At 41.1% G+C, this 130,178-nt stretch overlaps 3 protein-coding genes across 5 annotated transcripts; all 3 read left to right on the forward strand.

Annotated features, from left to right (window-relative positions):
* The first annotated feature begins 41,243 nt into the window (after positions 1-41,243).
* On the forward strand, positions 41,244-85,382 carry ERCC6 (ERCC excision repair 6, chromatin remodeling factor). Of its 3 annotated transcripts, none has more exons than XM_053949131.1 (21): positions 41,244-41,342; positions 42,115-42,548; positions 44,974-45,094; positions 47,051-47,159; positions 48,817-49,543; positions 56,531-56,656; positions 60,357-60,515; positions 64,537-64,672; positions 70,916-71,011; positions 71,456-71,632; positions 72,936-73,052; positions 74,457-74,552; positions 76,334-76,552; positions 77,227-77,337; positions 77,776-77,895; positions 78,898-78,992; positions 80,531-80,676; positions 80,766-81,464; positions 82,060-82,261; positions 82,583-82,661; positions 83,096-85,382. In XM_053949131.1, the coding sequence occupies exons 2-21, from the start codon at positions 42,118-42,120 to the stop codon at positions 83,522-83,524; spliced, it is 4,395 nt and encodes a 1,464-aa protein (XP_053805106.1). In that variant the 5' UTR covers positions 41,244-41,342; positions 42,115-42,117; the 3' UTR covers positions 83,525-85,382. The 3 variants fall into 3 exon arrangements, with proteins under 3 accessions (XP_053805106.1, XP_053805105.1, XP_053805104.1); XM_053949130.1 differs by having other exon boundaries at positions 41,251-41,342; positions 70,841-71,011; XM_053949129.1 differs by lacking the exon at positions 41,244-41,342 and having other exon boundaries at positions 42,082-42,548; positions 70,841-71,011.
* A 5,676-nt stretch (positions 85,383-91,058) lies between these two features.
* On the forward strand, positions 91,059-97,000 carry LOC128791565 (bone morphogenetic protein 7-like). The gene is made up of 5 exons (XM_053949309.1): positions 91,059-91,347; positions 91,460-91,599; positions 92,328-92,444; positions 93,556-93,757; positions 95,380-97,000. Exons 1-5 carry the CDS (start codon positions 91,059-91,061, stop codon positions 95,826-95,828), a joined length of 1,197 nt encoding a protein of 398 aa, XP_053805284.1. The 3' UTR covers positions 95,829-97,000.
* Positions 97,001-105,294: 8,294 nt separating this feature from the next.
* On the forward strand, positions 105,295-121,661 carry DRGX (dorsal root ganglia homeobox). Its single transcript, XM_053949271.1, has 6 exons — positions 105,295-105,328; positions 107,920-108,017; positions 108,285-108,386; positions 110,873-111,045; positions 111,356-111,468; positions 121,326-121,661. The coding sequence occupies exons 1-6, from the start codon at positions 105,295-105,297 to the stop codon at positions 121,589-121,591; spliced, it is 786 nt and encodes a 261-aa protein (XP_053805246.1). The 3' UTR covers positions 121,592-121,661.
* The last annotated feature ends 8,517 nt before the right edge of the window (positions 121,662-130,178 follow it).

Consider the following 130,178-nt stretch of genomic DNA (forward strand, 5'->3'; position numbering starts at 1 on the left):
CATTTTGTCCTGGCCAGCTGAGCAGCAACATTCTGCTCCAGGTCAGTTCAGTGCTCCTTTGCCCGTGGCCCTGGTGCCTCCCAGCCACTGCAGAAAGTGGGGTGCAGCACACCGAAATGCTTTGCAGACTGCACCCCTCATCTGCTTTGAGATTTTTCATTCCACATTTTTCCTAACATTCTATGGAAAACAAATGAGTTATCTGGTCTCTTTCTCCCAACTTGGAATGAAAACTAATAGTGATATATTCAGATTTCCCTTGAGAAAAAACATCCCATTTTTACACAGTGTCTATCCAAGATGTTGAACTTGGATAGAGGAAAGTTTTGGTGAAAGCAGAGAGGAGGTTTTTAGCCCGGGAGAAATTATATAATATTTAATCCTGAACAGTTCCCCAATCCACTCCTCCATGGGGAGATCCAAAGGGCTGTGTTGGTACAGGAAAGGGAGAAGGAAGAAATGTTTGGGACAGAAAACAGTGGCATGCAGCCAGAGCAACTTAATCCAGCTCTCAGGAAACTACAGCCTCAGAAAGGAAAGGTCAAAATGGGGTTTACAGCAGAAATGCAGACACAATATGATGATGGGGAGACAATCTGCTCTCCATAATATTCCTGTTATCCTAAGCAAACAGTAGAGGAGAATGAAAAGTACCACGGGGCTGTTCTGTTGTGTTTGTGTAAGAATGCCATTTAAATTCATTTTCACCAGTGCCTCTATGTCAATACTTCTTTAGAGCTACATTCTCACGTGAAATCTATATCCCAGCAGTTGGAATCAAGATTGCCCCAGGTCAGACACCTGTAAAGCTGAACTGCAACAGGAAAAAGTGGCACTTTGTTTTAATAGGCAAGAGACAATTCAGAGTCATAGTTTTCCTATTGGACCTTTAGAAGGCAGAAAGACTCATCACATGACTACAAATGCCCTCATTATTATACAGTTTCTCTTGAACCTTCCCCCTCCACTTATCTTCATACCCACTTGTAGAGAGGCAACTCAAGGAGACAGATTCCAGGGAAAATGGGTATACAACAGATCCATGCCAAATCTGTCTGCAAACAAACACTTCTGTAGATTTAGTTAGTTTTTAAAGACTTACACCTCAGATTCTTTGCCTCTCCCAGACTTTGGTCTCCCGAATTTGTTGAGTGAGATTCCTTTGACTTAGTCACTGAACTCTACACTCAGACAGGGGATTGGGAGAAAGAGAAAGCCTGGTCATTGCAGTTTATGCTAATATAGAACCTGTAGATGTCCTCAACTACAAGTAAAGACTTGCTTTTTCTCCAAAAATACACAGCTGGTGCTTTTTGAAATGCAAATTATGCTATGAGTACCTAACCCCCTTCATCCCAGCCCAGCAACAAACCCTTAGAGGATGCTTTTCTATGTACCCACAATCACTGCATGCTTTGCCAGCTGAAGATATAAATGCAGATAATAATCTTAGGGAGGTGTCTGTAAATCATCCACCACCCTGAAGCCTGTGGTGAGAGCTGGAAGACTCAGAAGCAGCCACGCATGGGTTGGGGTGACTTATTTTGTCCTCGCCTCTCTCTTCACTGTTCTGTCAGAGGCTGCTGCCACTGCAGCCTTGGTGGCTTAACCCCTTGTAAAACTGTGCCTGCCTGGTGTCTTAAAGGCTTCACCAGATGTGCTGGAAACAGCCTCCAAGAGAGAGATGACACAGACAGCTGAGGATAGCAATGTCCATTCCAGCTGCAGCCATGGGTGCCTGTGACTCAACGCCCTCAAGCTCTTCAGCTTGGCTCAGAAGCCACAGTGTCCCAGCAGACAGCTCACCAGTGCGTGACTTGGAAGAGAATTGAGCACTGGCAGACCAGGCCTTGAGAATGCCTTCAGGAAGGGCAGCCCAGGGACATGCCAGGGACACCCTCCTTGTCCTGTAGGTTCCAGCAAACAGCTAATTCTGTGCAGGAGGCAGCTGCAGGGGAGAGAGATATTGAGGCTCTGTATGTCTCTGGTGCTGCTGCAGCCTTGAGGGTGTCTTCTCCTGCAGCCAACCGCTAGGAATTTTCCAGCAATTCTGCTATGATTTTCAAGAGACCTACTACTTGCCTGGAAATGCTAAAGAATTATAGATTCTGAAGCGTAAAATATCTACCAACCTTAACTCAAACAAAATTGCTGTATATTAAATAAATTGAAGACCTATTATTTTCCCCATTCTAAGTGCCTCCTAATTTAAAACCCTGATTGTTTTTTCCAGGCCCTTCTCCAGCCCACGACCCAAAGATTAGTGATGCATGTAGGAAAGTGTTGTTAACATGCAACGATGTGTGGTAGGGAATGCCCATGATTATTTCACCAATTACCTCTGTGGTCTGGTCTTTTTATTGAAGCAAAAGGTTCTTGCCAGACTTAATTGAAGTTAAATAAGATGAAATTTTTCCAGGGGCCTCTCTCCACAAATTACAAATCATATATATGACACTCAATTTTGCAGCCCATAATCACATTAGCAATGCCACTGAAGTGAACAGAGCTCCTTGGGTGAGTAAGAGTTACTTGCACAAAAACTTATTTCAGATTTGGTTACAGCCTAAATTGGATTCACTCCAAACTGGAAGTTTCATATGCCCTAGTCTTGTTCATGATTTTGGGGCAAAGTTCATCCTTTTAAGAAATTATGCCAACTGCACATCAGATGAGTATGGGATTTTCTATTTAAGGAGTGGAGTGTTTCTAACAATTTAATTCCACTGATGCTTTATGACTATAATCCCAGATACTGTTTTTGCAGCTGGCTACTTAGAAGTGAAATAAACCCAAAGCACTTCTGTAAAAGCGAGCATTTTAAGATGCAGGAGGGCACACCTCTGTGAGACAGTCTAGGAGACATATATGCTGAAGAGGACAGGACAGAGCCAGTCTGGCATCAGATACTATTTAAAGTAGTTCAAATCCATAGAAATGACTGTAATGGGATGTTCAAGGGGAGCAGAAAGTTGAGTACCTTGTTTCCAATGTAACTTTCAGAGAGCAGAGTGTCTTAGGACCACAGGTGAAAAGCTTCAAATGAAAGCTGTACCTTCAGTAGGCAGGACAGAGCCTGTGGCACACTTTGGGCTGAGACAGAGAGGCCACTCACACCGCCAGGAGACAAGCACAGCATTTCAGTTGCTAATGGATGCACTCATCTGGGGTCTGCTGATCCACTGAGCTCCTCTCGGGCTCTGGCAGGCTGCCCAGCAGCCCCAGCAGCCCTCCCATCCACACCACTGCACAGTCACACAAGCAGGGGGTCCATTGGGAGCCATCATCCAGTTTCCTTGGGGTCCTTTTGTTCCCAGACAATGCTGAAATCACTTCAGCCTTTGTGGCCAATACCAGTGACTGCATAGCTCTCCAGAAACAAACCCACAAGGTTTCAGACTGACTTGAGCCACAGAGCTGGTCTGCACAATGAATGTCTGCATCACACATATCCACAACACATCAGAACTAAAGGGTTCCTGGAGACACATAAAACTGTCCCTTCCTCACACAGACATTTGACTTTTGATCTTAATTCACATTCTCCTGGGATGGAGCTGATTGCTCTCTGAGGGAGAACCCCAGCAACAGCACCAGCACTCTGAACCAGGCCCCCATATCATGGTCTCTTTCAGCATGAATTATAAATTATGCTACAATTTTGACATTCCCTGTTGCTTTGGCATGACATTTTATCTGAGGTGCCCTGGCCTTCAAAAGGAAAGGGCTTTCTCCACCACAGAGATGTCCAGAACGGTTAGGTGGAGCTTCCAGAAAATGTACTACCAGCAATGTCCTTCCCGCACCCCAAACACCCTCCATAATACTGCAGGCAATAAGTAAAAGTTTGCTTCCTATGAAAGATCTTTGAAAGTCCTCTGGGACTACAGTACAGATCAGGACAATATAAGTCTTTGGGATCACAAGGGCAGGAAACAATGAAACAATGTTACATTTTTTATTATTTTTAATAAAATGTATTCCATATTGTATTTCAATACTTCTATGAGACTTCTCTTCAGTCACTCATGGCCCTTAGAACACCCTCTTCACCTTCCCTAGGGCCACCTGACATTTTTAACATCAGCACATTTGAATGTGATTTATACAGCTTCTTAAATATAGCCCTTCCCTAGTTATAAAATGGTGCCACAATTCTTTTATATACAATAACCATTGTGCTTATGATGACTTAAGCCATGTGTATTATTTTTTAAAAGAATTATATTTACATGGAATGTTTAAGAAAAGAATTTTCCAGATTCCGGAAGTAGAAACTCCTTCAGAACAGGAAGGAAATTATTAATTTTTACCTTAAAACCCAACCAGTGTAATTGTTTGTTATCCAGCGGGAAAAGTGTGAGAGAGTTTCTTCTCAGCCTAATTAGGTGGATGTTTATATTAAGAGATTGTTCTGAAACTCTGGTGCCACCAGCAAGTGAATAACAATACTCAGATCATACTTCAATCTCAAAACATTTTAGAGATGAAGTCATTAACGGTTTGGGACAGGGGGGACACATGAGGCACAATGCAAGACAGGTGACTTGCTCAAAGCCACCTCAGAGGTCCATAGCAAAGCTGACCTCTTTGAGCACTGAACTCTCAGTCCCCCTCTTCAGCTGGTCTCCATGACTCCTTCCTTACTTCTAAAGCATCAGTCTCAAAGTCTTTTTCTCTAGTGCTTAGTTCCTCCTCAGCAGGCAGGACCTTAGGGAGGCACTATGTCATACTGTCAAGTTCTAGAATGCCCTGTCTTGGATTTTGAGCTCAATACAAGGAGATCTGAGAATTGACAGTAACCCAGAACTTTACAGTATTTGGGAAGTCCTATTTAGAAATTAAGAGAAGACAATTTAAAAGAATCTGCAGCCTTGCTGGATCAGGGCACTGCATATTCAAATCTATTCATGCCTTCCACATGACCCCATTTCTGGAAATGTCCAACATGGATGTGCAGGGATTTGAGGAGATCTGAGCAGCAAGTGTGTTTTCTCAAATAATTTCTGAATAACTCTCCTTGCAAAGCTAAAGTGCCCCAACTGTATCACAAACCAAGAGCAAAACCCCATTCCTCTTCAAGCCTACAGGGTCCTGCTTAACATCTGAGGATTTGTACCGCCTCAAGCATCTTCTTTTGGACAATAAAGTCTCAAGCACTTATTTTGACATGTGTGAGTAGCATGACACCAACACTGATATCCTGGTCATGTAATGATTAGGGAAGTGCTGTCTAGTCCATTCCACATTCCTGCTGGTGATTCAGTTCCCTTTGTACCCTGCTTTGCTGCACAACCTTAACAATAAATAGGCTGCCCTGCTGTGTCCCAGTGGTGGGGCTGCCTTTCAACAGTAAAAGTAATGTAAAAGTAATTCCTGAACATAATAGTTTTCTGTTATTTTCAGGCTTCAAAGCACTTTGAGATCCCTCAGAAGCTGGTGAGATATTACTACTTCTATAGAATATTACTCCTCCTACAGACATGCCTGTACCCCTAGGACCCAAAGACAAACACGGGGGAACTTATGTCCTAGAGCTAAACTCCAGCTGCATTCATCACCTCATCTGTTATTTGATGGACTTTTGCCAGTGGGCATTGTCAACAGGAAAAGAAAATACAGGACAACTTTCCACCTAGTATTTTAAGGCTGTGAGTAACACACCATTTCCAAGAAAGGAGAAATATAGATATTTTGAGCATGTGTCCTGTCTTTAGTTGGCTGTGGGGAAAGTATGCTACTGTATGACTGGTCTTCCAGGATGAGCATTGCATTAATAAATCAGGAGAGCTGGGGGAGGGGAGAGCTGCAGCCACTTGAGCCACCTCTTCTCCTTTGACAAATCCACCCTTCAAGAGAATACAGAAAAAAGATAACTAGTAGGAGAGAAGGTTTGATATTGGGGTCTCCATCACATCCACCTGTCAATGACTTCAGAGGATCTCCTGATAACATGTGAGTGAAAGCAAGCTCCATGCTGGCAGTGACCCAGCCCTGTGGGACATTGTGTGTGCCTCCACTAACCCCCATTCACCTTGCAGAAATGGTCTGCACAGCCCTGATCCCTAATTTCAACTCTCAGACATCACTTTTAGAGAAGTCTCTCCTTGTCTTAAGAGCAAAACTACCACTAAAACCCAAACACATTCCTGAATGCTTGTATTCCCTAAAACAGCACCTTCTCAACCTTTTCTATCCCTCACTTGCTTTATTTACTCACACTTTGTCCCTTCATGACAGGGAAGAGTCTATGTTGAATCTGGTGGTTGGCAATGTGTGTATGCAGTGAGGCACAGTCAGGTGCCTATAACGTGATCTGCAAGAGATCAGGACAGCAAAACTGTGTGTCCGGGACCTTCTGTACTTCAAAGGATGTATGAGGCCTTGGGATTTGTACTTCTGGAGGAAATATATTTATTTTTCTGGTTTCTGTAAAATAAGATGTTAGTACTGGGTGTGTAGCCAAATCAGGTATTGGAAGCCCATACCCTCGTTACAATTCCTCTGTGGGATAACAGTACTCAGACCTGGACCCCAGCATGCCACAGGCCAGCAGCTGTGGAGGTTAGCTAATCTGTATCCTGCATGCTTCTAACATCTGTCATTCAGTGCCCAAAAGATCCACTTTCCATAGGAACAGATAGAATTTGCACATTTACCAATGCTTACTGTTGGGCTTCAAGAGGCAAAGCACCTCCAGCATTTGCTCCTCAAAGAATCAGAGCTGCAGATCCTCTTGCAGTGATTCAGAGCAACTTCAACCATCTCAGCTTGAAGCTCTGCAAAACATTAGCACAAGACATACCACTGTATGACTGGACACTGATTCAGAGTTTTTGTTTGACCTCATTGTCAGTTCTTAGGAAAAAGGAGGAAAGGGGGAAGGGAGAGCTGGATTCAAGTCAAAGTCATTAATATCCTTCTACTTGAAGAATGAGCCCAGGGAGAAGAAGCAAGGTCAAACGTACATTGAAGTAGTGAGATACAATAGCCACCACGAACAGCTGAAGTCACAAAGCAATACTTTTGCCTTCTTTTTCCCCCCTCTGAACTCAAAAATTCTTACCTAATCAAAATTAAGTATCAGTGCGGAGACAAATCCATATTTATGATCCTTGATTCTGAGGCAGAGTGAAGCAAACTGCAGGGTGGAGCTGGCTGAAAAAGAGCTGTTTTGGGCCTCAGAGATGTCATCAATCCTGTGCCACAGAGTGTGCATTCTGTTAGAGCTCCATGGGTGCTGTTGCAAATGTGGTCACCTATGGGCAACTTGTGAGCTGCAGAGCATCCTTAATCAGTAGAAAGTGAGATGTTCAGGATCTCTGAACCAAGCAGTAGCTTGTGGTACTTGTACCACACTTGGGAGAAAGGGTGCTTCATAAATGGAAAGAGTTCAAGACGAGGAATTCTCCTAAAAGCTGCTCCTTATAACCTGTTACTAAATCAAGAACCCATTTCCCATACCACTGTCTAGATCTGACTTGTTGTGAAACCACTGGGAAGAATGCCTGCACTTCCAGTGACAGGTCCTTGAGAAACCAGTGTGCAATGTATTTTCACGAATACCTGCATTTTTCACAGCTCTGGGAGGGACGTCTCCATCTGGTGGTCAGGCCAGGGAAGAGACCATGCCCCAGCTTGTCCAGTTGTGAGCATGCCTGCTCTGCTTCAGGGGCTTTGGCTTCTCCAGCTGTGCATTGATACAGCAACATTTCCCAAACTTCCAGGGGGTCCTGTTATGTCAGAGAAAGGCCTGGAGATTCTTGGCTGGACACTCTGCTGTGAGCTACAGCCCAGATTCCACCCACTCAGCTCAGCCAGAGCAGGAGGGGATCAAATTGTCATCTCAACATCTGGTTTGAATCCAGCAAGAGAGATGCTGTGGTGTCACACACACGCACACACATACACACACACTCAAGGGCTTACAAGTATCAGGTTGTGGTGACATCCCAGTGGTTTCAGAAGGTGGAGGTGTGAGTGAAGAGAAAATCTGGCTGTCCATCAACTCCCAACTACTATTTACTTGGCTTTCTTTAATAGTAATATAGAAAGTAATAGCAAGCAATGTCAGCATTAATGCCTTTATCAACTCAACATCCCTAAGAGGTAGGGTAGTGTTGTCATCTCACTCTACAGCTGGAGAACCAAAGGCCAAGGGTAGCCAAAACGAGTCAACCCAAATCCTGGGCAGGCCAGAGGCAGAGTGAGGAGGCAAATTTAGGTCCTCCACCATTCAGCACAGCCCTCCTGCTTGCTGACTCCACACTTACTGACTCTGGAGCCTGGCAGTGTTCAGAGCAAAGCTATAGCCCAGTATAAATACTGTAACACAGCTTAATTCCCCAGGCTTTGTGTAAAGAGGTGTCTCAGCCAGGGGACACACTCAGATGCCTCAACAGGAGAGCTTTGTGTTGTCACCAAGTACAATGATGAATTACCTGCTAGAAGGCAGATTTCATCCTGCACGGCAGATGGAGAGCAAGCCATAAAGATAGCTCACAGGAGTATGGAGCAGAGCAGGGCTGGGTCCTCCTGCTGAGCAGGCACATTGCATCACCTGCCACAAGGTCCTGGCCCCAAACCGAGCATTTTGAGGGGAAGCCAAAAGAGGAGAGTGGAAGTGGATGGAAAGGTACAGAAAATGGCAGGACTTCATGCAATATAAGCAAACACATTTGGAATGAAAAAAGCAGCTCTAATCAAATGGAACTCTGAATTTCCCTCCAGACATAGGGTATTAAAAATAATCCCAGCTGAATTTTAGCCACCTCTCTCACAGCATCTCCCAGCTGCTTCAAAAATAAACAGCTCTGTCTGGGTGGAACTGCAGCCATGCATGATTTTGGGTTCCTAACCTGAGTGCAGGAGTGGTGAATAGAGTTTCCCATGTCTATCTGTCCAGGAGAGTCTGCCACATACAGTTTGTGACTGCAATGCCAACTGCCAGGTGGATAAGACACAGTGAAAGGAAGCACAAGGAGAAGGGCTCTCCCACATTTTAAGATGATTTAGCATAAGCTGTGTGCATTTCAGTGCCTATGGGACTCATTTTACCCTCAAGCTCTCCAAACCTGGGACAAAAGTTTAACAGGAGTGCATGGTTTTCTCATGGAGCCAGAGACAGCACAGGCTGCAGGCTCACTGGAGGACCCAGAACATCTCAATGATCATGTTTAACTACAAACAGTTGTCACAGAATTTTCACCCCTCCTCTGGTGGAGGAGAGCCACAAGTCTGGAAGCATGGGAGTTAGGGAACACAAAACCGAGGCTTTATGGCTGCCAGGGAATAGGACACAGCTCTGGGTGCGAAACAGTTCCTGACTGGCTCTTGGGTTTTAAGTGATTTATGTTGCAACTTCCACATTTTTAAGTTATCTGAAGTTGGTCAGGCAAAATCTCCTGCACCAGGCTCCACTGATCTTCAGACACCAGAAAGCTTTTCATTTTTTAACAAATTTTCTCCCGGGAACTGCAAGATCTAATAGGAACCTGGCAGATGACAAATGAGCCCATCCCTGGCTGGAATGCTGCTCTTTGTCAGTTGTCTTTGTCCCCCCTCTCAGTCTAAAGCCAGGATCCCTTCCAACTTTGAACCCTGCCAACTCCTAACACTGTGCAGAAATCCCCAGGAGAGGCGGAAACCACTCTCTCCAGCAGACTCCAAGTCTCTAGCAAGTTCCGAATTTCTGAAGGTGTTAACCTTATTTGAAAGGGGAAGCAAGTAACAGGGCTAGTCCATGGCAAAAATAAGCAGGCTGGGTGGGAATTGCAGCTCCTTTTGACGGGGCCACACAATCCGCTCAGCAACAAACCCTTTGTTAATCTCCCACCTATTTCCTGCTGCAGAATTAATTGTCGGGTGCTACTTGAGGGAGGCAGCGGTCAGAGGCAGGCTTTCCCTTCCAACCCAGCAAGAGCCACAGCACATCATGCTGCTCTGGAAAGCTCCTTTCTGAGGGACTTGGCCAAAGGACAGTTTCCAATTCTGCTTGCTCTATTTCAGGCAGAGCACGTACACCCACCCCGGGCTCACTGCCTCACTGCAGGCTTGCCTTTTTACTTTCCTCAGATTCTGTTGAGGCAAATTCTCATTGACCTCCATCTTCTGGTACGTCATCCTTGGAGAGCAACTGATGTGCTGAGCTGTGATGACACAGCACAGCCTGTGCCCTGCTCAGAGCCTGACAGTGTCCAAGGGAGCCTCTGCCAGAGATGCAGCCCCATGCCCCCACCAACCCCACCTGCCGTGGGCTCAGGGGGAGCTCTCAGCAGGGGAACCCCCCAGAAGAAGTTGTTCTTCCCAAGCTGCCAGTGTGCTGGGGGGAATAGGAGCATGGCTGGGCACCTTCCTGCTCCCCGGAGAGGTTTCCCAGCATGGACATGGTGAGAGCTCATCTGGGGTAGTAAGACTCGGCTCACCCAGCAAGGCTCTCATGTGTGCATAGAAATACCCGCCTGGCACAATTCCTCCTTGGTAATTTTAGAAATGTCTTTCTGGCATGAGGGAGAAGCTTTTCACAGAGGACACACAGGGCATGGGAACAAAGAAGGCATGCACAAGAGAGAGCCTCAGGCAGTGCTAGACAAGGGGTTCAGAGAATGTGACAGAAATTCAAAATCTCACACTGGAGACGTCGCAAAGCAGCAGCAAACCATCACTAACAATCAGGTCCTTCCAGTCCAAGGCCTCACACATGCTCCTGAGCCTGTCACTTCTGCCAGCTGTATTCTGCTGTGACAAATCCAAATTTTTAACATACCAGCGTGCTTTCCCCACCTTTCCTATACGGATTGCTCATTGTTCTCTCACTCCTCACAGCTGGCAATTGCTTCTTGCAATGTAGATGTTAAAGAGTCACAGGTTTCCTGAAAACTGTAGCACAGGCTGTGAAACTAAACAACACGTGCTGTACAATAAGTCATAAAGCATGTGTGAAAAATAGTTGACACAGAATCTGTCATGGAAACCAGTGCTACTAGAGCGCACACAGCCACAGGGCTCCCATTAAAGGCTGCAAAGTGGAACACAAATGCTAATCACTAAGGCAGAATATATTAAATTTACAATCATGCCTGATTCAGTCTTTACAGAAAGCCAGTTGAAAACTACAACCATTTCCGCTGGCAGTGCTGGATGGTGTTAGTAGTAATTAAATTACCAGAAATCTTCTCACAGAGAAATTCTTTTCATCTTGTGTACCCTAGAAACTGTTTTTACTGACTAGGGACTGATTTTCTCCTGGGGAGTACGTCTATTTAAAATAGACTATACACATTTCTCCAGCTTGGTTTTTATTCTCCTACCAGCCCCCCTGAGCAACAATACCCTGCAAGCAAGAAAAAGCTCAGGCTGGAAAAAGAAACGTGGTGAAACCAGATTAAGCTGTTCAAGCAAGATAAAGAGAGACAGACTGAAAACTACACAATACCTACAGGCATATCCCACACCATGATCAAACCTGTGGTTCTTAGATACCAGCTAGAAGGAAGCTACTGACCTAAAAATATTCACATATATAGGTACCTTTTGACTGCTCACAGGTAGGGAAGGAGTGGAGGAACCTTGCCCTCTGTTGTGGAGAAAGGGCTGTACAGCCTTTCCTCATTCTGGCCCACTTCTCAGGTGGCCGTGCTGGCTGGGCTTCAGATGAGGATGTTGCATGTTCTGCTGTGATGGGGACACACATCCCTGGCAGCAGCATTTCCAGCCAAGAGCAATGCTGAGCTGCCTGGTATGGTCTGGATGGAGGTGAAGGATTCTATTCTTTTTCCCTCTACCACTTGGTTAAAAATATTTTGATGTATCCAAGGGCCAGAGCTATGCATAGAAGTGTATTTTTCGTGCTCTCTCTCAGGGCCTGGTCTTTATCTCAGTGACTTCAGAAAGCTTCACGATTGCACTGGTTCAGGCTATGAGGAAAGCCAGCTTTTTCTGCTGACTCTACAAACACATAACAAGGCTTTTACTGACCTATAAAGGAAGCGTCTAGGCCAGAGTTGTCAAAAATAGGGCACCAGCAAACTTATTTCACCTTATTTTTAATCCACTCAAATACCATAGGTTGGAAAGTTCATCTAGTGCTCAAATGTTTATAGGGATTTTATTTTGCTCAAGAGGCTGTAGAAAGAAAAATGGTGAAGGAGAAAATAAAATCCTTATGAAGAAAAATAAGGACTGGTTGAAAATTCCTAATGAAGAAAAATTAGCGATGGTTGAAAAAATTATCAGAATTCTTTTTCTGGACAGAAGTCAGGTCCTTGAGTAAGTGAAGTTTTTAGAGCATATGAAAAATGTGTACTTTCTGTAGAAAATAGAGAGTTTGTCATAACATTTTAACTGAAAAGTATGTGATTCTTCCAGATGCTCCTGGTTAACTCTTCTTGGTTTATAGGTGAAAAGTTGCCTTGTTTCACAGGGAGATGCAAGAGGAAGAGGTAAGGTCAGGTAGGAAGTGTCCAGTTACACTTCTACAAAAAGAGATTTTAAAATAAACTAGAGAATGACTACTAAATGAGAAAGAAAAAAAAATCTTGAAAAGCAGATGAGACAAGAAAGGGTAAAATAAAAGCATAGATTCAGATTTAATAATGTACATAAGAAGGACAAAGTCAGTGCTCTTCTAATGTAGGAGTCAGAATGAGGTCATTGGCCAAGACTGGGGCCTTTTCCACTGCCTTCTTTACTGACAAGATCACAACCCATTTTTCCTATGGTTTTGTTCACTGCACATACCTTTTTATTATGCTCCAGCATATCAAACTACAATATGCACGTTTTTTATGACACATAAAAGGTGCAAGCCTAGCTAACACAGATGGCTACATGACAGTCATGATGGGAACAGAACAATATTTGCCATTAAACAAAGAGCCTTCAGTACATAAATATTGAAGTGTGACACAGATCAAGCTGTAGCTCATCAGACTGAGTGTAGTTTTCCCTCAGACTCACTGAAATCCAAAGTTCTGCTGCTGACCCTATGTCAACCTAGGCTTGTTTCTTCAAATGAAGGATGTCAATGCTCAGGCTCCAAAGAAGGCATTATCTCCTCACTTGCTCCTTCCTCACATGGCAAGATGGGGAGGTGACTGTATGTCTTACATCTCCCATTTAAAGTTAAAATTCTTCTACTGATGCTGCCAGGAGTATACAGAGGAAATCACACTAGCTCTACTATATTAATACAATGGGACAAATTTACACCAATGGAACTTGTGACCCAAACTGACACACACCTTAGCAGTTTTTTCTATGAGACAGACCCCAGAAATGCCAGTTTTATCTCCCAAGCTTGACAAAAGCAGCTTAAAGGCTTTCCCATCACACTCAAAGTGAGAGCTGATAAGGCTGAAAATCCAGAAATTGCTTACTTTACAACCCTGAGTCCCTTTCAAGCTGACCTTCTGCCCTGAAAGCCTAAAACTCCTCACCAACAGCTATATTTAGGCAACTAAAGGGCTGGAACATCTGGGAATAATAACAGCAGTCACACTTGGAAATGGCATTTATATACCAGTGTCTAGAAAACACCACTGTGCTGCAAAAGCTTTCCAAAGTCCACTTAGTAGATTTCAGATTTTTTTTTTCAGGAAAATTACCTGCTAGACAATCTGTGCATCACCAGATGTGATGAGTGATAATCACATGTAGGAATAGCCTAGGTTTTTTTTTTTTTTTTAATTTTAAAACAAAGCTCAGCAGTGTGACCTGGAAAATTCTTTTAAAAACATAATAAAAAAAAACCTGTAAAAAGTGTCCCAAACTTTCTTCAACCAGAATGTTTTTCATGACCTCTTAGAGGTGTATTTCAACATTGCTTTTCCAGCACTGAAAATGCAAAGCCATCAAGAATCAAGACATCTCTGACCAATGTCTGAGAAAGAGGAAATCAAACTGATGGGTATTTTCACCTCCCAAGCTGAGCAGCATGTGAAAAAACAAACAAGCAGCCTTCAGGATCTCACAGTGATTTCTTTTGATTGCTTCCTTTTAAAGGGGGTTGCAAAGCTAAATGGAGCTCTGGGTCAATATTAGCAGCATTAGTTGTTTTTCCAGCCTGCCCTTCATCACAGCTTGCCTAGGGCTATTCATGTTCAACACATAAGTAAGGAAAATAACTAATCTCAGGTAAAAGTTCTTTGCAGATATCCAGTATTCTGTTGGTTAACTCTCAGAGTCCTTGAGAATCCCTAAATGCTTTGGTAGTGTAGAAAAATAACGAACAAGCCTACTTCATACAGCCACTAGAGCAGGAGTAAATGTGGGATCTTGCTTGTCCTGACACAGGACTGTGAGTAGGATGCAGATGTTAGCTGCTGTAAGATCCTCTTTGCTAAACTGTCCTGTACCAGGAATGGGTGACAGCTTGTTGGAGCCAGTGGTTATGCTTGCAGTGAAGTGCAAAAATGGCAGGCTGCAGTTACTCACATGGGGGTGAACAGCTGTACCTGGAGACACAGCCAGGACGCAGGAGCCAGGACCCAGGCAATTTTAGTATGATGGACTGAGCCTAGCAAATATCTTCATGCTGTGGCCAAGAAGTGAAGTACAGACAGGCAAGAACTCATTTGTATCCAGACACATCAAGACATTGAGAATTTAAAAGCATTTGATGTGTCACAGATACATGAGGCAAATAACTGCCCGTGGATGAGATACTCATTCAGATTTACATCTCGGCCTCTGCCTGCTTACAAGTCATAGCAGTTCCATGTGATAATAAAGTGCCTGTCACACCAGTACTAATTCCTGGAGTAGTAGGAGCATCCTAAGTCTGGCAGCACACCATTAGCACAGGCAGCACACTGTAAGACTATGGGATTTGTTAGCATTTGCAAAAGTCAACATGCAGGCATGTACCAACCTCTACCACAGCTGAGAGCACAGGCTGGGCTCCTAAGTCAACAGCATGATCCCCACATTGAGTGCTGGGATCAATGTCAAGGGCACTGTGAAGCTGTGATCCAGTGATCCTCTGAGTTGCAAACCCCCTTATCCTTTGTTACCATCATCCAATGCAGTTTTGCTGAACCCTCGCACATGATGTCAACACCATCCTGTCTTCATCCTCTCTACTGGGTATTTGGTCAGCAATAAAGGCTGTCATCCCAAGAAGATGCCATGTAATTCCCACTCTCCTTGCACCATACTTAGTCTTCAACCTCCTCTTGCAAGTCTGCAAGGAAATGTAAGAGACTGTTTTAGGTAAGATTGTTTCTCTGAAGGGAACTCTGAAAGGAGTCTGAAATATTTTTATTTACATGGAGCTTAAAAAACTACCAGAAAAATGGCACCCTCGGGGCACTCTTGGTGTGCACTGCAGAGGAAGGGCACATCACATATTACTGAGCTGGTAGATCCAGGTCCACCCAGCAACCTTTGGCCATCTGCAATGTCACTCTCCCTCTTCAGCTCACCTGGGTGACTGCACAGTGTGTGTGTGCTTCCTCCATGCTTTACAAGTGCTGAGGTCAAACTGAATTCCCACTGCCTCTCTAATTTCTGCTCTAGGCTCACTTAAAAACCCAAAGTTGTATCATGTAGCATGCATTCTTTAATTTTAAAATTAACTTCTGAGGGGACAAAAGGTGAAATAAAGTAGGGAAGTAGGACAGGGAAAGGCAAAGGAAATTGCTTTACAGAAACACATTTTATTAATTTTGGTACTGTCTCCTTTTCAGCTGGCCAAATAATTGTTAAGGCTGTTTCAATTCCTGCAGAGGAGTTTGTGGAGACTGGAGTGATATGCACTTGTCACGACTCAGTCAGTCAATTTAAGGTTCCCATGCATCAGCCTCAGAGCCAGCAGGACACTTCATGACTCCACTAACAAAACCAATAATTAGAATTACAGAGAGTGACAGCTATGGAAAATAAACAGCAACACAGATTAAAGACTCCAAAGCTGTCCAACCAATGAGAGCTAAAGTTTATGTATTCGGTTTAAGAAAGACCTTGTAGAGCTCCCCTGTGGTCTTTTGGCAATTTGATTTAATTTAGTCTGTTCCTCCAACAAATAATTTTTAAATTAAAAGAGAGGGAGAAAAAAAAAAAAACAACCCAAACACTGCAGTGCATTTGTCCAGTGCTCAGACTTGGTTGATTACACTCTCTAGCTTCCAGGAAATCTTGGAAAGCTTTAAAGGCCAGATAACTGTTACTGGATCCACAAAATCTTTTTTGTTATGTTTCTCCCTTTACTTGACCCCAGTAGGGCTCAGCACATCAGACAGGGATGCAGGAGTCCCCTGTCTCTGTAGAAAGTGACCATACACAGCCAAGGTGTGGTACACAGGGCTCCATACAGGTAGGGCAGCAGGAGCTCCTCCTGGTAAAGCCCCTGCACCACTAAAGAAGTAGGAGAAGGATTTAAACAGACACTTTCAACCCAAACAGTAGAGCCATTATTAGTTAGCATCTGTAACACACAGAGGTTTTTAGGTCAACTAATAACACTGTTTTCTTCTGGACCCCTTCTTTGGGCACTTGGGCTTGCCTTCCTCTGGTCTACACAGCCTCTAATCAGGCAAGTCATCAGACACTTCCAAGGACACACCTCTTCCTTTTCTTGCCTGACTTTCATAGCCTGAAACCTTCATCTTCTCTGCAGAGGCGTGTGTGTGTGTCATTGCTCCATCCTCTGACATCTCTCCCCAGTTCTGGTCATGCTAAGGACAATCTGCAAAGCCAGTCATGCAAACATCAGCTTTCCTCTGCTGCCCCTGAGGGTACAGCCCTAACTCACCTTTTTCCAGACTGAGACTGCAGCAATTTTAACACAGAGATATGCACTGCAATGTGCCAAAAGGGAATGAAAGTCAAAGAAGTAGAAGGAGCCAGAAAAGCAGATCTTATTCTGACACACGTACAAATCTCTGCAGCTAAACATCACACATTGCAGTAAGAAATGACATGTCTCCAGACACCTCCTCAGCCTGGAGGGTTACACTGCCAGAGTGCTGTTTCTTTTCTGAATCACAGAGCATTGTCATAGCTACAGTGTGCCAAAATCAAGAAGAAAACACATAAGAAAAGTTACCAAAGCTTATTTGGCAAGAATGTACAAACAAACAATGCTATGCTTAAAAAAAAAAATTGTTTCCTTTTACCAGAAAAACAAGACATTGGTGTTTAAACCATCACCAAACAACTTCAGTAGCACAGTGACTGTAGAACTTTGCGACGTTGGTTTAATGAATAAAATATCACAATAAACCAACACCATTTCAAAAAACACCTGTTCTCATCTGCTTCCTATACAAGTTTTGGCATGATTGACTCTTGCTTAGCATGGAAATCAGATGAAATCATAGCCCAAAGCATTACACTGAGAATTAAAGGGATGAGTTAACCAACACCATCAGAAGCCCTAAATTCTCATTCAAGTCAACTCTGGTGGGCTACATGTCCTTTGGAAGAAATTACTGTGTATTTGTTGCAAAGCACTTAAGAAATCACTTTTTGTCCTTCAATTCATTTTTATCAGGAAAATAACTAGACAATGAATGAGTTTCAGGTTTCAGTTGTTCCAAGTCACTTATCTTTTCCTATATTAAAATGGAATAAAAAGAGAAGCAGTCATTTTTGCAGAATTTCAAAGGCTGCTTCATGCAGAAAAACCAATGCCAACATTTTGAGTCAATATTACAGCAATCAAGTCTCTCACTATACTAATGATCTGCAAGCAAGTATCACTTTACATCCTCCTTCATATGTTATCTCCCTTACACCTAATCAATCCCATTGTGATCTCAATGTGATTTGTAGAATCCCTTGTTATTTGTCAGTGGGAGGGAAGGGCCAGAGTCTTCGGGGACTCCTCCATAAGCCAAAAGAATACACATCAATTGGTACATTTAGAGCCTCTTGCAATCACTCTTTACAAATTCCACTCTAATTGCCAGGCTGCCATGGACCACGCTGCGTGCCAGCAGTTTCCAGTAATAGGCTTCTTCACATGAGGAGAGAAAGAGATCTGGCAGTAAGTGGTAGGTAGTGTCAGTGGCTTTCCTGAGTAATTTCCTGAGTTCCTACAGAAAATGAACCTGTAAGACAGCTGACTTAGAGTTCAAGAGGCATAATCAGACACAGATGTGAAACAAGGGCAGCTCTTTGAGCTCAGTGAGAGGAATACATAATTTTGAACACACTGCTGCACTGGTGCCTAATTAGTTCCAATAAAATTGGGTGTGTGCTGTTTGTCAGGGCTCTGAAGTCATTAACTCCATTAACTCCCAGAACAGAGATAACAAAACACTCTGCCTGACCCACCTGTGCTGTCATCAGGACAAAACTGCTCATGTTGAGATTATTTTTTTAAAGGTGTCTTATCAAAACAATTGTTTCATATACTCACTAGAAGTACTTCCACCACCCTTCCTAACTACAAGTCCCTCTCTGACCCCTAGGTACAGCCCTGTCCTGCTCCTGAGATCTGTCTGGAGGTGCAAAGGAGAGTCAAAGCTGAAATATGCAAGCCTAAGTCCAGGTTTTCTGAAAAGTCAACTCCCTCCTCTTCCAGTGATGGAACTCTGGAGAGACAACTCCAAAAGCCCTGGAAGATGGAGCACAACTGAAGGCCAAGGAGTATTAAGTTTTGTGGAAGTTGGATGTTCTCCAGTGAAGGCCATCCTTCAGAAGAGCAGCAGAGGAATGGCTCAGACAGACAGGAACATGCACCTGGAATACTGCTGCTTCAGAAAGAACACTGTTTATGACTTCAGATGGAGTCTCTTCAAGCAATTCAAGGGGCTGAGATGTGCTATTACAGCGTTATAGTTTTCCACCAAGTTAATTGCTTCCAATGAGGTGTTGTTTATCTTATTTTCCCCTCCACTCTTAATTAAAAGAGCTAAGATATTTTTTAAGCCGTGTTCAATCACGAGGGAGAAGCTCCTTGATCCTTGACCACAAAGAATGGTGTATCAGTCTGTTTACAAGGACACATCATTGCTCTCACTCCAGCAGCATGAGCAGATTGCAGTTGCTTACATAATATTTACAGACTGGTTTACTCCTAGGAAAAAATCCTGAATGAATCCCATAACACCTCCCCTTTTCTGTGAATCTTAAAGATAACTTCTTAGAAGTAATTTAATAAAAATGGCTCTTTCTTACTAAAATAAGCATATCTTTGAATGAGTACCATGAATTTGTATTTGGAGAAGTGACAAATTTTACATATTTTGCTCTTGTTCAGTAAGTACATTTTTCTACAGCATTCCTTCTCCCTCCCTAGAAGAAGAAGCTTGTAAGTGCAGGGTGGGATTTTTTTTTGCCAAGCTTTTTATTCACCAAGCCAAGATACTGCTCAGCCCCAGTATCCTGACCATCTGATCTTCTCACTGTAAGGATAAATAAGAAAAGAATAGGCTAGGCTTCTCTTTAATCAGCATTGCACTCCCTGAGAAGGCCAGAAGGCAGGCAGGATCACAGAGAAGCTGTGGTCATTGCAGGTCATGGCTGCATTTGCTTTCTGGCTTCCTTCCAAAGCAATACCTTCTCTTGGACCAGAGTTTATTTTGCATTCTGAAAATATTCCCAACAACACCGTTTCCTTTTTCAAGTTATTTTTTGCACAGCCCTTTGGGAACCTCTGCTGCATGCTGGCCAGCGTGTGTGCGTGAGCACATGCATGCCTGGCTCCCACAGCACCACCCAGGGCAGCTCAGAGCCTTCCCAACAGCTCCAAGCCTCTACAACCTCTAGCAAGTCTTGAGTGGTTACTCCATGCCAGGCAGCTGCAAACATGTGGCAATAGAAACAACTACTGGTCTCATAAACCTAGGTCTAAAGCTTGTCTAGCTCTCACTCACAACTGTATCTTTTTTTCTGAACATCACATACAGCTCAGCCATGGCAACATCACATTGTGAAGTTAAATCCTGCAGGACACCTCTCCAAGTGGTTGAGACAGAAGCCACCCTACTACCAACACTTGCAACACTTCAGCTGGGCCTGCCTGGCCTTCCTGATACTGTTTTGTATTCACAGACACCTTGTACATATTAGCCAAGGCCTCTCCCAGAGCTCAGACTGCAGATATCATGAAGGCAGCTGCAGAGAAGAGCTACATTCCCATCTGGCATCCTCTGATCTAGGATCTCCAGTTCAGCTGTCCTAATTCTGCTCTTGCTAAAGCCAAAGATCCAGTTTGCATAGTATCCCTTTCACTTCCAGTTCAGACACCAGACTTAGTAAACAGTCTCAAATCTTCCAGATGACAGTAACATTGGGTCACAGCTGACCACTTTTCCATGTAGGAAATGGAAGATTAAACAGCTCTCTGGTTCCCCCAGCAACAAAAACTCGGGGCATTTCCTTCAGCCCCATGCTTTAGTTTCTCAGAGGATGTTTACCCACACGCTGCCAGAGCTAATGATGTACTGCAGGGTTGGAGACTTGTCATGAACCAGCCACAGGAGGAACTGAGGGGCAGATTGCAACCGCATGGTGTTTCTGAAGGTGAAGAATGGCTCAGTGAGTAGGAGCAAAGGACATTGATTAATCTTACTTAAAAATTACACAGCTTACTTGTCCCCACAGAGTATTTCTGTTGCACCAGAAAAACTGCAGCTTGAAACATATGAGACACCACATTCTGTATTTAAAAAAGCCTCTGTATTTTTTCAGCCACCATGGAGCTAAGTCAGGCAATGCTTTCCATGGATGCTGGACTGAATGTAAAAATACAAGGCTGGTGACTTAGTTGCTGCCTCCTGAACAATGACCTGTTCCCCTTTTAGAAAAGAAAGAGAAAAGTTGAGCTTGAGCCAAAAAATTTACAGTGATACAGTGATACTCTGACTCTGGTTTTTGGGTCAAGTTGCAGAGGCAGCTGGGCCACTGTGGCACCTATTCAGTATCCTACTGTTGGAGGGACAGTGAATTCCTTTTGTTTGATACCTATTTCTTGAGCTACCACTTCAAATGCACAGTAGAAAGTGGCCTTACTGTAAAAGTTCTTTTCCCATGGCATTCCTAAAGCTCTTCCACCTAGATTTATGTTCCTCCTGTTAAATAAATACAATAGCCTGTACTGCTAATGGCGAATAAGCCATGGTTGGTTTGTGTTTCAGTAAAAGTTTAGTTCTTGACAAATAGAGATGGTCATATTATTATATATATGATGTGAACTGGAGAGTAATGCAATGCTAAATGGTTTAATGAGCTGGAAGAAATAAATTGTTTTTGCAGATCTACTAATATCTATAATTCATCCAAATAATTGGCAAATGGAAGATCCATAGCAGCCAAGTAATCCTGGCCATTCCCACCTGTCAAGCAAAAAAAAAAAAAAAGAAAGACGATTAAACAAAATGTCTGAATCTGCTGATAGCAATAAAACCTTGTGAGTTAAGATGGGATCTGAGCTAGCAGAATCCATGGAGACCAGGAATGCTCTATGCTGGCTAGATCCCACCAGGACAGATTGTGGCTGGCAAAACAAGCAGCTACATTACCCTCGACGGAGACGCAGTGGCAGAAAATAAAATTGCTGGACTTAAATTATCTGCTGCTATTGCTTATACACAGCTTTCTGGAAGGCAGAGTTCTGTAGCCTTCTTGGCCAGTCTGTGTCAGCCATCATGTGAATTTCTGTCAAGACCGAGGCTCATGAGAAGATGGATGTGCCCCCATGCCTCCCAAACCATATTCCAGCAAGAGGAGCTTTTAGACTGTTGAATTAGACATGAGAAAGAAGTATGTCAGAAAAACATAAAACCACCCTCATTTCAGTGAAGCCTCTTAAGGCTACCACCCACTCAGCTTCACAGAAATAAACATTGCAAAGTGGACACACAGGCTCCAGTACCCAGAAACTGATGGGGTGCTCTGGGATGTATTAAACTTTCTGACACAGAACAGCAGCACCAGTGAACTTGTGAGGTAACAGCAAATATACACAGAGCTAAGCACTGGTCTCATGTGCTGCTAAGACAACCAGAGCTGGGGTTCCCTTTCTGGCACTGACCCAGTACTTTAGAAAAATTCTGCTGTTAAACGCAACCCCAAGTCAGCTGTCAACACCCTCTGGCTTCTGGACCGACACACTGCTGTTAACATCTGCCTCTGAACAGATGATCTGAGCCTCCCCAGATTCTCTTGATTCTAGGTAGTGACCAGCCTCGTGCCTCAGGCCAGCTCACAGCTGCACTTAATGGAAACTCTAATGTGCAACTGCACCAAGAGCAGGCTTTGCCATTAGCAAGGATCTGTGCTTTAGATTCTTCCAGGATATGTTACTGATGTTCCCTAACATGGAAACCATAACACAAGCAAGACTTGACAGTGTAGAAAATTTTCCCTCTTCACCTCAATAAACTCATATTCTTGGTCCTTGAGTCATTCAAATTACTTCTAGGACATCACCAAGTAATCAGGTGGATGCAAACATTCTGGCCATGAAAACAAGGAGACAACATCCTGGAGGAAAAAAAAAAATCAAGAATAACTATTGGACTTCCTATTACTTTAGCAAACATATGGAAACTAAGGTATAAATTTATGTGCTTCACCTGAGTTCATAATTTAACACAGACTACAAGAACCAGAAACAGTCTTGCAAAACCCAAGATTGACTATTCCTTACTGACTATTTCCTTATTGACTCTTGAGTTGGGGAGGGGGGCAGAAAGCAGCAGTGTGTGTTTATCTGGCTTATAACAGCCACTGAAAAGCCCATTCCAGAAATATAATAGTGCAATCCAACTATCTCCATGTGCTCCCACACATGCTGTTCAAAGCAAGGCTTTTCCCTGTTTTCAGCAGTGCATAACTGTGCTTTCATAGTGGAAGAAGAAAGCACCATGGATTTGAAGAGCACTCTCAACATACATTAGTTTTTAAGAAAAATCAGCACAAGAAACCTCAAGTACTTCTTCGATAATTTGCAACTCTGTTCTCTCTGCATCTGGTTTAATCTTGTTTTCATTCCAGCTTATTTCAAGTTAAGCTTCCTGGAACAAATTGCTGTCATGTTCCCTTCAGTTCAGTAATCAGGGGTAGATTTTATATCCATAAAATCGCATTAGATAGTTGTGATAACACTTTTGGGGGAAGGGGAGTTAATATGAAACTCCTGCCAGATTGAACACATTGGATACTTTCTCTTGAGCTACCACAGCAGGATATACTCCACACCTCCAAGAGAGTGACTCAAGTGAGTGCTGTCCACAGAAACGACCAGCAATGTATAAGGAAATGTCCTGTCACATTTCCTAGGTTTGCATTAAACGGGTCCTTCTGACAAGGAAGAGCAAAGGAAGGAAGTTGCAGCTCACATGCCCTTGATTATAAGTAAATCAAGAGATGGCTGGGAAGTTAATCTCAGATTTAGCATTTGCAGAGCATTGTCTTTGAAGCAATGCATCACTCCCTTGTGATATACTGCCCTCCCATAAGCAGCTGTGAGTCCTTTAAAATATTCCTTTCCTAAGGGTGACATACACAAACAACAGTTATCTGTTTGAAGCACATATTGGTATGCTTAACCTCAAGGAGGCACAAAACCTACACCTGGACCATGTCACACAGCCATGTGCAAAACTGGAATCCAGGGACTGCTCCCATGGCCTCCATGTCAGGTGGAATTCTGCTGTCTACTTCAGTGTGAACATCATTCCTGAAGGTTCTGACAACAGTTCCCTCAGCAAACTAAACTGATTCCTGGGCTCATTGTTGCTGAAAGAGTGAAAGGTTCCTGCTGATTCTCCACTGATAATTTTCACCAACATTAGTGAACTGAATCAGGTCATAGATGGACTCAACAAACAGTAGAGTTGGCAGAAGTAAAGAGAGGGGATGACACAACCAGGATCAAGAGCAAGAGACACACAGTTCTTAACAAGAGTGTGTTAAACAAAATACTGTCAAAGAAAACTTTAAAAAATAAGATAAAAGTGAGAAGCAGTTGCATAACAACTGCAAACACCCATTCAGCAGCAGAGGGGTGCACAACAGCACCCTGTTCACCCACAGCACAGCTGCCAGGTAGCTTAAATCAGCTATGAAACTCTGTCTCCAATACAAGGGTCCCAAGTGCCAGGAGGGAGCTATCCTGCTCTGATCTACCCACTACCTGGTTGTATTAGTTTGTCACAATGCGATTGTTCAAAGCTTCAGGGAGTTTAAAAGCATGCTGTGTTCCTAGTTGATAGCATGTTTATGAACATGCTCTGTTCCTATTTGGCACGGGGTCATCACTCTATAATTTAGGAGTCATAAGCTGTCAGGCTGCCAGCAGCACACTGTACATGCAGCACGATGCGTTTTGTTGTTTCACCATTGTTTAAGTTTATATAAAATCTTAATTGCAAATGGAAAAAAATCTGCCTAGTCAATCAGGCCTGTTCTGAAGAGTTTCCAAAAGCCTGCTCTGAGTTTCATAATTGGAAAGTTCAACCCAGCCCAGAAAAGATTTACTGGAGTTAACAATAAGAAAGGACTTGCTTGAAACTGTTGCCAAACTCCAACTCGACAGAAAATCAGCTGGAGAGCACCATCTATTGGCCAGAAGAATGGCTGGATTGCCAACCTTTCGCTTTTTCGAATCAAACCGAAGGCAGGTCCCGGCTCTGCACCGCAGGATGTGCCCGGCACACACAGCCCTGCAGGGAGAGGGACACCCCAACCATCGCACACACAGAGACCCGCCCGGGGACAGCTCTTTCACGTGCCCGACAGAAATTTTTGAACGAATGTGACCCAAGGGCCAACTGTTAAGGGGAGGACAGTACAACAGTCCAGTTCTTTATTTCAATGCCATTTTCCTCCCCACCACCTCTTGGTCTGGTGATTTCACGGCACAACCGAGCTACCAGTGTTTTCTGATTCTCGCTTTAGACAACCATTGACTCTCCACCCAAAGGTCCATCCCACAATAAGCAGCATCCACACTGGTGAAACCAGTGTTCAACTGGCACCTGGTGGTTGTCTGCACATGGCACAGAGTAAATTCACCAGCCCTTCAGCCTCTTTCTCTCCAAGCACACAGCAGCGTTGTCCTGGGTGTCTGCACAGAAGGGACAGGGGAGGGTTAGCTTACATCTGTGCCTTGTTTCTGTGACACTCTGTCAGCAGCCCCATAGATGACTCATTTATCCAGAAAGTATTTTTGACTGCAGAATTATGTTTCTGAAGATTCCTACTTGAAGCTGGTCTTATCTTTAGGCTATCTCTGTTTAGATGCCCAAGTTTAGATTTCAAGGACTGGCCAATGAATCCTACTTTTAACTGCAAAACACATCTCTCTGGGGAACACTTTCAATAGAGCTGGCTAACATTTTTGGCCACACAAACAGGAAAGAAATCTTAAGTACCTTTTCATTACCTTTTGTCTAATTACCAGTTGTGTTTATTAGAAACACCATGAACGCACAGAAATTAAATTAATGCTGTCCTTTTGCCCAGAGAGGCTGACCCAGGCCACCACCAAACTCCGTGGCATTGACACTCTCCTGGAAAAGCTCATTAGCAGTCAAATAGGTTGAAAGGTCTCGCTCAGTGTCCACCTCCAGCAAAGTCAGAGGGACCTGGCTGTGGTACAAACATAAGAGAGACACACAGCCACACAGCAAAGACACTGCTGCAGGTAACCAAGATCAGTTTCCCAGAGCAAAGCCAGTGATTCAGGTCCTGACTGGACATAAGAAAGGCTCTGAACTGCCCGAGCAGTTCCTCCTCTGAGTCACAGTAGAACCACTTCTATCACATGTGGTCTCTGGAGCATTTCCAGCTCCAGTAGTTTTCCAAAGACTTTTTGCAGAAGCTGTACAAAGTTGTAAAAATATTACTTATCAGCCATAATTGTTAATTAACTATCTGTGATATCAAGGAATTAAATAACCAGTACAGACTGTGTTTTGGTTTGAGCTAAAATGGAATTTTCCAGAGAAACAGAAAAGCTGTTTTGGTCAATCATAAATATTCAGTATATATATTTTTTCTAGAAAGAAATCTGTTAATAGTTGTGTTTGGAGTTTTTAATTTTTTTTTTCAGGAGGGGTGCTAATTTTGGAGTGAGTACAAATGTCAAACTTCAGAGCAACCAAAAACCAACCAATCAGAACATCTCAGCTCAAATCAAACACTGGATGAGAAAGTAAATCTGACAGTGGCAACAACTGCAGCCCCAAAGGCCTGCCCACCCTAGCAAAATTCCTAATTTAAAAGCACAGGAAACAATACAAAACTAGATTTCATAGGAGAGAGAGGTCCTCTTTTGTCAGGGCTCTTCCTATGATCCCCATTCAAACTGGCACAGAACACAGTAGGGGATGTAGCAGGGCAGGAATGGAAAGGCAAGCCATAGTAAATTGCAACAAGCCAAAATAAATCAGCACAAATAAAGCAAACTCTATGGCAAATTTCTGCTATAGGGTAGAGAGAAGCAAAAGTTACAGCTGCAAATAACTTGACACAATTAGGACAAAAATAAATCATACTGCAAGTTACTCCAAAAGAGGCAGGCAAGGGAAAGTCCAGCAAAAAGCACCCTGTCTGAGCTGCCTAAGTGGAATTCCAGTGGGAGAAGGCCAGCAGGTCTGAGGTCTCAGAGCCCAGAGCACAAATTGGAAAATAATGAAGCTGGTCCACTGCAATTGCTAGAGAGGTGACAGAGCTGCAAAACAAAGGGATTCTGGAGTTAGGGCAGTGGGAGAGATCAGCTTGCACACACGGCAAGGGGTTGGGTTACATGTAATTGCTCCTGTGAAGAGTGGGTGGCTTGCAAGTGTTATGACAGCTACAGAGCAGAGGATGTCTCTGCTATGAGACAAAAAAAAGCTAGACCAGAAAACAGGGAGGCAAAAGTCACCGAACTTTCTAACCCAGGGCAAGTACTCCGTCCCAAGGCACTTGCACTATGCAGGGACTCGAGGAGCAGGAAAGTTTATCAGCACTCACACTCATCCATTTGTTCCCTCCATGCAGCACAGAGTGGCTCTACAAAGACCAAGAAATTAACATCAGGGTATCTAACAGGTCCCTTCACTGCACAAATCCATGTGTGAACCATATGAGTGGGACTTTCTTCTCACAACTTGGCAGGGCAGGCCTGGGCAATGGTGATTTTTCAATCCAGACCTACTATATTTATTATGTTTTCATCCTCATTACTAGAAGACAAAAAAGCTTTAACGGCAGGTTCTTAACATGGCAGGTTGTATTGCCAATATAATGTGTATTTTGAAGTTCCTGGAACTGCATAGCCAACAACAGCGAGATTTTAACCTTTAAATGACTGATGCACAACCTCACCTTTAACTCCATCTTTACATCATTTATCTAGCAATGCATTTGGCAGCCAGTCCCTCTTGTCTGCATTTTCTATTTAAAATACTTAATATGAATGAGTGAGCAGCAGACAGCTAGCACATTCCTACACCAATGGCTCACACACACACAAGAGCTTGCCTTAAGGCTTGCTGCTTTTATAAAGCTCTCTATCTGCATGCCAGTTTGGGTGCAGTACTCACAAAGCATCCCCTTGTACCCAAATAAACTGGGCACTGGTGCCTTGTAAATGCACATGCAAGGAGCAAGCCTGGCACTCTGCCACAGTCAAAACATGAGCAGGCCCCCAGGCTCAGGCCAGCCAGCTGGCTGGGGCTGCTCATCCTCATGGCACTACCACTGGCTCATCTGCCAGCCCTGCTGCACCTTCCAGCTCTTCCCCATCTTGTAGGACCATGTGGGTGATGCTTTCTTTCTTACTGGAATCAGAATCCAAAACCATTTTGAAATGCTTCACACGATGAGTTTGTGGTGCAAGCAGGGTATGCTTTCCCCTTCTGATTTTGTTCCACTGAATCCTATTTTGCCTGTGCAGTCGTTGATCTCTAAACTGTATTAGGGTACCACTTTGCTTTCCTGTTCTGGGGAAACTGGCAAGTGAAAAATGTATTTGAACAAAAAGGGAAAATGTACTGAAATGTTGGACTCCCCTCTGCCAGAGAGGAACAGATCAGCATTATAATCACAGAGAGCAAGACAAAAGTCCATCTTAACAGCTTGTTTTTGATACTGCAGCAAAAAATGTTCTTCCACAGTGCTTTATGTATCATATAAATGAAATGGGGACCCCTATCCACCCACCCTGCTGCTCTGCTGCCCAGCACTCTCAACACTTAATGCCCGTGTGGCCACTTCAACTGCTTGGCCAGCCTTTGTTCATCCATGTCCTGAACCCTGTGATCTTTTCCCCAGGGAGATAAGGCATTATAAACCTTAATGGCAGAGCCCACTGTAGCTCAATCTGGACAGACCCAAGTGTTTTCAGCACAGGAGGTCTCTCATTTCAGTCCTGGGGGAATCTGCCTAGACAACCACTGCCACAAAACCAATAGAGCCAGATTGTGTCTTGAAGGCTTGGGCCCATATGGGAGCACCACTGAGCTGCATGATCCGGGCAGAAGCTCAAAATGTGATTCTCCAGGAGGAAGTGCAGTCCTTCCATTGACTGACAGCCATCTCTTCTATGCTGGAAGCATTGCTCCCTTTCTTATTACCAGTGAGGGTGGCTTGTGCCTGACAATTTCCCTAAGCTCTGAAAGTAAGACCCAGTAAACTGAAGGGGAAGGAACCAGTGGGAAAAAAAGCAGTAAACAGATGAAGACCTTGTATCTGTCCCATTCAACATAATCTTTAAAAAAAGCAAGACTAGGCATCTCTGTCTCATGTGCTGAAAGAATGCCTTTTGGTTCTGCTGATGTGCTTTCTTCTGGACCTAGTCGAGAGTTGTCCTTGATGCAGAGCAAAAACATGTCTAGCCCATCACAAAGTTTGATTGTGCCAGGAAATCTAGGAGTGAAACAGAGAACAATGCTTCAGAAGCCCCTTTTCTGTCCTTCACACCTCCCTGTCCTTGCAGAAAGGGCAGATAGCTGGCAGAGTGTTTTGCTGCAAGGGGAGGCAAAGCAGCACCAACTGCTCCCGGTGCCCACAAAAAGAGGTACTTCTGCATCAGGTCACTTCTGCACTTACCAGGGGAAGGGGAGGTGACCTGGGAACCTGCAGCCTGGTGGCCACAACTGCACACTCAGGCACATTCTGCTTCTTTCTCCCCAGCCCCTCATTATTCAGTCACACAATAGTGGCTCACAAAAGCCTATTTGACCTTCACTGAGGAAAAAATCTCTTGCCTCTGATTTAACAAATCTAGCATTTTCAGCAGATAAAGGATCTTTGGCCTGTTGTCATTCCTTTTGAGAGTTTACCTAAGAAAAGGCTGAGGAATTCTGCCCTTCCACTGTAACCCAGTACATACAAAGCATGTGCAGGACCTGACTCTGTAAAAGCCACAGCAGCACTGTCAGTGATTTTACGTGGCCATGATTTCACTCTTAGTTTTCTACTGAAAGAGGAAAGAGAAGCCCCCACTCCTTCCCCTACCCCCATTCTCTCTAGTGCTTCCCAGTTATCCAAATCTACAGCACAATTTGCACAAGAGATTCTTTGTTATTTTCCTTTCCTGTAGTAGCACAAATTTACATGCAACAACCTTGGCCTTTTTGATGTCAGATATGACTCATGAGATAGATGCTGGCTTTACTGATTAATCTTACTTATGCACATCTTATTCCTCCCCTATGACTTGGCAAGAGCATTTATTTCTGCTACACTAGGAACAAAATCTCAGCTATGTCTCTGGAGCATTACATATTGCAGACTCTGCCTCTTTGGTCCCCTGCATTAATTTTCTTCAAATGACACCAAGGGGCCAATATGTTAAGTTTGCACTATTGATCTGACAAAATTTTGGCTTCTATTTATAATCATTTGTATAAAAAGCATCAGTTTGGGTTAGCTTAGGCCTATTGTGGAGGGAATCACTCCAGCACAGATCATTCCAAAAGTGCTTTCACTTTCTGTACTTGCTGAGGTTTGTGTTTTTGAGGCAGTGTAAATTGTATCAGAGATACTGACAACTCTCTGACGTGCAATTGGAGGTGTACACTGGAAGACTCTATTAATCCCAGCTTTGGTCTCCTGACCTTTTTAAGAGGATTTCTTTATAGAATTAGGTATTGATCCTACTCTAGTTATTGGAGTTCATTCACAGCTGCATGACTCCACAGCCTGCTGGCATAAACAGTCTAAAATCAGATTAATGATTATGAGCAGCAACACACAAGGTGCAACAAGGGCAATTCCAATTACATACTAAGGATGGAGATACCTGAACTCCTTTGGACCTCTGCCCCAGTGTTTTACCTTCCTTACTGTTCTTTATCTTTCAGAAACAAGAATCTAAGATTATTCCTCACATGTTATTCTCTCAGGTTTGGGTAATCATGGTTGTATGCAACCCATGCTACAGGCCTTCTGTTGTTTCTTTAAGCTGACTTAACTGTAATAAATTTAGCTGTCATTACGTTCTTTGATATTTAGTCTAAATTTTGGGGTTTGACATTGTCATAATACTTCCAGTTATAAATTAATGTTGTTGTTCCCAGCAACTTTACAGAGAGAAGAAGTGTAAACCAGCACATCTTTAACCAAAATATTCAGAGAACACCAAGGTTTCCCTAACAGTGAAAGGTGGATCCCACACAATCAAACGAATTCTCTCCTGTTCTTTCCATGGTTTGTCACCGTTGAGGCAGGACAGGAATAATGAAGACTCCAAGTCAGAAGGCGAGAAGAGAACTTTGATTTATTTCAAATACATCGCTCATTTTATAGAGCACATTGTGCATACCAATTTCATTGGTCTTAAAGTAAAAACATCTCACACCATTGGTGCACTGTGAATGGCGCATGGTGGCAGAACATATCTATAAACAATGCAAACAACAAGAGAGATAATGAATTATTTACATTCCTTTCGAACTCTTTCCCAGGCACAGCCTGGTAGAAATCTCTCCTTTTCTCTCTGACTGAACTGAGAATATCCATAGCGGTTGTTCATGTATATGTTGAAAAAATTCTTACTTCTGATGCAGGATGCAAGAGCTATGTGTTGCTAGATCTGCTCGCTCAGCCTGCTCATCTGGAAAGCATACTGAACACTGACAAGGTTGTAATGTGTCAGCAGCCTGTCCCCAGGCATCTTTTCTCCAGCCTGATAGTGCACTTCATGGTGCAGCCATCTACCCTCACCCAGCAGGTCTGGGAGGACCATGTTCCCTACACTGACACTGAAACACAGCAAGACAGGCATTTCCAGGAGTATCACACATCCTACCTGACCATGAGGGAAAAGCTGCACCATGCCAACATTCCCATACATGGAAAGAATGAAAAGCTTCCACTAGAAAAAAACGTGGAGTCTGCGAACCAATTCTTGATATACTTTTGTCTTATTCTTGCAGAAAGATATGGGAATGGGGAAGAAGTGTGCCAACATACTGAATAGATTGAGCAAGGACATATTTTAATGCAGGACTTATTGGCTCACAGCTCCTACTGTGTCCTGAAGGAAAGCATAGTAATACCTTTTGTAGATACTTAAACAAATGTATTGCTGCCCAAGCATGTGGAAAAATACAAGCCAGAGGTCCTACATTCTAAAAGCATACACTGTATACCCTACACTGTAGCAAGCATTAAACTCAACAAACCTAAGTTAAAAACAGAGGACTATTCATTGAGGAATCTTGATCTGAAGTTCTGCCTTTTGAGCACTTGAAAACTAACTAAGAAAATAAACCAATAAGGTAACTGATTGATCCATATTTGGGGAAAAAATTGTTTGATATAACCATCAAGAGAATACAGCTAATTAGAACTATCCCTTGCAAAAACAGACCAGTATGGACAGGGACCCAAACAACTTGTGTCTGCCTGTTTCTAGCTACATTCTGATCATATTTGTCAGCCTCTGGAATTTAGGAAATACAAGTTTTTACATGTGTTTTTGTGAAAAGCCCATCTAACATTTGCAACCTTAACTTCATATTGTCATAATGCAAAGCATCTTAGCAGAGGCTCTGTAGAGCCTGGATCTGCTCTAGTGTAGTCTAGGGAAGGTTGCTTATGGATTTCAACCTTTTAGACTCAAATATAAAGAAGTTCATTCACACAAAGCAGCTCAGTGAAGCCAAATAACAAGGCTTAGCCTAGGCTGCCCTGAGATATTTTATTACAGATGAAAACAATTCCCTTTGAAGATAAGGGAATGCTTTAGTTGATGGACTCTATTTTGCTTTTGGCAAGATCTATATAAATCTGGAGTAATGCCATTAACTTTATAATAACCTTACCCCAGATTTACAGTGATGTCACCAGGAGCAGGATCCAAGCCCTGGTTGATTGAAAAAGAGTACCAAACACTTTAATTGAAACTGAATCTTAAAGTAACCAGTGGGAAGATATTTTCTCAATTGCACTTGTGATTATTGTTAATTTGTAGTGAGTTATTAATGTAACCATTAAAGTTGAAGAACTCACATAAATCAGTATAATTTATGAGAGGGATTCAGCATACCTAATTAGCTCAAATTGTTGGTTATTAATTTTTATTTTTTTAAACCAAGTAACCAAGGCACTTAATGCTACAGCCTGAGCCATAAAATAAAATCTAGTCTGTTTTGACAATGTACAGATATTTGGGATTTAGAGCAAAATTGAAAGGCCCACATTTTCTTTAGTGCAATTTCCCTCAACTCGAACACATTTGAAGTGATATGCAGGGAGAATTATGTTCTTTCTTAGTCACTCAATGCTCTGCTTCCAAAACATTTGAACTTTGGACAAAAATAGCCCAAAAACATATATGGGAAAAGAAAACTTTTAAGTAAAAAACCGACCATATTCTTCAAAATCTTTTCTTCTGATTTTTGAGACTCTTTTTTCCATATAACTCTTAATGCATTAAGGCAATGGTGAAAAGGTTAGAGTCATGCCATACTTTTAAATGATATTTCATATAACATTAGGAAATCATTTGAGTTCCTGGCAAAACCTACTTCTTCCTTTAAAAATGTTTAAGGCTCAGGGGGACCATTGTCATAGCCTGGTCTGATCTTCTGCTAAACAGGCAGCCAAGCATTGAGGGGGAATATATTGTGTATATTGTTAGTAGTGAGGCTTTGTATATCCAGTCTGGACATGGAAGACTCCATAGTGCCACTTGGAAGCTTGCACTGTTCTTACCTTGACCTACCAGGCTTAATTGATGGAAATTCTCTATATTTATTCAGCCACCATAAGAAATTTCATGATACAGAGCTAGGATTATACAACAGCATAGATACCTCATGGATGATTTTTATCTTTTCACCCCAGTCTAACTTACATCTAGTACTGCCTACCATTAGATCACAGCCTCTAGAGGCATTTGATGGAGGTATGGTACTTTTCAAACCTCCCAAAAGACACAGTTAAACCCCTACACTGAGTAAGGTCCCTCACTGATGCTCACCTTGGGTCATTCTGACACAGAAGCCAGGCTCTAGGGGCATCACTATTTCATCAGTGATGTCAGCAGCCAGAACATTTATCCAGATCCTATTTCATGTTCCAACAGGCTCCTTGCCTCAGAAGATGTGTCACAGGGTCATCAGAATAGATCTGGGGAAAAGTCCAGAGATGCAAAGAAGAGCACCAACCTCAGAATAAGTCACAGAGGGGTGGTAAAGCACATTGCACCACAGGCAACAGCAAGCCATTGTAAAGCAGAAAGATGAAAGAAGTTTTCATACTATTCTGAGAATTTATACTCAGGGTCTAGTATGTAATCCCAAGCTTTACGACAATCTGATCAGCTTCTTCTGATTAAATATTTCTAATTCTCACCTCATGTGCCCTGGATCTATTTAAAACAGTCCAGTTAAAATTATTTTCTTGGCCTGGTATCTGACCACGTCATGTAAACCAAATCTGAGCCAGAGGCAAATCCAGCTCAGCCTGTGGTTCAGATTTGGGTTTAAATCAAAAGAATGTTTGTGATTTGAGTAGATGGAACATTAACAAGTAACAACAATATAATAGCCTGTAATAATTTTACTTTGCAAGAATAGAGTCATATATGAGTCAAAAGAGGAAACTAATCCCCTGGGCGATATGGTTGTAGGATTAATATGGTATGAACATAGTTAGATCTTCAGAGACATACAAACCTATCCAAAATGCAGTAGGGTTTGTTTGGCACCAAGCTTCCAACTTTGACTCCATCCTAACAAAAAACAGAGTTGTAATCTTTTTATTTTCCCCTAACTTATATAAATGTATTTCAACAATTTAAAGAGCAAAACCTTCCCAAACTACCAAACTACCAAAGTCTGGGGGCCTCTGTTTTTGCAGCTCTAACAATTTTACTACAACATCTCCTACTCTGTGACATTTTAATTATTCACAGCACCAGTGTACTACAAGTGAAACATGCTGTGTATTCTCCATTCACTCATTCATTAGTTTTAATTAAACCCTCTAATTTTATTTATGCTGTCATGGACTGATTAACAATTTGCAGCACAAACCAGGAAGTTTTAAACAGCACCTTGAGAAATCTTCCTTGCTCTAAACAGGGGCCTGCTATAATAACTACAAATCTGCTGGATTATGTTCTGAAAAGCAAAAGGAACTACATCAGCAGCTTCTGCAATGCAATTTTCTTTTAGCTGTATACCAAACCATATTTCAAGGCCTTTGGTGAGAAACACAGATGATGAGCTATCCAAGGGATTCAACAGAATGAAACTGCAGACAGACACAGTGCAAGTTCCTTTATTAGAAGCAGTCTAGGACTGAGATGGAGCAGCATGATGAAATAGGAACAGAGTACCAAGTCCTACTCCAGCAGAGACTCAGGACACTTTAAGTGTTGCCAAAAGGATGAGAAGCACTGCCTGGAACTTCTTAAAAGATAAATTCATGGAACAGCTTAAGCAACTCTAAACAGAGTCTTTACAGGTGTAATTTACACATTTTATTATTCTTTTAAATTCCTGTCATCCATTTGAAGTGTCTGTAACTTGCACCTTCTGCAATAGACCTGTCTCTCAAGACCTCCATCTCAGTGATCTTTGAGCACTTGAACTAATCAGCATGTGTGATACACCTCAAAATGTAAAGATTTAACTTTACTCAAAGCAGCCACACACATATTTCAGTGCAGTGTCCTGCTCAGCAATTAATTCTGGTCCCCAGATTTCATAACAGGCCTTCCCTCACTCTTCACATCTGTTGCTTCCTCTCTGGTCCCCATCTACACATCTCCTTTTCACATTCATTTCTGCCCCCATCCACACATCTCAGCTCTGCCTCTCTTGCTCCTTCAGCAATGTTTCATTTCCTCCAACCTGTTGAAAAAGACTACCTCAGACCACTTTTTCCACCTCTGCCTGTTAGGTGTAGTTGTGCTCACCCACTGAGTCAAGGCAGATAAAATTCTAAGAGAATAAATAAGCATCTCCACTGAGCAGGACTCACTGAAAGATTTGGGGAGGATACACTGAGCTCCTGGGCCATTTCTTTCACCCTACTTTCCTTCTCAGCTCACTGCTCAGTACAATATATGCTTTATACAACTCTGAGTTACTACTCCACAACTGCTGTGGAGCCCACAAATAACTATTCCCATTCTTCTGTGGTCTTTTTGTGCAACTTTAAAAAATGCAGTTTACAGGCATTGAAGTCTATAATGAATCAGGGAGCTGTGCACTACCTCCCATTTTTATGGCACAGTATCCATGCTGCAACAGACAAGCTAACAGAGTAAAGAGGGAGAGGAAAAACCTCTTCAGGGACAGCAACGATTCCTACATAGCCACCACCATTAAGTCAATCCCTATTACTTTGCTTATAGACTTGAAATTAGAGTGAAACAGAGGCTTGAAACAGAGTGCAGAACCAACATTTCATCTTCCTGATCTCTGCCCTGAGTACAAACTGAGGCCAGACAGCAAAATCGGTTTGAGTGTGTCAGTCTGAACTAAAACAACACAATCCTTTGGCGCACCCTCCAAAATCTGGTCACACAACAGTTCAGCAATGGGCTGTTTATGGAGGCTGCACTACCTCCAGGCCTGGAGCAAAGTGCTGTCCCAGGAGACCCCAGCTAAGACCAAGCACAGCAGCGCAGGCTGAATCTGCCTGCCTCATCAGGAGGGTTGGATTTCACTCTGGCCAAGAGCGTTCTCAGCAACAAATGAGGCCTCCCATAATGTAGTCCAATAAAAACAGAGGCTTTAAAAAGAAATTAGTGTTTTGTTCCCTTCCAAGACATATAAATTATTTAAAATTGTGCTATTTTGGAAGCATTTGTGATTTCTTTTAGGCGATGCCTCCCTCTAGTGTTAAAGCCAGCAGGTGCCACCACCGGGTCTCTGACAGCCCAGTTTTTGAGAAGGTGAAAGATTTTCAAGTACTCAAATATTTACTATGCTTCTCTTCCTGGCAACACTGACAGTTCAAACACGTGCTGAGCAGGACTCTGCCAGAGAGCTTTGGGGAGCATCACAGGTGCTAGTAGACATTGCATGGAGACCTACAGCAGTGGACAGCAGGTGAAAAGCAGCAGCCTTTGGCTGCCTGGGTAAGACAGCAGTAGAAGATCCTGGTTCTGTGATGCAAGAGCCAGAGCCTTGTCCTAAGCTTTTCAGTGAACAACTATGAAGTATGCAAAATGTGAAAGGCTGGTTTGGAAAGACAATAAACACCCAGGTTTGTCTTCCCTCTTTGCCTGCAGAAGATTGATGCCAACAGCCTATTACATGCTTACTCAGTTCTTAAAACTTCTATAATTTTTTCCTCCTTTTTATACAGGACCTTAAAAAATGTTGTGCACACGCACCTATGAAAGATATGTAGCAAAGACACACGAGAAGCAATGATCTGGCTGCAAGCTCAGAAAAAGGCCTCTAACAAGCTGCAGCAGATTCACCTAGAAAGTCACTTTTTATTTCCTTTAGAGAAAAACACAGCCCAAATAACCACAATCACAGAGCTTTCCTAGAAGATTGGTATTATCAAGATCTTCCTTATATGTGAGCTGTTGTCTAACAATATTTGTTGGAAATAAAAAAGGTGAGCAATCTAACCAGAGAAAAGCAGTGGAAGAAACCTTCACTTCTGGAATTTGTTCTCATTTGCAGTCAATAGTTTTCCAACCTAGCAGTGCATTAGGAGTAGATTTCTGCATTTAATTTCTTAAATGCAACACAGCAGGGAGAGTGAGGGAAGAAAAAAATAACAATTTTATTTCTCTGCAATATAAAGAGTAGCAGTTATTGCTTGCCAAGTACACAATTATTTTGAAAGAGCTTAGCATCTCTCTTAGGTTGATATATTAGCTTTATTACACTGCCATGGCTCTGAGAGATACTTGCCACTCAACTCGTTGGTACAAAGAGATACAGATGCTTTATTACTGTGGATAGAATTCCCATTTCTGCCAATGCTGCCGGCAATTCTGTGCCCTCCTGAGAAGTAATGCAGCCCTTAAATCATTTATTATCTATTTTCATCACAACTTCACAGTTTTGGCATTTTGTTTTAAAAATATTAGTGATCCTCAGTGTATAGCATTTTCACCACCAGCACAGAAATCTCCTAGGGTGTTGGCTCAGACCCACAGTTGATGCTTCATCAGGAAAGAACTGAAAAATAGAGAAGCTAAACTGAGATGCATTAAAATCTGCTACTGCCATCTCTTTTTCAGCAGAACAGTGCTGCTTGTGGGCACTAGGACACTCCATATCTGACTAACTGACCCCTCCAAAATAGTGTTGGGATTTTCAGCCTCTAAGTTGGCCTCAAGCAGGACAAGTGTAGCCGGCTGATCAGCTCAGCCACAAAAGCAGTATTTCTAGGAACAGCTATAGCACAGGGAAGCACATACTGCTTAGGGAAGTTTTAGCTGAAACCTCTGGTGTCCATGCCATTTCAGAAGTCTAAGCAGGTAAGGGAAAGCTTATTCTTCTGAAATTCAACCTCAAGATTTTACAACATTGTGGCTTATTCTAAAATTACATTAAAGTCTTTCCTTCCTCTGTGTCTAACAGACCAGCCTCTCTTTTAAGCACGACATTTTTTTTTTAAAGCTAGCATATTTCAGGCTTCATGAAAGATAGCTAGAAGGATCAGCCCCTGGAACAATCTACCAAGTAATGTAGTGGATTTTCTACTGTTCAGTGAATTTAAATCAAAATGTGATATCTTGGCAAGCCATCTGTGCCACCTCATCTCCAAGACTCAGGCCTGATATGGAAGTTACTGAGTATTTTTAGTGTCACACAGGAGGTCAGAAAGAATGATCTAATGGTCCTGTCTGGGCTTAAGCTCTATGAATAAATTAAAATCTTAGGCCTAAGCACTTTGGGACAAAGGAACATCTTTAAATATTTAGCAAAGCACTGCATCCACTGGGACTGCTCCACAAAGAAAAGTGGCAGTCATATGCCTGAGGCTCAGCCATCTCAGGTCACCTTAATGCACGTAAACACTGGTGTGATGAGAGCTCAAAGATGCTCAAATCCCACGGTGATTTAACTCTGAAAACGTACTGGTTTGGATTAGCTTTTTCTTAGACAGTCAGTCCAAGCCTTTCTGTGTGCTTGCTCCGTTGTGATCAGTCACAGTCCACATACAGCATTTCCTCAGAACAAAATCCATAAATATATTCTGTCACAAAGACCTTCCTTAGCCTCCAGTTTGGCAAAACACATACAAAAATCTGTGGAGGAAAGGCCTACTTGAAAAGCAAGAATGAATGTTTGGCCAACTGCCAGCAGGTTACACCCTTAGCAGCACAACCAGGCTGTCAAGCACAAAGGGCTTGAGAGGATCATCTGCTAAGAACCAGCACTTAGACACGGTAGGTTGTTACTGGTTATGCTGGCTGCATCCCTCAGATGTGTTTAGCATAGTTATAGGGATAACTTTAGAGCAGGAAACTGAAAAAATTATGGACTAAAAATTAAATCACTGCCCCTTTCCCACTAATCACTGACCATAATTTACAGAACCTATTTTTTCATTACCCAATTCAGTCACAGAAACAAATTGCTTCCTTTCCAAGTTGTTATTCTATTTGAGCTTCCTTGGGGTCTGTTTGAGTTTTTTCACATCTCTCCAGATCCAACAGCTGAGCTCTGAGCTGCTGCTTCACACGGTCTGCCAGGATCCTTCCCAGAAACGCCACAAGGCTGATAGTAAGGGAAGACACAGTTTAACTTCCCAGTCTTGCTAGTTCAAGTAAAAGAGCATAATATCTTCATATCAAAACTTGCCAAAACCAGCTCCAGCAACAGTTGTCATCACTAATGCTTGCATACGAGGGGGTGAAGACTGTGGCTATGTTACAACATGAAGAAAAACCTAATCAAACAAGCAGAACTTGTCCTGCCCATGAAACCACACTGCCAATGGCTTAGCAGACTAGCTGCACGGTGGCAAGCAGTTATCTACATGTAGAAAAATAAAAAAAAGGAGAACAAAATGAACATAAATGCAGTTAAATACTTCAGCAATATATAGACATGCATGCATACATGCGATGCAAAAATATCAGAAGCCATATGTGTATGTAGCCAAAACCAGAACTGAACTTTTGGTTCATTAGAAATTAATTTTCTGTGTGAAAATGACTGCACTGAAAATAAAACTTCAAAGAAATACTGTCTTATAATACAGATTTTGTATTTTCACAGCCTTTACAATAGACTGTTCCAGTCAATAGGTGAGGCTGGAAACAGAGGGAAATGACAGATCTCCCCTGCTGGGGCAAAACTGTGTGTCCAGGTTGAAAAGTTAAAGAAAGACATAGTGTTGCAAATGCACCACGGATGAACCACCACGGAACAAGCTTTAAAGGCCTAAGGCATCTCTCCCTGCTCTGACTTTAATGGAGCCATGTAGATTTTCAGCTGCTGGAGGATCTGGTTCAGCAGACTTCAGTCAAACAGCCTCCTGTGTGTGTCACACACAACCTGTGAGCCTCACCCAGTTTGCCCAGACTTGTTGTACAATTTGCTTTTTACTGGCACATCATTCCCAGAGTGGTGTTTCATGGACAGATGTCATTGATGAGCCACCGAAAGGAACTCCCACATTTCTACATCATGGTTTCAGAACACTCCCAGAAAGACCATTTTCAGTCCCATATATGCCCGTATATACAGAGCACAACAGGGATCTTTATCAGCAAGCTCTGCCTGGGACCCTTGGAGTCACGGTCAGGATACAGCGTAACTGCTTTGATGCAATAATATTTAATGTTGGATTATAGCCCTTCTTCCAATCTTAGTAGTGACCATCTCTGACATTAGTGATCTCTTAACCCATAGAAGTCTGCTAACATGTAGGAAAATCTTCCATTTCCTCCTTTAGGAAAAAAGCAGCCTGTCATTTGAAAACTTCTCTCCTAATAGCTAATAATACAAAGTCCTTTTTTCCGCTTCCAGGACAACTTATCCTTTGACCTTCAGTAATCAGTTTCTGGAAAACTGAGCATACCCCTCCATGCCATAGTTTAGTTTTGACAGCAGCTTGACATTGCTCTGTCCTTAAATGTCCCTGGTTGCTGCCTTGTGCACTTCACATTTTAAATTGTTTCAGCAGTTACAAAACATCATTCCTTCTACTTAGAACATGGCAATGAAGATTTAGAAGTTTCCTCATTGTAGTCACTAAATAATAAAGGATATTTGCAGTAATAGTGTATTTCAGAGCAAAGGAAACAAAGTTTATCAATATAGCATTGCTTTATTTGCATTATGACCTTTCAGGTCCAAGTCTTATAGGTATTAGAAAACCCATTCTGTGTTTTCCCGAGACTCATAGACATTACAAGGCAGTAACAAATTAATGGAAAAGAAGGACTGTCAAGGACCTGAAACTGTTGTTCAGAATAAAGCCGGAAAAAAAGCCATCAACATTTTTGGGAATTATTTATTAATATCTATGTGTCGTGCTATACATTTATCCTCTCACAGTTGGACCAAGGCTGCCAGCAAGTAAACTCAGTTCTGCTGCCCGAAGGAGTGGAAGCCGGAAGCGGGAGTTTCACGATGCTAAATGGGGAGGCAGAAGGCTGGAGGGGTAAATGGGCAGAGGGAGCGGCGGGACCCGCGGGACACGTTTCCTATCTGCTCCCGTCACCAGCGCATCCCCAGGGAGGCCCCGACGGGACCAGGCCCCGCCGGGACGGGGCCGCGCCGCGCAGCCGCCGCGCTGTCCCCGCCGCTGCGGAAGTGACGCGCGGAGCGGCGCGGGCCCGTGCAGGCGCAGAGCCGCGCCGGTGGGAGCAGTGCGGCCCGGCCCGGCCCGGTCCGGCGGTGCCGCTGCCGCTGCGGGGCCGCGGCTCGGGCACGGCCCGACGGGAGCCGGAGCCCCGCGCGTGCCCGTCCCAGCCCGCAGCCCCGTCCCAGCCCAGCGCTCGCTCGCACGCAGAGGTGGGTGAAGCGGCACTTCTGCCCCAGCCCCGCTTGGTGCAGGCGGGGCACAGCGCCCCGGGGTTCCGCGGAGGGGGCGGGCCGGGCGAGGTGTGGTACCTGGTGCCTGAATGCAGGACCAAGCCCTTGCGCGCGTGTTCCGAGCGGGTGGGAGAAAACCGTGAGGTGGGACTGGGATCCGTAGGCTGCCGTGCTAGGAGAGGTTGCTGAACCATACCAGCTCCAGGTTTGCCTTACTATGTCAGTCCTGCATTAATATCCTGAGAAATGAGGTGCTTTATGCTTCAATTCAAAGCTGAATTGTCAAACTAAAGCTTACGGCCTTCTACACTTACAGGTGCTTTCAATGGCAAGTCTTAACCTGTTTCCGAAAGTTGTATTTTCAAGGTTTGGGTATATTAAGTTGCATATGTTTTTGTTATGTCACAGTCTTCTGGAGCATGACCATTTACACACAAGACTGAGTTCACTGTCTGGCAAGGAGAGTATTTTTACACTTTATTTGTGTTTACATATCAGTGTTTTCCAGGAGGGTTAAACATAGCTGTCTCTGAGAGGTTTTGGTCACTCTTTTGATTGTGGAAGTTGATGTGACGATGCCTCTGCAGGGAGGGCTGGATGGAGAAGTAGACTACCAGGTGTTTTGAAACAAGAATTTATTATAAACATGCTTATTGGTTTGCTTGCTTTTTTGGGGGGCACAGTCTCTCTGAGGAGCTTTGTATATGCAGAGGTTTTTATGATAATGTGCTTCTTTGTTGCCTTTGAGCAGAGGATGCCAACACACAAGAGCCACCTGCCAGACAGCATCCAAGAACAAGAGTCTGCCACTGCTTCAAGCAATGGTTGCCTGCATAATGATGAGGACTTGGAAACTGAACAGGAAAATGGCATTTGTGACAATGGTGTGGGTAAGAGTATCCGAGTTCCCAATCCTGAATGCCAGGCTTCCACTTCCATGGCTGTTCCTTTGGAGTTGCCCAGAAGAGGACATCCCCTTTTACAGATCAACAGGCAGCAGATTCAGTCTGTCTCATGTAGTGCACATGCTGCTGAGCTCAAAGATTTAGGAGTTGACGTCTATGACCAGGATGTGTTAGAGCAAGGAGTTCTTCAGCAAGTAGATAATGCAATTAATGAAGCGACTAAAGCAGCAAAAATAGCTAATGCATCAAAAGAGTATGAGTCGGTACTGGAGGATTTAAGGTAAATTTTGTTTTTTCTTACTGTTTTTTTTTCTGCTACTGACAATCTAATCAGACTTGGTGTCTCATGTTTTTAAAATCTTAAAGAGAAAAAGATGTTTTGAAAGTGCGTGATCATGCGTCCTCTTTAGAGTCACCTTTTAAAAATGAAGAAAATATTTTTCACAATAGACAATGCTTCATTGCTCTTATTTGACTAATCTAGTCATGCACCAAGGCAGCAGTGTAGAGTGCACTTCCTTTTTCTGCTTTGTCTCCTACCTCACCAAGATGCATCTGTTTGCTGGGCAGTGGAGAATGGCATTATACTCTGTTATTGAAAGTTACAGTCAGAAGCAGTGTCACTTCCTCAATTCTGTATGTTTTATGGGGTTGTCTGCTTTGAGTTATGTTCCTTCTGTAACTTGGATGACTCCATGTCCTACAACCAAAACAGCCTTATCACAAGTGTTTGTAAGAAGTGCTTAATGATACCTTAAAAGAACCAAATGCTTAAGTAACATTGATACTATTGATAGTAGAAGACTTTGAGGAATAGGAGACAGTAATCTTTCAAATTTTGATCTCCCTTTCTGTTTCCTGTCTCATTGTGGAGTTACTGTGTGATCTATTGCAGGTAAATTATTCTACCTGTGTATGTTTCACTGTATTGCATTAATGGTATTTTTTTAGTGCTCAAGAATGCTGTAGGTCTCAATTATATGTACTTCATTCATTTTCCAGCTTGGGTGTGGAGATGTGAAGTTAAATAAGTTTGCAGCACTGAAATCTAATTTCGAGTGTTGTGGAGCAGAAGAACATAATGAGTAAGGTGTTACTGAGAGAAAGAATGGAGCAGCATAACCATTACAGTTAGAGTATGTGGTTATTGAAAGAGTGATGTGCAGCACTGTTAATTAGTTTATGTTTTCCCATTTTTCTTTCACAAGCATTCTCTGATTTTTCTTATCCCTCTATTTTCACCTTTCACTCCAAGTCGTAAAAATAAGATTTATATGAGGGACTGCAAATGGTTTATGCAGATTTGCAGAATCTTGTCTGCATAAAATGTAATGTGAGAATCTGAAAGTTGATTTTTGAGAAAATTAACATGTGTAGCTGACTTTGAGCAGAGTGACTAACAAAACAGACATGAGTAAAGGATGATCGAATTGCTTAAAATCCTGTAGCACAGTGAATGCATGACTAGAGAAAAAATCAGGCAAGAAGTGGTTTTTAGTTGGCAGAGTTTGTGTTAGAAGCTGCATGATTCTATAATATACACATAAATTTAAGCAGAAAAATGAGAATAAAATTGTTTGAAGTTAAATCCAGTTTAAATTCCAAAGTCCTGTTAATTACAGTTTTGTGGAAGAGAGTGCCAAGGAAGCAAGAGCCAAAATTAGGAGATGTGCAGGAGGATGGTGCAAAGCAGCACAACTGGAGAGTGAGAAAGAAAGGGAATGGTTCAAAAATGTTAAAAGAGAATGGAGAAGTAAGGATGGCAGTGATTGCTGGGGAGCTGGTAGAATATATCTCCTTGGAAGGATAACAGTGGTAGGTCGAATTTAGATTAGAGATGGAAGTAAATGTGGCCCAAAAATTTCCTCCCTGGCAACAGAGGAGACTTCCTTAGTACTTTTCTTTGCATACAGGGGAGGTATAATGGCTGCTTTGCAGGTCTTGTGAACAGTTGTCTTTGACTTTTTTCATAATGCTTTGAGATTCTAATTTGTCTATCCTTATGAAGTATTCTGATATATGAATTAACAAACCTGGGTTTGTTGCTTTTGGTGGGGCACTTCCTTCTTCCTTGCAAAGGAATTCAACAGCAGAAACACATTAGGTTGTAGCATGTAGTTCTACTTGAATTTCATATTTTATATGGAAACATGAAAAATGGTAGTGCATGAGTAGGAGGAGTTTAATATTGATGTGCTCTTAATTCTTTGAACTAGTCTGTCTCGTAAAATTGCATTTTTGTCTTGTAATCTACTTTTTGCATAAAAGGTAAAAAATACATGTCTCCTTATATAATGGAATCAAACCATTAAAATCATTTTAGAAAATTAAAACATGGGGTTTCCCATTTCGATTTTTGGGTTGTTTTGTTTACCTTGAATAATAAAAACAACCACTCATGCTTGTCATCATCAGACTTGTAACTTTGGAGTACTAAATACTACAGTGGTTGTTCAGTTTAAGTACTTCTGGAATTTTACTGTTAGCAAAATTTTGTTTAAAAATATTTTATGATGTACAACTTTTTTAAGTGTTAGTATTTCCAGTGTTGTTTAAATATATTATGCTTATTGAGAACCTTACCTTTAGAGCTTTTTAAGTCTTATGTTAAATCTCCTGGAATTTTTAAATTGTCAGAATTGAGAGAGTGCTGGTTTTTTTTTCCTACAATTTATCAATTCATTGCAATTTTATTATTTTTTCAGATCATGTACAACATCTCTGAGACATATAAATAAAATTATTGAGGAACTTTCACCTCAAGCTGCTGACAACAAAAATATTAACAGAAAACTAGATTCTGTAAAACGGCAAAAATATAACAAGGTAATTAGATTACAGTAATTTCCTCTTAACAGTACTTAGTTTGTACATTGTCTTAAGGTTTGGCTTTTGTTATATAATTCTTAATTATATAGTTCAGAGTCAGTCTTGAATTGCTGTTCCTTTCCTTTAAAATGGTTTCATATAATTTAAAAATTTAAAGTGCTGATTTTTTTTTTTTTTATTCTGAGTTTTGGAACAGGATATAAAGCTGAAGTTCCAATCTTCCAGTTCAGAAGATTGATTTGCATTAATTTAATTAAAACCCTCATAGTAGTATTTGGAGAATTGACCAAGCCTTCTTAGGGCACGATTCAGTAGTTTAACTAAATCTCAGGTCTCGTGGTTATTCCTTCCTTGTGTTCTTTTCTTTCATTACCTGTATCTTGTCAGTACATGTAGTTTCCCTCTGTGAGCCCATTGCTTTGTCAGAAGCTGCTGCAGCTTTTTTCTGCCAGAGCAGAGTTAAGGGAGCTGTAAAGCAATCCAGCTGGCATCAGGGTAATGTAGGCAATAGACCTTTACAGCTGTGAATTAGGAAAGAGATTTGAGAAAAGAGATTTGAGAAAAGAGAAACTTCTACTATTCGGGAATGTAGCACCTTGATCAGCTCATTGTCTGCTGGAAATTCACTCTAATGCTTTCTCGAATGATAAACCTGACTGTGAAACTTACTGTCCTTTGCCCTCAGAAGGTCATTCTTATGTCATTTGCCACTGACTCATTCACTTGTAGTTTTTTAACTTTGATAATTTCAGAAACCCGGATAATACAGTGCTCATAATTTAGCCAATTAAGAAAGTGATGGGACAGTACAGAGCAGTAGCAAAGGGCTAGAAAAAGGTAGCTGGAGGTAGTAGGAAGAAATGCATTAAACCAGACTTACCGTTAAAGAATGATCGCTATTCTGCATGTTTTCATACTGCTTGGAGACATTTGCACACGTGTTAGTTGCAGGGAAAGTTCAGACCTCCTTGCAAGTTGGTTGTTAACCATCTTTGAAGTGAAAAAGAAATGTCATTTTGACAATCATAAGCCATAAAAGTGGTCCTAATAACCTAAATTTTGCAATGGATTTGATTTTTACTGAAGTATGTGCCTTTCTAGGTAAGGAAATACTTCCAAAGCATGGAGTTGCAAATGTGAAGGTTACATTGCCTGTGTCTTTGTTTTACTGGTTGGAATGTTTTGTTTCCTAAAGGAAAGTTAGCAACATCAAGGAATCATGCCATCACAACTAGATACACGCTTGAGGATATTACAATCAGAAAAAAGGTGTAACAGGAGAATTATTAGCTAAGAATGATTTTCATAGCAGTAATAAACTATATTTCTTATATAATCTGTAACATTGGCCTTTTGAAGTAATTTACTTTTTATTTTTTGCTGTTAAATTAACTATGACCACTCCTGAACTAACCATGTACAAACACCTATCAGAATGTTGGACTGATATACAATTTCAGTTCCTTTGTAACAAAACTTTCCAAAATTTCTGGGATGATGAATAAATCTTAGTAAATCTTACAGCTGTTATTTGTGGCTTGGTAGTCATGAACCCAGTCTTGCAGTTATGAACAAATCTCTTGGTATTCTCTGTGCATCTCAGCACTCTGCTTTGATGGACTTCCTTCACTAGAATCAATACATAAAATGGCCTTAAGAAATGTACATAAAAATGCAGTGTGCACATGAATTTTGTGTGTGTAAACAGCTTGATCTTACTATACACAGATGGTAAGATAATCATACACCCAAAACTGTGTCTCCTGTGAGTTGGAGCCCTACAGTATTATGGTGACACTTTTCTTGCACTTTTTTTTCTCAAGTGTGATACTGTAAATATTTGAATATGAGACTGGTTGAAAATACTGCAAATATATTGATTTAAGTGTTGTTTAAAAGGTTAGCAAATTTATAAAGCAGATTAAAAATTAAATTACATAATTCTCATTGAAGGAGCAACAGCTGAAGAAGATAAAAGCAAAACAAAAACGTCTTCAAGGAATACTTGGTTTAACAGACTTTGCTGATGAAGCAAATGAGATTGAATATGAGGAAGGTGAAGGTATGTATAGGAAAAGGCTGAAAGTTCTGTTCTACTTTGATGTAATGCCTTCTTCTTTTTTGTTTGAAGCTATTTTGTAAGACTTTTGCCATTAAGGAAATAAATTTCAGTGGTTGGCTTTCAAAGAGAGTTAAGAACACTTACTCTGTACACCTGCAGATTTGCATATCTAGGCATATTCATATGGGAAGTTTTAAAAAATGCTTGTTAATCCATGTTCAGCTGTGTAGGGATGACTGAGGCACATTAGAGTATTGGGCTTAATAAATTGGAAATCCTAACATTTTTTTCACAGCTAATTTGATAAAGATGACTAACATCATGATTGAATTACATTTTATATGCTGGATGCTATCAATCAGCATTAACAAAATTGGTTTTTCTTACTGTTGGGAAGTATCACTGGAAATGGAAGGGGGAAGTGCTGCTTCTTTTAGGCTGCAGTGTGATTTTTAAAATGAAAAGTAAGTTTTCTTCCAGAATATATGTTGCTTCAGTGTTTTACTAGGTGTTCTTTCTCTCTGCTCTCTGCAAACTAAGCTTGGCCACAGTCAATAACCTGCAGTATTCTGCAGGGCAGATTTGGGTCCCATTGATGTCTGTGCATCACCTTTGGGTTATATTGATATTTACAGAGGTGGAAAAACTCCTTGTGCTGTTTGACCCTTGTACATGTTGCTGCAATAGATTCCCATCTTTCACAGCTCATGTTTCTCTCCTGGTTCAACAACACTTAAAGGAGTCAAAGCCACAGTTAACTTTTCTCAGTAGAAAAGCATCTTAAATCCTTTTTTCTTTGTAGGGCTCATGCAGCAAAGCTCAGGCACCCAGTGTTTTGAAATGTAAATAAGAAGTGAGTGGAGCCCAACAGAAGAAATGGAGCAGTTCCAGTAGGAAGGGGTGGAGATGGAGGGGTTTTCATGCCTGGTGCACTGTCGTTACTCATTAAACATATGATAGATACAGTGCTTTAAAATGGGACATTTAAAGCTGTGCTGGCAATCCTCTTAGACTTGCTTTGAAATTCTGGGTTAGATTAGATTTCAGGGTAGAATTCCCCTTCAGTTTCCTGAATTCAAGAGCTTTTCTTTCTCTTTGGTTTCAAACAGCAGTTACAGTTTGTGTATAGTAAGTGCACCTAAAAGTGCTCTTTATAGCAGAGTGCCGTGCAGCCAATCTGACTTTAAAAGCCATCATCTTCATATTAGTATTGTAGGCTAGGAAGACAGGTTTTGGGTTTTTTGCTTCTGTTTCATTTTTTGTTGTTTTTAGTTGGTTTTTTTTTTGAAGCATATGGTAGGACAATCTGTGTTTTGTGGGATTTTTGTCTGTTGTGGTGTGGTAATCAAGATGTCAAATTTCAAGCTTTTGAGTAGGACTGAAAAATCAATAATAAAATTGAAATGGGCAATGTTGCTGCAGATGGGAACACAGTGGTTTCTTTTTCTGAACATGGTGACATGCTGACAATTGACAACATAGGTGGTACATTAGAGTTCATGTATCATTGGGAATTGTAATTTTATGGTAGTTCTTGTTGCTGTGTGTTGTTTCAGAAGTATTTGCGTTTTGATAGTATGTGTAACACCCTTGTTCCTGTGTTTTAGCTACACAGAAGGTGTTAAAGGCATGCTGTGTGTTCTGACTTTTGTTGTAGAACCTGGTCCATCATCCCTTGGCAGTATGCTTATGCCTGCTCAGGAAACAGAGTGGGCAGAGCTCATCCGAACTGGTCAGATGACTCCATTTGGAACTAAAATACCTCAGAAGCCAGAGAGGAAGGCACGACAGTTAAGGCTAAATGAAGCATCTGATTTTGAGAAGTACTTAGCAGACCAGGCTAAATTGTCATCTGAAAGAAAGAAGTTATCCCGTCACAAAGGAGCAAAGAAGAAAGCACAAGCCAAAAATGTTCAGTGTGTGGCTCCTGCAGCTGCCACAAAGGAAAAAAGTGGTAAAGCCCTCTCAAAAACAGATAAGCGTTTAAAAAAACACTTAAGAGAGCTTCAGAAGCATGCCCTTCATATTCATTCAAAGGCCAGGATTCCAAAGGAAGAGAAATATCTTGAGGCCAAAAAATGCAGGCATGAACAAGAGGATGATAGTGGGGAGTCTGAGTATGTACCTGATGAGGAGCTCTTTGATCCAGAAGCAGCAGAAGAGGAAGAAGAACAGACATCTTCTCTTACTGAGAATGATTCTGATTATGAACTTAAGAGTTTATCAAGAAAAAGAAAACATTTGGTGAAGAAGGGTTTTAAAGAAGCTGAAAATGATGCTGACTTTGTTCCAAGCTCTGAGGAAGAAGAGCATACACCAGGGAAGCACAAAGTGAGACGATGGAGAGATGATGGAGATGTGGACTATTATAAACAGAGACTAAGGTTAGTCCTAGACATTTTTATTAATAATAATAATAAATTAGTATGTTGAACATGCAAAGGACAATAGCTCTAATAGACTCCTAGGGAGTGTGTTGAAGTAAAAGAAATGAGGTAGTCAGAAGGATTATAGATAGTCTTCCAGAAGGGTTCAAATGTGGAGCTTAATTATAAGAACTTTGCTGTTGAATTTTTCTTGTTATAGGTCCTTATTTGTGAATGACCTGTGCTAATCTGTGATTTATGAAATTTGTATAACCTATGTGTTGGTGATCACAGGCATATTGTCTCTTTTCTAGTATAAGGGTTGAGCTTCATGTAATAAACTTCAGCTTGTAGATGGCATGTGTACTTTAATTAGGTACCTTCACTGAATATCCTTCAGGTAATTACATAGTCCTCTAGAAAACCATAGAACTTGACAACAGCTTATTTAGAGTGAAAGGAAGAGCGTGTATTAGGACAGTCAGTGAAGGGTGATTGATGCAGTGATAAAGCCTAGCATAGGAACTTGATTAATGCTTGGGAAGCTCAAATTTTACACTTCTGTGGAAATATAAAATCTTATGGATTTAAATGGTGCTGTGTCAGAGAAGGAATCACGAAGTAGAGGTATAAACACCATCTCTCCTGTGGTGAGAGCCTGGGTTGCTATGGAGGAAGTGGTATCTTCTGGTAGCAGAAGTACTCTTAGTTGTAGAAAATCTCAATTAGGAAGAGCCCAACTTCACTTTCACATCCCAGGTTACAAAGGCAGATTAGGAATTGATACAAGGCAATAGGTTTGCAAATCCAGGACATTGCTTTTCAAAAGTAAGGCACAGTTTATTGCTCTTGAATAGAAATTTTGGCAAGAGGCTAATCTGAACAATGTCCAAAGGGTCAAAAAAAATATTTTCTATTGGATGCATTAACAAATCTAATTGTTCTTAATCAGTAAAATATTTACTGGTTTATTGAATAAAACTGAATTCTTCACATTTAAAGTAGACGAATATTAAATCATTTTTAATTCTGTGTTTTCATCAAGAGTAATTTATTTTGATTGAAAGTTTTAATATGACTCACAGTTTAAATTCATTCAAAAACGTTTTTTAATAACATTAAGATTGTGACAATTTATCCTTAGCAAAGTCATATCATAGACTACATTTCTTTTGGTTACTGAAGTTACAATAAAAGCCTAAATGAATTTTAGAAATATCAATAACTGTAATTGCTACCAAAACACTACATCTCTTAAAAATTTCATAGCTACAGTTATTGTGGCTGTTAAGCTGCAGCTGTCCACATTGATGTTTTTATGCTGACACCCCCAGGTAATCTTCATTATGGGAAATGCCATGAGAAAATAAAATGTAGTGAATTAAGAAACATATTAAGAATGCTATAGCAATGCTGTCATTTGCTTACATTTATATCTTGTTTCATGTCAGTTTTACTTTTGAATGCAAACAAATGGTTGAGATTATGGTATATTTTACCCGTGAGAGAGGCAGAGGAAAATCCTTCAGGATTACTTTATCCTTCTGAACATCTAGTCTTGTGCTTGGCAATGAATTCAGTCCTACACTCTTAGAGACTGAAAATGAGTTTCTTTAACATTAAAACTTTTCAGAGATGGGACTTCAAGAGATTGGTCTGTGTCAAGGGGAAACTACATTGATGTTGTTAAAGCAGGATAATTAGCTAACTGCATAACTGCAGAGCATCTCTAGAACAAGAGACTGTTCTTAGAATAGGAGTTGTCTGTAGGAAATGTCAGGCAGGAGAGCAGCCCATCCTTCTAAAGGCAGCTTCCAGAGGTTGGTCTAGTCACTCAAAGCAAGGTGTGAGCAATGGAACATGAAAAAGTAAAATTTAGCTATGCAGAATCAGCTTAGACTATCAGGAATTTCAGGTTTTTTTCCCTTGTGTGGGTCTTGCCTTTCTCTGGTTACTGTTACTGGAGCCATGTTGCTGTGTAGACATGAAGATGAACTAAACCTTCTGTTCTGAAAGGTCAATGCCTAAGGTAAATTCATAGCTTGCTAGAACAGTGAACAGTACCAGGGAACATCAGGGTTATGGAGAGTAAGGTAAATAGGATACTGTCATGCACATATAGGTAATTCAAATATTCACTGAAAATTAGTGTATTGTCATTCCCAGTTATCCATACTGGCTATTACCAGCTGAACCCAGAGGCTTAGGTAGTCAGTCTCTAGGATGGTACTGGAATGTCTCAGAGACTTGATCCCCATCAACAGGTATATTACTAGTGTCTGTGTCATACTCAACAGTGGCCATCTTCATCTAGAATGTTCAAAATTGGAGCTGGTGGGATCAAAACCTGTTCCCTCCTGCCCAGTGGAATGCTCAGATGTCGTGGTTTAACCCCAGCCAGCAGCCAGGCCCCACTCAGCCACTCACTCACTCCCCCACCAGGGGAAAATCAGAAGGGTAAAAGCTGGAAAACTCGTGGGCTGAGATAAAGGCAGCTTAATAGAGAAAGCAAAAGCCCTACACACAGGCAAAGTAGAACAAGGAGTTTTTTCACTGCTTCCCATGGGCAGGCAGGTGTTCAGCCATCCCCAGGAGAGCAGGGCCCCATCTCGGATAACAGTGACTTGGGAAGTCAAACTCCATCACTACAAACGTCCCCCACTTCTCTCCTCCTTGTTCCCCACTTTATGTACTGAGCATGATGCCATCTGGTCTGGAATAGCCCTTTGGTCAGCTGGGGTCACCTGTCCTGGCTTTGGCTCTGTGTGAGCCCTGCTCAACATCTCTATTATCAGCCCTGTGTGCAGCACAAATCCAAAACAGCCCCATAACAGCCATGTGAAGAAAATTAACTTGCTTCATCCAAAACCAGCACATCAGGTCATGGCACAGTCAGTTTATTTGAAGACTATGGAAAGGATGAAAATGAACCTGTTTTTCAACTTCTTTTACCAAGAAGCACAAAACAATAGTAACCTTGAATGCCTATTAAATGTGTAGTAAATAAAACTTTTTTGTTTTTTTTTTCTCAACAAGAAAACGACTACTTTTTATTTGTATTAGTCTCAAACTTTGCAGATATGGAAACCACAAAATATCAAGATTTTGTTTATATTACTTAAAATTTTCCTTTACATATATTAAAATGCCACACACAAGTATAAAGTATTTTTTTCTGCTTAAATGTAGTTAATAATGTTACATTATTGACATCAGGATGGTGTCAGTATAAGGTAATAAACCTTAGCAGTCTTAAGTACATTCTTCCCATACCAGGTGTCAGTATGTATCTGCCTGCTGCTTCAAGGAAGGAATTACAAGTCATATTATGGGAGATCAGTGCTGTATCTATGTTTTCTTGTGTATTCTGTATAGCTTCTTAAGTACAGTTGTTTGACTTCTATTGTTGTCAAGTGCACAGAGGTGAGGCTGAGAAAGCTGCTTCCTTTCTTGTCTCTCAAGTGATATCGAGGCAGTTGAGTAGCAGGAAGTTTTGACTGTCAGTACACAAAGCAGTTGATTCATGAAGAAAAAAAATTGTGTTAAATTAAATTGGTTTTCATGGATCAGTTTTCATGTGCTAGCTTTCTTTGATATATCTGAGTTACTGAATCTCTTTGTGTTTCAAAGTGATAAGTTAAAAAAAGATTAAATACTATCTTTCCCGAAAGATACTTTCTTAAAGCATTCTTACTGCTCTTTAAAGTGACAAAGCCAGGACACAAATGAAGATATATTTTCTCTCACTCACTGAGTACACCTTTCATTCTAAACTCAAGCGTGTAATTGTCTACATCAGTCTTCATTTACATATGGAGGCTTGTGGTACTAACTATATGTATTTCATCTGTTAGGACATACCAATTAAATCCACCCATATAGACCATAAAAAGTTAGATCAAAAAAGCAATATTGAATGCGTCAATTTAGCAAATTAGAATAATCTGTAAGGGATTCTTAGCTGTATAAAATATAAAACATATTGTGCTTCACAAATGCAAAAGTATATTAAATACTCAGCTTGGTTCCTGACTGCATTTTTAAAAAAATAAAAAGTCGAATTTTGCTCATTACTGTTTTGGATGCAGAATTTCTTTCTAGGGTATTGCAATAAGTTTGAAATGGGCTTAGTATCTGAATACATTCTTATATTAAGAAGAAATTTAATTGTATGATATATGGCTTTCATACTTCACTTTCAGGGATAAAATTATATTTATGTCAATGACAATGGACTATATAAGACAGATTTCTCAAAGGTCATGCTTCTGTTTTAAAGAGATTTTGGTAATATAGTAAAATCTTTATTTTCTGATGTTTAGGCATACTAATGATGTTTAACTGATGTGTGTAAGGAATATATTGACCAAATGAGCAGTAAGTTACTGTGTATTTAAGTCAAAGATGATGACCACTATTTCTCCCTCCAAAGTCTGACTTCCAGGGAAAGGTACAAGACCAGAGTAGCCAACAGAATGACCTGGTCTTGGAAATAGTGTTTGTCCTCCTGTGACTTCAGCCATTTGGATATTTACACTTTTCTAAATACAGTAATGACATTTCAGTATAGAATATCTTAATGGTGTGTGTTACATTAAGTTCACAGCCTTTCAGAAACTGAATAGTGTCTTCAAACTTTGGAATTTGTTTGTGATAGCAAGTTGCTACCATTTCTTTAAACTGGTAATTGATGGCTGAAAACCTCTAGACATTTGGAAGATATGTAGTACTTCAGTGAAGTAACAGAGCATGAAAAAAGAAATGTTTTTTAGGAAAATTAAGTACAGGGTTTATTAGTTCAAATTCAAATTCTATATATTTTCCATGTATAATTTTAGGAGAAATCCCAATATCGGTAACACTTCTTGAAGAAAATGTACTAACTATATGGAGGTGAAGTGCCTAAATTCCTGGACAGCTTCGAGTTAACCTTGGAGTTTCCTCTTGGTTGTTGCTGGATCACTTTTCCCAATGCACACTAGAGGGCAATCTGCTCCTTCCCAGGGGAGGCTGCCGCTCCTGTGCTGGCTGGTGGTGATTCGTGTTGGAGTACAAAATTAATAGCAAATTCTTGTACAAATTACTGCCCTGCTTGGGTTTAGTATGGATTGTTTACCTACATGTCTCTTTAGAAGAGACATGTAATCTGTAGTTGTTTGGATTTTAGTGTGGTAACTAGGAGTTTTCTTCCTTATCATAACCCAGTCAGATGCAATAATCAAGTAGTAGCGTGTCTCAGTTCCAGCAGTGATGCAGTCTGAAGCAATGACTATCAGCATTTGTTGATTTGAATTTCTTTTTCTGGAACTCAGAGAAGTAAGACCCTCTGTGCCTGATAGCATAACACTGTAGTACTGGAGAAACGTAAATGCATTCTTATGCTATGACTCTGGAATGTATCATATCTGCCTGCTAGACTGCAGACCATGAGTGTAATTTTGTAATTTAGCAGACTGCTAGTCTAAAACATGGATTTCCATTCCTGTTAGGAAAGGTTTATAAAAGAGGAAAACACTGACACTTCATGTGTTTTTAGGAAGTTATTTTTTACTATTTAGCTGGATTCATGATTTCATGTAATGAAATAAGAAGAATCCTATATAAACATTAGCAAATCATCAGTTTTAAACAGCAAATTGAAGACTGTCTTTGTTCATCTAGTTTTCTCCCTGTATGTGCTCTTTTTACCCTCCATCATTACTTTTGCTTCTGAAGACATCTTGACTTAAGAGATCAAAATATGCTTCAGTGAAACTGGCTCTCTAAACCTGACCAGAACTGTGTTGTCTTAGTTTTCCAGTGCTTTTGTTCTTGGCAGAGATTGTAACTTGTGTGTATTTGGAGATGGTGGTGTTTATTTTGAGTTAATAGAACAATACCAAGTTTGTGACTAGTTCCATAAAGTAAGACTTGAAGTATTTTCTCAAAAGGTACTGCTGAAAAGCCCATCTAGAAACCTCACACAATCAGCTTTCTTTCACGAGAAAGAGTGTATGATTGTATTGCTTGGATGTGAAGTGTTGAACTTCTTCCCTGCTCTCTTGTTCCTAACACAAGTGTTCTTAAACAAATTTGCCAGATATGCAGAGACCATTAAGTGAACATTTGCTTTTGCACTGCATTCAGAACAGTAGCTTATGGATGTTTTTAATCTGTTGCGTGCCTTGCCAGTTTCTGTAGGGATTTTGTCAGTTTATCCACCACATTCAGTGTGCCTGCAGTAAATGGCACTTTAGGAGAGAATTCCAGTAAACGCCAAATTGTCAGTGAAGTGCTGTTGGTTGAGTAGTACATAGCCAGCTAGAGTACACTTTACCATTAGAGACAGATGGGTTTGGGTCACTGAAACCCAAGTTCATCATTTCATGGGAATTTTGAAGATCGTTTGGTACTTTCTCAGCAGTGGGGGGGGACAGGAAGGTAATTCTCTAAGCTGCCTGGAGTCCAAATAAGTTGAGGCTGCAAACCACAAATCACACTGTAATTCCAAAACCTCATAAAACTCATTCTCTTAATAATGACTGCGTTACAGATTTTTCCAACTGAGTCTTCTCTATAAGATTATACACTGCTTCACTTTTCTCTACAGGAAGGAAGTTAAATTTAAGTGTTCGATTAAATTAATAAAATAGCTTTGAAACACCTAAACTTTATCATTTTCTTGGTGGAGGGGGGCTTAAGGGGAGGGAGATTTAGGTGTTTAAAGTTGCCAGGCTTTTTGGTGCTATTAGCTGTTGATTCCCTTATATTAGTATTTTTGTCTATAGAAAATCAGAAAATTGTACGTAGCTGTAAAACATGTACTTTTTATAATATACCTTAATATATCAGACATTTCAAGCATTTACTTGCATAATTCTCTCCTCCAAAGGATTGCTATTTTAAATAATTACATCAGAGCATGTGATTTTTTTGGGGTTTTTTACTTGATCAAAATTCAGTGTCATTTTCATGCAGAATCTTTTCTATGCTATAACTGAATGTTGATTCCTTGTGTTACTCTAGGAAGTGGCAAAAAGAACGTTTGAAGGATAAAGAACATCAAACAGCTGAGGAACTTTCTGAAGAAAGTGATGTTGAATTTGAAGAGGGTTTCAAAGTACCAGGATTTCTCTTCAAAAAGCTTTTTAAGTATGTATTGTGTGCTTTATTTCAATATGATGCCACTGTATGTTGTTAATAATATTAGCAGTAATAGTCATGGTGAGTTCCAGATGACCTTTGCTGTAACTTTTACTTCAGTGAATGATGCCTCAACTTTTGCTTCAATTGTTTCAGCAGGATTCTTTCTTTAAAAAAGATTTCAGGATCAAACTTCAAAGAAATAAACTTACTGTAAGCACAAAATGCAATTATGTGAAGGTGATAACTGGCTGATGTGAGTATTGTAAATGTGTATTAGCTAAACTATGAATTGAGAAGCTTCCCTTGTCTGTTTGTATAAATACATTCTTTTATTGATATATGCTTGCTCCTAATTCAGGTGTGGAGTGGTAGAGTAATTTTACTTTGAAATATAAGATGATGGCAAGATGTGATAAAAGAAAACAAGAAATATGGTGTTTCTCTGATGGAGTGGAGTGAAATTTTCTGCCAGTAAAAAATATGGAGAATTTTTTCTTTTAAGTAACTACTGAAAGTCTTTTCAAAGTAACTATTTGTAATTCATATTATAATTCCTTAATTCCTCTAGTAGATGGAAAACTCTACAACTCATTGTTTAGTTATTTAATGCTTAATTACAGATTTCAACATAAGTATTTTCTGTTTCAGTTTTTTAAAACATAGTGCCCAGTGATGCTTTCAAGTTCATCTCAGAAAAAAAAAAAAAAACAAAACTACAAGTTAGCAGCTAACCAGTTAATTTTAGCCATAATCTCTCCCTTAAATTTCATGCATAATGGGCTTGAATTCAGTTTTGTTGGCAACATTTCACACAGCAGGATAATCTTCTCTTCTTTTGAAAGCAAACTCTCTTGAAATCTTATAGTAGTAGAAAGCCCTGGTTTATAATGGGTGTGTGTGGTATCCCTTCCAAGAGAACCACTTAGTGTTGACCTCAGAGAAATTATTACTGTTGTCCTGTAGTCCTCAGAAGGAAAGCTCTAGCTCTGAAATGGGATTGAATTAATGACTTGGTTGCTGGGACCATACCAAGCCAATATGTGGTCTCCAGTTGTTTATGCGAAGGTACTGCGCAAGTATTCATCTTGAGGACGGATGTGTGGTCTGAGCAACCCGAAGGGAAATGAAATAGAGCAGTCGCTAAAAATTAATCTTGAAGATGCAAGCCTCACTAATGAAGGGTATCCCTGCAAGCATGAGTCAGTTGGCAGAACTTCTTAAGTGGTTAGAAAGATCAATTGCGATGAATGATTTGTCTGACTTGTAACTTAAATGCTGAAATCTCCAGTGTAGGAAAGCCCATAGTCAATAGGCATTAAACTGTGGAGTTCTGAGCAAGTTTAGTACAAAACAGGGAAGTATATTGACCCAAGGATGTGTATAGCATGTACTTCAAGTGATCTTCCTGCATAGTTAAATTCCAAAGAAATTAGCTCATGCTGGAAATAGGAGACCCTCAGGTTTTTTCTTTGGTAGGCCTGTTAAAGTGGACAGTCTGTTTCTTCCATGCACACTTGTCTGCTTTGCTAAACATTGAGCAAGAATAACATTGATGCTGCTGTGGAACAAAACTGAGCAGACCTGCAAACATTGCCGTATTCCATCTGCACTAAGCTTGCAAGAACGCTCTCTCTATGAAAAGGAAAACAGCTTCCAGTTTGCTTCCAGTGTGTGATTTCCCTGATACATCTGAAACACAATTTTGTCTCTGCAACAATGCAGCTGAACTTGGGTATCTGCTGTGGTGAATTTTGAAGGATGCATCACAGCATGATTCCTCATGTGAAATACAATAGAATGTAACTATTTTGGAAGGCCAGCAGCACTTTTATTTACTTCCAGAATATTTTTTAATTAAAAAAAAAAAAAAAACATAAAAAACCCAAAACACCATAAAAATTGGTGCAATAAAAGTGTAAAGTTGAAAAGAATTAATTATCTTTCCATATAACCACAAAAATTGAGGAGGGTGTGTTCCTTTAACTTTTGAATAGTTACATTCCATGTTTATATGATCATACAAAGACAGCACCTGCATCTTTCATGTTTTTACATAACCATGGAACAGAATTTTTCACAAGCTTAATTATCTACTGTGAAACTTTCTCAGGAGAAGCAAGGAGAGGGAGAAATATGCTTATAAATTCATCTAATTTTAAATCTCTTTATGTAATCCTAAAAAATAATACAAATTTATATTAGGAAATTATTGAATGGTTGTCTTCTGAAGAGACATGCTGAACATTTGTCTGGGGGAGCACCTTCTGACTGGAATTAGGGTTGTCTTCAATTCTTTAATGTTTGTCAGAAGATATTTTGTCTTCATAAAATGTAGTAAAGATAGCATCTTAATCCAATTATAGCTAATTCTGCAAGCCATTTCATAGTTGTTTTATAGATTGCTGCATTTTAAGGTGAATTAATTTCTAATAAAAGGGTTTCTTAAGGGCTTCGTGGCATAATGCTTTTGAGACACCAGCAGATAGTGTGATGTCTGAACCATTAGATGTGTTCTTTGATCATCTTTTTTTAACTACTCAAGCCATTTGTTTGTCTCCATTTAGCATTCTCTAAATCCATACCAAACTCATCACAAATTGATTTTTAATAGCACTCTGTAGACACTAGTGTCATTAGCTGTCAGTAGTCCTAAATATTATTTGTTCAAGGATAGAAGCAGGATTTTGAAATGCACACAAGAAATCACCTAAAATGAATGACCCCTATTTTAAAAAAGTGTTTTGTTCTTTGCTGTGCTCTGCACTCCAGAAATGCATGCCATCAAGATAATTATCAGTAATCTTTTTTTTTTCCTGTAAGTTACAAAGCACTGAGGTGCTGAAACATTTGATTCTTTTTTAATGTGATTTAAAGGTATGGTTTTTCATTTATTTCTTTTGCTTTCAATTTAACCCCCACACATGGTATCTTATTTCTGATATATACTGGTCTCACTATTTCATATCATTATAAAAATGTATGTCCTAAAGTGATTCACAGCCCAGCATCTTGTCTTAACCTTTTTAGCTTGCTGCCATAAATCTTGCTTTCTAGTCCGCTTCTTTTAAGTGGAATGTATTTTACCTTGTTGTTTGTACAATTTCCAGCGAAGAACTGGGAGCAGAAACTGACCTGATGATCTCACATAAGGCTCTGCTGTATCCCCTGCACTACAGTAGTTTCTATTGCTTAACCTTGGTTTTTTTCTTCATTGAAAGAGGCTAAATGTTATTAAAGAAATTTATGTTTAAAATGATTTGGCAGATGGGATCAGTTTTTGTAGTAGAGTATGAAGTCTGTACCCCTTACAAGTCAACCTTTTCCTTCAGTTCAAGGAGTATGTTCCAAATAATATTATTTACTAGACCCTTGCATGTTGTCTTATCTGAAAAGATAATGCTTCATAGGAGTAACTTTGAAAGTTGCTTTTAGCACTTAAAACATATATTAAATAAAATACCCTCTAATTACAATGACTGTCAGTTTAATTAGAAATGTTTTAGTGTTGCATAAAGGATGAAAGTCACATGTAATGTCTGAGTGCATCAAAAATGTATGACCTAGTAAATACAGCACTCATGTAAAACACACATCCAGCATGTTACAGTAACTGGTATGAGAACCTTGCCAAATGATTAATTCATTAGTACTTTCTGTTATGATCTGTATTATCAAACATTTGCCATCTTCTTTTTCCTTGTTTTAGGTACCAGCAGACAGGTGTTAGGTGGCTTTGGGAATTGCACTGCCAGCAGGCAGGAGGAATTCTGGGAGATGAGATGGGATTGGGCAAGACCATTCAGATAATTGCCTTCTTGGCAGGTCTGAGCTACAGCAATATGAGGACTCGTGGTTCAAATTACAGGCAAGTGCTTCTCTGCAGACTGTCAGTCTGTGGAGCTCAATTAATATTTCATCAGATGTATTACTGGTGGAGGAGGGTCCTGTGAATTATTAATGACATTTCAATTACAATATTCCTTTAATTCTTTTAGTGGGGGACATCAAAGGAAAAATTTTACGAGACAATGGAGCTGTAGGGCAGGAAAAATTAAACATGTAACACTTTTAATGAATTCCAGGCATTGATGCTTCGTTTTGCAGATGAGCCACGCTAGATATTTTGGGTCAATACAGTGTCTAAGGTTACCTTCCACAAATGGATTGTTTACAAACTCAATTACATTAATATCAATAGTTTACACAATATGGAATTTTAAATTAGATGTAATACCTTTAGTTCCATTTATTAAATTTTACATTAAAATATTTGTTCTGGCAAGCCACCAGGTAAATGTTTTACAGGAAGTAGCAAGCTGATTTGCAATGAAAGTTAGAGTTTTTGATGGGCAGGGAATTATTCATGCCAAAAATTAGTAGTAAGAGTAAAACCAGTAACTTATGCAGAGGAATTTCCATCTGCTTTTGTTTTTTTTGCTGTTGCTGCTTTTCAAAACATATGCTAGTATGACTGGCCTTTCTAATAAGGTATTTTATGGTTTTTTTGTTACTGAACAATGCTTTAAAATTTCTTCTTCGTAGGTGGAATTACTGGCAAGATACTTGTTTGTGTCCTCAGATTTGCAAACACACACATGAATAGTACTTGATTTTTTCTACTTCTGTTGACCTATTTACCTGATGTAAATAGCTACATGAAATTTAGCAACTATCATAGTATTGTACTAAACAAAAATAATTACCTTTATATAGAGGCACATTTAAGTTATGTTTAGTTTGTACATGAATTGTAAAATAATGCTTTAAAGAGAAAATATCCCTGTTTTCTCTCTGGTTGCTTCCTACTATAGTCTTAAAATAAAACCCATAGGTCCTTCACTCAGGCCAGCTGATTTACTTTAGTATGGCTGGCTGGTTAAGGATGCTATTGTACAGATTATTTTATATTCCCTACCCCATTTGGAAGACCACTGAGTTGATGGAAATCCTTGAGGGACATCTCTTGACACTGTTAAATAGTGCAAAACTACAGTAAAAGTATGAAAAGGCCTAAATTGATTTGCCCGTCTAAATTGCAGTGCTCTTTGTGCATGTAAGATAATTTTTAAGTTAATAAGTTTCATGTTTTGGCTGGTGCATGTCATTGAGTCCATCATGACAGGGATTCCATGGGAGGAAACAAGGTTTTATATATTGGTGAAGCTTGCTCTGATTTTGTGTGTGTGATGCTGTAAGGTGCACAGTCTAAACAACTTCATCTTTCATAGTCGAGTGTTTTCCTCCCCTGGGCTGAGAAGGCAGTAATAGTGGTTATCAGTAGTACTGGTTAACTTGTTTCTTCTTGAAAGAGTGTAGTCTGATAGGCAGGAGACTTCCTGGGCAGCCTCTCTGCAAAGCCAGCACTAAGAGGGGACAAAGCTGTACCCTCAGCACTGTCAGTGTCTTCCAGCCTAGCTTGGGTTTCCTTACCTTGGTGTGTAACAAGAACCTTTCACTACAGACTTGCCTTCATTTATTTGAAACATCAGATGAGAAACTGACAGAAAGTTTATACACTGGTTGTTTACCCATCTATGCTCTTCAGGATACTGAGACATAGACATAAACAGCTCAATCTCTACTTTGAGTGGCAGAGATTAATTTCCATGGTGCTTAGGTAAATAAAAATCCATTGCCCCAGAAAAAGTGTGTTGCTCTTGCTGCCCCATTCTCTTATTTTCACTACGGTTTAATTATTGAAATTATGAATTATATAATGTATAATAATAATGAAATTATGTATAATAATAATGAAATAATGAATTACTGAAACATTGTGTTTCAGCTTGAAACCATGATTTGCCAGACCTTGGAAACATTCTGTTATAATGAAACGTGTTTTCCTGTGCTAACTTTTTGAGTGTTTAAAGATTATAAATATAGCATTAATACAGTTTGCTTTTTCTTGGTAGTAAGTTGCAGGAATTAGAACTTATATGCAATTCCAGTTGCATCCAATTAAATAACAACAAATAAAAGATACTTGTGGATTTGGGCTTTATAAACCAGAGGCAACAGAAGAAGAAAGAGATTTGGATATATTGCCCAAATATGACACTGACCATAAGCTATTAGTACAATGCAGCTGTGAAAAAGGGACAGAATGCAATATGGCAATATATTTGGAGTAGGAACAGGGCAGTGTTATTATCTTGGTACAAGACACTAGTAAGACTTTGGTTTTGAATGTTTTAAGTGTCACCTTTGTTCAAGGAAAGCAAATATAAATTGGATAGGCAGCAGAGCAGATCTTGCAGTCTTGCAGTGATTAGGAGAATGAATGATGCCTCCTAAGTGTAGCAAGCAGAAGTATATGATTTGTTTTATGGAACAGCTCAGACTGGAAGAAGCTAGATGATTCTTTTATATAAATAAATAAAAGCTCTCAGGAGAATGATAAAATGTTGGCTAGTGGAAAGTGGGTAGAGTCAAACTAGACACAGAAGAGTTTTCACACAGCCAAGTAGAGAGGGAGTGGAGTTTCTGAAAATTGATCCAAGGAGGTGTGAACGCTTTGTGTAAGCTGAGGGGGGGGGAAATCTGGATAAACCTTACATGTGAGCTTGTGTGAATACAGACCAGGGGAATAAACAGATGCATTTTGTTACTACCCATGAAAAGTGAGAAACTAGTATGTTCTGGGAAAGTTGGCTTTTTTGCAATAGGTATTTTTAAGAGCAGTAGTAGTGATTATTTGGGTTGGTAGCATAGTTGAAGTTATTTTTCATGTCTCCAAGTTCTTACTTCCCTTTGGATTGCAGGGAGTTTTTTAATTAGGCCATGTAAGGTTGTGTTATAGTGTTTGTTCATAATAAACAATGTCCAGGTTGTTGTTCTGCATATGTATAAGCTTTTGATAAAGAGTATTATTTCTTCATATCAGCAGTTTCTGAAGATGTTAAGGGGTTTGGGGTTTTTTTTAAGCAGGATGTTGCTGGTGTCTGAGAAATCCTTTATTGCTATCATTGTGTGAACTTGAAGGTATACTGTCATCTTTTGCATTGTTTATTTTGTGTCACTTGGATAGTACATAGACACAGATCAGTGTATGATACCTGGAGTGATTGCCTTTGTTTCCAGAGAGTAATTTTTTTCCATTTTTTGAAGAACAAATATATTTGAAAAATAACTGCTAGTAACCACTACTTAATATATTTCTTACAGGATTGTTGATATTTATTTGTGGTTGTAGTATTTTTTTATTTGGCTGGTGTACAAGGGATTTTTCCCTTCTTAACCTTAAGAGCAGCTCTGAACTTCATATACAGGAAGACTTTGTTTCAGACTGCTTTAGTAATTCTCAAAAAAGCAATATAATTACAAATAAGAAACTTATGAGACAGTTTGAGGCAAGCTCAGATCTCAACATCCATGGATGATACAGTCTGCCACTTTAGAGTCCTTGTTTTATCAATAAACTATGGTGATGAGAGTACAGTATATTACCAACATGAAGCAGAACACCTGTGTGTAAGTTCATTTGTGAGACTCCAGCTACACATTCCGTATAATAGAAGTAATAAAATAATTGCTTGTTAATGATTTCTTTTCGCTTATAGAAACAGCAGTCACTAAAACCTGATTTGTAATATCACAGGAGGAAGTTCCCTTATGCCTTATTGTTTGGAGCTTTTCTATTCCTGTTTAGCTTGATAGATGCATCCATTAACTGTTCAATGAGTGGATTCTTTTAGCAGTACCCTCTTCATCTTCCTTTAAAAAACAGACTTCCAGGAAAACAAATTGCCAATTAATTTCCAGAGCTCTCATATTCCACTTAAACGATAAAGGATGTCATTTTAATATGTGTGTATTTTAATGAGCCACTTAATACAGATTATTTATTTCACATTAAAGTTTTTTTTTCCTTGAATACTCTATTTTAGGTACCAGGGATTGGGTCCAACAGTGATTGTTTGTCCAGCTACTGTGTTGCATCAGTGGGTAAAAGAATTCCACACTTGGTGGCCTCCATTTAGAGTTGCTGTGCTTCATGAAACTGGTTCTTATACAAAGAGTAAGGTAATGATTGGCATCCATTTTGTGATTCTTGAGGCTAGCAAAAAAAAAAAGTCCCCTGTTGCTTAATTGCTTCATGCTTCTGTGTAGGAAAGGGCTTCTTGTGCCCTTTCTCTGAATGTATTAAAAGAACAAAAAGTTCATTGTCTGGTACAGATTTCATAGTAAAATGGACTAAAAGAGGGTTGACATAGAATACATGTTTATTATGATGACGACTTGTATTGCCTGAACCAATTAAACATAGTAACAGGTTTTTTGTTTGAGTTTTCCTTGTGCTGTAGTCCATGCTAGGAATTTGACTAGACTGCTTGTACACCAGATAAATGCTTATAACACCTGTGAATTCTCTTCTTGCATTTCTTTGCATCACTGTGTCATTGATCTGATATCTAATGCGTTTTGCGTGAGTAATTTCTCTGCAGTTGGTTGCTGTCAGTTGGTATCACTCAGTCTCATTTTCTTTAATGACAAAGTAACTTTGTTCGTTTACATTGTTTCAAGGAGTGTCCTATCTGTCTTTCAGTTTTCTTTGACAGTCTCTTAATATGCCTGTTCTTAGTCTGTTTCTTAAGTTGGAAAGCCTGACTTGTCTAAAGTTTGAAACTTTGGTACCTTGCAGGAACAAAACAAGGAAAACTTAGATTTTTATTTTCCCCTAACCTTACATTTCAGATGTTTAAATGAGTTTTCAGGATTCAGCAAAGCATTTTTAAATTTCTCTTTAAATATTTATTGAATTTCTTGTAATAACATTAAGATTATATGGTGCTTAATTGCACTTGATTAAACGTATTCTGAAGTAATTGATGCAGTTACAGTACAAAGCAAAAAAGGAGTAGCACACTCTAATGTGCTAATAGCTTCCTGTTGTTCAGTTAACTTGGTGTGTTTTCAAGCCCTAAAAATCGTTGACCTCAATAACATGGTTGCATGTCTTCCTAGATTAAATCATGTGCGCTTATTTTTAGCTATTTCTTAATTAATGGACTTGACAGACTGACTCAAATTTTTCCTAGTGCAGGAATGGTAAGGTTTTCAAGATTTCACCTTCCCACTGTCATCCTTCAAATGCATATTCAACAACTAAAAATTAAAGATGTAAGCACTTTTGAGCAGATTTAGAGAACTGAACCTAATGCCTCATCTTCTAAGAGCTGCTTCTAAGAGCTCTTCTAAGAGCTGCAAAGTGTGCACAGTTGTCACTGATAAGGTCTTAACCACATGCACATTTTTTTCCTAGATGCCTCTTAATCAGAAAAGAGCAAGCTAAAGTAAGGAAAAAATGCAACTTTTCTGTTTTACTTCCCTCTATACCTACAGTAAAAGTTTGTTACTAATAAATTAGCATAAGTAACACTTGTGCACTGAAAATATATCACATAAAATACAGGACAGGTGATTTACTCCTGCCTAGGATTTTCTTTTCAAAATACATTATGAATTCTTTAGTTCTGGTCTTAGAACAATTCCATCTGCTGATAATCTATGGCATTGCAGAAGACCACTTTTGCATATCTTAACTTTGTAATACTCATCCAGGGACCATTCTGCCCTTAAGCTCTGGCATAAGACATAAAAGAATAAGTAAGTTAAATAAATACAAAAAGAGTGGTTAGACTGCATAAGTTCTTTGAGATTAATTTTACTTAGCCAAAAGCCAACTCCCTGTTAACCTGTAGTCTCAATGTGGCACAAGCTTGTTTGGAATTAACTGACAATTCCAGGATTCACCTGTTCTATTTGTGTATCCTAGTTTATGATAAAGTAAATGAGAAGAGTTTTGTGTTGGACAGCTCCAGGAGAGAATTGGGAAACTGAACTTTGTTATCAGCTTTGGAGTGAGAAAAGTTATTTCAGCCTCTGAAGAGGTTAAAATTTTCTGAACCAGTGGAGGAACATTATTGTCCTCCAGACTAAATGAACATCAGACAGTGAAGATCGTAGTGGATTTTGAGGACTACCTTATCCTGTAGTGGTTGGCCAGCAGGTTGTGGTAAAACCCAGTATTGCAGCTTGTTCTCTACAAGTCTGTGAAAGAGGCATAGGTGATTTGTAAGGGCAAAGATTAATTGTAAAACTATTGGATGAGAATTTTGGAGAAAAAGGGTTAAGCAATGACAGAGGTCCCATAAGGCAAGACAGTATTTCCTAGAAGAAACACACAACAGCTGAAGTTTCACTTGATAAAATTTAAGTTGATGTTTTAGGTGAGATGCATTTATGTAATTTTTCCCATATCATTGTCAGGAATCCTGAAATCTTAGCAAATACTAAATCTTTCAGCACTGGTGAAATCATATGGTTTTATGAATAGGCATTTTCTGGTGTACCTTCTAAGATGCACAAGCATTGATGCAAAAGCCTGTCTCCCAGTTCTTCAAAGTTGCTCACAGAAGCATTTCACTTGACAGTGAAGAGTAGGAAGACATCTGTTCTGATTGTTTCATCATAAATTGATTCTAGGCAGTACTTCCCACATCTGTTCAGTTAGTGACACTTCTTTAGTGTTACAAATGGACTTTGAGCAACGTGGTAAGTGAAAGGCTCTCTGATTTTTACCTTTTTACCAGTCTGTTTTGGTTTTCTTTGCAAGCAGGAATAGGATTTTCACAATAGTAGTATGAAATAACAGTCTGAATTGTGAGCACCAGATTGGCTGCAAATTTTGTCAACCTGTTTCAGCTCAGTCATTGGGACATGTCACTGCTATAATATTTGCGGAGTTTTTAGCATATATGAAGCGTCAAAAGAGACATACATTATTCTTTTTCTAGAATAGCAATAGTAGAAAATTTTGACAGTAAAGGAGGGAAGTATAAATTTCCCATTTCACCCCTTGAAGACTAAAGGTCTTCAGCTATAAGGTCCATAAGGTCTTCCCTTATAGATACAAGGGAAGGCAGATTGGTATTTTAGATGATGGAAGGAAGACACAGTAACAAGTGGGAGGGGTTTCCAAGACTTTTGAGCTTGTTTAAGGCATTTGGATGAAATGTAAAATTTGCTCTTTTTTAAAATTATTATTATTTGTGATTACAGAAGATTATTTAGCTCTTCTAGGATGATAAATGTGCTTAAGTTGGAGCAGTAGGTGGAACCAGATGTAAATAGTAATCTTCCCCTATGAAGTCAGCTTTCAGTTTGAACAAGGTATAGCACTTGTGGCTAAATGTCCTGTGGTGCTGTCTTACGCTATTAAGCTCCTACTATGGTTTGCACTCAAATCTGATCTGTAAACATCAAGTGCTCTGAGACCTCTAGGCCTGAGAGAATAAAAAGAAGTAAATCTAATGTAGTGTATCACAAGTGCTTTTTATTTATGGTATAGAACAGAAGGTAAGGAGAGGCTGTATTTTTTAAGTTCAAAGCTGAACTTTTAATTTCTTAATCTTTAGAAGATGTATCACTGAGGTTAACAATTCCTTCTGATGTTAGTCAAATACTGTTTGTAAATGTGTAACTTTGCGTTCCCTTTTTCTGTCAAATGCAGGACACACAATGCAGCCCTAGAAAGTAATTGTTAAGTTCATGATGCTTGCAGCTGTGAAACCATCGACTTAAAGATGACTTTACATATGGAAAGTTTTAGACCTTCTAGCCTCACAGTAGAGTACATAGTCTACATGTAAAAAAGTCAATTTCAGAGGTTACAGTTACTGGCATGACTGCATATGGAACCTGTCTTTTAGCCAAAGGCTCTATTTCTGAGTTAAGGACCAAACTCAGATAAAATTAGTATCCTGCTCCAAGAAGTAGCATTCTTGTTAAATATGTAATAAGTGTTTTAGCTCTTTTTCTTGCAACTTTTAAATTATTAAACAGTATAATGTGTTCTTTTGAAGCCTCTTCATGGTGCCATTTAGGGTTTTTTGTTGGGGCAGGGAAATAATAAAGAGGTTTTATATGTTGAATTTATGGGTGCCCAGGCCTCATGGTTGGTTATGAGATGGTGATAAGCCTGCTGAAGAATGCACTTTTGATTCACAAATTATATATGATTGGATAAGTGACTAGATACTATCTCTGACTTCACACTTGCCTCAAAGATATCTGAATGTTTCTTGAATTTTGTAGTTATCACTAGTCTATGTCTTTAAGTTCAGTTTTAACATACACATTTCTGTCTAAGAAAATTACTATTTTTAATACATAATACATAAGAGTTCAGATTTCAGGTCCTCTTAAATATTTTTAAAAGACTATAAAAAAAAAAAGAAATCTTATTTCTGTAAGCATCAGTCCAAAAAATGGTTCTGTTTTTGTACCTTCAGATACAAACTTGTAGGTACATTGAGGTACCAACAGAAAAAAAAAAACATTTGCTTAGAGATATGTCCTTAGAATAAATCATGAACCTTTTAGCTGTAAAAAATGGTGCTTGCCAAAATTCTTCCAATCTTTGTACATCTCATGTGCTCCAGTGAAGACAAGGCAACACCATCAATTTATCACCCCAGGTTGGGAGAAAATACTGTCCCTGAACTGTAAAGGCCTGAAGTACTGTGCTGAACAAAAATGCAAGTTCATAATTACTCAATGTACTCACATGTTCCTCTATTCATTAGCATCAGATAAAGGCCCAAGTGCAGAATTTCAAAAATAGATAACTGTTGTGTAATCTGGCATTAGTAGGATTTGTCTCTCTCAAGCACACTTTTTTTAACTTAGTGTAACAGTGCATGACCTGAAATATTTCATTGAAGTGTATTTCCAGAGAAAAAATAAAATTTAGACGTGCCTTAATCTAATTAAACAAGAAAACTGTGGATTAAAGAAATAAAATCTATATTTTTAATATATATATAATATATATAATATTTTAATATATTTTATATACAAAATATTGTAAAATAGCTTAAATTATAAAATACCACAACCTCACGACTTTGTATCCAATATTAGATCTGTTAGCATGTTTTAAAATATTTAGAATTATCCCAAGAACTGGACTTAAAGTGAAGACAACCTTGAAAAGGTACCCAATGCAGTAAAATGAGATTTAGTAAGTGCTGTAGTGTGAGTTGATAAAATTGTGTTGTTCTGTTTCTTCATTGTCAGCACAAATCCTTGTTTATTAAAAATTTAGCTTGAAGGAAACTTTAATTAATTACAGGTTCAGTAAATCCTGACTAGGATTCTGCCTTGGTGTGTTTACAATGAATGGCCTTCATGTGCCTGTGTTTCACTTCTGTTCTCCCTGCTACCTGACAGCGTGATTTATGGCTGTTGTTTTCTACGAGTCCACTGTTTGCCCTCTAGGAGGGATTGGTCTCTTGAGCCTCCATAATAACAGCAGCACTTTCACAAAACATCTTTTAATGACAAGAGTGTAGCATTCTCTAAGTCAGGCTAATTGCAGACATACCCTATTAATTGCAAAAATTAGGAGAGGTTACATATTTTACAAGCTTTTAATTTTAAATCACCCGAGATGATTTGTCTTAAGTGTTTGGGTAGTGATGTCTACAATATTCTATGACAGACCATTGCTGAGACTCGAGAAAAGTTGCAGACTATGGATAATGTACCAGATAGAATTAAGCTTTGGATGTCCACACCTGCAGAGAAATCCTACTCTGTCTGTAGTACAAATTATTCTAAAGATCACATAGTCTCTTGAGACTCATGATACCAACATTAAATAATGTGTTGTGGTTTCATCGAGAGATGATAATCAGAAAGCAGATATTCTTGAACAGTTAAACTCAAAAGAGTATTTTGAATCTTAGGGTCTGTGTAAGCAAATAATTTTACAGTAAAAGGTCATAGATATTGACACCATCTGAGTTTTTGACATGGGTTTTTCCCTTTTGTTTGGGTTTTTTCTAGGTTGTGTTTTAATTAAAGGCACTTCTAGTAATAAGGTGTTTGTCTTTAGCAGACTTGGTGGTGGTTGTACTTTCTGTTTTTCCCTTCTCATCATCTGCTGTTTAAGTCTTCTAGATTTATACATGGAGGATAAATGCAATAAAGATTAGTCCTGAACACAGTCAAAAATGATACAGACTGTCCCTGCCCTATCAAAATCTTGCATATACTTATTTTCTTTGCAAAGTAAATTATAGATGTTTTTATAATACTTTTTTATATGTACTTTGGCTAGCAAATCTCTGCGTGTGTAGGTCTGAGGATTCTGTCCCACTGACAATGTGCACCTTATGTTTTTAGGTGAAACTAATTCATGAAATTGCTTCATGCCATGGAATTCTAATTACATCTTACTCGTACATTCGTCTGATGCAGGACAACATCCACACGTATGATTGGCATTATGTCATTCTGGATGAGGGTCACAAAATCCGAAATCCAAATGCTGCAGTCACACTTGCATGCAAGCAGGTACTTTATAAAAAATAAATTTAGGTGCTCTGGAGGGAGGTTCCAATATCTAATAGCCTATCATAAAAATATATGTTTGATCATTAATAAAGAATAAAAGCATACATCACAATGGTCTGTATTTGACTATTTTGCTTACTTAACATTTTTAATGAATTTACATGGGTAAATTTACACAAGTATGGTAGAGGAAAAAAATTAGAAATTTTATATTGCATAGTAATTTACCAGTACTGATAAATGTCAGATTGCTGGTGTGAATTTTCTGCTAACAGTTTATGAGCAGTCTATTGCAGAAATCTGTTTTTTTCATGAGTGTGAGGCCACATATTTTGACATGAGAATTTATTGATGGTAAAGTTGAATATCCTCTGAGGTAGGAGGCAGGATACACCAGGAACCATGAAAATAACTTTCTTTTGGTTTTGTGGTTTTTATTAATAGTTTCGCACACCCCATCGAATCATCTTGTCGGGCTCCCCTATGCAAAATAACCTAAAGGAGCTCTGGTCCCTCTTTGACTTTATATTCCCAGGAAAATTGGGAACACTCCCTGTGTTCATGGAGCAGTTTTCTGTCCCCATAACCATGGGAGGATATTGCAATGCCTCTCCTGTCCAGGTAAATGCATTCAAAATATCATTTTGTTTGAAGGTAACTGTTCCAACTGTTGCTGTTTTTTAAACCAACTTCTAAATGTACTTAATGCTGTATGTTCTAGACACTAACCAAAAAAAGAGTTGTGTGTATACATTACTGCTGGTTGTGTAAAAAAATCATTCAGCTGAGACAGTTTCATTTATACAGGAGTGCAGCTTACGTACAAGGTTTTCTTGTCAAAAGCCCTAAAGTATAGGTCATTAGAAGTATTCTTTGGTATGAAGATAAACAAATCGGAGTGGGAGGTGTCTGATCCCACATTTTGATGTATTTAAATAGAACTTTTCCTGTTTGCTGTCAAGCTTTGGCAAATTATGCAGTAGGAGGAATCCTTAAATCCAGTCTAGAAACAGTTTTCAACATTAGGTGTTGGAAGTCTGGAAGTAGATAAACTAATTTTGAAAGCAAAAAATTACTTGGGAAATTATTCTGAATGAGTGTCTATTAATCTTTGCAGTTATGGATCTCAGTATTGATGACAGCTTAAATATTTTTCTGTTTTTAACTAGATGGTAAATAATGCTATCATAATCTGCAGACTAATTTTTATATAAATGCTATTAAACTTGTATCCTTTTAACTGCTGTTTGTAATGTTTTCCATGCATGCATTGCTGAAGTTTTATTTTCAAGTTTAAGTACTTTTCTTGAATAAGTATTAGTAATTTACCAAGTTGGCCTTTCAATTGTTTCTCTATAATTGTTTGCCTTGTTTTAGGACAAATTAAGTTATTTTTAGCCATTATTACAGTTAATACCCATCTCACACATGCATTACCCCTTAGAGAATGATATATTCCATTTAGAGCCAGAGTGACTCTGTGATCCTGGGGATTTTCTTGTACCAATTTTTTTTAAAGTCTCAAGTGATCACTAATCTTCACTTATTGTCTGGTAACCACCATTGCTGCAGGCTTCTTTTTTGATCTTCAGTATATGTATTAGCACTTTCTCATGAGGATCTTGGTTTTGTACAGATTTATACTCCCTTCCTTCTTTGCTTTCTAAATTAAATATCTTACTTTTGTTCTCTTTTAAAGAGAACTCTGAGGTATCTGAGGAAGCCTTACTTACTCAGTTTTATTATTGCTAACATGAATTTTATTGCAAATTGTGTTGTGTTGAACATGTAACTATAGACCCATGTAAAATAAGCCATCTAATTTTATTAGGATTTTCCTGTTGTTATTTATATAATTTTGCTAGTTGCTAGAATTTATATCAAGAACCAAAATATAACTTGTGCCTTTTCTTCCTTTTTTCAGGTAAAAACTGCATACAAGTGTGCCTGTGTGTTACGGGACACCATAAACCCCTACTTGCTGCGAAGAATGAAGGCTGATGTAAAAATGAGCCTTTCACTTCCAGATAAAAATGAACAGGTTTGTTTATTTTCACTACTAGATCTGAGTCCTCTCCCTCCCCAAAACTCATGAAAATTTGGAAATAATTTTTGCTAGTAGCAGATAAAATGGTGGTTTAACTAAAGATAAGGTGTAGAGCTTTCAAGATTCATATTCGTTCAGCATTGTACTGAGTATTAAATTACTGCTGTCTTGCAGGGTCTGTATGAGTTCACTTATCTAAAAAGTAAAGGATAGATGAAGTGTAGTCAGGGCTACTTAATAGTGTCTCCTTGGGTCTCAAGTGCATTGAAATGAGTTGTCTGTCTGTTTCCTTTTGTACAGCAGGAAACAATTCAGCATTATTTCCTGTCCTAGAAAAATTAATTTGGGCTGCAAATAATACAGAAATACTTGCTGGCAGTTGTTCATATTGCAAGCTAGCTGGCCTATACATTATAATTAATTTTCAAAATACTAGCCTTGTGGTCTGAAACTTGTTTGCTTTACTACTAGGTGGTATGTTTCTTTAGGAAACATTTTCATTCAAAGTAGAGGAGGTTGAAAGTATTGGTTAACTGAAATTCCTACAAATACTCACTTGTAATTATTAGCTACTTCTTCAGGTTTCAGTGCTTCAGGCATTTATCTTCTATCCTGACTCCTTTCCTGTCATCTCACTTTAAAAGAGAAGTAGTCATGTTAGTCTTTGTAAGACAGCGCTGAAATGTACATAACAAAGAAGTAGGCCATACTGTGTATATGCAGTCTAATGATCTCTTTTTAACCATTTTTTAAATTTTTATATACTATTTTAAACCAACTTTTTAATGTGTAGATATTAAAGAGTCTGGGCTCCTTAATCTAAAGAATGTCATCATAGACAGTTCAAACAAATCTGAGTTTTGCTCTTGCCAGTCACAGGACACTACATCAGTTTGATTTACAGCATAATGTTGGGTGCCTTGCAGGATGCAAAGAAGTGATTTTGATCAATTTTAGCCCATCAGAGCACCTGAGAAATCATTATATTTCATGCTTAGGTCTAAAGACAGGACAGACCACATCTGCTAAATTTCTAAGAATTTGCAAGTTGTAAGGGACGTGACAGACACACAATGGAAAGAGTTTACTATAAACATAGCTTTAAGAGAATGCTAACGTTGCACAGTTACCTCATTAAAACTAGAAAATGGCAACACTTCCAAAATGAAAACGAATTGAGGGGAAAATCTAACTACTGGGAAAGAGCACATAAAACCTCATTAAACTCATCTTAATGATCATTCTCTAAACAATTTTTTTTTATTTCTAGTGATTCCTATGCAGTGTCTTTTACCTTAGTATTTCAGTATGTCAAACATCTGTGAAGTTTCATTGTAGCACATGGTAAAATTCTGAAATTCATACAGGTTGGGCTTGAGTGGTTGGTTTGTTTTGTAGGTCCTCTTTTGCCGTTTGACAGAGGAGCAGCGTCAAATCTATCAAAATTACATCAACTCTAAAGAAGTTTACCAGATTCTCAATGGAGACATGCAGGTGGGCATTAATAAGGATAGTGACGGGTAGAGTTTGATGGATAAAATCATGGACTGGCCCTTGCACTCTTCTTGCTGGAATCTGAGCAGTAAGGGAAGCAAACACACTGATCTCTATTCAGTTTTTGTAGTAGTCTTTCTTTTTTTTCTCAGAAATGTTAGATGAAATATATTTGAGTTAGTGATCCGTATGTAGTGACACGACCAGATAAAAGAAAGAATGGAATGAGCTTCACAATATGTTTGTGATCTTGCGAACAAATCCTGGCTTTTTGGATGACCTGTTGTAGGTAACAGTATTCATGCTTTTAACTAATTGCCCAAGCAAAGCAAAGGAAAAGCATAGTTAGTCCTGAGAGCGCAATCCAGGTGTTATAACTTTGTTATGCAATAGTTGATGATTTCACAGTATTAACAGAAAGCAGAGCAAATAAGCAAACATCCTAGTTACCGTCATACTAGTCACTTCTGAACATCTTCTGCCTCCATCCTCACAGTGTAAGTGTTGAAGTTGCTGTGGCCTAGTGAAAGGCATAATTGGGGTACATTTTCAGTTGCTGGCTGCTGCTGCCTGTGTAGAATCTGCTATTCCCTGTGACTCCTCTGTTGCACACATCTGGTTCATTTGACATTTTTATGCATGCAATGGATGTGTCTGCCTTCCATTTTAGCCCTTGTTTGTAGGAGGAGAGGTATTATGTGTTGGCTATAATGTGTCATTTGCCATATTTTCTTGTCTTGTGAACTGTGAAATCCCTTCTCGCTGCATACCCAGTGGCTCCAGTCAGTTGTATGGTCAGCACAGCCATATATATGCAGTCCCATACACAGAACACATTGACCTTATTACTGTTTTGATTTTTTTTAATTTTGCAGATCTTACAAAGGTATAGTGGGCGAGTTTTTTCAAGTGCATAGCCATTTTAATTATCCCAGTGAAAATTTCTTTAAGGACCTTGTTCTTTTAGCGATGGCTTGTACAAGACTATCTGCAGAAATTTACCAAAGATGTTACAAAATGGACTATCATATTTACTAGGGATCTGAAAATTTTGAACAGTAAATGTCAATGCTTTTATTAGATATTCTGTGATGACAACAGCAAATCCCAGCTGTAAAGACAAGCTATAAATTATGGGCAGGCTTATCCAGCTTGTAGTGCTAGAATACTGAGGGATTCACTGTTTCAAGCTAGTTCATTTTTCAGAATATTCAGAAGTTTAAATAACACTTGTAATATTACTGAATGAATAACTGAATAGAACCCTACTAACGTGGCATCAAAAGTGGTAATTTCAGTTTCGTATGTTTGTCAAATATGTTAATTCATTTATTCTTTGTTATCAGGCATTCTGGTGAGTACACTGACTATCCTTGTCGTGGTTTGACTTTCTTAAGGTACCTACTAACATGGTAGGAGCTGGAAGGAAAGACATGATAATTTCAAGAAACAAATTAGTGGCATTTTTCCTCTTGAGTGAGAAAAACATGGCCTTACAGCTAGGGAGGGACTGGTTTTACTAGTGTGGATATTGTTGCAGAATTCCCTTAACATTGTCACCAGAATAGGCTCACAAGTAGATAAAATTTCAATCACTTTCTTTTGTACTGATTTTTCCTAAAACTTTCCCTTTAAAAAGTATTAGCATCAAAACATTATTAAAAATAAACATTGATGATGAGTGGATTAATCTGTTGCTGGTTTTTTTTTTTTTTCCACAAACGATATAGATACAAGTATTTGTCATGAAAATAGAAATATTCTTCTCTTGTATTCTTTAGATTCTCTTGGGACTATCAACTTTAAGAAAGATTTGCAATCACCCTGACTTTGTTGCTGATAGTCCCAGAATTTTGAAGAGTGTGCCAGATGCTGAAGCGGAGGATCCAAATCAGTTTGGATATTGGAAACGTTCTGGAAAAATGATAGTGGTAGAATCCTTGCTGAAAATATGGCACAAGCAAGGTCACAGAGTGCTGTTTTTCACTCAGTCAAGACAGGTAAGATGAGCTAATTTTTTTAAATTTTAGCTATTACTATTACTTAAAACATGTGTGAGAGTTCAAAAAAACTGTAAGTAGAACCACCTTTTGTAGTGTCTTTCTCATAAAATGAATGTCTTACTGAAAAAGTTACTGAAATGACTGATGTCTTTGGAATAATCAGAGACCAGTTCCCAAACTCAGTAAGCTTTACTGGAATGACACAGCATTGTGGCAGTGGCCCGGTTTCAATACACTGGGTCAAAGCTGTATCAGCTGTAGCCATGTGGTACCAGGCTGTCCCTGCTGTGAAGTTTCAGGACACAGTTGGTGGGCAGTTTGCATGCTCTGTGTAATGCCTGTGCACATCTGATCCTCAGAATCGCTCCCTTTGGGACAGTGGCACAGGCAGTGACCTTTGTTTGTTTTCCCTATGTACTCACAATTTTGTCTTCCTTTTGTGGATATCCTTGGGATGGTGCACCCCAGTCTGTTTAATTGTCTTGAAGCTATGGCCCTGGACTTCCAAACCAAGCTCAACTATTCCACTGCATTCAGCTGTGATTTTTTTTTTTTTCCCCATTTACATAAATCGGTTTTCTGTCATTTAGTACCAGCAATTCTTACAGGTTCATCATACAGATGCTGAGTCTTCATGTCTGGATTTCATTAAATTTTTTCCATCACCACAGATGATGCAGATACTTGAAGTCTTTGTGAGATACAGAAACTATTCCTACCTCAGGATGGATGGCACCACAGCAGTAGCTTCCAGACAGCCTCTTGTAACAAAATACAATGAGGTGAGATGTTCCCATCCCACACATGAATACATATTAATGACTATGACTGAGTTCTTCCATTCCTTTTTGTTCTGTTTTTAAATATACTGCTTCAGGTTGGAGAGACAAAACTGGGGAGTTCAGTGAAATGAAACCCCTGTCTTTCTGAGAGAGGGGGAAAAAGTAATCTCTTATTTCACACATAAGTTGGGTTTTCTGCTAAGAAAAGATTTGAGAAAGAGGAAAAGCAATTTTATTGGATAACAATAAATGAAATTTAGATCAGGCTACTTTTATTTGTCAAAAGAAATACTAGATGAGCAAGGAAATGTGTTCCTTCTCTTGCCTTCCTTTGCATCTTTGCATATAATGCTGATAAAATAATCCAGGAAAAAATTATTTTATTTAATGTTACATTTTGCTAATTCTTGCTTTAGTAAATTCTCTCTTGCGTCACAGGACAAATCCATATTTCTTTTTCTTCTAACAACTCGTGTTGGTGGCATTGGAGTTAACTTGGTTGGTGCTGACCGGGTTATTATTTATGATCCTGACTGGAATCCCAGTGTAGACACACAGGTGAGTTTGATTTATTACATTCCATTTACCAGCTAAGTTGAAATAAAACTGAAGACAAAATGTCATTTATCTCCTCAAGTAGTGTTAAAGCACTATGTTGCTCCTTCCTAAGTTGCTGTTCCCAGCAATGGTCACTTAGGGTGCAGCTCCACATCATGATTACTCTTGTGGCAAAGCCAATTTAAGTGGTTCCCACCACATCCCCTATATGCTGTTATACCTTACCACTCTCCAGTGTTGTTGATTCATGTAGTCAGTTACAGTGCAGTCAAACAAACAGTTCAAATGGCCTGTGTTTTTAAAATAAATAAACCTGATGTTTCTAAAGGGAAAGTACAGCTGTGCAAGCTCTTGAACAGGCAGGAGTGTTGGTGATGACAATGCAGGGTGAGAAAAGGAGAACAGATGCTGCTCACAATGGCTTTCTCACTAGATAATGATATGTAGCTATGACCTTGGAGAGCTGCTCTAAGCAGCTAGAAGTTTTTCATTATCTCATCTCATGGTGTGGTAAGACTGATGTATCAAATCACGTAAGCAGTTATATGGTGCTTAGGAGTTTGAGAGGAAGAAGCCGTTTTGTAGAAATCCTATGTAGCTCTGAGATCTGCAAGTGTCTGACTTAGAATTCTCTGTATTAGTGGTTGGTTCAAGATGTTTGTAGGAAAAATTTCGGTTAAGTTAAAAAAGAAGTTCAAAGGAAAGGTGTGTATTAACACTCCATTGTGAAATTTCCTTCTGGAATAAGTCTATGTAAAGTACATATTCTAGACAAAAGTTCTGATTTTAACATAATCTATTTATTGATAATTTTTGCATAGATTTCTTGGTACAATTGGAGACTTTCTAAATCTTTTTCCTCTCCTGCTGAGTTAATTATTATATGCTCTAGATATGCCACTTCTTGAAGTATTTGTTAAATGTCCAAATTAAGTTTGAAAGAGCTCTCTGTCAGACACGAGGAGAGGCTCATATCTGGTAACCAAACTTTTTGTGTTCCAGGCTCGGGAACGTGCTTGGAGAATAGGCCAGAAGAAAGAGGTGACTGTGTATAGGCTGCTTACTGCAGGGACTATTGAGGAGAAGATATACCACAGGTCAGTCAGAATGATTTCTTGGATACAGCTGCATGCTCAGGAAAATGCTTTGAGCAAATCCAAAGTGGTGTAACAGTGACATAACTTATGCACGTGAACACATTGCTTGTAATCCCCAACCTAGGTGATGATGGGCACATCATAGAAAACTTTTAGAAGTTTCTACTGAGAAATGGAGAACCTTTTTCTCATACTAGACTCCCAGGTGTACTGCTCCATCCCTAGCAGCAAGACCCATGTGTTAAATGTACCTTATCAGTCTGTTCCAGCAGTTGTGTCCAGCACATCCAGAATTCACTGTAAAACATAGTATGAGGCATAGACAGAAAACAGTGAGCACCTTATTCAAAACATGAGACTCAACTAGTCTGAAATGCAAATTCAAATCATCAAGTTCTTTATATTCTCCTTGGGATGTATCAAGATATATGTGGTACAGAGATCTGTTTACTACTGTGCAAACCCAATTTGATTTTATTCCCAATTCATTCCAAAGTGAAAGAATGAAATCCCAATAACTACCAGTCATATTCATGTTATTTATTCCAAAGTGTAGCTAAAGCCTTTGAAGTGCTTGTATTTCAAAATCAATGAAATCTTTTTGGTTTGCTTTCCCATTCAGCTTTCTCAGTAGTTGGCTTCACTCACGTGAATTCCAAATGGCTGAAATACCCTCTTGGAAAATTCAGAAGAACAAAAAGGTCTAAATAATGAAATGTCCACACTTACTGTTTTCCTGTGTTTCTTGCCTGTACATGAAAACCTAGTATTTTGACCACTGAATTTAAAAACAGTTTCCCTGCTTAATCTCAACAGAACCAAAAGTGTGATAAAACTGTTTGAGAGAACTGATTTCCAGTTCGATTTAGGGATGTACTTTTTGTACAGAAAAAAACAGATCTTGCTTTAGGCACTATGTAGTACAAATATGGCACAGAAGCAGTTTTACCAATACTAGAAGATTTCTTGCAGCTTTGTTGTCCTACAGATTTGTTCCTTTTGGTCATCTGCAGGTAGGCTCTTTTCTTCTCAGCCACAAGTCTGATTCCCCTTTTCAGTGTCTGTCATCCAGTCATCACCATCAGACTGAGCTACTCTGCTGCTTTTGATTCCTCCAATCAATTGAACCCATAAAATGTTGTCATTTTAACAAGCTGTAGTTTTTTCTTTCAGGAGCTTTCTGATTGTTTCATTGTTACATATGCAAGCTTTTCAATTTTAATGGACAAAAAAGTTCTAGCTGTGAAGTTATTTATTGCTTAGTTACGGGATGCCTCATAGGACATCTCAGGATAGTGGTTACCTGTTGTGTTATGAGGTTGTTGCAAAATAATAAATCCCTGTGTTTAACAATTTACTTGGTTGTTTGAAAGTTACTAACTCAAGATGGTCTTTTGGAAACTAACATCATCTTCCCACTGCTTAATTGCTCTGCAGGGTAATGTTTGTGCTTATAGTTTTCTGTTTGAGTACTGTACTCAGTACTTAAACATAGCTAGACATTGTTTCACACACAAAATATTTTTTTTCTTTTTTAGACAAATCTTCAAACAATTTTTAACAAATAGAGTGCTGAAAGACCCTAAGCAGAATCGCTTCTTCAAATCCAATGACCTTTATGAACTATTTACTCTGAACAGCCCAGATGCGTCTCAGGGGACAGAAACAAGTGCAATTTTTGCAGGTACATGGGGGTTTTTTTCTATTTGTTTGGAAGAAAAAAAAATGTCTTAATTGTTTGTTAAATGGATACTAATTTTATTCATCCCTCAGGTACTGGTTCAGATGTTCAAGTCCCAAAGCCACCTGCTAATGGCACTTCTAAATGTGATGTCCATGTTGCAGAAAGCAGCTCACACAAGAAGAAGAAGTCGTCCAATTCCTATTCCACCACACACATGAAAGATTCTTCTCCTAAAGCAATAGAGACAAGTGAGGAAACCAAGGGAACTTTAGAAGCCTTTGACCAAAATAGCTCTCCAAAAGATAATGCACAAGCTGCTGCTGATACAAGCTCATTCAATAAGAGCAAGGAGGAATGCTTGGAAAGTGATGACAAATTCATGTCGCAGTTGGTGCCATGCAGTGCAGGGTCTGCAGCAAATGCAGAAGGTCTGACTGCCGTGGTGGCTGGTGAGGGACATGGAGCGACTAATGCAGATGCCAGGACAGATCTTAGCCTCACTTGTGATGCAGCTGGCCCTTGGGAAAAGCAGGATGCTAAAACTGAAGATGGGCAATTTGATAAGAATCATTTTAAGTGTATCTCTAAAACAAAGCACAAGGTGGATATGCTGTCGCATGAGAGCAACAGAGATAAATCTAAGAAGAAACATCACAAAGATGCCAAATTTGAAGGAAAGCGCATTCCTCATCTAGTGAAACAAAAGCAATACAGAAGGGACAACAGTGAAGAGCAAGACTCAAAGAAAAATGATGACTATGTTTTGCAGAAACTTTTCAAAAAATCAGGTAACAGTTGTTGTTTGGCTGCTGACTAAACAGTGGTATATGAAACTTATGCAAATGAGAGAAAGAGCAGATCTGTTCCTCTGATAGAGCTACAATAAAAAACATGTTTGTTCTGTTACTTTAGTGAAACTTAAAATGTTCATTGTTTAAATTTAATTTAAATTTATTTCCAGTTACAAATTTGCTAATTACCTTGGCACAAACTGTTCAGAGAGATCCACATTTCTACATATAGAAGTATATGCAGTGTTTCTCCTGGATATTTCCAGGATGTAATCAACCTTCATTTACACAAGGGTTTCACTTCTGTCTGTCCGGTCCATAACAATGGAAATGATCAATTTGCCCACATAATTGCCAGGTCTGTTGTGAATAATGACCTCATCAGCACACCAGAAGTGATTTGCTGTCAGATTGATTACTTAACTGATAAAGAAGGGGGTTCTCTCATTAGAAATTACTATACTGATGTGCTTAATATAATCACCCTGAAGAAGGAAAAATGTAATTGTGGCATTCACTTAAAAAGTGAATATTTGATTTTCACATAAATTAAGAGATGTCCTCCTTCGTCTTTTTTATCCTCTGGTTTTAGGGGTACACAGTGTTATGAAGCATGATGCCATTATGGACGCTTCCAGTGCAGACCATGTGCTGGAGGAAGCAGAAGCAAGCAGAGTGGCCCAGGATGCCTTGAGAGCCCTAAGACTCTCTCGTCAGCAATGTTTAGGAGCTGCTTCTGGTGTGCCAACCTGGACAGGCACAAGTGGTCTTTCAGGTGCACCATCAGGAATAAAGTGAGTTCAGTTCTCACTCTGCTTTCCCAAAGCAGAGGATGCTTAGGATGTAAAAGATACACATTTTTTTGTCTTAGTATTTGCAGTAACAGGCATCAGTTGTGTGCATGTTTTATATTTAATATAGACATGAAAGCATGTTACAAGCATAGGTAGTCTGCTCTGTAGTACAAAGAAAGCATTATTGTTGCAAAGTAGGAGAGAGCTTAGCAGAGAGCTCTTGAGAACCCTAAAACACAAACCCAGTCTGTCTTTGAAAAAATTATCATAGTCATTTTGAGAAGGATGTTTCATGGAGTTCATTCTTTCATGGATTTTTAGGAGTCGGTTTGGTCAAAAAAGAAATTCCATGCTACTTTCCTCACATTCCACTTGTGCATCACCTGCAAAGAAGCACAAGGTAAGAAACAAAAGCTAACATTTTTATTTTAATAGCTGATATATGTGAATTGTTATGATTTATGTGACAAATCCAACTTACACTGTAGATGTGTCATATGCATTTGTTGTATGATTATGTAGAATTCTAGAATTTTTAGTTACCTGTGACTTTGATTTTTTTGTTTTGATGAAATCTAGTTAGATACAGCAGTCACAAATTGCACCATGGTTTGCTTATCTGTCTCAAAACCAGCAACGTTTTCTTTTGCTTCTTAAGTTCTAAAGTTGAGACCAGAATACATCACCTCTTTATGGTATATTTCAGATGACCAAGTTCTGAGTGGTGGTGTTTGTTATTTAAGTCTAAACAACAGGCAGATTTTGTTTAATAGATTCTGTGAATTGAATGTCTCAAAATGCAATTTTCCCCATAGTTTGTGTGTTTATTTGCAGGATGGAGATACAATAAAGAAACAAAATATAAGGAAGTGTAGTTCCAGTGAGCACTTCAATGGAAAATCTGGAGAATCGTCATCCAGTGCTCTGGACTCTTCATCCTTATTAGCTCGTATGAGGGCAAGAAACCACCTTGTTTTACCACAACAGACAAGGAATGAGGGCGATGAGAATCATCAGCCAGCACCTGCCCCAGTCCAGGGTTCGACAGAATACGATGAACTGCTTGTGGATCTGCGGAACTTCCTGGCGTTCCAGGCGCGCGTGGATGGCGAGGCCAGCACGCGGGAGCTGCTGCAGGAATTTGAGTCCAAACTGCCTGCGGAGCACTCCTGTGTCTTTAGAGAACTGCTCCGCAATATCTGCACCTTCCATAGGAGCCCAAACGGGGAAGGGGTCTGGAGGCTAAAGCCAGAATTCCGATGACCCTTGATCAGTGAAGGCACCTCTGTGTCCAGCTGACCACCATTCTCCTCTCAAAGGAGGAACATTGTGTGACTTTGAAAATCTTGAAGTATTTTGTATTCCTGAATTAATTAATGCCTTGAACAGTCAGTGGTGCAGGACTTGTTGCAGGCTTAAAGCTAACTTAATTTGTGATTTACACTATTTATATAAAAGTGCCATCTACCTCATAGATGAAACAATACAAACTATCAGCACCTTTTCTTCAAAAGAAATCTTAATATAAATGTGATGAAGAACATATACTGACCTTTTATTACAATAAGAACCCTGGATGTTGCCATGGGTTGTCAGACTTTGATTTCTGTGAAATTACAGAAAACTACTTCCTTGATTTCCTGTTTATTACTTGAATGGTCATAGGGCACACAGTGTGCCATCAAAAAAAAAAGGGGCGGAGGGGAGATGATTGTAGTTAGCATGAGAGAATCACTTGTACTGACAAGTGCATCAGAATCATTTTCTGTAACTTACATCAGTAGTGAGAATTTTGTTGTAATGTTTAACTAACTTGGGAAAGAATTCTAATGCCATGATGGTTTAACCGCAGAAAATGGAAAGTGTAGCAGGATATTGTGTTTACTGACAATTGATAATTATGAAAGACTTACTAAATTCCAGAGCAACCATTAATACCATAATCAGCAATCCAGTTACAATCCCATACAAACACTGGCAAGTGCTTGCTTTACAGTATTTCTTAAAATTGAGGCAACAATAACTGTTATGTTTGTCACAGGTTGTGGACTTAAAATTGAAATCTCACTAAATGTTCATATGTTTCACTGTGATTTATGGCCAGTTACCTCCTACCACTTAAAATTTTATACCTTGATATAGACTGGGGTGTTAGCTGGTCAGAGGGGGAAGGGTGTCACTGTGTTTTACTCACCATAACCATTTTTGGGCGTAGTTGGAGCATATATCAAAGTTACATCTTCTGTATACATCTTCAAAGTTCATCTTCTATAAGTAGGGAAAACTTAAAATTTCTTGACAGTTGGGTAAGCTCTAATACCAGTTCTTTGTAGCAAATCCAAGTACAGCATTGGGTCTGTCTTCAAGGTACTCGTGTGCTGCACAGGGAAATTTTAAGGTGGGAAGTGTGGACAGATTTTGAGAAGAAAACCACATTGTTGCAGCAACATCAAATTACTGTATGGCTTAAACTAGGAATAGATACATATGCCTAATGTCCTTCCTATCCCTAAGCTATGGAAAGCTGAGCTAGTTTTAGCTTTTTTTTCACTATGAAATTACCTTGTTTACTTTAAGTGGAAGTACAAGTATTCAAAGATGAATGGTGAAACAAGAATACAAACTTTCTTTTTGTAAAAAAAAAAAAAAAACTTTTAGAAACTTCCAATGGCTCTTCCTCTTGTTTTTGCTCAATGATAAAGGGTCTGTAGAGATTTGCAAGAAGTGGTGCTTCTTGGCCTTTCAGAGGCTGGAATTAGGCAGGGCAGACAATTCAAGAATGTTTCTTTTCCTAATAGCATTTAAAGATGGGACTTCGAACATCTCTTTTTCTGATCCCATTTATATTCCCTCTTTCAAAAAAGAGTGAAACAAGGAACTTGGGCTGCAGCTGCTGTTGATATGACTTGATATGTCATGCAGGGGGATGCATCTCTACTTATCCCAGCGACAAACCAGGAATTCAGCAGTCAGCAAAGCTGCTGTTGTCACCTTAGCTGTTAGTTTTGGTGTCTGTTTTATTTAAACTGACAATTTTAAAGACATCGTTCCTGTATACTAAGGAGAGTTTGCAGCTTCTTGATCTGTTAATGTAAATAAACTTGCATGTACTTTTTATAAATTCTTGGCTTTTATGGACTTATTAAAAAAGGAAAAACAAAAATGTGTTCTAGAAGTCATTGGGCACTGGGAAGAGTGGGCAGGGAGGCATCTTCTGTATGCTTTGCATACAACCAAATTATTCATCTTATCTTTAATTATATTTCTATTATCCATACAATTTCAAATTATGCATCCTAACTAGCCTTTTTCCAGTACTTGCATTTGTTGAAAATCTTTAAGGACTGAAAAAGTACTAATATAATACTCAAAAAATATTTGTAAGTAGTTGATCTCAAAAGCATGTGTGATTAAAGATTTACTGATTTATAGGTAAAAGTTTTCCTAGAATATAATATAGCTCCTATACATTTTAATGTAGAGTTATGTCAGAAAAATTCTACTTTCATTCCATAAAACATCTGATTTTTTTTCTTTAACTTTACCTGTGTAAAGTGAATTCCTTCACATCTTCACAGAATATCTGAAGCAGTTCGTCAGTAACAGTGTTGCATAGTCAAACAAATCTTGTACTTTAGCTGTCTCAGTTTCCAAGTGCTTAATGCTGTGGTTGGTAGTTGCTACTTTATCTGTGCATGATTCAAAAAATCACTCCTGTGGAATGCGTGTGTTCTTATATTTTGTTTTCTTACCTCAGTCAAAAAAGAGGATAAAGAAAAATCAAAATACAGATATTAATTAGGAATAAAGGTGGGGAAAAACCACTAAATCTTACTAAGGAAAGACATGTCAGCATGGAACAGTGATTATAAACTTGAAATTTAAAAAAGCATACCACAGGGAACTACTGAAAATTTCTTTCCTGTAAATATGCTAAAAGCTGAGGACTGTGCTATTGTGGGATGTGACCTACCATTTGAGCAGACAAATGCAGTTGAATAAAAATCTAGAAAGCTAAATAGCAGAAGCTTTGATTGCTCAGTAAGCAGTTGTGGGAACTGTGTATACTGCTTAGGTAAAACACGCTGAATTGATACTTGAACAGCAGAAGTTAAAACATCGTAATTGTTCCTTCTGGTTTCAAACCATATTTGTAAAGGGGGAGGTAAAAAACCTTTGTGCTCATGAAGATGTTTTCCCTTGTCCTCCCATCCCATCCTCCTTTTGCATTATTCCAGGTGCTTACTCTCCTTATTCACCCTTTTGCTGAGATGTAACGCATCTCTGTTATAGAACTAAATTTTGACATAGAGAAAAAAAGAGTTAGCTAAAGGTTGTAGGCCTTTGACTTTTCTGGACTATAATGACCCACCACAAAAGAAATGTAAATTCCTGAATGGATAGATTGATTAGAAATGGTAATTAAATACAGTATTTTGAAATACCTAACTTCTGTCTGTGGCTCAGCCTGTTCTTAAAGGGCTGCACCATGTGGAGAATTAAGGCTGTTGCAGATAATAAATGTCATCCTCCCAAATAAAGCTATAAAGAAGTGGGGGTTTACATCTGCAAGTTTTGGCTTCAGGTGGCAGTCATCTATAGACAGCTGTATTCAAGTCATAAGGTCAGCTTTGCTTTCGATTCCAAGATTGCTAAACTTGGCTAAATGTTGCTGTCTTCTACTGCTGCAATTCTCTGCCTTTCAATAGGCTATAACAGAAGGGACAAACTTAATTATTATTTTCTTTTTCTTCTAAAATAATTTTATTTCTAAAATAAGGAACTGGGTAGATGAATAATTAAACTGATGGGATAATAACTAACTTGAATTCCTTTTGCATACTGCTGTGATTCATATGTAAAATCCAGTCATCACAGTTTAAGCAGTTTTCTCTCTCGAAGGGAAGAGGTGTTAAAGAACAGTGGAACAGCTGTATCAGTGATTCAGCAAGGAAAAATGGTGCAATGCCTCTTGTGCTGCTGGTGGCTATGCCTTCTCAAAAGATATATAAAGATGGTGAGACCCTATAGCAATTTTATCCAATTTTGGCATATTTACAATGTATGGGCTAAGAAATTACTACATTTCTTCCTAATTTTTCCTGTTTCCACATTTTACATTTGGTAACATAGTCACTGAGATTGATTTAAAATGTGAAGTAATCTACCTGCTTGGTCTTTTAGGAGCAAGAGTGTCTGGAATTTCTGCTGTAAACCTCTGGGTAAGTTTGGATATAACACTAATTCCTGCGTTAGTTTCTCCATCTGATGGATACAGTCTTTAGAGGGAAACAATACATCTTTCAGGTCCTTCAAAAATGCTTCAAGAAATGATAGCACAGTATAAAGAAGCCCTGGATGGAAAAACAGGTAATATGGTATTTTATTGTCTAGATCATTAATTCAGCAACTCTAAGTTACACAAAACTATCATAGAAAATTGCTGAGAGTGCAGTTTTTGATGGGCTTGCATAGGGCATATGTCTAGGAGTCAGGATGTGCTGGCAAGTCTGCACTTGGGAGTTTATCTCCTCTGGGAGAGGTATTTATATATTAGATACATGGTAAAAACACTCTGCTACTTAGGGCCATTTATAACTCCATGTTGCAGCATTGAGACTAAATGCTGAATATACTAAATGGTTACTAACTCAGTGGCTCTCCATCTACCCAGCCCTCACGGGATTGCTATTCTAGGCTCTGGGGTGATGTCACCACTCCTACTTCACACAGTAATGCTGATGTGGTACAGTCCTGTGCCTTCAGCTGAAACTTAGTAGATGAAGCTTTCCTTAGGAATTCTTAACTTGTTCTAGTGAGTGTGGTTTTGCTACCTCTCCTACCACTAAAAGTGAAGAGGAGTCTGACATCCTTCATGCAAGGGCCATTCCTCTTCTTTTTTTTAAATGGGCCTAAGCTGTTATGGAACTGAGTGAAACACCTCGTGTTCCTGCTCCCTGCCTGAAAAACCCGGGGGAGATTGCAGAAGATCGTTGTTTCATTCACAGAGCAGAAAAGTAATCTTCTTTTCCCCAGAAAGAATGGACCTGTTGTGAGTCATTAAATTAGGAACTACAAAACCAGCACAGAAAACATCGGAAGTGTTGGGCAGCTGTATTAAGAAGCAGCTTCCAGCCTGCTCTACCCACAGCTCTTACTGTTCATGCTAATGTGACACAAGTGAGAGAAGGGATGGTGTGTTCTGACCTGAGCTCTTCCTTTCTGAACAGCAATGTTGGACTTGCCCTTCAGTCCAAACTTGATGAAATTCTGAAGTGTACAATGAAGGCTCCCAAGTTTGCTGTGCCCACTAATAATACCATGCAGTAACCATGCTTTTTCAGTATTGCTATGCTATATTCACCACAATGGCATCAAAGACCATGTGGCAGGACACACAATAAATACCCCCATTCTTACCCATACACTATACCTGAGAGCCAAATGATTGTGAACTCTTCAGACCCAAGAAGCTGTTTATCCAGTCATTTGAGAGAGAAGGGAAAGCAGTGCCAAAGCTGAACTCTAAAGAATCCACCTAAAATTTTAAGTTAACTGCCTATCATAGTTCCCTACAGATGCACAGCTTTTCCTGGGCTCCCAAAGCCACACTACTCACAACACGTAAGTTGAGAGAACCTATTTTTATTGTACAGAACAGGGAGGTTGAAGCTCTGCACTAATTGCAAACCAAGACTTAGAATCATCAGAGGAGCTATGACCAACTCCTGCATAAGGCTTACATAACTGGTGAGTCATGCAGTCTTACAAAAGAATCGGGAGAGAGGCTTTCATTATGTTGTTTGCCTAATCAGAAATATGAAAATAAAAGAACACAGCACTCAGTGGGTTACGTTTGGCTAACTGTAGGCTGAAATCTCTGCAGTTGCACTACGATAGAGACATTTCGTTGTTTGTGGTCCCAGCTTATATTAAACAGAGAGGATTTTTTTCATAAATCTTTGCCTCTGGGGCAGAGTTAAGGTTCTTTGGGAACCCTAGCTATGTGTTCCCAGACATTAATGTCTGGAAGCAGCATCCTGAGAGTAAAAATGAAGGTATATGCCTAGAGAGGATACTGGGAGTAAATGAAGAGACCCAAGGGCAGGGTAGGGTTTATGAGGATAAGCATGTGAAGAAGCGGTGGAGTGGAAGCAAAGCTTTTTAGGTTGACTGAAAAACAGTGTAGTGATGATTTCTCCTGTCTTACTAGTCTTCTTCCAAGCTGTCAGGCAGGTAGCTGAATGGGTAGTATTTCATCCAGCACTGTTGTTAGGCATGAGCTGAGATACCTGCAGCCCTTACAAGACAACTGGAGAATTTTGAGGTTCAAAGCTGGCTGAAGCTTTAATGTTCTGCAACAGTGCTCTTTACATTGGTCTGATTAACCCATCACTGCTTCCCATTTTCCTCCACTAGCCTTTTGTACTTCATGGGGCAAAAATTCGGGACTGTGTGGAGCTGTGGCCTCTTTGTCCCCACCTTATTCTCCTATAGGTCCATCTGGTTGCTCAATGCAAATACTCCTGTCTAACATCGTGTGGCTAGGCAGAGGAGCCAGTAGACATTTTTATCTGCCCCACAAAATACCTCCCAATACTTTCCTACCTGGAAAGAGAGCACAGCGCAATGTGGCACACGAAGAACAGGTACTGCTGCATGAACCATCAGGAAGGTCTATTTGCTCCTCTGTAAGTTGCCAGACTACCTTGAACAGGATGACTCTGCAGGATCCGTAGGGCTGGGGTTGGTACATATGGGTTGGTTTTCCGTTTTAGTATTTCTTTGCGGATGGGGGGTGTGGAATCCCCTTCATCAACCAGTGGGTGGGAAAAAGCAAATTATTGAAAACTAATTGACTCTGGGAAATAGTTAAGCTTTAAAATAGCTCGTCAGAATGTGTATTCCCGCCCCTATCCCTGAATACTTCAAAATCTGGCTGTTCTTGCTGCACTACACTAGCAGAGCCCCGGACTCTGTCCTTCAAGCCTCCTCCCCCTGGGAAGCTGTAGGGCCGGAGTCAGAGTCTGGGGAACTACAGCCTCCGTCCTGCAGCCCGGCCAAGCCCCTGGCACCGGGGCCGCACCAGCGGCGATTCCGCAGGCTGTGGGACGGGAAGGTGCCGGGGATCCCGAGCATTCCGCAGGCTGTGGGACGGGAAGGTGCCGGGGATCCCGAGCATTCCGCAGGCTGTGGGACGGGAAGGTGCCGGGGATCCCGAGCATTCCGCAGGCTGTGGGACGGGAAGGTGCCGGGGATCCCGAGCATTCCGCAGGCTGTGGGACGGGAAGGTGCCGGGGATCCCGGGCATTCCGGAGGCAGGGAAGTACAGAAGCTCTCGCCTAGGTCCCAGTATGCTTTTTCTTGCTACGGCAACGACGGGAAACATCAGCTGGACTCAGCAATCTTCAAATCATAGCCCTTTTCGTCTGAAAAAAGAGACGGTCGATTCAAAGGAGAGGGGTTTCGCAAGTGCGGTGTTCTTCGCTGACACCTGGCCCTTTCCCCGGCAGCCCGAGCCCCCGAGGCGGCCCGGCGGCCGCTGTGATGCCAACGAGCGCACGGCGCTGCCCCATTGAGTCCTTAAGCGCCGCTGATGGCCCGGGCGCGGCGCGGCCGCCCCTGCCCGGGGCCTTTGGCCCTCGGGGCTGCGCGCCCTGACCGGCGCTCGGCGCACTCGCCTGGCCGCGCCCAGCCGGGCCGGGCCGGGCCCGCGGAAGGGCCGCTGCCCCCTCACGCAGCGCGGTCACGGCCGCGGGGCGCCCGAGGCGGCCCGGCCGAGCCCGCGCCGCCGTCCATGGCGACCCGCCCGCCGTGCCTGTGGCTGTGCCTGGCCGGGCTGCTGAGCCTGCGGGCGGCGAACGCCCTGCCCCTGCGCCCCGACCCGCGGGACGCCGTGCTGGCGGAGGCCTTGCAGCGCCTGCGGGAGGTCTTCGACATCGAGGAGCTGCCGCCCGACGTGCTGCCCCGCAAGAAGCCGCCCCAGTTCATGGTGGATCTCTTCAACAAGGTGGCCGACGCCAACGGCATCACCCGCGCCCCGGGGCTGCTGCAGGGCGACGTGGTGCGCAGCTTCGAGGACCGAGGTGGGCGCGGGGCGGCGGGGCCGAGCCCGCGGTGAATCCCCGCGGAGCCCCGCGGCGGGCGGGCCGGGCCCGGCGGGGTCTGGCATTGTTCCTAAAGAAGGGTCTTTTCCAGTTCACGTGGACCACCACCACTTCTACTTCGACATCAGCGCGATGGAGAAGGGCGAGCAGATGCTGAAAGCCGAGTTCAGGGTCTTCAAGCTTAAGAGGACGCATCGGTCCAGAAGGTCCGACATGCAACACTTCTGCAAAGTAAGTGGGGAAATAGTTAAACACTTAATTCTGCTATCTTTGTTACTAATACTGAAAATAAGGAGTGCAACTACGTGCCACACGAACCTGCTGTGTTGTTATTTTTGTTTTGTCATCCTCACTTTTTCTTTACCTCCAGCATGCAAAGAAGTAATGCAAAGTTTTGACTTTGGCTTTACGCTCACCTTTGTGCTATGGCGGTGAGCTTTCCCTAAAGATACCAATCTCATACCTATCCCAAATGTACTTTTATGGGATTTGAGATGTTTCAAAATTCGAATTGAAATGTGTCTGCTGGAGCTGCTCCGAAAAATAGTAATAGCAGCCAGGGATTCATGGGAAAACAGGGCGGGCAAGGAAATTGAGTGTCTCTATTTCTCTGGCAAAGGGTTTTTGGACTTTTTCCAGACCTGAAGACAAGTATGTGGAGGAACAGAAGACTTTGATGGTATTAGGTGTTCAAAACAGGATAGGGATGGTTAGGATATTTTTCGATAGTATCTGTATCTGGTATCCTGCCTCTGAATACATCTAGAAGTAGATGTATGTAGCGATAACTGTTTTCCTCTTAAACTGTCCGAAATCTACTTTTTACCTCTTTTAGAATGACGGTACAGTTTTACAGGTGTGATGTAGCAGAAACCTGCATAATCTTCATCCTCCTAGTTTGCTGTAATAACAATCAAATTAATTTCTTCTTGCTTTTGTTGTATATTGCTGTTATTTAGGTGGAAGTGTATGAGCTCTTGGAGAGTGAAAATAAGCCACATAAAAAACACCTCATTGCATCAAGGTTATTGTCCCTCTACACGGAAGGCTGGGAAGTCTTCAACGTCACACAGACAGTAAGCAGAGAAATCTGACTTAATTTTTTTCCTTAAACTTTTGAGATGACACCTTATAACTCCAGCATAGCCATTAAGCTGGGTTTTGAGGTCAAATTAAATTCAAACAGAAGGACAGCAGCAGAGGGAGAAGCTTTCTCTCTACCCTTAGAAGTACACCTGGTTGCTACCTGAATTAAAGAAGTGTTTATGAGCTGCTAGGAGCACAAGCATGGTGAGAACTGAGTAACCCAAATCTAGTCGATGGAGGGACATCAGGCTTAGGCATTGGTTGCCTACTAAGAGTAGGTTTTCATTTCTCCTTTTTATTCTGGCAGCATTTCTGTAGAGCAGTTTTGCTTCAATGTTGTGTTTCCGGAGTTTATCATGGTTGGATTGCCTGTCATTCAACTTCCCCCATAGACTTCTGTATTTGTGAGCTTCAGGATTTGTTTTGTAGCTATCCATAAAGTGTAACAGGTGAATGCCTTTCTGTAGCAAAAGAACCCACACGTGGTTTAAAGCTGTACTCTGGGACAGTGTTTTTCATTGCCTATGCTTTATGATCAGACTGAACAGCGTGCTTGGATGATTGGTTGAGTTCCATTTTAAGTCATGATGTTCCTTCTAGAGAATGACCTGGCCTAATCGATCAGTGTGCAATTATAACAATTAGAGAAGTAAATTTGCTTGATTGTGAATTTCTTCAAATGCCATGTTTTTTTACATTTACGTAAGTCTTAATAGTATGAAAAGTCTGGAGACTTAATATTGCTGTGTTCAGATTGCTACGAAAAAAAATTTCTGCTGAAAGTCAAAGAGAGCTTATTTTAATATTAACTTCTACACTCAAGTGTTCACTGGTAAATTCTCTGAAATTAATGATCTTTCTGTAAATGTAGCTTTGGGGAATGCATATGCTATTTTGTATTTTTAAGTGTTGAATTACTGGTTTAAATATTCAAGCCAATGGAGTCTCTGCTATACTGTTATCTCAGTTCTATTATAATATATGTCCTTATGCTCTCATAGCCTGTTGCCTATTCTCTTTTCCTAATATAAACATTGCTTAATTATAATGCTGTAATTAGAATATTGAAACAATAATTTTTCTTTTCCCTATCTTCACCAGGTTTCCAAGTGGGTTGGAAACAGCAGCTCCAACCATGGCTTTTGGATAACTGCGACGCATGTTTCCAACCATGAAATGGAACACAACGTGGTTACATTTGCCAAGAGCCAGAGCGCTTTGCAGGAGAGCAGAAATGCTCTCCTTGTCCTCTTCACGAACAGTAACAAACGGAGGTCTCACAGCTTTGTACCCTCTGCTACAAGTAAGTGCTCTTTTAGAATATGAATTGCCTGTTCATCTTCTGTCACCTCCTGCTACCTCACGTAGACCTAACCTCAGTTATTTACTTGCAGTATTGAACAGGTTTGAAGTTCAGCTTTGTCAGTGATCGAAATTTGACTTGATAGTCCTTTCTAGTATGTCACCAGCATCCTAAATTGCCCCTCCCCTCACAAAAACTGTGTGTGCCAGAAATATTCATTAATCCTAAAGAGAATCCGGTTTATTTAGTTTGTAAAGGGGCGGAAGTTCTATTTTTAAAGTACTGCTTATATTATTTTTGTGGTGGTGAAAATTGCATGAAAATTTTATGTTAGGTTTATACTGAAAAAAGTCAGTGACCTGAAATGCTTTGTCAAAATTCTGGTAAAATATCTGTAAGTAGAGTCATTAAGTGTGATTTTAAGAGTGAAAGAAGTTGTTAAACAAGCAATTTGAACTTCTCTGTCCTTGTCTTGGTTTTTAAGCACCTATTTAACTTCAATGACTAATTAGCATTGTGACTAAAGGCTGCTTTCATCAAAGACAACGCCCTCGTGCCTTAAAATACAAAACAGTGTCTTACCTCTCCCACTGACTGGCCTTAGTGTAAAATCAGCTAAGGCTGGATTTTAGGCCCTGATAAATGCAAAGAGCTTGAAGGAGGGGCAAAAATCATGATGTTCTGGCTTTCCAGGCTTTTCTGGTAAACGGTTGTATTTGCATATTAGAAGTTAGGTAGGACAATATTCAGAAGTAGGTGGTGAAATGGATTAAAAATAAAATTTAAAAATTAAAAATTGGTCTGTTTATTTTTGTTTTCCAAATAAAAATTAATAGTGAAATCCTAGATCCAGTTCAATGAGCATCAAGCTCTGCACGGCATACTGTGTCAGGATTGAGAAATTTCTTAACAAAGAAACTCTCTAGACCTGCACGTTGTTAGTGGTCAATGACCATACAGATTGTTCTACACATCAGTGAGTGAAGCGATCCAGCTTGTGTACATGGATCTCCATGGATCCCAGGGTTTCTCAGAAGATACTTTAATAAAGCATCCTATTGTCAGTACACTTCATTCCTTAGCAGTGATCTGTAAACCTGGTGGTGGTATTTTTTAGAATCAAAAATTTGAAACATATATTTTTTACAATGTTACTTTGCACATTACCAGGTTTCAGCAAATTCTGCTTTGCAAGTGTATTGGTATAGCTCCTGGGAGAATACTGGAGAGAAAAAGGCTGTGATCTCCACCCTCTGTTAGCACTGCCCAGAATAATGTGTGTTGTAGGAGTGGCTGTATGAGGACAGTTTATACCATTCTGACTAGATTCAGCCCTGAAGAGGAACTGTGGAGTTCAGAATATTTGGTAGATCATTGTGGGGTTTTTTTCTATTTCTGCTGAACTGGGCCTTTTTCAGGAGCAAAATTTGACAGATTTGGAAGTATGGCTGAAAAGGCAATTGAATATACACACCTTCTGGTACATTCACAGGTTAGGTGCCATTTTAAAATCTGCTCTGAAGACTTTGATGTAGATTTACTTAAAATAGACTTTCATGCAGAATACTGTACTTTGTAAATAAACTTTGTTTGTGAAATATTAACATACAGCTTCCTTTCAGAATCAGAAACAAACCCTGCCAAATCTGATGCCTCACGTGTTTCTCAAGACACTGCTGTCGTGGAAAGCAGCAGTGCCAGCATGAGCAGGAGACCCCGAGCTGCCGCGGCCGCTGCTGCCAGAAGCCCATTAGCAGCATGTCACCGAAGGGAGCTCTATGTAGACTTCCATGCTATTGGCTGGTCAGGATGGATTATTTACCCAAGTGGATACAATGCATTTTATTGCAGAGGATCCTGCATCTTCCCTTTGGGGGAAAGTCTAAATGCAACAAACCATGCTACTGTTCAGTCCATTGTTTATACACTGAAATTGTCTCAAGATGTCAGCATGCCCTGCTGTGTGCCAGATGAATTGAAGTCCCTCAATCTTCTCTACTTTGATGACAAACAGAATGTCGTCCTTAAAAATTATAAAGACATGGTGGCAACAAGGTGTGGTTGTCATTAGCAAGACATTTTTTTTTCTCTGCACTTGGTGTCCACCTGGATTCAGCTCCCCATTTGCCACTGAAGATACCAAAGGAGATGGCATTTCAGTTTATGGGGCAGGAGAGACAGAAACTGGTCTGTGCTTCAAATCCTCCTCTCACCGTGGCTGTGGAAAGGTGGCTGGCTTGTGAAGCACTGCGGACTTCAAGACCTCCATGGAGAGCTCTTTGAGTGCCTGAAACCAAGAAACCTATTAAAATCAGGAACTTGCTATGTGAAGGAGTTGAAACACATTAAGTTGACTGTTCAAATTAAGGTCTTGTTCTGTATACCAAGGCTAAGAATTTCTAGTGATTTAACAGGCATGGCATCCTGCCTCAATCCAGCATGGGATGCAGGTGTCAGTAGCACAGCCTTAATCAGTGTTGGCTGCATGATCCAGTGGGGATGTGCAGTCTTACTTTGAGCTTTCAGGGTAAGTATTTGCCCAGAGCTAATTTCATAGGTTTCTACCACTTGTAGATCATGCATTACCAGGAAACGGACTTCTTCTCCTGAGTTTTATGCAGCTCTACCAAATGCAGAGAACTCCTCATAAGTCCCCATGGGACTTGCTAGCCAGTCTGAAGGAGCCCATAAGTCAGTATTTGTCTGGGAATCAGCATACTTGGCTTCTACAGGGCTGCAACTCTGTATGGTGAGGCCAGTGCCTGTCTCTGTAATGGCTGTCAGGTTGTGTGGCACCAGAGATTGCCTTTGTGTATTTGCTGTACTGTGGGATCCTAAGCTTGGGTCAGAATCCTCGTGGTTTAGCAAGAAGAAAGAAAACCATGAAGCTTTGGAGGCCCATGAGAATTTTAGACACTGGCCTGGTCTGGTGTCTGAGGTGAGTTTTACTAGAATGTACTTGCTGATTCCCTTCCCTTCTTTGAAGAAGAGGAGGACACAGGCTTAGATGGGGCCCCTTGAGATCTTTCAATCTTGCTACAGTTTCATGCAGGTAACCAGCCCATTGCCATTCCTCAGTCAATGCATTGAGGTGTATCTTAAGCCTGGTTGGTTTCTTGTCTCCATTAACCCTTGAAGGAGGCTGACCTCTCACAGAATGTGGCATCTCCCATGGCCAGAATCTTCATGGAGAATTTTTTTACTCCAATGAGACTTTAAAAAAAAATGCAATGTTTTTCTTTCTGTAAATACTGATGTCTATAATAAATTTATTTTATTTAAAACTTGGGGTATATTAAATTAATCTGTAATATAAAATGCTAATTTTAAAATAAATGTAATGTAACATTGGTATGGTTTGTATGTTGTATTTGAACCTTTCCTAGAGTCATGAATCAAATCATTTTCCAGAAGAGAGGACATTCCCAGTGGCTTCAGTGGGTACTGTATCAAATCCTCTGTGTGAAGGAGTATAACAGATAAGGAGAACAGACATGTTTCCCTTTGGTGAAGATCCAGTAGTTATTCCTCAAGTAAAAGCAAGTTATTCCTCAAGTAATCTTGATATATGGTTGCCCTGGTAAAGTGGAATGTAAATCTGGTAGTAGGGTGGTTCTAACTGCTGCATCAGCCACACCCAGCCATGGGATTCAGTGCCATTGCCAAAGGGACCTTGGGAAGCATAGAGGGCCGTAAAGGATCTCCCTTTAACTGTTTTATTTCCCAGGCTGCTCTTATGCACTTTTCCCTTTTCACTGCAGAAGTACCTGCAGTGTTTTAACGCTGTAGGAGCCACACCTTGAGAGTGGCAAGATGCATCTACAGTGAGAGTCTGGATGAGGTTGTTTCTGAATGGTGACTTCAGCTGATGTTTATCTTTGCTTCTTGTGGTAGAGGCCCTAAGAACTGAAGCCAGAAGTTTTTACTGGCAGCATTTGGAGTGGATTGGCAGAGGCAGGACCTGAGGATCTGTGTCCAACATTGCATCTTCTGTCCATGCATGACAAATGCTTCCAGCACCATCAGCTGTATATCAGCTTCATCCTTCACTGCTCAACCCATTGAGAACTGCCCATTGTTTTTCTAGGATATCTTGATGTATTTCTTCTTGTTTCAGATGCCAGGAAAAAGAAATTCTATTGAAAAGCAAGTATGATTAATAAATAAATGATGGGCACGCTGAATATTAGCTAACATAGTGCTGCCCTACAATTGGTGAAATATGCACAGGCAAGCTAGGAGCACTAGGTAGTTTTGCACACATTAAATTATTTTGTTTCTGCACCACTCAACTTAGTCTTATTATGCCCCATTAAACCCTGATAATTAAAACAAAATATATTGGAATTGTTTATCCTGGACTTTGTAAGGAAATGAGGTTCATAATAATGCCAAGGGAAAAAAATTTACACTACACCACAACTTGTAATTAGAATAACAATTAAGCACAAGTAGGCTCTTTATTTTTGTTGGCTTTTTTTTTTTTTTTTTCTTTAGAATAAAGGTGAATTTTCTTCTTATTCATTAATTGAAACATGTAAAAATTCCAAAATAAGAAGAAAATCTTGCTTATGGTACAGCTGATGGGTTACGCTCAGCACCATGACAAAGCATTAGGTCCAAGTTTGGAACTAAAGTGGTCCAGGCATGTGAGGTATGTGCAGTCACACTCTGCTCCTTAAGGTGTGGAGAGCACTAAGCCTTGTCCTGACAACACTGCAGTGTGGTCTGAGTGGGAGAGAGCCAACCATAAAGAGCACAAATTCACTAGAGTGGTCTCCTGTTTGCAGAAATATTTGTTTTAAGGGATTTCTGTGGTGCTCCTTTCACAAGGTATAGATGATGGGCAGGTGCTTCTTGACACTGGAGCAGGAGAAGGGATATGCTGGGGGTAAGGCAGGAACAGGTAAGGCAGAAGGGATGGGCTTGGGGAAATTGATCTGAGGTGGTTTCCTTTTTTTGGGCGGGTGGCGAGCTGGGGAGGAAGAGAAAACTTCTATGTGCCTGCCCTGAGGAAGCTGGCACACAGCTCTGCTGTAAGCTCTCTTCTATCCACTCTGCAGGTTTGAAAATGCTGTTTGGTATGAGGCAATCTTCTAGGAATGCTCGGTGTTTTTTCCAGACTGCCAAGGGTAATTAATATGGTTCCTGTTTTTCGTGTAGGAAATGGGGCAATTATTTGAAAGACTCAAGGAGGATAGTATTTATTCATAGTCCTGGAGCTTGTCTCCGGGAAAGAGGAGTGACTGGGTGTTTATGGTAAATTCCAGGGCTTTCCCACAGATACCATACCCTCCAGACTATCACCAGTCCCTTTCAGACTGCAAATGCGTTTATACGTGTGGGTTCATTCTTATGTACACTCACGTGCACATGCATTTATGGTCAGAGGCAGCTTCACTTCTGGTTCATCCCAAAGGAGGGTGCAACTTGCCCAGAACTGAGATGGAGTGCTTGGGCTAATGTGAGAACATTGCCACATCCAGAGGGTGCATTTCAATGGTTCTGTGCAAAAGTATGTCACACCTAGGCCATTTCTCTGCTGGCCTGGAGTGGAGCTCACCTCAAAGGAGAGTAGTTAGTAGGTGTGAATTTGCCTTACCTTTGGTGAATGAGACAATTGTGCATTAAAGCAGCCAGTAAAATGTTTTATTTCTTCCTATTTGGTTTATAGCTAGAAGCCATTCACAGAATAAGGGGGACTGCTAACTTTCTGTTGTAACAGAATGTGTGCAGCTTTAGATTTTTGCATATACTAACTGCCCTTATTCAGAGCTAGATCGTGGCCTGCCTTATTGTGGAAAACAAAAGTTGCAGATTTCCCCTGAGAAAATGACCTGATACTAAGAAGTGACTAAACTTTAACTGAAACCACGATTTGGTGATGCTGTAAATTCAGGCCTTGTGACACAAAGCGGCATTATGGCATGGTTCAGATCTGCTCACAGAAACTGCTTGATTAACCAAGCTTGGTTAGAAGACTTATTTTATCCGAGAAGGAGCACCTTTGTATGATATCTTCACTAAAAACCGAGATAATCCCCCTGAAAACCAGTGGGTTTTGCCTCATCCTGGCATAGACCCTGCCTGTGCTAAGCATAGGTTTGGTAAAGGCACAGCTCCAGGCAGAGAGTGGCAGTGAGGAAGTCTGACAGACTAATCTTGTGTGCCACTAGAGTTGCCACAAGGTGCCTTCTTGTTTTCCTTTGAAAAGGAAGGCAAGGGTGAATTATGGGCTGTTCATAGGGCGTTCACAGGGTCCTGGCCAGCTCTGAAGGGAAACATACAGAACTAAGGGAATTATGTGGAAGGCAGTGGTGAAGGTCTGTGTGTACCTACATGAAGCTTTTTCCAACCTGGATTGAATGAGCATAACACTTGCCAGGACATAAACAAGACAAGAACTCATGGGATCAGGCCTGGCATACTGAATGACTTCTCGGTGGTATGTAATTTAAGCTAATATCCCTTTCTGTCTCATGCACTTCTTTGCCATGTCATGAAATTTCTATCCAATGCAATTGATTGCTTAGCCCTTGTCTAGGCTCTGATTAGAGACTTTCCTCTCTGATGTTGCATGTTCCTTTATCCAACGGTCATATAATTTCTGTCAACAACAGCTCTCAAATGAGAAGAAAATAAATACCAGTATATGCATACCAGTATATGAAGTCTCCATTAAAGGCAGAGGGAAGAGAGAGAAGGAAGGCTTACTATAAATGGGACCAGGAATGTAGAAGCTCAATTACCAGAATTCATTTTCTTTTACATGTTAAACCTGTTGTAGCTGCTGTAACTAGCACATGCAGTTGGGTCTAATTGCTGCTTTCCAGCTTGACCTAATTGACGCTCTGATTTGCAGTCACCTTACCTCTATGAGTCCATGTTTCATTACATTTTACCCTAGCTCCTGAAATCCTAAAATTCCCGTGGGTAAAAGTAGACTACAGCAATCCAGAGCTTTTGTGTATGAACTGACAATTCTTTCTCCCCTGTAAATTTCTTCATCTACTCATAGGCAGTGGAAAAACAGTAGGTTGACAAAGAAGTTTATTAATTACCCCCAAATACTCCTTATTTAGGCCGACATAACTCCTTATAACTCACTGGGAGTTTTACTTAAACTCTGACTGAAAACTGCAGTGATATAAAAGCTTAGAGATAATTTCATAACATAATTGGGGTGTTTATATTACAGGACTATGTTATTCTCAGTCCCTGCTCATAATTGCAGAGAAAGAGTTCTCTGATGAAGAATGTGTCAGTATTTTCCATGGAAAATTATTTGAAGAAAAGCTTTTGAAATACGCAAACATCATGGTTTTAGCTTTAAATAAGCAATTCAGTCATCATTAAAAAAAAACCCTCTAATGTCTCCTGCAGCTTTGATTTCAAACACGTCACATTCTTCATTAAAGCAATCATTGTTAAAACAGAGGGACATAAAGCAACATAGGATTTATTCCTTCATTAAACTGATGATCCGTATATGAAGCCAATTAACATTATGAGTCTGGTGAACATCAAGTGTAAAGAGGTTACAGAAAATTAAAAGCAGTCACCTTGGTCTTTAGATAAAGAAAGAACACTTTTACATTATAAATTATAAGAGTGTCCAAGCGGGACAAATCGGCAAATTTGGTTAATTGGAAAATACATTTTACTGCACATGAATTAGGGTAAAATAACCTTTTAGCTGCTAGCCTTTTTCTGTGGTCAGGTATTGAGAATCACGGGAAAGGAAGCATTTGGACATGGAGAGACAAGAGAGCCATTTCATCAAACTGAGCTGTTCCTTGAGTTTTACGAATCATCCCCTCAAAGCTCAGTGTTTTCAAGGAAAACATCCATTCAGTGATTTTGCTCAGCAGTTCGGCCCTAGGTTTTGTTTTCATGGGTGAAATATAAGAAGAGGTGTGTTTGTGTGTGCAGCACAGGAACAGTTCTGCTGTAAGACAGACGTGATCAGCAAAGTGTCTATCCTGAATTATACATATTTGGACTTTTTCTTGCAGACCTAGTAACTAATATTGATATTACAATAATCACAGCAATAACAACAGTAATAATAATAGTAATGAAAATTAAGTTTATGAAGGAGACTTAAAGAACTTTACATTAAAAGGTAATTTTTTTTTCCTGAAATATTGTAGCTCTGTATGCTATTTCATTCTGGTTTTTAGTGCTTGCCTTTGGTAGCTAGACCAGAGGAACTACCAGAGAAATACTAGACATGATCCCAAACAACTTACTGCATATTTTTTTCCACTGTAGTCCCAGACTGGCAGGAAAGCATCTGCAGCAGAGGGACACGGAGGGACCCAGGAGCAGCTCTGCCGGCAGCCTTTCCCCGGGGAGGGCCGGGCGGAGCGGGGCCGGGGCGCGGAGCGGGGCCGGGGCGCGGAGCTGCGGGCGCTCTCCGTGGTGCTGAAGCGCCGCCGCCCCGGGGTTCCGAGAGCAGCACCCAGGACTCCTCAGCGTTAACTTTTAATTATGTCAGCCCCGCGTTTCGAGCATTAAAATTAAACAGACACTGAGCTGGCGAGGGGTGGGGGATTATATATTGCTTAGTTATCTCCTTGTTTTGCAGCTGCTGGTCCTTGGGAGAAAGTTGAGTCTCGACCGGCTCAGGGTTCTTTTGCTTCTATTTAAAAAGCAACGACTTGGAGCACTTCCCCGTGCTCCATTCCGCCTTCTCCTCCTCCTGTAATACGCTGAACTTGCAGGCTTCAAACTGCTGGGGAAAGTGCGTCTTGGAGCCAAAACAGCAATGCAGCCCCCTGACTAGAGCAAGGCCTGAGAGCACCATAATGAAGTTATTATTATTTTATTAGGGGTTCTTATGATAAAACACTATCTCACTCATCTCTTCCCGACGTCAGAGAAAAAGGAAAAGGCACATCTGTCTCTGTGCAAAGGGATCCTACAGTACGGGCCCTGTGTGGATTTTAAAGCTCAAAAGGGAGAGACTGGCAGGAGAGATGCAGGCAGCACCTCTGGGTTATGGCCTTCCTTTTAAGGTTACTTGACCCAAAGCTTGTGCTACTATTTTATCAAGTGCAGTCAGATTCAGAGCATCGGTCTTTGATCTTGCATGGTGCTGTAAAAGCCATCTCAATTTGTAGTATACTTTACTGCTCAGGGACTTGCCTGGATGATGAGCGAATGTCTGTTGTCAAACAAAGATATTCCTAAAAGTGTGTGTGTAGACATATAAACATATATAAAACACCTGAAGACAGCCTTCTACATCTGTTACTGCTAGGCTAAAATTATAAGTGAATGGATAAGATAGGATCAGATCAAATCAATTTGTATCTCAAGTAAAATTATTTTTTGCCTTGCTTTGCTAAAATAATGTTTCACAGGATGGAAACATAACTGCAACTTGAATATACATTAGGGGAATTTCTACATCTATGCCTAATGTAAAAGACAGAGCAGGTGATATTTCTAAGGCTTATTAGTGTTTATTTAATGAGATCATATGTACTGAATCAACTTTCCAAAGACATCATCTCTTCAATATCACTATTTCTGCACCTGTATTGCCTGTATCCATCTCCTTTGCTCTGGTATGAATGTGCTGTCTTTTAAACTCCCATCAGATCTAAGAGAGCCTGTGTAGATTTGCTCGCCCTTCCTGCACAGAACATTACAATCTTTATAAAATATTAAATTTGTGTAGTCTGCTGGAGAAGCAATTGTTCCAAAATAAAATCAGCAGTCTAGACGAAACATAGACACCAGAACTTATCAACAGTTGTCTGACTTACATCTTCTGATGCATCTTGAGTGGGTCATAATACCAACTTTATTTTCAGTGGTGCATAAATTAATTACACGCATTTAATAACCAAAATATCATTATATTCCCCCTTTAATATCATAAAGGCTTTACGCCAGGGAAGCACTTAATGTGCAGGGGGCCATAACAGGCTATTATCCTTGTGTAATGCTATTACAGAACCAATTATGCGCCATTATACTTGCTTTTTTTGCAGTTTATGTGATTTGATCCAATCCCGCGTCCCTGACTTGAAAATTTCATCTGGGTACTTTAAAGTCTAATTTTCACCCGGGCTGAGGCAAGGGCCATCTCTCTCCGCTGAGCCTATGTCTCGGATGCATTTTAAAAGTAATTGCGAAGGGTCCCGCCGCATATCATTTGCAGACGGGAAGCGAGCATAAATCCAGAGACCCCTCGCTGCGAACAAAATCAAACTTTGCCGTGGTACGATCGCTTGGAAAGGCGAGGCGTGTGCAGAGCGGCCCCCCAAAACCCATCCGGCGGCAATTACCCGGCGCTCCGGCAGCACCGGGGTGCGGGCGGCGGGGCTGCGCTCGGTGCGGCGGGGCCCCCCCGGCCCGCACCCCGGGGCATCCCGGGGCGGGGGGACACGCAGGGGGCTGCGAGCCCCGGAGCGCCAGCGCTCGGAAAATAATGGGATTGTGTTGCTGCCGTTCACATTCCTGGCGTTTGCTGAGAAATTACGTTTTTTTCTTTTCATCCTCTCCACCCCCCCCTGCTCTGCACACCACGTGGGCCATTTGTAGGGCCCAATAGACCTATCCAAGTTACTCACTGTAGACAGCGCTGGAAATAATCAGATTAAGGCCAATTATGCGTGAGATTATAAAGGCAAGTGCTGAGAGGCAGAGCATGTTGTAGACAGATATAAAGACATCTGGCCACTTCCAGAACTCCACAGAGCCCTTCTGTCTCTGCAGCCAACAACTCACAGCGCCTTATTCTAAAGCAAAACACCCCCAAACCTTACCGGTGATTTTTACTTCTGTTCGGTTTAGGTATGGATTACTATATTAATGTACCTTCTGGAGTTTTTGTTTGTTTGTTTGTTTGTTTGTTTTTAGTATGACTGCATATAAATTTGAATTGTTGTTTGGGGTTTTTTTCCTTGCCGAGGACATTGGCTCCCAGTGTGTTGGAACCTTTAAAAAGAAGGTAGCTTTTAGGCTTTATTGCTGTTTCATTTAGGCAGAATATTTTAGATTTTCTTTTAAGCAGTTCAGTCTTACCTACAACTATTTGTTCCATAAAGGAATATTTGAGATAGATGATAGATAGATAGATAGATAGATAGATAGATAGATAGATGGATGTAGAACAAGAGAGGCACAATCTGCTATTCTGGGCAGAAAAAAAACCCAACAAAGTTTTGCTGATTCTGATTACTGTACGCCAACCACGGAGTTTTCTGCCTTTGGCTTTTTAAATTCATTGCACAGGGTCAGATGCTACTTTCTCTTCTTCCTCTGGGACGGACTTTAGGGTTTTCAGTGGGTTTCTTCAGGTGTTTTCTTCTGGCTCTTCACCTATTCTGTTCTTTCCCTCTGTGTGTTCAGATTTGCAGGAGGCACTTCAGCGCTGCGTCGCGGTGCCCGATTCGGGAGCTGGTGCCGGTCCGTCGGTGCGGGGGGTGCGCGGGAGCCCCGCGCCCCGCGGGCTGGCCCCGGTCCCGGCTGCCGTCGGGCTCGCAGCTGCGAGCAGCGGGCGCCCACCCAGCCGCAGGGCCATGTTCTACTTCCACTGCCCCCCGCAGCTAGAGGGTGAGTGTTGTCGCACAGAGATGTGTAAGTACAAGAGCTGAACTTCGAGGTGTCTGTGGGCGGGGGGTGCGCTGGGGACGGAAGGAGAAACTTGTGCCACGACTGTCGCGTACGAATGCGTGCGGGGATAAGATGCAAATTTATAGACAACTAAATAGCATCCTTTTCCTTAAGAAAATACAACCCTATCCCCTCCCCCCTCCTAGCTTTCCCCTCTTGTCACAGGAAGGAAAGAAGGATTGCATGACTTTTTTTTTTTTTTTTTTTTTTTTTAATTTGATTCCTGCTGGAAAGGGCTTGGTTTTACACCCCCACCCCCGTCATTTTGCCACCTGCCTCCCCTCTGTGGATAGCGATCCCGCAGTTGAGCCTCAGGCTAAGAGAGATGCTTTTCTCCCCTCCCAGCACAGATGTTGGTGTCATGGCTGTAATCGGGACACTTTCAGGACGTGGTCACGCCTCCTCCCTCCAGCCAAAGGACCGCATAAATCTTTAATGCTATTTTGCAAACATTCTGTGGGAGGATGGGGAAAAATGAGGTACAACAGAAGAAAAAAAAATACGGGGGAAAATAAGTATTTGGGAGGATGCTTTTCTTTGTGCTATTAGTTAGAGACTTTTTAATTTTTATTATTATTATTGTTGTTGTAGTTGATTTCCTTTCTAAAAATTGGCAGCCTTCAGGATTTCCCCGTGTCACCCCCGCAGATGCCCAGGGCCCTCTGCCCCGCTCCCTCCGGTCGCTGCTCGCAGTGCGCGGGCTGTCCCGCCGCGCCCGAGCGACCGCCGGCACCCCGCGGCTGCGCGGCGGGGAAAGCGACCCGGCCCCGTAAAATCTCCTGGCTCGGCCACCCCGCTCCTTGCACAGGCATCACCACGCGAGAAAGGGGCTTTCCCTGTGGCGCTGGCAGGAAGAAGTGGTCCAGCGGTTTCATCCCCCTTCGGGGGAGGGTCAGCCCCTCTTTAAGCACGGCTTCCCAGGGTCAGCGGACCCAAGTTGGTCTGTGCATCCCGGCTGGAATATTCGCTCCCCAGAGTTTTCTCCGGGTGGGACAGGGGAGCCAGACTGTGCAGGACAGTGCGAGGGTCCCTCCCGCCGGTGCCACCGAGCTCTGAGGCGGCTTTGTTCGCTAGTTTTTGGCAGATAGCTTTGGAAACACGTTCTTGTTTTTGTTTGTTTGTTTGCATTATGCTCGTTTCTCTGGTGGCAGCGTGTTTGGCGGCCCGAGACGGGGAGCGGCCCCGCAGGCTGCAGCCTCTCCCGGCGGTGTCCGGGGCCGGCCCCTCGCTCTCCCGGCTCGGGCAGCGGCAGGGCGGGGGAAGGGGCGATCTGTCCTGCCAAAGGATGAAAACAGCGTTGGGCATCACAAGTAAAAAAAAAAAAAAAAAAATTAAAAAAATACAACTCCGTTCAAACCCCCCTACCCACCCATCACCAAATCAACGCAGTGGAAACAGAAAAGCTCTGTTCGGCCAGCGTTAGGGCAGCCGGGGAGGCCCGATGCCGCAGGGAAGAGACCGCTTTCTGGGGTCACCGGGACAGTGTTTTATTCTCTGATGAGCCTCTCCCAGGCCCACACGGAGTGAGGTCTGTGCGAGGAGAGGGCTCGGGGCCGTGTTTATCTTCCAAACGATGCTGCAAGATGAGCGGTGACCTCCAGCCCACATACCCCAGAGCACTCCAGGGGCAGGTCTGCAAGTAGGGTCACGGGGACACTCAGCAACGCTTCTGGGGCTTTGGGTAGATTTCTGTTATGTGAGGGTTTCTTTTGGTTTGGTTTTGTTTTTCGTTTGTGGCTTTTGGTTTGGGGTTCTTTTTGTTTTCTTTTTTTGGTTTGAGGTTGGTTATTTTGGTTTATTTTTTGCTTTGGTTTAAGTTTTGAATGGGTTTTTGGTCTAGTTTGTTTTGTTTGTGGTTTTTTTAGCCTGTTTTGTCAGCGAACAGAAAGGGAGTGACCCATTTCAACACGGGCACGCACGGATGATGTGTGACTGGGGGGAGCACAAGGCCGGGGTCCGCTCCACGGGACGTGGTCGCATTCCGGTGGCCCAGGTGCCCTCTCCCGACCTCCGTCTGGGGACAAACCCCCGGTGCCCCAGTCGGGCCCTCGAACGCCGGTCGGGGAAGGGCAGGGCGGCCTCCCCCAGCCCCGCTACCGACTCCCGGCTGTTCAGCCGTGGCCGAGCCGCCGGTGCTGGGCTGCACCGAGCGCCGTGCCCACGTTCTCCTCCAGAAGCCAGGGCGAGCAGACGGGGCCGGTTCGGCCGCTCCCGCGGGGTGCGTGCAGAGGAACCTGCGAGCGGCCCCGCCGCCTCCTCGTCCGGGCAGGGCCTTCCGCGGGCTCCCTCGGCAGACGGGGCAGGGCCTTTGCCACCTGCTGTCCACACACCTATGTCAAAGCTTCGTCTCTTCGTCCTTTTAAAACACAAATGGACCGAAAAATGCTCTTTCCCGGGCGGCGGAACCCCCCAGTGCCCGCAGCAGCCCCTGGCCCCGCGGAGCTGGGGCAGCACTGCCCGCCCGAGCGGCTCCGTGTCCCGGCCCGGTGCCCCCGGGCACAGCGGCCCCTAACGCGGCTCTCGGCCCGCAGGCGCTGCCCCCTTCGGAGGTCACTCCGCTGGCGACTTCGACGACGGGTTCCTGCGAAGGAAGCAGCGCCGCAACCGCACCACCTTCACCTTGCAGCAGGTAGGAGCCCGCTCCTCTCTGCCCCTGGCCTCCGCACCCACTGCCCCCTGCTTGCCCACACCACACTTGCTCCCTGCCTCCCCCATGCCTGCTCCCTGCCAGCTCCCAGCCTCCTTCCCGCATGCCCCGTGCCATGCCAGCCCATCCTGCCTGCCCCTCTGCCTCGGTGGCTCCGTTTTCCTCATCCATGTCTGGCAGACACCCCCGTGGGGCAGCTGGAACCCTCACGGATCCCTCACGGATCTCTGGTCTCCTTCTGTCCATCAGCTCGAGGCCCTGGAAGCCGTTTTTGCTCAAACCCACTACCCTGATGTGTTCACTAGGGAAGAGCTGGCTCTGAAAATCAACCTCACGGAGGCCAGGGTGCAGGTAAACATCCTGGGAATTACTTAACTCGGATATTCAAACTGGCAAACTTTTAAATTTTTTTTTTTTTTATTTGACATCATGACTGCAGAGTGCACATTTGGCCAAAGAACGCAAATGAAGACGATCTGTCATTTTCATGATGCACTTTAATAACATCAACATAATGTGGAATATTAGATTAGGTTGATTAATCGGTCATTCATAATTAACTAGTGATAATGTTCTACACTAATTTGTCCGCGTCTCCAAGGTACTAAATTACATCAATGCACATCCATTTCCTTGCTTTTGGAGGGGGGGCGTGGTGCAGAGAAAAGAGCTGAGACGTGATTCTCCAAAGCAACTATGACCACTGTCGAGCAGTGGGGTTAGTCAACTGCAGGGAGCCCAGCTGCCAGGAAGAAAGCTTCTGCACCTCTTTAACTTTTCTCCCTTTTGCCTTCTTTCTAAACACTTAATTTAGGCAAATAAAGAGCCTGCAGAGCAATTCCCATACCTTTAATATGACCCAATAAATACCATTGGCCATGATTGCTCTTTCTACAGCCACACTTTTCCAGCCCTTCCTTTCCCAACCTTTTTCCTTGTTTTTTTTTTTCTTTTCTTTTTTCCATATGTTTGTTTTTCCATATCCTGTCTATATGTATATGTACATGCTCTGCTTAGAGAAGCAGTCCTGCAGTTGTCAGGGATGGATCCCTGCAACTCTTCAGGCATCCACAACAGAGTTGCAAACCATTTTTTGAACACGATTATGCATTCATTTTTATTTATGGGTCTTTTCTGCACGGTGTTCTTATATTTTTTTTTTTTTTAATTTAGGTGCTTGGGGTTACGACTATGCAAAGATCTAATTGTAGGAAATATAATAGCTTGCCTTTTGTTCCCTAGGGTCATGTTAGTATCTCTTAAAACCCAATGGCTGAAGAGAGATAATGGAATTCACCACAGTAAATTGGGGATTGTAAACAAATTATTTCTCCTATAATCAGATTATGTGATCCTGATTATTAAATCTGAACATGAATCATTGGTCATATGCGGGCAAATTAAACTGATTATTATTTGGAAATGAAAATCTCCTTTTAACACTGTATTGTAGGTACTGGCTTAAAAAAATAATAAAAAATGCCATTTTGGCTATTGGTGCCTAAAGACCGAACTGCAAATTGAGATAAATGGGACAATTATTGAGCATTCAGAAGTGGAAGATCATAACTTCTTCCTGAAAGGTGCAAGGGTGAGATAGGGGTGGTGACAATTAGATTGCTGAGGACTGGTGTTTAGCCTTGTTGTTGGCTATTATGCAAACAGACAATAGATGCAAGCATTTGTTTAGCCTGCTTTCATGCAGGGACATGGGGAAACACAGAGGATGGGAGATATGTTTACATTATACCCCTTGCTCATTCAAATATGATTAATGTGCTATAAAGCAGAGTCTTAATCGAAGATGATGTTGTCAAACAATAACTAAATAGGGAAATAAACGACTTCATCATGCTCTTTCCTCAGAAGCAGGCGAACTGTCAGTGCAAAGTCATTAAAATATGATAATGAAAAATAGCTCAATTAAATATTGTTATAGCTGTGACCTTCATTCAATTAAGACACAAGAAAGTGTCTGCATTTTGCTTTGCATTTAACTGCTCTAAATTTAGAATATAGATAAAATCATTATTCAATGTTTGCTGATACATGCAATTAAAAGGCAGCTAACTAAAATGGAATTGGAGAAGGAGAAGAATAATAATAACAATCTTGCCTGTACTTGAATTCATGTATTAAAATGTGGATTTCCTGACCTCAAGAGAGATTTGGCATTTGCCACCTCAAACATAGTTCTTTCAGCATATCAGTTCCAAGGTTAATAGAAAAAAAAGTTCTTAGACTAATAGTCAGGTAAAAAAAAATCAAGAATCTGAATATTTGTTTTGCATATGGGAAAAAAAAAAAGGTTTGGAAACTGCTGTTCTATTCTGAGGTCATAGTGTGGCCTGAGGTGGGGGCAGTTGCATGACAATATTATTAAACTGCAGAATGATGTTCCAAAATTAGTACCTATCTGCTTCTGAATCCTCTGAAAACAGACTGGTCATGAGAGGAAGAACAGCCAGAAAATGGGCTGGCTAAGACGGCCAGATAGACACCTTTTCACTTCTAACCTCTCTGATTCAAGCAACAACTGATTTAAAGAGTTATATGTTTTCATCAGAGTGCTTAGATATGTACTTAACCCTAAATTTTTGTTGTGACATGCTTTTTGAATATCTTTAGATATTTCTGGCTTGTTTTCCAGATGCAGAAATATTACAGATACAAATGTCATCCTAAGACTTAACTAGAATAGCAATGAGGATACAAAGTAAGAGGAATACTTAGCCAAGCTACTAAATGACAGATTTCACTAGAGTAACAATTTGCAATCTCCTTGCTTCACATTTGGCTAAATATGGTTTTCACCTAGGATTGCTCTCCCACTCTAGGTCTGGTTCCAAAATAGAAGGGCTAAATGGAGAAAAACAGAGAGGGGTGCTTCTGACCAAGAGGGCTCTAAGGAAACCATGGCTGAGGTGGCACCTCCTGTGAGGAATTTAAATTCCCCTTCTCCAACAGATCAAACCAGGAATAAAAAAGAGGGTCTGGAGATCCAGCAGAGGTAAGAGTAATACATTATATCAGCTGCCTACCTGCCTGTGGGGCAAGAATGCCTCATATGTGTGTATGTGCATACAGATTTGCTGCTATGCCTTGACCTAGAGGTATCGTCTTTAGAAAATGAGGTGTTTCTTGTGCAACCCACTGTTCCCTGTGGAGATGCTGAGGAGCTGGTGGCTGTGGGAGACTGATGTTGTCCAGCCTGGGTCACATCTAGTTCAGTGCTGAGACACCAATGTGTTTGAGTGCATGCACAAATGGAATCAGGTGGTTCTGGTTTTGTAAGGAATTTGTCTTCTTTTCTCCATCAGCCTGAGCCGAGCAGTGGGTCCTACAGGACCTTTCTTCCCTTCCTGCCTGCCGGGGACTCTTCTCAACACAGCCACCTATGCACAAGCTTTATCCCATGTCGCCTCTCTAAAAGGTAAATTACTTTACTTAACTTGGGAGTAAGCTCAGAGAGCATCCCTTTTGAGCTAAGTAGCATGGTCGCACTGCCCTCTGCGAGGAAACCTCTGGGAAATGGCAGACCTCTCTTTCTCTTTGATTGGCAGTATTTGCACTGAAAACTGCTGCACCTACCGAAGTGAGTCTCCTGTTGTATCTTGTAGCATCATTTGTGGCAAAACTCCTTCATTTTACTCTGACAGCTACTTTTTGTGAGGTCAGGTTTTCTCTGAAGGAGTAAGGCAGGTAGGGTTTGCTTCTTTAGAGTTTTTGTTGCATATGCTTTTTTTTAAGAGTTAAATTTATTCTAATAAATTAGTTATATACATCCTTTTGCATTATGTAGTACCTGGCACCATTACTGATGCCTCATCTGCTCTTTGCATGTGGTTTCCTTTGCAGTGCATCTCTGCACAATCCAGACCTTTCTCTTCTTGGACTGTAGGGCCCCTTTGAGAACTTGAATAAAGCATGTTCCTGGGACAGGGGAGGATACAAAGTAATTCCTCATTACCTGGGACACTGGCTTCAGGAAGGGTACATCCCGTGTCTATATACTTTTGGTTTCCAGCAGAAGTATGCAACTTTTAAAAATAAATCACCTACTCATCCATTAGCTGTTCTTAGTCTAACAATTTATAAGACTAAGAGTGTAAGCAGGATGAATTCAATTTATAGATTTATAGGATGCAAAGCCTCATAGCAGTGCCAAGCACAAAGAGGCACATACATTTACTCTGCGTCCCAATGTGCTGCAAGAACTTGTGAGGAAAGTTTCTCACTTAAAGACCCCCCACTATAAAGAAAAATGTCCTCTAATACATCTCACTGTATTCTCTGGCATACCTCATGCTCCTTGTATTTCCAGTTAAATCAGCACTGCCAAATGGAGCAAATGTTTGGAACCCCTGAGTTGTGTGTTAAGCCCAGTGTCCTGCCTCCTGCACCCCCTTCCCTCCTGTCTTTTGAAAAAATCTGAATCCAGACACACCACACAATTACTGCTCTTTTAGTAGGTGTGGGATCTGGAATTCTGAATCAAGAAAGAACACTCAGGTGTGACCTGAACCCTAAAACTTAAAGGCTAATTGTCACCTGTAACTGGGCAGCAGCTGTTTAGAGTACCTGAGTCCTCTTGATCTCTGCCCTGTGAAGTCTTGGAGTTGCAAATTTTTACTTTTTCCATTGGGAATGAACAGCCTCTCTGGAGTAGATAAGCTGAAATTTTTCAGGCAAAAAAATTGTTCATTGATAACTGTAGTCCCAGACAGGTTGAAAAGTGTGGAAATAGGGTTGTGTTCAGTGAATAATTTCGATGACAGTAAAAGGGGGCTTTTTCCATAAAGTTTACATTCAAACATTTTCAAAATGAAATGCATCAATATGTGTTTGCACTTGTTTCATGTTTAAATGTAGTTAAATTTTAAGAAAAAATTACCCAAATAAACAAAGCCAAGCAAAATGAAATAAAAAAGATTTAAAAATTGTTTTGAGGGGTTGGTATTTTTAGCTGGTTTTTTTTTTTTTTTGTTTGTTTGGGCTTGGATTTTTGTTGTTGATGTTGTTTGTTTATTTTTAATTTTATTTATTTGGAAAACTTCCTGATACTCTTTTCTTTGATTTTACAGCTTAGTCAATAAATTGAGAAACTAATAATTTGCTCTCTTTTGCTTGATTGAAGTTTTACAGCCTAGGGGCAGAAAAAGTTCTATTTCTGAATTGTTTGTAGATATTAAATAGTCTGTTGCCCAGACTAAGATACAGTATCCCTGAAAAAACTGGCCCAAATGTAAATAGAAAGTTTTTATTTATACAATTTGTATAGGAATGGTCAGTTATCAGATGCCTGCATATTGTCTTGGTGAATGTTGTCAGTTATACATGCAGTTCATTCCTGAAATGTTTTGTATTTCTTGCCTGGCACTAGCAATCTCCAGGTACATGCAAGGGAACTGAGATAAAGTAGTATATTTTGATTTTATGAAATGCAGTTACAGATTTGCGCATCTGTGTATCCACCTGCCAGGAGCTGCGTGTGCCTGTCAGTGTATTGTTATCCTGGCAAGGGACTGGCAGTCTGAGCTGCTGCTTTAAGGGGAGCTCTTTTCCTTCTGCTGCCAGCTCTGCTGCTGGGTCTTAGTAATGCCAAGGTCTGGCTTTGGGTTTAAGGGGGAAGAACTTATCGTTACATAAGGGACCAAATCTGATGTACACAAGCAGAGAATAATTGTAACATCTTTCTTGTGGTATTGATACATGGAGTATTGTGTCCCCCTTCCTTGGCTCACATCCACAAGTTCCTCTTGCCCTGTTTCTTCAGGAGTAATTCACTTGGGTTGGGGTAGGGCTGTGCACTGTGCACTGAGTCACTGAGTTTTGGTCCTGTTAACTGGTGACCAGAGCAATCTCTAGATCCCCTGAGTGGACCAAAGGTATCACAGGTGTAATGCACAGTTTGCTTTTCTTTGGTATGGAAACTCCAGGTGAATGATGTTTCATCTAAACCAGTGCATTTGAGAGCACAACCAAACTCACGTGTCAGTCTGGAGGAAACGATAATGGTTGTGAGAAGGAAGGAAAGGACAGGGAGAGACACAAGGTTCACAAAATCTTGATGTGACTGTCTTTGTCATATGCTCAGTTCAGTTTGTTTGACTCTCCCTTTTCATTTCTGTTTGAGACAAGAGCTGTGTGCATGTGGGCAATAGTATATGTCCTTATACATCTTAATTAAGGGTCCTAAGCCTCTCCCTTGAAAATCTAGCTGCATTTTGCTGCAGAAATAATGCCAGAACCCTGCCACAGTCAGTCTGGAGGCATAGGACTTTATGTCACACAAATCCAATAAAACTCAGCACAGGGCATAACGTTATGAGATGCTTGTTTTTGGATTGTTTGGATAAGGGAAAATCCAGCAAGTAGAAAGGTTTCCCAAAATTTTGCAAGTTTCATTGAGGAGTGAAATGATTGAGAGGTCTTCCCAGTATGTGTCTTGTGCCAGCCATGCTTTGAAATTACCAGGAATCCTCTGTGCTTTTGAAAGCAAAATAGTTGCTCTAGAATCAAAGCATTATTTCACTACGAAAGGATGCATGGCCCTGCTTTCTTCTATGCAAATGTCAAACCAAATGCAGCTCCTCTATGTGGATCTTGTAAACAGATATATATTCCCACCACTGGGAGAACAATCCTGGGCAGTAAAGGGAATCACATTCTTCAGTACAGCCATAAGAGCTGCCTGCAAAAAAATCAGCACTCTCAGCGCACGAGGTTCTACTAGGAAGTGTAGGTTGTTTTCTTATTCTTTTGAGGAGACAAGATGTGTTTTGTTGGACTTGTGAGCCAACACTTTGCTGGTGTCAGTGACTAATATTTTACTGATGCTTTAGAAGGAGACAAAATCAATACAGTGAATAACAAGTGATGATGGTGATGTAAGTAATTAATAATTATTTTATGCTCTCAGGGACCATTTTCATTCTATCATCTGAGAGTTTTTAATCTTTAGTAAATAAACCAAATACCTCTCTTTCTTTGACTTTGCTTGGCTCCAGATCCAGCTTTCCAAAGCACATAAAGTGCTTAGGCCACAAGGTTCTGGGATCTAATTTGTAGTATAAGGATGTAATAGTTGAGGGTGAAGCTGGTCTATAAGAGACAGGAAATCTTAAGTCTGGGGCAGGGACTAAGACTGCAACTTTGCTTTTGGAAAGACTGTGAAGTGCTCATTAGGCTTGCCTCATGTGGCTCTGGACCCCCCATGTGCCATTTCTAGGATATGGGGATATTGTTGAAACATGAGACCAGGTCTGCTCTGATGAATGAGAAGAAAGCTATTTTCCCTAAGCACTATGCCCCATGAACTCTGCTGTCTCTGAAACGGAGATTTTTTTTTCCCATCAAAGTGAGGATATTGGCACCACGGATTCTGCTAATAAAATAGGATGGCTATGCTATGCAAAGAAAACTGTTATTCAGAATATAGACTTTTCCAGAGAAGAGTATATTATCACTGGGCAGTTTTTCTCTGTAAAATATTCTCTGTTAAATAATACAACAGACCTTTTCCTGTCTTCTGTCTCTCTGAAGTTTAGCACATTGGAGGCTGTACTCAATAGCAAACATCTGTTAACTACTGTATCATCTTCCTATGTACTATTCTGTCAGGAAATACAATTCCTCATTTGAAAAATTAGCACAAGGTCATAATTTCTGGGGTATACAGTGTTTCCTGCTTCAGGGGTTTAGTACTTCACCACTGGTCATAATGAGGAAAAAGGTTGACTCACAGAGATGAAATTTCTGATGTTCATTACTCTCTGAAATTGCCCTGATTTGACAACTGTGCTACTTCATTGTGGTAACTTCGACAGTTCCATGATCTTCTAAGATGAAACACTTACTGTAAGCCAGGCATCTGCAGTCCATTTAGTAGATTTAATTGCAGACCTCAAAGATGAAGGGAAAATACTTGTTTTATTTATGGGCTGTATAACTATAGAGTCATCTGGAGAAGCTAGTGTTCTGTGCAGAGAGAGACCTCAAAGTACCTTCTTAATGGATGACAGCATGAATGCAATTCATTAATGCAGAAGATGTTATTAATGGGTGTAAACAAGAATCTCTGTTTTTCAGCGGATGTGTTCTACCATTCTGGTGGCTGAGGCCAGGAGTGTGTCTGTTACGTTCCGCTGAAATTTCCCCAGACCCATGATGAGTGAAGTGTATGAGAGAGAAATAATTACACTTGCCAGGGAATTACTTTCATAATTCACCCACAGCTCTTCTCTGTGCAAGTTGTAGCTCAGTTGGTTTTCATGGCACCCCCACACCACTGATAGAGAAGCACGATTGTATTACGCGCATCCAAATGGGCATTGCAGACCACTGTTGATTAGGCTCTTTTATGGTTTGCTGCTGCTGTGGTTGCTGTTCATATTAGGGACGCTTAATTGCAGTATCCAGGAAAAAAAACTAAAACATAACTAGAACTGCCTGTCCATTACATTTCAATTTCTATTATGGAAAGTTGAAGGGAATTTGCTCAGTTCCATTGGGCAATTCCCATTGCCAATGCTACAAAAGAAGTGTTCAAGGACCTAACTCACCCTTGAACTGGTGTTTACTGAACTGAAGCTCCACTGTTTACCGTAAGACTGGGGGATGGGAATAAAACTCTTGGGGTCTTTTATTTTCAGTGTCATTCTTGATTATGGATTTACTGACTTTTCTGATGTAACATAGCCAATATATTAAGAGGGTTTGTTTGGTATTTTTCTTAGTTTATCTGCCACTCTGACTTCAGAGAATTTAAAACATTTCTTTAGTTTGCTGCAGATACACACACGTTGAGAAAATTAGTTTGATTCCCATGTCACAGATCCCCAGTTCTAACATTGCCCTACCTCATAGGTAGACATTTTTGGTCTTTTTCACAAATACTAAGAAATACACAGGTACTTGGAGCCCTAAGTGCCATGGGTAGGAAATAGGTGCTGTCTTGTTCCTCCAGGACAAATCTTGATTAGGTTAGTGGGGCTCAGCTGGGCAGGGGTTCCTGTTGATGAGGTTGCCAAGCTGACACTATTCAAAGGACTGGTTCTGTTCTCCCAGCTTTTTTGTGGGCTTTGCTGCCAGCCTTCCTGCCCTAACAGGCAGCTGGCTTCTGATTTTTTTTTTGTTTGTTTGTTTTTGGAGAGTACTTTTGGCACAAATAAAATCCTCCAGTTCCAGTGTTGAGTTATTTCGACAAAAAGGCTCCTTATGATAGAGCATCTGAGCTGGAACATCAGCTCTTTGTTGTTTTCACTGGGCATAGAGGGGTCACAGCCAAGGAGATGTGAAATTATGACATTTGGATTCTGCTGTCACCTCTGAAGCGCTCTTCCAGCCTCTGGGCAGCACAGGGTACCTTCCACTTTTAGCCAGCTTCTCAGTAGAAGGAGAAACCATCTAGTATAATTCCAGCAGCCTTGAGGCTACCCCAAGTTAAACTGGGACCATCTGATGCTTCTCCATTTCAGGACTGAGTTTATGCCTTTCTTGTTCTGAACATCCTGATTCAGAGCTCAAGAAGATTCGGATAAAGCCGCTTTTATGTTTCCTACTTTTGACTTAGGCTTTAATTGACAGAATGTTTTTGTCATCTGTGAAGTGCAAGAGGGAGCTCCCATTGAATCAGCTCCCACTGTGGCAATCAACACTACGAACTTGAGATTGTTGTTGACCTTCCAATGCTTATGAAAGACATTAGAGCTGAAAAAAAACCAATGTGACTACTAGGAGAAGATAACAATAATTAAATCAAACATAATATTTTCTCTGAAAACTAAACATCATGCATTGATATATGAGGGTTTTAAATGGGATTTTTTCTCTCTTTCCCTCCATGTCAGGTTGTCATTCAGCTGTCCATATCAAATGCTGATACGTACAAATAATGAAAGAGGAAAGGAATGTGGAGTTTGCTTTTTGGAAGGACTACCTATTAAATTCTTTAAGCCCTTGACTTGAAACACAAAATTCATATTTAAAAATTTATATTAATATTTATGTATCAGCATGTGCCCCACTCCTATCCCTCTCTTCCCACCTTAAACTGAACCATGGAACTGCACAAAGGAGTCCACAACGAAAAGTGTAGATCAAATATTGTTACAATTTAAATGTGATGTTGGCAGAGACAAGACAAAACTAATTTAATTTTTCCTGTCAGTCTCTGTAGTAGATCAATTAAACTGCCAAGTGGATCAAATATTTCAGACTGTATTTATTACATTAAGTATTTATGTTCAGGCTGGGCATTTAAAGTATGATCTCATATAGGAATAGAAGAAGGTTCAGATCAATCCAGCAGAATTTGCTGTAAGTTAATGGAAATCTAATTGTGTATTTTAATTTTGTGTGCAGAAGGCAGTAAGTTCCTGAAAGAAAGCAAACAGTACCCTGTCCATATTGCAGCAACTTGATAGAAATCCTGTTAAACTAATCTCAGATTGTTATAGATGTCAGTGGGGGCTGGATCAAGATCTAGGACTAACGGCTGAACCCTCACTGATTTTGATGGGAGCTGGATGCCTGAAGTCCTCTGAAGATTTGAAATAAGTAGGAACAATTCCTTCCTTTCCCTCTGTGGGCTCAGGGCTACTGCAATTAGATGTTAAAAGCCACTGCTGCCTGCTATACATGGATGCCTCTTTCTTGGTCCTTGTCACTTTCCTGGAGATTGTGGGCTGACTGATGGGAAAGTGGAGACCCCACCTGAGTGTCCCATTGTTGGCCTTGGCTTTGTGCTGGAAAAGTCCAGTACATTTCACTGGACTTGTGATCTGCAGATTCAGATGATTGTAAGGTAGAGTCAACCTTCTTTACAACATACATTAAAAAGGCACAGGGCTAAATTCTTTTCTCCTCTAGTCTAGCTGGACCCTGGAGCAAATGATGCTTTTTACTTTCCTTTTTTTCATCTGTGAGCTGTTTGCAAGTATTTTAACCTCAGTGGAAATGAAAGGAATGCTTTATGGGTGAATTATTGCTAGAGATAGCTTTGTTTCCACCACAGGTAACTGCACCCTCAGGTTGCAGAGCCACTAGGTAATATCAGGGCAAATTATTAAGCAAAGATCTTAGGCTGGTACTGAATACTGATAAATATTTTATTCTTCTAACAATGGAATGAAAATTATTATTAGGGGATGGAGCCAATTCCTGCTTTTTTGAAAAGGGGAAGACTGCTTTCCACTTCTCTCCACCTCCCACTAAGCAATGTCTGTGCCCAGTCCTGCATTAGGCACTGCAGGCCAGCCCTCCCCTCAGCCTGGGAGCTGAACAGCTGTGTTTGAAAGCCTCATTCAGTTTGTGTTAGAAAGCAGCAGTGCAAAGGCAGTTGATGCTCCCGCAGGCCTCCTGGCTCCCCCATCTCAAGCAGAACCTGAAGATAGTGGGACATGGTGCAAAAGACCTGCTGCAAACTGCAGGGACTCTGAAGGGCCTCTCCTCTCTCTTGTTGAAACAGTGGCTGTGATTCAACGGGGCAAAAAATTACTTTTTTTTGCATGGCTGGTGGTGGCAAAAACTGTAAGTTGTGTTACTGAGTAGATTTTATTATAAACCCTCCTTCTGACCTGCTCAAAACAGCCACAGAATTCAAGACTGAGCTTCCTAGAGCTAGATGCCTGGACCCATGGAAATGTTGGTCTGCTGGTCATATGCTTTATCAGAAAAGTATTACAAGACAAAAGGGTTATTTCCATTTATATTAATAAGCTCTTCTTTGTAGATGCCATTTTTTGAAATGCAAGGAATACTTTTTCCTGAATGTTACTGGCAACAACATATCTCTGACAATTGCTGTGGAGAAGTCTTGCCAACATCTTAAAAACAAACAACTGTCTGCCTTCATTCCTAGCAGATGGGTGCTGACCCATTGCTACCAAGAACAGAAGTGTAAAACTCTGTAGGTTATTAGTTCCATCACTTAGTCATGAGCCATTTAACTCAAATATTAACTGCAGAAATTAAAGCAAGTCCTTGGCTTGGAAAGATCAGGGGAAGATACTGCATCATGTCAGGATGTGTGTGGCTGGGCTGTTTCTTGTTGAAAGGTAGCATATCAGCAAAAGACAGGCTTTGCCAGGGGTGTACATGAGGATGTGGATTTGGTGTGGCCTCTAAGACCCCTGGAGACATGGTGACTAATGGTGTCTGGTTTTTTAACCAAAGAGTAAATTCAAGAAGTAGCTCAGCCCTCCCACCCTGCCTCCCCATCCTACTCCTCTGTCACATTCTCCATCATTCAATAGATGTCTCTAAGCTGGAGTGGCTTTTTGGATGGACTGCATGTCCTGCCCAGTGATCAACCTACACTTCCAGGTGTGCTTGTTTGTGAACTGGCCCAAGCTCCAGCATTATCAAAGAGAAGCCAGAGGAAGAGCCTCAGGAAGGCAGCTGGTGGAGTGAGGACTGTCTCTGTCAGTGGGTTGCAGGGAAGGTTTTGGCTTCAAGAGAGAGTAATCACTTCATCCGCGCTGCAGTGTTTTCTTTCCTGCTTGGAACAGCCACGTGTCTCAAATGACACGGTAGAGATGCTCTGGCCCATCTCTCCTGATGGGACTCTAAAGCTGTATCACAGCAGCAGCTTTAGGTAGCTTTGGCTCACTTCTGGAGGCTGTTCTCTTTGGGTGTCACCCTGAAGCAGCACAGACACTGAATCGGTAAAGGTAGAATGGACTCTTGCAGGTAGACATCGTGCCAGTAGTAGGCTGCGGCCTGGCCAAGGGAAAGTATCTCATTTTACAGTGAGATAGGAGAAGGTCATCATAACAAGTGGAATATTTTCACTTTTTTCTCTGCTGTAATCTTTCAGTCAAAGATAAGTGACAGAACCCCTACACTGACTCACCAAATGCTGCTGCCTACATTGATCAGGCTCAGTGTGCAGGTGGAGGGCAGGGGACATCTCCAGCATGGGGCTGATGGCAGCCACAGAACAGCAGCTTGATATGAGAGGAGGAAATTAGCTGAGCCTTGCTTATGAGGAAATCTCATGTGTGATCTGAACTTCACTGCTCACTTCTGTCTCTACTTCCCTTTTGCACTCTTGTTTGTCACCCTGGATGACTCACAGTGTAAGATCCTTCTCACAGAAGGATCAGCAGAACAGGATAGGGGCTTTCTAGCCCTAGTGATCCAGAGGACACCTATGTGCTCACTAAAGGTCAATGTACCCACTAAAGGTCAACCCCATCTCTGTCCTCTTCAGACTGACCATGGAGGGAACAGATGTTTTCCATGACCTACCCAGCAGTGATGGTGCCTTCTCTCCTTCCTCCCCAGGGAGCCCGCTGTGCTCGTGCTGCGTTCCAGACCCCATGGGCCTCTCCTTCCTGCCCACCTACGGCTGCCAAAGCAACCGCACCGCCAGCGTGGCCGCGCTGCGCATGAAGGCGCGCGAGCACTCGGAGGCTGTGCTCCAGTCTGCCAACCTCCTGCCCGCTGCCAGCAGCAGCCCCACGCCTCCCGCCAAACCCGGCCCCGAGGGCAGCCAGGACAAGCAGCCCTCTCCAGCCAAGGAGCACATGGAAGGCGAGAAGAGCGTATGAGACCGGAGTGGTGCTGGCCCCTCGGCTCAGGGCAGTGACCTGCCGCCGCGCCCTGCCATGGGGTGAACTGCAGCGTGGCTGTGCCCAGTGGGACGTCCTGGGGCCACCAGGGACCCGCACAGCTGAGTGGCCTCTTTGGCTGACTTTCATGCACCCTTGCTTTTCTTGTGTCGCTGTAGGTTCATTTCCCTGATTTATCAGCACTATCTGTGTTTGGTGAAACTGTTTTTATTCCCCCCTTACCCCATACATCCCAGGGACACTGAAAGGCCCAGGATCCTGGCTTGGTCCTGCACATCTCGACTTCCCATCCTGTGTGAAATGGATGGTTGGAAGCAGCACATCACTTCCAGATGTGAGTTCTGGGGCAAGAGATGCAGCCAGGCACCAGTTACTCCACTGCTCACAACAGAGGGGAAGGAATATCCAGGTATATCCCAATTTGGCCTGCTGGTTTCTGAAGGCACTTGACTTCAACCAAACCTATCCTGGGCAATCCAGGTGTAAGAGAAGCAGAAAATAGAACAAAATTCTTCATTTTTTTTTTTTTTTTTTCCTTTTCTCTGAAAGTGAAACTTCTCATGCAGTAGATTACTGGGAAATTGCTGAGATCAGTTTACTTGTGACTACAATCCTTGCACTAGCCTCTGTGTGAACATTAGTGCATTACTCTTGCCATTCCCTGCATTAGACATGAAAGACACATGACTTCAGAGTGGCATTCACAGCTTCAAACAGTAATGCTGGTATTTAATGGAGAGTGAATTATCTCTAGATCTGCACAAAGCTGGGGGTATTTTGACATCACTGTCTTGGAGAAAGAGACTGGAAGAGAAAAATAATCCTTCATTGCAAGACTGCAAGCATGTTTTTCCATGTTTTATGTTTAATAAAGAAGAAATAAAGCTTGGAAGGATATTCCTTTATGCTATCCAAATTTATGCTATTCTATTTACTGAAAGCTTGTTGTAATGAATCTAGATATAAAAAGATACTAATTATTATAGATTGGGAACAGTGCAAAGGAGAAATTGATGCCTTAGTAAATTCAGTCTCATCTCTCACCCAAACTTCCCCAAAGCAAAGCAGACTTAGATCTGAAGAGCAGTCATTTTAATCTGGGGTGCCTCACTTTTTTTTCCATGGGAACTGCACATGAGGATTTAAACTTAGTGACATGGACTTGAATTTTCCAGGTGCCATTTGCAGATTCCTTAGGTGTGTTCACAGGTGTCCCTGGAGAACAGGCTGAAACCACTTTTGTGAGATTTTGGTCAAGTAACAGGGAAGCTAGTGGAAGGATTCCTGTCACCTCTGATCCTACACATTGTGCTGCAGATCTCCTGCAATGTGCTGAGCACATGCCTTTACACAGGGTTTGTCTGGCTGTTCACAGGATCCAGGTTTGGGGATGTGCTTGGAAAGGCAGTCCTGAGTAAGGTTGGCAGCAGAATTTTGTCTCCTCCATGGAAGTGATTTCATCCCATGAGTTTCGCAGAACCTGGGACTTCTCTGGGGCTCACAGGACCCTTTCATACTGCCCAGTGCACACCTTCCTTTCCACGCGGCATGGTTTGATGTCAGCACCCACTCAAAGGGTGGGAGCCCTGGTGTTCGTGGGGTGGCTTGGCAGCACCATGCACCATCACTGTGGAGGAGCCAAGGGAACCAGGCACCCTCAGAATGGAGTTTGTGTATTCTGGGCACAAGCCAGCAGAGAAAGCATTGCTGGGTCTGTCCTTTGGTCAGAAAACAAAAAAGTCAGGCAGGGCTCACATGCATCAAATGGAGTAATTTTATTTTACTTCTGCCACATAGTGTGTTTCTTTTGGGGATTCTTAACTGTCTTAATGCAGGGAGAGGAACATACAGTAGCCTGTGGTCTGCTTTTGTGCTTCAGCTTCAGGAGCTGCTCTGCTGAACTGTGGGTGGAGGTGGCTTCTCTGGCTGCAAGTTATGGCTTAGTTTAACAGCAACAATCCTTTTCTTCCACCAAAATGAAAGAGACCGCTGTGTGCTTTGTTGTGGAGTGTGGTTGGAGGAGAGAGAATCACTGTCTTCTTAGTGATATTCCCAATCATAATTTTTTTTCTCCCTCCTAAAAAAAGACTAAAAAATATATTCCAGTCCAAAGAGGCAGGCCCAACTTTGTTTCAACATAATTACCTTGCATTCAGTTGAACTTCAGCCCTTCTGTACACTAACACTTCAATCTAATTGTTTGATTAAACTCGTATTTCCTCCAGAAAGGTACATAAATAAGTGAATTGTTGAGCAAATTAAGAATACTTAACAGCATTGCATCTGAAAAGTAGTTATGCTGATTAAATTTTCTGTCCTTGAGGATTTTCAGGAAATTACTTTTGATCGTCAATAACACAATTAAGTAAACTACACGCACATTAGCATGAATAATTGATAAGAAATTATGTATTACCACGAAGCACTGATTTAATAATTCATGATGCGACACTCTAGTGACTGTGCAAAACTGGATAACATCGACAAGTCTGCCTGATGTTGCTGGAAATGCTGCAAATACAAACAAGTCCACAGTTTTGTTGTACAAATAAAGGAAAGTATCTGATGCATGCTGTAGTTTCTGTTTGTTTAATACTTGAATAAATTTAGAAAGAAGACCCTGAAAAGTTCCTGTACTGTTTTCATTCAGATCAATTTCTCTGTGCAAGCACCTTTCACATTGATGACTGCCCAGTTCTGCTCAGACCACAGTCATGTTGCAGAGTGAGGGAGGCTCTCCCATGCACAGCTGGAACCTGCTGGGTGTCTCAGAACTTGCAAAATTAGGGGGCTCAAAGATTTACAAATCCTCCTGGTAAGGAGCAAACCAGCATTAGACCCCCTTAGGCCTGAACTCTTCAATGTATGATGTGTCTGTGATTATAATTATTCAGTAATTATAAGTAAGTAAGATTTTGTGGGTGATTGCTCTAGGTCAGCCAAAAACGAGGCTGATTTGTGTGTTTTGAGTGTACACAATGCCATGTTAAACCCTAGGCCAATTCTCTTGCAATTTTTGCAGTTTGCCAAGGGGACGAAGATGAATATTCATGTTCTTGTCAGCATATTGGAGCAACCAGGGCATGGTGAGCCACCTCTTTCTCTAAGCCTTTGATCTGAGACCTGGCTGCTCAGGGCAGTGCACCCCAAGAGAGCCTACTTGAAGTCACTCAGCAATAACACAAGGGCAAGAGCAAAACTCCAGAGATCTGTGTCTCAGTTGTGCTTGTTTCTAGCCACCAGACCCTGCTCCCTTCCAGATGGACTGCCCACAGCAGATGAGCCACCTGCCTACTTTCTGTGCTGTCATATATCAGGGCTATGCCACTTAAACCTCTCTAATGGCCATTTCAGTAGCTCTGATTAAGTCTGGCATTTAAAAGTTTATAACTCAGCTATAAAAAGTCACTCAGGCTGAACCCCAGCTTGAGAGGCCCAAGCCCAAGGGGATGATTTACATGAGAGCTATTCCAAAATTAGCCTGCATGGTATTTTTTTTGTTATGTGAAGGAAAATTGGAAGCCCAAGGTTTAAGGGATGGATGGAAGATAAATATGTTTTGTTTGACAGCTCACTGTATTGTCACTGGATCCTATGAAATAATTTTCTCTGAATTTCTGTAGCATGAGCCATGCATAGCATGGACGGTTACTGTGACAACGTTGCTTGCTTAGGTTTGGTAAAGTGTCTCTGGTCCTGGCCTCCTTTCTCAAGAAATCACAGACACCCACAATGCCCAGGCTCCCCCTCATCCCCTACCTTCCCTGCATCCTCATTCACGGCTTTGTGGGAAGCCCATGGTCCTGCCTCCAGCCCTGGTGCTGACTCTCCACTTGTGCCACCACCATGCTGCAGTTCCTGCTGCTCCAGGGCTGAGCCTGGCACTGGGAGGCTTTGGCAGGGCCATCCAGGAGCTCCTGCTCAGGACATGCGTGTGGGGTTACCACAACACGCTGGGCTGGGTTTTGTTAGTGGGGGTTGCTGCAAAGTGCCACACTGTGGGGCTTCTTTATAAGATTGCCTGCCATTCTTTCAGCTCTCCATGCTTGTTACCTTTTACACATCTAATTAAGTCTCCTTATGCCTATGTACATTATAACAGGAAATGTGGAGCTGTGTTTTCACTTTTGCTCAGTTATGCTTTAGGCTAGTCCTTCCTACACTGGATAGTAATGAAATTGTTGGTCTAATTGGCTCTTTATTAGGAGTATTATTTACAACAATGCTGAAGGCCATGTGCATGCAGATCTTGGTTTACCATTAAACTCTTCTCTCTTGCAGTCAGTGCCCTCCTTTCTGTTCCCCACAGACTGTTGCCCTTGGTGAGTTTGGGATGACCTCTCCACTTCCCAGAGGAGTCCCCCATCCCAGGTCATGGCCAGGGATAAAAGCCTGCTGGCAGGGCTGTGTCTCTGGAAGCCTGCATTTCTGCTGTGCACTCAAGCTTTCTGCTTCCCCGCAGCAGAAAGAAGCCAGCCCAGCGTGGGAGGAAGTCATTTGCTGCTGGGTGGACAAGGGAACAGGGGATGGAGATGAAATGCTTGTGGTGTGCTGCTGTGGCACATTCTCCCTCTAAAAGAGCTCTGCTCGATAAAGATCCTGTTGTGCTTGGCTGGCGGTGTGGTGGAAGCAGTGTGTGGAGCAGGGGAAGTGAGATGCCCTGGATTGATACCCGAGCCTTGAGTACATAACTCAGACCTCTCCACTGAAGAGTTTGACACCCCTCTCTGAGATCACAGTTTGGCCCGAGGGCGGGGGGGCTGCACCACCACAATGCCATAAATAAAAGTGTAATAGAGTACAATAAACAATGCTTTATTCTTTCCAGTTAAAAACTTCCTTTGCAATGTAGTAAAATATTGACTTTAGGTGGCCATATTACCACAATATAAGATCTTTTCCTGATAACTACCAAAGAAGCATTTAACAGTCCTGGCTTGTGAAAATGTGAATTTCATTGGCCTGTAGCACATCTAGCCTTAGTTGAAAGTGATGTGTTGACAATATTTTAATAATCCAACCACAGTGGCCTTGTTGTCTGCCACAAATAGGTGCTGATCTGCTGTTTCAGAAGTCTGAGCATCATATTTTGGAGTTGTGAGACATTTCTTGTGGTAAACTAGTAATAGTTAAATCCCACTGTGATTTAAAATATTGGCTTGCTTAATTCTTCTAGTGTTTAATTCAATGGCTTCTTCTGTATTCAGTGTTTTTTCAATATAACATCCATAATATGAAACAGAGAAGGCAAAAAAACCCACCGCTTGGGTCATTTTACCAAAAAGAGTTTTCACATGCAGAGCAACAAAAGGCAGATTCTAGAACTCTGCTCTGATGGGCCTGGAAGTTACTGAAGCTGCTTCTGGTCTCAGACAGCGCAGCTAAATAACTCTACAGTGTCCTGGAGCATCTGAGATTGTGGCAGCTATTTGTACAGAGCAAGTATCCACTCCTCTGGGCTGGTCTAATGGCAGGGTGGCTGTTACTATCCTGCTTTCTAAGTCCCAGCTCAAGACAGAGTACTGTGACATTAGTGTTGTATATAGGTGGACACCTGGAATATGTCATCCTTCATGGCTTACTTACCCATCTTCTGCCCTAACAATGGCCTGAACACACTCTGAGAAGTGCCTTCAGCCCAGTCTGGGAGACCTCTGATAGTGTGCTAGGAAAATGCACCCTGAGAGCAGCAATCAAATGCAGGTCAGACACAGCCAGCCTGAGACACGACTCCTTGGGACTGGTCAAGGCCAGGAGAAAACTTCATTTTTAATTAAACTGTGTTGGCTTTGTCAGCCAAACTGATTTACCTTTCAGTTCTTCTGTTTCAGAATTCTTTTTTATTAAACTCCAGCATTCAGTATTGGCCCTAGAGACTAACACTTGCTATAGTGGCAAATTTATTAGGGCTCCCTTAGGTACAAATAGGCCAAGTTTTTATTATGTGCACACAGCTTCTTTACACCCCTACTGTACATGAAGCTATGTGTTAAATAAGATCCAAAGCCCATTAAATGAAGAAGCCCATCTCTGCAAAGAAGACTCCCCAGGAATCTAAAGTCTGCCTGTTATATCCCAGCTGGCTCTCCCTCGCTCCATCATGCTGGCTGAAGCCATCAGGTTTTGGCAGATGCTTGAGAACCAAGATGCTGGTGTGATCACCAGCCTTGGCAGAGCAAGGGATAGGAGCATCCCTGGGAGTTGTTACTTTTTATTAGAAATATTTCTGTAGCAGCGCACAAGAAATTGGCTGCTGGCAGGGAAGGAAGATGTACAGGAGAAAAGAGCTGATCCTATTTCTCCTCTGAACCATTACTTTAGAGCTAAACCCAGCTGGGACTGAGCCAGAAGTTCTCCAGGGAGGATTTGACAGTCACCATCTGACAAGGGTCAGAAAGGAAGTTTCAAAATCACTCTCAGAAAGCCAAATATTTGAATACTTCTGTGGGTCTGAACCTGGGAGCAATTTAGATTGATGCTGCTGCTTATTCAGATAAATAACACAGAAAACAAGCAGCCAGACATCCTGTGTGTGTGTGTGTGTGTGAGCATGCACATTTAAACCACAGCTTCCTCTCTCTTTTGGTGGAGTTTCCCTCCACCAGGCTCAGGAGCAGCATTTGGGTGAGTCAGCTTCATGCACCCCACAGAGCCCTTTCTCTGTCAGTGAAGGCTAGGACTCACTGCACAAGGTTTCATCCCTACCTACACTATGAGGCTGTGGGTGGAGCTCATAACCTGGCTCCAAGCTGGAAGGAAAGGAAGGGGGAGAATTTCTTGCTCAGTAATTTTTTACTGGCAGATGCAACCTGAGCCCTATATTACTCTGTGCAGACATTCTGAAGGGAGATATTTCTTGCTAAGAGGTCCAGTCTTTTAGTAATTGAATGAATCTCCACAGCCTGAGAGGTGACTTGTCCCTTCACTGACAGCTCACAAGACATCTGGGACCCCTCAGTGTCACCCTGCTTCTCGATGCCACAGCAGGTTGTCTGCATCACATCATCACAGAGATGAGGAGCAGTACAGCTGAAGATGCAAGTGGTACTGTTTGTCCCACACAAAGGGGTCACTAGGTCTTGGCCGAAATTCTCTTTTGAAGTAGCTGGTTGGTTGGATTAATTTTTTTTTTTTTTTTTTTTGGTTATAATGTCATAGGTCTGCTGCTCTGTACAAATATCAAGTGTCTACAGGGCTGTTGAGGTTGGGAAGCCTCTTGTCTATAGGAAATTCTGAAAATCTTCAAATTCCTAGCCAGTTCAGATGAAATCAAACATTTAAGAAAATAATCCACTGAGTTAAGAGCTATGCTTTTTCACCAGCTTGATGAATCATGTACCTATTAAAATTTAGTGACACTGGTACTCTTCTGTTGCTCAATACACAGTTTGCCAGACACTGTGAAAGCCGTAAAGGAGGGAATAAATGAGAGCCTTTGTTATTAATTATATTTTAGAACTACATTACTGAGCCAGAAAGGTAGGAGCCAGGGTACTGGAAACACCTTATTCCTGCTGCCACTGCATGGGAAGGCAATTTAACCTCGATTCCATACTCTCTGTCTCTGGGACTTACATGTGCCCAACCAAAATAGCTCCTGCATGTAAAGGTGGATATATCTGGCCCACAATTTAACAAGGCCCTTAGCACCTGCCACAAGGGAGAATTGCATTGCCCAGATGCTACTTTTGTAAATGATGACATCGTTTAAGTACATTGCTTTCACTTCATCCTTTCCCCCTGCCCTCTCTCAGGGACTCTCTCTCTTCCTGAGCTCAGCTCCTCACATTTCTATCAGCAGGAGGGAACATTTTGGGCTTGCTACAGGCAGATTGGGAGATACTTGTGCTGGCAGAGTTAGCAATAAGCAGCAAGGAGCAAAAAGTCTTCTAAACAGCCCAGCATGTTATGGAGGATGATGTCTACTGTGTGCTCTGTTAGCTAACAGCATGTACACAGCAATGTGAGCATTAATTTGGGGGAATTAAGAATGAGTGAGGGTTTAGTTTAATTCAGGCTGGATTTAGGATTAGCCATAATAAAAAACACACAAATTGGGATCGTGGGGCTTTATCTGCGGTCTCTGAGCATCACAGGCTTCCTCCTGCTCAGCCCGATTGTGTGCGACCATGGCTGACAATGCTGCTCCAGCAAATGCCCAGAGTACAGATGCAGTCACACATAAAACCTCTGTTTTACTCCCAGCTCAGCTTTATTTACAGGATGAAGGGTATTTACCTGCTGAAGGAGCAGTGTGAATGTACCATTGCCCTTATGTTAGTGCCATCTCACAAGCACTGGAAGCTTTCCAAGGACCAGGCTGTTCGGGATTTTCAGATGAGAAGCATAAAAATTGACAAGTGTACACCACGTGGTTGGTGTCCTGCTGAGCCTGCTCGGATAACCTCTCAGTATACCCCAGGGATGCAGATATTGCACACCATTAAACATGCGTGTTGCCCAGAAAGATATAAATCTACAAGCAGGTTCCTCTACCCCTGGAAAACACAGTCAGCCCGCAGCGAGAATAGCCCCCCTGCAGTGTTAATAGAAGATTGCCAGCGTG

This window comes from Vidua chalybeata, chromosome 8 (genome assembly GCF_026979565.1).
Source record: "Vidua chalybeata isolate OUT-0048 chromosome 8, bVidCha1 merged haplotype, whole genome shotgun sequence".
NCBI lineage: Eukaryota > Metazoa > Chordata > Aves > Passeriformes > Viduidae > Vidua > Vidua chalybeata.

Bases quoted from the DNA above. Each gene is read 5' to 3' on its own strand.
- DRGX (XM_053949271.1), top strand. From the start codon at position 105,295: ATGTTCTACTTCCACTGCCCCCCGCAGCTAGAGG. The intron at 105,329-107,919 runs GTGAGTGTTGTC...CTCGGCCCGCAG, and splicing joins CTGCCCCCCGCAGCTAGAGG to GCGCTGCCCCCTTCGGAGGT. The intron at 108,018-108,284 runs GTAGGAGCCCGC...TCTGTCCATCAG, and splicing joins CCACCTTCACCTTGCAGCAG to CTCGAGGCCCTGGAAGCCGT.
- LOC128791565 (XM_053949309.1), top strand. From the start codon at position 91,059: ATGGCGACCCGCCCGCCGTGCCTGTGGCTGTGCCTGGCCGGGCTGCTG. The intron at 91,348-91,459 runs GTGGGCGCGGGG...GGTCTTTTCCAG, and splicing joins GCGCAGCTTCGAGGACCGAG to TTCACGTGGACCACCACCAC. The intron at 93,758-95,379 runs GTAAGTGCTCTT...GCTTCCTTTCAG, and splicing joins CTTTGTACCCTCTGCTACAA to AATCAGAAACAAACCCTGCC.
- ERCC6 (XM_053949129.1), top strand. From the start codon at position 42,082: ATGATAATGTGCTTCTTTGTTGCCTTTGAGCAGAGGATGCCAACACAC. The intron at 60,516-64,536 runs GCAAGTGCTTCT...ACTCTATTTTAG, and splicing joins ACTCGTGGTTCAAATTACAG to GTACCAGGGATTGGGTCCAA. The intron at 64,673-70,840 runs GTAATGATTGGC...TTATGTTTTTAG, and splicing joins GTTCTTATACAAAGAGTAAG to GTGAAACTAATTCATGAAAT.